Genomic DNA, 144,179 nt, shown 5'->3' with positions numbered 1-144,179 from the left:
GAATGACAGATACTACCTGGAAATTAATACCCTTATTCATTAAACATTCACACGGTTAATGAGACTCCAACATTGCTCTATGCTTCAACGGCAAGAGGAAATGTGGAAGAGAGGATTTGGATTCAGGCAACAACCTTAAGAAAGATGGAAAGAAGGCAAAACAATTACCGGCATGGTTAAAAGGGGAGGTGAAAAAAGCTATTTTAGCCAAAAGTTCTTCATTCAAAAATTGGAAGAAGGATCCAACATCCTATGGAATAAACTCCCCACAGAATCTCCCCATAGAACTAAGAACAGAACCATCTTCCCAATCGTTCAAGAAAAATCTCAAGACATGGCTATTCTGCAGAGCCTTCCCAACAACAAACACGAACGAACCCCAAACCAAGCCCAAACCCCCACAGACAAGGAAAACACCACCTACACCCAACACATCGCAATAAAATGACTATCCACGCAATAGCCTTTATGCTATATCTATCAAGTCATTAGCCACGATGTTCTCCCTAACACCTAATATTGTAACATACTAACACTGTCTCAGATTCACCATATGTGTATATATAACATGTTCCCCATGCCATTGCTACAGATACACCCTACATCAAATGTTATTTATTGTTTACTAGCTGTACCCTGCCACGCGTTGCTGTGGCTGAGCCTGGTTAAGTTGAAAAAACAGAACAGAGCCAGGGGATATCTGCAATATGTTTAATTTTGCAATGCTTGTGGGTATACGACATTTTTTATTGTTCCATCGTTAGTGCAGATATACAAATTGTCAGGTTTGCCTATTCGTGAACATGCAACATACAATTGTCCATGTGAGAAGCAATCGGTTTGTAGATGTAAACCGCAGAAGTGTAAAGATTGTCCTTGAGCTTTGTTGATGGTTATTGCAAATGCCAATCTAATTGGGAATTGCAATCTTTTAAATTGAAATGGCATATCTGTTGGAATGATAGGGATGCGAGGAATGAGTACATCTTCACCTTTGAAAGGTCCTGTCAAGATTGTAGCTTCTATGATATTGGTCCTTAAATTTTTGATAGCAACACATCCCCTTTTTTTCTCCCAGAAATTTCATAGCCTTGCATATGGACACCCGTGTGTCATAGAGCCAATGAGAACATGCCGTATGAAAGTATAATCCTGATGTGGGTTGTATCGGAAAGCAAGTAGATTATAATGTTTGGCCAGTTGATGTGGGATACATGGCTGACGTTGAGGTGCTGTCGGTGTTAGAGGGATTTCAGCCACTGTCAGTGTTTCATAGGCATGGTGTTGTGAACGAAGGAGATTGTGAGCAGCGGAACGTGCTTGCCGTGATCGCAAGCGTGCCTCTAGCAGTCTGGATGCACGTTGCTCGGCCGCTTCCTGCTGTCTTCCTACAGCTATTCTTTCCTTGTTGTGCTGTTCTTTTGCTGCCCGTTCCTTCTCCGTGCGCCTAGTTCTAAGGCGTTGTGCCACTAGCGCAGCGTGAGTACGCCGATGTAAGTTAGATTTTCTGCGAGGCATCAATTTGGTGAATTGCAAGAGATGTATGAATGGTGTGTAAAAGGATCAAGGGAAATGGGACTGTAATGTCCGAAGAGCAAGAGAAATGCACAGGGCAAAAATTAATGCCTTCTTAGGTAAGAGGATCCAGACCTTTAAAAGCAGTTATGATGCTGATAGATAAGAAATGAATTGGTGTGTATAAACCAATCTTGTCTACGCCCCCCCGGGACTCCTAGAAGCAGAGGTCTCCCCCCTCCTTGAAATCACCACCATGCTCATCAACCTGGACACTCCAGCAATCATTTTAGGAGATTTCAATCTGCACATAGACAATCCCTCACCATCTAACAGCTGCGTAACACTCATCACAGCCCTGTCTGCTATGGGATTCCAACAACTAGTCAACGAACCCACACACAAAGCGGGTCACACTCTGGACTTGATTTTCGTCAACAAGGGCATTACGACTACATCCAATTTGAAGAACAAAAAGGTTCCATGGTCAGACCACACGCTCATCTCTACCTCATTCACGCTGGAAAAATCCAACACTCCCTACTCCCCCTCTCCTTCATTCCACTACAAGAGGCGATGCTCACCAGAAGACCTTAACAACCAATTGGTCTCACAGCTACCCCTATTAGACCTCACTGACCCGAACTCTGCCATTCGCTCCTGGAACAACATAACAGAAAACATAGCCAACAAGCTCTGTCCTTCAACTACAAAAAGATCTCACACCAATGCATCCAACAGACAACCGTGGTTCACTAATGAACTCAGAAAACTAAAACAAAGTTTAAGAAAAAAAGAAGCGACCTGGCGCAAAACCCCTTGTGACATCACCATTTTTTCATACAAATCCACACTTTACCAGTATAAATCTCTCACCTCAAAATCAAAAAAAGACTATTATGCATCTAAGATTCACAACCTGGTTTTTGACGCCAAAGCCCTCTTCGCTTATGTCTCCAGCCTCACTCAAACCATTCCGCGAGAAATCCCAGGCAACATGGCACAACCCAAAGCAGAAGAACTCGCTCAGTTTTTCCAAAATAAAATCACCAATCTCTTAACACAACTGCCTTCCAATACAGCCGACCTCCAGACATATCAACAACCTGCCCTCAAAAACGTCAGCTTAAACACCTTTGAACCCGTCTCTTCCACGGAGATACAAACCATCCTGAGAAGAATGAAACCTTCGTCTCATCCTGCAGACCACATCCCCTCCAAACTTCTTCTAGCTATTCCAGACACAATAGCCACTTCATTGAAAAATATCATCAACTGCTCTCTAGCCCAAGGAACCTTCCCAGATGATCTTAAAATGGCCTCAATCTCACCGCTCCTAAAGAAACCCAACCTAGACCCAAAGGACCCTAACAACTTCCGCCCCATAGCTAACCTCCCATTCATCGCAAAGATCATGGAAAAACTAGTGAACTCTCAACTCTCAGATTTCATCGAAGACAACAATCTTCTCTTCATCCCACAACACGGCTTCCGTAAAAATCGAGGCACAGAATCCCTCCTCACTTCGTTGACAGACCATATCTTACTGGGCCTCGACAAAGGAAACTCTTTTCTATTGATCTTGTTAGACCTATCAGCAGCATTCGACACGGTCAACCACACCTTCCTCTTAAACCAGTTATCGTCCATAGGAATCTGCGGCACCGTCCTATCTTGGTTCAAAACCTTTCTCAACAACAGAGGTTACAAAGTTAAACTCCAAAACAAGGAATCCTCAAGATTTGACTCTGCCATAGGAGTCCCACAAGGTTCTTCATTATCTCCGACTCTATTCAATATTTACCTGCTTCCTCTTTGCCAACTTCTCACTGACCTCAATCTAAAGTACTTCCTATACGCAGATGATATTCAAATCATCATCCCCATCAAAGACACATACTCTAAAACTCTTGACTACTGGGAATCATGCCACCAAAAAATCAAACAACTTCTCAACAGCCTTCACCTCATCTTAAATTCCTCCAAGACAGAAATCCTACTCATCTCTCCCGAGAACAATACACCTAACATTACTCTTCCCACCAACCTACCTACTGCACAAGTCAGAGACTTAGGAGTGTTATTGGACAACCGGCTAAACTTCAAGGCACACATCAACAAAACAACCAAAGACTGCTTCTATAAACTCCAGGTCTTGAAAAGGATAAGACCTCTCTTCCATGCTCAAGACTTCAGAACGATCATCCAGGCAGTCATTTTTTCAAAATTAGACTATTGCAACTCCCTATTGCTAGGTCTGCCTTCTTCCTATTCCAAACCATTACAGATGGTGCAAAATTCAGCAGCCCGACTACTAACAGGCACAAGAAAAAGAGACCACATATCTCCCATCCTGAAAGAGCTACATTGGCTACCCGTATACTTCCGTATCATGTACAAAACCATATGTATCATTTTCAAAACTATACATCAATGCACTTCCCTCGATCTTCAATTTCCTCTCCAAGTATACAACTCGACAAGACCTACCAGAGATGTTTATAGAGGCACACTCCAAGTTCCCCCTGCAAAAACGACTAGACACATTACCCTAAGAGATCGCGCCACCTCCACAGCTGGCCCCCTTCTGTGGAATTCATTGCCCACAGATCTCAGACTGGAACCTTGCCTCCCAACTTTTAGGAAAAGACTTAAGACTTGGTTATTCAAGCAAGCTTTCCAAGACACAATTTAATGACACAATCCAAGGACACAACCCAAGGACTCCTCAAAACATTCAGCCATTAATCATGCCAATTGTACATAACTTGTAATGTGACTTGTATATCGTTTAACCATTTATTCTTTCCTTTTTCTTCCTCTTCACCAAGTTCTGCCACCCTTGTTAATTGTAACTGTACTTTCGGTCACCTGAGTTCTAGTTTGATGTATTTAATGCACTCCCGTTTCATGTAAACCAGCAAGATATGTTCTCATGATTGCCGGTATATAAAAACCTTAAATAAATAAATAAATAAATAAATAAATAAACGTGGTCAGTCAGTGGGAGGTTGTGATCCTTAGGGATAAAAATAGGGGAGTGCCTAATCCACCTAGTAATGTGTCTGTAGAGAAGTTTCTTTTGGAGGGCTAATCCGCTAGCTTTCAGAGATCAGTAAAGGTTATAGTTTGTGTGTTTTTTGTTTTTTTTCCCCGCAAATGAACAGCACCAGCAAAGAATAGTTTAAATATGCAAGCACACCTTCCTGGCACCCCCCCCCCAACCCGGCGAAATAGAGCAACCCACGCTACAGCCCCCCTCTCAGGAGATGTGGAGAATGAGTGCCCCCCCCCTGTGAAAATCGCACAGCGGAAAATAAGAACGGTCCCCCACCGTGCTCCTCCCCGGCTACCTGTGTAAACTGCCAGCCGGTGGCGAGGGTGTGAGCTAGGGTTTGTTCCGCCAGCTGCCATGTCGCAAAACTTCACCAGTGAAAGTGGTGCGTCAGGATTCCTGACCTAGTAAGGGCAAATGTCCGCTGAGGATATGGCGCCGATGGGCTCTTGCCCTTACTATGTCACATGGTGTACCGACGTCATTGTTGTCTCCGTATAGCATAGTAAGGGCAAGGTCCGCCGGCGCCATTTTAGTTGCTGGCATCCGACAGACCTACTGAATGCGATGTGTCCCGGACCTTTCCTGTGGTGCCGGCGGAGAAGCACGGACTTGTTTCAGGTGTAGTGTGTGATCAGAGTGCAGTGCATGGGTGGGTGGAAGAGGATACTTTAATTTAAAATCGGAGGGTGTGTGAAATGCGTGGCTTCCCAATGTAGCAGCCAGGAATTCGTGTTTTGGTGTGTTTTGGGAGGGTGGGTGAAGTAAGTGACATTGGCAGGCATGTGGGTGGGGGTGTGTGGTGTGATGAGTGTGGATTTCTGTGTGTTATGAGGGAGTGTGAATGAAAGACAATAGCCCTGTGTGGGGGTGGGGTGTGGTGTGTGAGTGTGTGTGAAAGGTGTAAGAGGTTGCGCTTGCGCCGACGGCCACCAGATGTCGCTGTTTTGTGTAAGCAATTTTTAAACTTGTATTACCTGTCACAGGTGTGACCTATATGTAATGTAAGTGTATAAGATCCTTCCCGTATGGGAAGTGAATGTTGTGTGCAAATTTGAACGCATTCGGTTAAGCGGTTGTCAAGATTAGCGACGACGTACAAACTATTTAACATTTTTATTTATATAGATTACGATTACAAATGCTATTTATTGTTTATTACTATTACTACCATATTGATTATTATGATCACAAATGTTATTTAATTGTTTATTACTATTATCACCATAGTTTTTAATCGTTACTGTTACTCTCTGTACCAAACAAAAGGAAATGCTTGACTTCCTGCACTTTTTAAGTTATATGTAAACCGATGTGATATGCAAATCGAACACTGGTATATACAAATAAACAAACAAATAAATAAATAAAATAAGATAGTGTATAAGCGTTGGCAAGTTAAATGTAAGACATTGATAAGACAGGCTAAGAGAGAATTTGAAAAGAAATTGGCCGTAGAGGCCAAAAGTCACAGGTCTGCGGCAGTCGGCATGCGTAACAAGAAGTGCAGAGTCAAGCATCTAGGATGTGGCAATCCAAAAGAGCTGTTTGTGATGAGGGTTGAAAGACTGATATGCATGGACAACAAAGGGATCTTGGGATAATAGTATAGTATCTGGCATTCTGAAGATGGTGAAGCAATGTGATAAGACGATAGCTAAAGCCAGATGAATGCTGGACTGCATACAGAGAGGAATAAACAGTAAGAAAAAGGTGATAAATCCCTTGTACACGTCCTTGGTGAGGCCTCACCTGGAGTATTGTGTTCATTTCTGTAGTCCGTATCTTAAAAAGATAGATGCAGCATGGAGGAAATCTAGAGAAGGGTGACCAAAATGGTGTGGGACAGTATTGGAAGAATTATGAGGAGAAGCTGAAGAATCTACATAGTACATATGTATACCCTGAAAGAGAGGAGGAGCAGGGGAGATATGATACAGACCTTCAGATACCTGAAAGATTTGAACCTTTTCCATTGGAAAGAAAACAATAGAACTAAGGGTCATGAAATGAAATTCCAGGGGGCATGACTCAGAACCACCATCAGGAAATATTTCTGCACAGAGAGGTTGGTAGATGCCTGGAATGCCCTTTTGGAGGAGATAGTGAAGAAAAAAACAGTCAAAGAATTCAAAGGGACATGGGATAAACACTGTGGATCTCTAAAGGCTAGAGGATAGAAATAAAGACAAGTGTGCATGTGATTAACTTGCTGGTGTGGCAGTTACTACCCTTAAAAAAAATTCCTCAATACTTTTGATTCAACTGCAACATTGCTCTCTGTTTCAATGGCAGGGGGAAAAGGGAATTGGATTTAGACAACAACCAAAAAGGGCCCTGACGTTTACAGTCCAGGGAATTGATAAGTATGGGGGGAACTTGCAAAGAGAAGCAGTTCCTACCCTTAACAGAAGGCTTGGGATTACCAACTTTAACCAATAACCATTCTCTGCTTTGATGGCGGAGGAAGAAGAATTGGATTCAGATGACAGGATTCAGGGTCCTGACTTTATGGTCTGGGGAAATGATATGCAAACAAAAGGGAAAAAGAATAGAACTGCGTCTAAGGCCAAGTCTATAAGCAAAGTATGTCAAGCAGCACTGACTGAATTTTCAAGAAGGCTCATCACCCAGTAAAAATGTTGCAAGCAGTAAATTTTATATGGGTTTTCATAAGGCTTGGGAATAACTGCATGGAGCAGTAGTTGCTTCCCTTAGGAGAAACATGGGGGCAACCTGCATGGTAGGGCACATACTACCATAAGAAGCTTGCTGGGCAGACTGGATGAAACATTTGATTCTTTTCTACTGTCATTACTATGTTATCTTAAAACTTGTGTTATCCTGTTAATGGTATTCTAATGTTTTCTAGTTTTTCAAAATCTTTTATTTTGGAAGGTTAACAAAATACTTTGTTTGTGCTTTAATCATTTTTTAACCATACCTTTTCTTTCTCCTTGTCCTCTGAAATAATAATAATAATATTAATAATAATTATTAATAAGCATTCCTTGTACATATGAATAGCATAGATCCATTGTATTCACTTTTCATCCTTGAGGGTTTCAAACAGGTTGAGCTTTCAGGGTATACCTAATGAAAATGCATGAGATAGAGTTGCATACAATTGAGGCAATGTACATGCAAGTCTATCTCATGCATAGTTATCAGGGATATTCTAAAAACGTTACCTTTTTGCAGCTCTCAAGGACTAGAAGTGACTACCAGTGCTTTAGATTATAGATTGCCTTGTGTTGAGCCAGATTTTTAATGTGATATTGGTGAAGCTTGCACAAGCATTACCTTTAATGCACAATAACATGGTTTTATCATGTGCTACACAATTAATTTGGTGATTAGCATGTGTTGCTGCATTATCGAGGCTTAGTAACTAGTCCCCTAAGCCTCCTGCTAAAATGGTGTTTAGTCTGTCTAATAAGCAAAAAATAGATAGTCCTTAACTCAAATATGTTATTGTGATTTAAAAATCTTTTTTCTGTTGTTAACTTGTTTTTTTTCAAATTCACTTTGATGCCTCAAACCCCAAGACAGTTTCTTTCATTTCTTTGTGAACAACTGATTCTACTAGTATTATTTCAGAAATGGCACCCGGAGGTTCTTTTTTAAAAAACGTGTGCCTTCTAACTTGAAACAGAACATCAGCTTTCGATAGCTAGCCCTTCACTCCAGACCTGTGGTAGATAGCACTGTCATTACAGGATCTGAACAAAAAAACTGTGCTATTTCTTACTATGCTGCCCTTGTAGAAAGGACCACTGGGGAAATATCTCACAGGCTGCTTTATGCACGATTGCTGTGCTGTACATTACAAAGATTATCATGCCCGGCAGACTTTCTGGAGACACAATGCTTTCCATGTACAGTAAGCACAGTTTGTCTTCTTATTTTCTCTACACAATATAGTGCCACCATTTTCTGAGAGGGAGAGGGAAGGCAGGCATTTAAAATGTAACAATGCCCCTGCTCTGGCAAGTCTCAGACATGTAACAACAACTTCCTGGTAGTCTCTGGGCCCACTTTTACACTCTATATCTGTTAGCCTTAAATTCTGTGCAACTTCTGTCACCTTAAAAGCCTTTCTTTCGGCACATTGCCCCAGCTACTGAAGCATATGTAATTACATCCAACAGAATCTGTGCAGGAGCATGATAGTTTCGTAAAATGTTTATGCTTCTGTTTGTTTGTTTTTTTTTTCATTATTCAAGCAGAGTGAAATCTTCAGGACAGTGTGATTAGACTGAAATTGGGAGTCTTCTGGGTATTGTGTCAAGGTGAAAATTCCTTCCTTCTCAATGCTGAATTCACACAATCCATTGTGAAAAGAAAGTTCAAACAACTTGGCATGTACATTAGTTACATACTCAAGATTGCTGCCATTATCATTAGTTCATTAGTATTTTTATAGGCTAGTTGTGGTTTAATTTGTTGGAAATGGTGCTGCTGATTAAACGCCTGTGAAGTAACTACCTAGAGTCTTTTCTAATTTCCTTGGCAGGATCTGGGAAATATAAATTGGAGAGGATTTAACAATTTAAGAGTAAGAAGAAAAACTTAGCTACCAAGATCTATAAAGAACATTATCAAAGTCTTAAGATCGTTGTAGAATGAAATCACTATGCAATGGATTTTTAAATTATTCTCAATCATTTCTGATCAAAGCAAATTTAAACTCCTTGTAAATGATGTAGACAGATCTGTAGCTTAGCATCTTATTTGATAGTCTTTTTGAGGGTGATTTTCAAAGGGATTATTATGGGTAAAATGCATTTTACCCGCATAAACCACCTGTGTGAAGGTTGCCCACCCTGTATGCAGGGAAATGTAACCATGTATTATACTGGAGGAGAAAATTATGTGCATAGTTTAGGATTTTCTCACATAAAATAGCACATATTGGTGTGAATAGCATGCATGCACATATAAGTTATTTTATTTTTAAATGTCAAGAATGTGCACATATTTTTGGATTTGCACGTATATTTCACCATTCTTAGGTTCAAAGTCATACCTGCGGACTTCGCACCTAGGAAGGAAGTTTGAATTACCCACTTTTTCTACAGCACAAAAGAATTTCTCCTGTTCAAGGAGCCAATTATATAATATATTTTGATCTTGGGGACTTTTATCATTGTTCACTATCTCCATCTTTTAGATCACAAAAAAATGACACAAATAATCTTGACCATTATTCTGTAAAATCTGAAGATAGGTAAAATACTAAACTAGAAGGATAACTTTCAAACAACTGTGCACAAGCACAGAAATGTGTGAATGTATGGGTTCATGCACATGTGAGCTTGTATTTTATAATCTGTGCACATATATGTACATGCATGTATGCTCATATTTTATATATTTGCAGATTATAACATATGCATATCTTTCATATTCAGTACCTGAATGTAATCCACTTAGAAGTGCCAAAAAGTGCCAAAAAGTGCCTTAGAAGTGTCAAAAAGTGTATATATATGTACACACACACACAAAATATACATGAATATGTACTTCCTACACATGTTTGCACTGTATGTTTACATACATGTTTGCGCACATGGCTACATATCCACAAACATGTCCATGCATAATGCACTTATGAGTGCACATTTTTTCATGATGCATGCAAACTTCTGGTTCCTCCAGTGCAAGATCATTTCAAGATGGCCATCCCTAACTTTACCACCAGGGAAGTGGCACAGCTGGCGTCCCTGGTAGTGAGAAATGAGGAGTTCCTCTTCCTCAACATGGGGGTCAAGAGAAACTGCCAACGAATGAGGTGGACCTGGTATGGACTCCAGGAAGAGTATAATTAAGATTCTTCCTACCCCTGTGTATTACATTGTGGGAAATACAGTAAGAAGATGGGTGGTGGTAAAGAGATGGGAATGAGGGTGGAAATGTTAAGGGTGAGCGGCATGTAGGAGGGCTTTTGGGATGGTGCAGGGTTAAGGATCAAGGGGGCACAATGAAGCTTTTTGATAGGGCAAGAGGCAAGAGGCAGATATGGAAAGTGTTACAGGTTTATGTCACTGATGTCAAAATCAATGTACATGTGTTCCTAATTTGTTATACTGAATGAGTTAAAGAATAGAATAGGATATCAAGGGACAACTTTAGCCAAAAGTCATATTTAGAGGAAAGACCCAAGTAAGAGAGAAAACACCCTCAGGAACAAGTTACAAGTTTTATGGCTGGCCTCCATGGCTGAGCACAGCAATCTTCTTCTTCTGGAAAGGAGAGAATTGAGCCAGTTGTACAGTTTATTTTACACTCCAAAGCTGTGTGCTATCTATTGTCCCAGAGGAATGCCTTTTCAATAATAATTTATCAGAGTGGGGTTTTCAGAATTTCTGGCCTGCCTGCTTGATTCCCTGGTGGGTTATGGATTGTCCTTATCCTGGTGAATGTTCTACGCAGGTGTCAGGACACTGCATCTAACTGTATGAAGGGAATGCAAAGACTGATGTTACCACTAGGCATATTTTATATAATACACGTGTGGGCAATTAAAAATTCCAGCACATGTGCACTTGCTCCCACATATGCATGTATATGGGTTCATGTGCGCTCATTTTAAAGTTACTGTCCCCTATGGGTACCTGAGGCAATGGAAGATAATGTAACTTGACCAAGGTTATATAAGGGTACCCCAAAATCTGCACATTATTAGAAGTATTTAATCCTGGTTGTAATGGCATTTGTGGCCTCAACAGGTCAGCATGCTGCGGTGGTCAAAAAAAGCAAACAGAATGTTAGGAATTATTAGGAAGAGAATAATTAATAAAACAGAGAATGTGATAATGCCTCTGTACCGTTCCATGGTGAGACTACACCTTAAGTACTGTGTGCAATTCTGGTTGCTGCATTTAAAAAATATATTATTGCACTGGAGAAAGTACAGAGAAGGGCAACCAAAATGATAAATGAGATGGAACAGTTCCCCTTTGATGAAAGGCTAATGGCCTGTTCAGCCTGGAGAAGAGACGGCTGAGGGGGGTGGGGTGGGGGGGGGGGAGATATGATAGAGGTCTATAAAATCATGAGAGGACTAGAATGGGTAGATGTTAATTGGTTATTTACTCTTTCAGATAATAGAAAGACTAGGGGGGGGGGGAGGGGATTCCATAAAGCTAGCAAGTATCACATTTAAAACTAATGGGAGAAAAATGTTTTTCACTCAATGCACAATAAAGCTCTGGAATTCATTGCTGGAAGATGTGATTAGTGCAGTTAGTGTAGCTGGGTTTAAGAAAAGGTTTGTATAAGTTCCTAGAGGGGAAGTCTATAAACTGCTATTAATCAAGTTGATTTAGGGAATAGCCACTGCTATTACTGGAATCAGTACCATGGGATCTATTTAATATTTGGGTACTTGCCAGGTACTTATGGTTTGGATTGGCCACTGTTGGAAAACAGGATGCTGGGCATGATGGACCTTTGGTCTGACCCAGTATGGCAACTTCTTACGTTCTTATGTTCAAAAGGTACTGGGAGGTCCAGGAAGGATGAGCTCACCTACTTGGAGGGTATATGTAGAGAAGATGCAGCAATGTAAGCCCAAGGAATAAAATAATAATGTTCTTTGCAAGTGTGTTGATGTATTTTCAGAAATGTTCTTTGCTGTGCCTCGCCACAACAAATGTTTTCTCAAGCCCATGTAACCCTTCAAACAGGACACAAAATTAAGAGCAAAACCTTCTCAATTAATGCAAACAATACAACACTCAAGACTATTGACAAGGTTAGTTACCTAACAAATCTATCTCCAATCAATCTGTAATGCCTGGCAAGCATGATGACTTCTGTGGCACCGAGAATGATTCTATGTTAATGGAACAAATGAGGCTTGCAGGGTTTTTTGTAGCGAGAAAATTGATATCGCCAGTCATAGATCCTTTCATAATTGCACATATACAACTTCAAATAGTTTATCAACAAACCTAGAAATAGGTCATGCATGACTTTTTATTTTATGCTGAATTAAGACACACAGGTCACTATTCCTGTAAATTAAGTGAGTTATCAGAGATTTTAATCAAATGTTTGCATTATTTGAAAATGCCTTTATCATAATAAATGTACATTGCAGTGACAAAATCCACCTAATATTGGAGAAAAGTAGAATAAAGAAGATCAAAAAAAACTTGGTGAAGGATTCAGTGGACTTGATTCTATCAAATTTGTAAGGCATGTAAGTGACTGAATATGAGGGGTTATGTGGGCTTGTTTTTCTCATGCTCCTTCAAAGATTTTTGTCAGGCTTTTTTCTCATATCTGACAGGTGCCAGAGTCCTGAGGGCTCTCAGGTTTCAAGGCCCCCAAAATTTCTAAGGTGGGTCTCCCTCAGGCTCTAAACTATGTATCACTCCTTTTTTTTATGCGGAGCAGTCCCATTCTTGGATGATATGGGTGGCCTGTTCCATCCAGTTGTCAAAAACATCTTCCCTGCCTTGCACAGTAATGTTTCCTGAAAAAAATCCTTGTAGATCTTCTGAGCCATCTCGATCACCTTCCCCATTGCTAATATAATGAAAGCAGCTTCAGAGGGAGCAGTATCAGCATGGAATAACATTGGCTATCTTTCAATATTTTTCCCTTTTCCCAAGGAACTGTAAGCTCTTCCTGTAGAGTGCTGCTACCGGATGCTGGTTCAAGGGCACCATCCTTTTTTCTCTCAGTACTACAATCTCCAAGAAGGAGCTCCAATTGAGAGTGCTATCTTTTCTGGAAGGGACAGGAGATCTCTAGCATGTCCATACACACACATGGAATAGCTCAGGCTTCCTGTGTGAAGTCACACACCCAGTCAAGTATTTTCACATTGTCCAGCTCTGTATTTTCTTTCACTCTAGACTGGATCTCCTAGGAACTGGTTTCATTTTTAGTGTAATGGCTTGTGTGAGGAAGGTTCCAGCAAGATCCATTCCCTAACCTCTGTATTTATCAATATAAAACTGTACACCAGTTTTGCAAGAAATGGGGAGGGTTTTTTTCCCTTTGAGTCACGGGAAAAATACACTCTCTAGGCCACAAGACCACCCACTATCTTCCTCTAGTGGGCTACCACTTCTGTGTAGTGCATCCCTCAGGTAATAGAGATAAAGTGTTGCCAACAGAAGAAAGAGCCTCACCTGTATCCATGTTAGGAGGGAAACAGAATCGGGGTTGCAGATTATCAAATAGCAACAGGGATAGATGAGACCTATACTCACCTGTCCCTCACCCCCACTCCACACCAAATAGAAATTTTTATCACATTTTTCTCCTTGGCAAGTGAGGTACCATAAACAATCACCACATGGAGCAAGCATTTTATGATTTCTAATATTATCAAGAAAATAAACCAGGAATTAAGTAGGAGAAAAATGGTAAGAATAAAGCATGAATTAGAAAAACACTAGAGAAAAAATACTGAAACAGAATATATAAGTTGTTTCACTGCAGATAGTTTTCTCTGACTGGTCATTAACAGTAGTCTGAGCGATTAAGATAAGAGTGCCCCAATGTGGACACTCAGATGTACCTTAACCACTAGATAACAGGGGCCCAATATTCAAAGTGCGTTTAGCATATGATAGCCGGATAAATATCACTTTATCCGGCTATCTAGCAGCTGCTGAGTATCAATTACATTCAGCAGCAACTAGATAGCTGGAAAAGTCATTTATTTGGCCATTTCTTAGCCAGAGGACATTCTGGGAGGGCAGTGGGTGGATCAGATGGCACTTCGTGTCTGGTAAACTTAACCAGATAAGTAGTGATATTTGCTCTTAGCCAGTTAAGTTAACCTTTTTACACTGCTCCTAGCTTATTTCTAGCTCCCGGCTACCTTTTTTTAAATATACAAACACTATAACTTCTGCTTATTAGCTGCCTTACTGACTGACTATTTAAAAATATAGTCTTTCCTTTTATTTGCTGCCTTACTGACTATTAAAACCACAAACACACTAAATTATATTCCCAAATAATTAACTTTGCCACAATACTTTTAAAAAAGAAAATTTCCCAAGCAAAAACTTACTGATTCCTTTCAGCAAGATGATCCTCTCCTCTCAATGCTCCCACTGGATTGTGCCTCTCCTCTCAGTGCTCCCACTGGGAGAATTAGAATGTATAGCAGTGAATGATGACATAGACTTAATTGGCATCTCAGAGACATGATGGAAGGAGGATAGCCAATGGTACAGTGCTATACAGGGGTACAAATTATATCACAGTGACAGAGAGGAGCATCTGGAAGGCAGTGTAGCGCTTTATGTCCGGGATGGCATAGATTCCAACAGGATAAACATCTTACATGAGACTAAATGCACAATCAAATCTTTAAGGGTAGAAATCCCTTATGTGTTGGGGAAGACTATAATGATAGGAGTATACAACCATCCACCTGGTCAAGATGGTGAGACAGACAAATTGGTAGAGTGGTAATAATGGGAGATTTCAATTACCCCAATATTGACTGGTTAATGTATCATCAGGAACTGCTAGCGAGATAAAGTTCCTGGATAGAATAAATGACAGTTTTATGGAGCAATTGGTTCAGGAACCGACAAAAGAGGGAGCAATTTTAGATCTAATTCTCAGTGGAGCACAGGATTTGGGAGAGAGTTAACGGTGGTAGGGCTGCTTGGCAATAGTGATCATAATATGATCAAATTTGAATTAATGACTGGAAGAGGGACAGTAATAAAATCCACGGCTCTAATGCTAAACGTTCAAAAGTAAAACTTTGATAAAATGAGAAAAATAGTTAGAAAAAAAACTGAAAGGAGCAGCTACAAAGGTAAAAAGTGTGCAAGAGGAGTGGTCATTGTTAAAAAATACATTCCTAGAAGCACAGTCCAGATGTATTTCCCACATTAAGAAAGGTGAAAGAAAGGCAAAACAATTACCAACATAGTTAAAAGGGGAGGAGAAAGAAGCTATTTTAACCATAAGATCTTCATTCAAAAATTGGAAGAAGGATCAAACAGAAGATAATAGGACAATGCATAAGCGTTGGCAAGTAAAATGTAAGAGATTGATAAGACAGGCTAAGAAATGAAGTTGAAATGAAGTTGGCCATAGAGGCAAAAACTCACAGTAAAAACCTTTTAAAATATCTCTGAAGCAGAAAGCCTGTGAGGGAGTCAGTTGGACCGTTAGATGATCGAGGGGTTAAATGGGTAGTTAGAGAAGATAAGGCCATTGTGGAGAGATTAAATGATTTCTTTGCTTCGGTGTTTACTGAAGAGGATGTTGGGGAGATGCCATACCAGAGAAGGTTTTCATGGGTAATGATTTAGATGGACTGAACCAAATCACGGTGAACCTAGAAGACGTGGTAGGCCTGATTGACAAATTGAAGAGTAGTAAATAATCTGGACCAGATGGTATACACCCCAGGGTAATGAAGGAACCTATCAGTTAAAATGTAAAAATGTGTAACCTATCAATAAAATCATCCATTGTATCTGAAGACTGGAGGGTGGCTAATGTAACCCTAATATTTAAAAAGGGCTCCAGAGGCAATCCGAGAAACTACAGACTAGTGAGCCTGACTTCAGTGCCAGGAAAAATAGTGGAAAGTGTTCTAAATATCAAAATCACAGAACATATCGAAAGACATGGTTTAATGGAACAAAGTCAGCATGGATTTTCACAAGGCAAGGCTTACTTCACAAATCTGCTTCACTTTTTTGAAGGAGTTTTAAACATGTAGATAAAGGTGAATTGGTAGATGTAGTGTATTTGGATTTTCAGAAGGTGTTTGACAAAGTTCCTCATGAGAGGCTTCTAGGAAAAGTAAAAAGTCATGGGATAGGTGGTGATGTCCTTTCGTGGATTACAAACTGGCTAAAAGACAGGAAACAGAGAGTAGGATTAAATAGACAATTTTCTCAGTGGAAGGGAGTGGGCAGTGGAGTTCTTCAGGGATCTGTATTGTGACCCGTACTTTTCAATATATTTATAAATGATCTGGGAAGAAATACGAAGAGTGAGGTAATCAAATTTGCAGATGATACAAAATTGTTCAGAGTAGTTAAATCACAAGCAGATTGTTGATAAATTACAGGAAGACCTTGTGAGACTGGAAAATGGGCATCCAAATGGCAGATGAAATTTAATGTGGAAAAGTACAAGGTAATGCATATAGGGATAAATAACCCATGCTATAGTTTCCCAATGTTAGGTTCCATATTAGGAGCTACCACCCAAGAATGAGATCTAGGCGTCATAGTGGATAACACATTTAAAATCATCAGTTCAGTGTGCTGTGGCAGTCAAAAAAGCAAACTGAATGTTGGGAATTATTAGACAGGGTATGGTGAATAAAACGGAAAATGTCATAATGCCTCTGTATCGCTCCATGGTGAGACTGCACCTTAAATACTGTGTAGAATTCTAGTCGCCACATCTCAAAAAAGATATAGTTGCGATAGAGAAGGTACAGAGAAGTCCAAAATGATAAAGGGGATGGAACAGCTCCCCTATGAGGATCCCCTATGAGGAAAGACTAAAGAGGTTAGGACTGTTCAGCGAGGAGAAGAGACAGCTGAGGGGGGGGGGATATGATAGAGGTGTTTAAAATCATGAGTGGTCTAGAATGGGTAAATGTGAATCGGTTATTTACTCTTTCAGATAATAGAAGGATTAGGGGGCATTCCATGAAGTTAGCATATGGCACATTTAAAACTAATCGGAGAACATTCTTTTTCAATTAACACACAATTAAACTCTGGAATTTGTTGCTAGAGGATGTGGTGGTTAGTGCAGTTAGTGTAGCTGGGTTTAAAAAAATTATTGTATAAGTTCTTGGAGGAGAAGTCCATTACCTGCTATTAATTAAGTTGACTTAGAAAATAGTCACTGCTATTACTAGGAACGGTAACATGGAATAGACTTAGTTTTTGGGTACTTGTCAGGTTCTTATGGCCTGGATTGATTACTGTTGGAGACAGGATTCTGGGCTTGATGGACCCTTGGTCTCACCCAGTATGGCATGTTCTTATGTTCTTAACCAGCAGATTTAAAAGAAATCACACAAAGCACTTTTTTTACTCAGTACACAATAACAACATAAGAACATAACAATTGCCATACTGGATCAGACCGAGAGTCCATAAAGTCAAGTATCCTGTTTACAATAGTGGCCAATTCAGAGTACAAGAATCTGGCAAGATCCCAAACAGTAAATCGATCCCATGCTGCTATCATGCAGTGATAACTAGTGGCTATTTCTTAAGTCTACTTGGTTAATAACAGTTTATTGACTTCTCCTCCAGGAATTTGTCCAAACCTTGTTTAAATTCAGCTATACCAACTGCCTTAACCATATCCTCTGGTAATGAATTTCAGAGCTTAATTGTGTGTTAAGTGAAAAAGACATTTCTCCAATTTGTTTTGAATGTGCTACTTACTAACTATATGGCATGCCCCCTCGTCTTTGTATTTTTGGAAGAGTAAATAACAGATTTATATTTACCTTTTGTATTCCACTCATGAATTTATAGATCTCTATCATAGCCCCTCTCAAACATCTCTTTTCCATGCTGAACAGACCCAACCTTTTTAGCCTTTCCTCGCAGGGGAACTATTACATTCTTTTCATCATTTTGGTTGCCCTTCCCTGTACCTTTCCCAATGTAACTATATCTTTTTTGAGATTTGGCAACTAGAACAATACATGGTACTCTAAGTGTAGCCTCTCCAAGGAGTGATACTCTTTTTTATCTCATTGTTAATCTCTCTTTCGCCTTCTCTACATTCCAAGTTGCATTTTATCCCTGTTTTATTGTAACTGCTACTTTATTCTTCTATCACATGTTAATGTTTTAAGTTATTAAGTATTTATCCTTTGTCATACCTTGTTATTTGTAAACCGGTATGATGCGACTCCCATCGCGAATGCCGGTATATAAGAAATTTAAATAAATAAAAAATAAATTTGCCATTTTATTCTCCATTCCTTTCATAATAATTCCTAACTTTGCTTTGTTGACAGCTGCCACACAATGAACCAAGGATTTCAAAGTATTGTTCATTATGATGCCTAGTTCCTTTTCCTGGACAGTAAGTCCTAACATTGTGTAAATACAGTTCGGATTACTTTCCCCCATGTGTATTACTTTGCATATATCCACATTTAATTTTATCTGCCATTTAAATGCCTAGTATTCCAGTCATGCAAGAGCCTCCCACAATTTTTCACAATCTGCTTGTGATTTATCAACACAGAATTATTTTGTATTGTCTGCAAATCTAATAATTTCATTCATTGTTCCCTTTTCCACATCATTTATAAATATATTAAAAAGCACCAGTTCCAGTCAGATTGTTGAGGCACTCCACTATTTACCCTTCTCCACTGAGAAAACTGACCATTTAGTCCTAATCTCTGTTTCCTGTCTTGTAACCAGGTTTGCATACCATAATAGAACATTGCCTCCTAACCCATGACTTTTTAATTTTCTCAGGAGTCTCTCAAGGGGCACTTTGTCAGACGCCTTCTGAAAATCCAAATACTGTACACAGCATCCACTGATTCACCTTTATTCACATGCTTATTAATCTTTTCAAAAAAAAGTGTAGCAGATTGATGAATCGAGATTTCCCTTATTTAAACCCATGATGGCTGTGTCCCATTAAAACATGTCTTTCTATATGTTCTGTGATATTTTTTTCTTTAAAAAAGTTTCCACAAGAAGAAGATGAATATGCATGTCTAAGATAAGTCCTCCTATTATGTAGCACGACCAGCAGCGCGACCGCCCACGTTTAAAAGCTAGGCGCGATCCGCGACAAAGGGGCAGGCCCCTTTGTTCACACCAGAAGTGCGCCCCAGAAGTGCACCCGCTTCAACAACTGACGACTCAGACGACGCCAGACTCAGACGACTCACCGGGACTTCGGCAACCACTCAAACCCAAACAACTCCAGACAGAAAATTCAGACTACTCTGACGACGCCAGACTCAGATGACTCACCGGGACTTCAGCAACCACTCAAACCCAAACAACTCCAGACTCAGACAATTCAGACTACTCAGACGACGCCAGACTCAGACGACTCACCGGGACTTCAGCAACCACTCAAACCCAAACAACTCCAGACTTAGACAATTTAGACTACTCAGACGACGCCAGACTCAGACTACTCACCGGGACTTCAGCAACCACTCAAACCCAAACAACTCCAGACTCAGACAATTCAGACTACTCAGACGACGCCAGACTCAAGACGACTCCAGCACCCGCTCTGATGACTCTAACATCTAAAATTGATCAAGCATCTAAAATGCATCCAACCTTCCCAATCCCAACTCTACATCACTGCTTATCACAAAAAAGAATTCCAACCAGACAAGCACACTATCACAACCTAAAAACACTTACACCAATCCTAGTTGCTCCGATAACCCAACTCCTAGGCCTCACCCTATTTATCCTATCTCTATTCAATGCGCAATCCCTGACCAAAAAATCCCTAATCCTCAACGACTACCTCACCGATGCCAAGCCGGATATCTGCGCAATAACTGAAACCTGGCTGAAACCCTCAGATACTGCAATAATAAACCAATTACCGACGCTAACTTATGACATCTTCTCCCTTCCTAGACTGAAAAAGAGGGGAGGAGGAATTTTCCTTGCTACTAAAAAAGACCTCAGGTTTTCACACCATCCGGTCCCCTCCGATACCAAACTCGAAATTGGCTTCTTCACATCACACCAACTTCAAATCCTACTCATCTATGCCCCCCCGGGCCTCATAGAATCTGAGGTCTCACCTATCATTGAAATAACCGCAACACTCCTCAACCTGGACACCCCAGAAATAATATTAGGAGACTTCAAGCTACACATTGACAACCCTTCTCCCTCCCCCAGCTGCCAAACACTTCTCCTAGACTTCTCAGCGATGGGCTTTACCCAAATAGTCAATAATCCTACACATAAAGCAGGTCATACGCTGGACCTGATCTTTATCAACAAAGGCATAAAATCGTCCTCCCCTCCGAAAAATATGAAGGTACCCTGGTCGGATCACTCCTTGATCTCTACCTCATTCTTGCTGGAAAAAACTAGTGCTCCTCATACACCTTCACCTTCCTTTCCCTACAGGAAATCTTGCCCCCCTGATGACCTCAACAATCATTTGGCCCAACATCTTCCCGCTATAGATCTCACCGACCCCAACACTGCCCTCCGATCCTGGAATACAATCACAGAAACCATAGCCAACAAGCTCTGTCCTCTAACAATAAAAAAATCCCACCCAAATGCCTCCAAAAGACAACCCTGGTTCACCAACAAACTCAGAAGGCTCAAACAAAATTTAAGACAAAAGGAAGCTAACTGGCGAAAAACTCCAACCGCCAGCACACCCTCTGCCTACAAACTCACGCTACACCTGTACAAGGCCGCCACCTCTAAGTCAAAAAGGGATTTTTATGCATCCAAAATACACAACGTGGTCTTCGACGCTAAAGCTCTTTTCGCCTATGTCTCCACCCTCACTCAAGTACCATCCCCAGAATGCCCCAGTAATCAAGCTCAATCTAATGCAGAAGAACTCGCTCTCTTTTTTCAAAACAAAACCATGAATCTTCTTATTCAACTACCCTCTAAGATCACCCCCCTACCATCGGCGCTACTGCCTCCCATCAAAAACATTAACCTCGAAACCTTTGAACCCACCTCCTCCTCCGAAATTCAAACCATCCTTAGAAGAATGAAACCATGTTCGCACCCGGCCGACCATATTCCCACCAAACTTCTCCTCTCAATCCCAGACACCATCTCCAAAACACTGGCGGACATCATCAACTGTTCTCTCTCCCACAGTTCCTTCCCAGAAGACCTCAAACAGGCCTCACTCAAACCACTCCTAAAAAAACCCAATTTGGAACCAAAAGACCCCAACAACTACCGCCCAATAGCCAATCTTCCCTTCATCGCTAAGATTATGGAAAGGTTTGTAAACTCTCAACTATCGGACTACATTGAAGATAACAAATGTCTATCCGCCTCGCAACATGGATTCCGCAAAAATCTAGGCACAGAATCCCTCCTTACTTCCCTTACAGACTTCCTTATCCTAGGTCTCGACAAAGGTCAATCCTTTCTATTGGTCCTTCTGGATCTTTCGGCAGCCTTTGATACCGTCAATCACTCCATCCTCATCAACCAGTTAGCTGCAATAGGAATTTCTGGATCGGCTCTCTCCTGGTTCAAATCATTTCTCACCAACAGAGGTTATAAGGTCATAATCCAGAACAAAGAATCATCACGCCACGACTCAACCATTGGAGTCCCACAAGGCTCCTCTTTACCCCCTACACTCTTTAATATTTACCTCCTACCATTGTGCCATCTCCTCACCAACCTCAACTTAAAACACTTTCTCTATGCAGACGATATCCAGATCCTGATCCCCATCAAAGATTCATACTCAAAAACCCTCGACTACTGGGAGTCCTGTCACCTAGAAATCAAACGCCTCCTCAACAGCCTAAATCTTGTACTAAACTCCTCCAAAACCGAAATATTACTCATAACCCCTGATAACAGCAATCTCCCCGCCTTTCATCCAACCAACCCACAAACCACTCAAGTGAGGGACCTAGGTGTACTAATTGACAATAAGCTGAACTTCAAAGCCTCCATCAATAGAACTACCAAAGACTGCTTCTACAAACTGCAAGTTTTAAAAAGGATAAGACCCCTCTTCCATGCCAAAGACTTCAGAACCATTCTCCAAGCTCTCATTTTCTCGAAGTTAGACTACTGCAACTCTACTTGGTCTCCCGTCTTCATACACCAAACCACTCCAAATGGTTCAAAACGCAGCAGCCCGTCTACTATCAAACACCAGGAAAAGAGACCACATCTCCCCAGTCCTAAAAGACCTCCACTGGTTACCAATCCATTTCAGAGTCATCTAGAAATCCATCACCTTGATATACAAAATTATTCACCAACATACCACAATCGACCTACAAGTTCCCCTCCACTTACACAAATCCACAAGACCGACCAGAGAAGCTTACAGAGGATGCCTCCATGTTCCACCTACCAAAACCACTAATCACAGCACCTTAAGAGACCGAGCCTTTTCCACAGCAGGCCCGCCTTTATGGAACTCCATCCCCCCAGATCTCAGAAATGAGCCATGCCTCCTAACCTTTAGGAAAAGACTCAAGACATGGCTATTCAGGCAAGCATTCCCTAACTCCAACTAATACACTTCACCAGCAAACATTCTTCACAGCAGCTGTATATATTGTACACTGTATATATTGTATACTTGTACATAATTAAATTCTTCTATCTCTCTTTATTTCCTCCACCCCAGTTCTATAGCCCTTGTTAATTGTAACTGCATCTCTTCATCACATTTATTTATGTTCATTGTTGTATTCATTGCACCCCTGTTTTTATGTAAACCGACATGATGTGAACGCTTCATGAATGCCGGTATAAAAAAACCTTAAATAAATAAAATAATAAATAAATGTACATCTCCTGAAGAAGCCTTAGGCAGGAGAAACAGGAGTCCTTGTCAGGAACTCAAGGAGGGAATTTGTTCTAAGCTATGAAATACAATTATCTTTGTGAATTTAAGTAAAGGCCTCGGGTGATGATTGGCTAAAGGACACTTTGACTTAATTCATTATGCTTTCTTTCTGCTGTAATGGCAGCATATACCTTTGAGTACACCGGTTCTTTATCTTATCATAGTGTGAGTGTCTTTTCAAAAATCTAAGAAAATAATATATACCACTTTTTATTATTATTTTGCATTTGATAGTAGGGATGTGCAGATAAATAATGTTTGTTTTCATTTTTTGATTTGTTTTCAGGTTTTTTTCTCATGAATTTTGGTTCATGGAATGTTTGATTCATTTCATTCATGTGAAAAAAATGAATCAAACATTAAGAAAAACCTATCCCAGAAATGGCCAAAAACATGAAAACAAAGCTCCTGGGGCCTCTCACCCACTTTCCCACCCACCTGTAAAAGTGCCTGGCTTCCACTTATCTGGTCCGCTGGGGATTCTCAGGTGAGGTCTCAGACTAAGCAGGACACTGGCCTGACTCCATGGTCTGACCTGGAGGTCGGGTCCTGATGTCTGGGCCTCGGCATACGCTGAAACCCGGTCCCAAGCCTAATACTGAGGCTCGGCCCAGAGGCTAGGTCTTGAAAATGGGACCTTGGCCCAGACCCATGCCTGATGCTTGGGCATCACCTGGAGGGCATCAGCCCTGACCCAAGGCCTCAGCACTGGCCCAGGCCTGATACAAGGGCCTAGCTCAAAGGCTGAGTCCCGACACCTGGGTCTTGGCCTAGGCTGGAGAATAGACCCATGTACAATGCCTGGATGCAGCTTGAAATCTGAGTCCCGATGTCTGGGCCTCAGCTTAAACTGGAACCTAGACCTAGGCCTAATTATATGGCCCGGCCCAGAGGCTGGGTCCCGATGCTGGGGCCTCAACCCAGAGTCGGGCCCAATGCTGCAACACAGACCAGAGGCTGAGTCACGTCACTGGGGCCTCGGCCTGGATCAGGCCCAATGCCGAGGCCTCATCCCAGACCCAGGTTTGGTACCTAGGCCTGGCCCAGAGGCTTTCCCGACACCTGGGCTTCAGCCTAGGCTGGAGTCCGGTCCCAGGCTCAATGTCATGGCCTGGTCCAGGGATGGGGTATTGATGCCTGGGACTCGGCTTCAGGTCAGACCCAGGCAAAGGCCCAGACCTCAATACACATCAGTCATTTTCTTCTTTCTTCTTCAACTGATACCATTTGCAGGGTCATGCCAGAGTTAATTAACTCTGGCATATTCACCCCAGCAGATGGTGCCATTTTGATGTAAGTCATTTGATGTATGGCATTGCCTCCAGACCCAGCTGCGGCATCAGACCTGGGTCCGGACTCCAGCCTAAGTTGAGGCCCAGGTATTATGTCCCAGAAGCTAGGCTGGGCCATAACATCGGGCCTGAGTACAGGGTCTGGCATCAGCCCAGGAGTCAGGACCTGGCCTCCAGGCTGGGTCAAAACATCAGGCCTGTGTCTGGGCTCCAGCATCAGTCAAAGCTCAGGCATCAGGATCTGGTCTCTGGGCTGGGCTTTGACATTGGGTTTGGATTTGGGCTGGGGCCCCAGCATCAGGACCCATCCTCCAGTCCAAGTCGCAGAGTCAGGCCTGATCCAGGCTTTGGCCCAGGCATTGGGACTCAGCCTCCAGACCAGGCCCCATAGTTGGGACTGAGTCCAGGCATAGGCCTCGTTGTTGGGACTCGGCCTCTGGGCTAGGCTGGGCTGTGGCATCTTGTCTGAGTCCAGTCTGAGACCCCAGCATTGTCATCGGGACCCAGGACCCAGCCTCCAGGCTGGGTCATGGCATTGGGCCTGTATCCAGTCTCAGGCTTAGGCCAAGGTCCAGGCATTCGGAAGAGGCCTCCTGTCTGGGCAGTGGCATTGGGACTGTGTCCTGGCTGTGGCCTAGGCAGGGGTCCAAGCATCAGGCCCCAGTTTCAGGACTGGGTCCAGGCCAAGTCCCGTGTCAGGACCCAGCCTCTGGGCCAGGTCGCACCACTGGGCCTGGGTCCAGGTTCTGGCCTTAGCTCAGGCCCATGCATCAGCACCTGACCTCTGCCTAGGCCGCGGTCTAAGCATCAGGACCCGACCTGGCTGCCTCTGCAGATACCTGACAGATCAGGTAAGTTTGTTTTACAGGGGAGTTCAGCCGAAACCATGTGTCACATTCAGACCTAGGTTACAGCTCCTGCTTTTGGGTCACGTCCTATACCCTCGGTGCGCCCCAGCCTCGGGTCTAGGTCTTGCCTCAATGCATTTATTTAAAACAACTTCAACAAATAAAGTTCTTCTTATTCAGGTGTGCCCCTGATTTGTTTTGAGGTCCCTCGAATAAGAAAGGAAATGGTCTTATTCGTTGTATTTAATCATTTGTTTTAAATGAATGCACATTGGTATTTGATAGTGGTATTTGTTCTATACCTTTTAATTGTACCTTTTGATTACATTTACCCAGTCAATATTGGGGTAATCATGATCTTTCATTATTATTATGCTATTAAATGTATTAGCTTCCCTAATTTCTTTAGCATTTCATCATTCATCTGTTCTTTTTGGCCAGATGGACAGTAAAATACCCACACTGCTACACTCTTCCTCATCACGCATGGAATTTACACCCATAAGGATACTACTGTTCATTTAGCCTCCTACAGGATATTTATCAGGTTGGACTTTATCCCATCCTTAACATAAAGTGCCACCCGCTTCGCAATCCCCCACCAGGTTGATCCATCCTTTCATTTGTACTCTTGTAAAGCAGTGTCCCATTCGTTATCCTCCTTTCACTAAGTCTCTTAGATGCCAATTATGGGATAGATTTTAAACGAAGCACGCGTAGCCTACATGTGTATGTGCTACACGGTGCGTGCACATGTACACTCGATTTGTGCACCTTGCTTGCGCCGAGCCGCGCTGCCTTCCCCCGAGCTAGATGGACCTTGGAGGAAAAGTCCATTACCTGTTATTAATAAAGCTGACTTAGAAAATAGCCACTGCTAATACTGCCAACAGTAACATGGCATAGACTTAGTTTTCGGGTACTTGCCAGGTTCTTATGGCCTGGATTGGCCACTATTGGAAACAGGAGCTGGGCTTGATGGACCCTTGGTCTGACCCAGTATGGCATGTTCTTATGTTCTTATGGAATGACCCAGTATGGCAATTCTTATGTTCTTATAGAAAGCTATGTATTTGTTTACTGCTGTCTCTTGTCAGTTTCCTTTTCCTTCTTCGTTTCCATCTCTTTGGTCTATTTAATGTTAACATAATAACATCGTAAATGATGGCAGATACATTTCAAATTGGCCCTTCCTGTTTGTTCAGTTGGAATTCATCTTCTTTTAGCAGATGTGCATATAAAATTCCCAAATGCAACCCAATACCAACTCCTCCCTTGGGTCTTCCACCAAATCTCTCAACCCTCCTTTCAAATCTCTCCCAAGCATGGCCATAGCCAATCACAGTGTTGGCCTACCCATGCTTCTTGGAACCCTGATACAGTCATATTGCTGTTATAAATGTTGTAACTGCCAGTCTGTGCAGGTTAACTCAATGACTACATTTCTATCCATTTGCCACTATGGAAGCTCTGTGCACATTCCACAATTCTTGAATTCCTTTAACATTTTTGTGTTTGGAAGAGAATTCTAGGCAACTACCACCTTTTCTGTGAAAAAAATGTTTCCTGACATTGTTCCTTCAGAGTTTTTATTTTGTATGGAAAGGTAATATTACAAATAATTGAACAACATCAGATCATGATCCTTAGTTCTATAATACCCCTTGAAAAGTTTTGCCTCTTGTGCATATTTTAATATCTTTCAGATATTTAAATATCTCTATCATATCCCTCCATCTCACCTCTCCTTAGGGCAATGTTTCTCAACCCTCTCCTCGAGGCACACCTAACCAGTTGGGTTTTCAGGATTGCCACGTTAAATATGCATGGCCCAGTGCCTCCAATTTATGCAAATCTAACTCATGCATATTCATTATAGATATCCTGAAAACCCAACTGGTTAGGTGTGCCTTTAGGTAAGGTTGGAAAACACTGCTTTGGGACATACATATTAATGTCCTCATCCCATACTGCTTTCAGTACAGTCCCCATTATATTTTGGGTACTTTTTTCTGAATAGCATCTAGCATCTCTCTATCCTTTTTTAGATATCGTCTCCAAAACTGAACACAATATTCCAGGTAAGGCCTGATTAAGAACCTGTATAGAGATATTATCACCTCCTTTTTTAAAAATTTACTGGTATTTCCTCTCCATATAGACTCAAGCATTCTCCAGCTCTGGCCACTGTCTTATCAAATTGTTTTGCTACCTTAAGATCATCAGACATTATAACCCCAAGGACTTTCTGCTGGTCAGTGCACATCAACTCTTTATCTCCCTATATATATATTGCTCTCTCTGATTTCTGTACCCCAAATGCATGACTCTGCACTTGTTCACATTTACTACCAGGCATTTGACCTTTTTCTCAAAATTTTAGATCACATTTCATTCTATTTACTACCTCAGAGGAGTCCACAGGATTTTGGATTTTAGATTTGATTACTTGCCTTTACCAAAGCTGAGTTCAAAGCAAATTAAAATACAGTTACTCTAATTGCAGGTACACTCTAATTCACATTTTTATTTCATCTAACCCCTTTGCAATTTCCCTCACAAGGGTATTAAACAGAATTAGCCACAGAGTTATACCCTAAGGCACTCCATTAATCACCTTTTTCTCTTCAGAAGCGTGAATTCCATTTTTACCATGATCCTCTGTTGTTTATCACTCAAGCAGTTTCTAATCTAGTCCACTACCCTGGGACACAACCTAAAGCTGCTTAGTTTATTTATTTATGAGACTTTTATGGGGACAGTACCAAAAGCTTTGCTGAAATCCAAGCAAACCATATCTAGTGTATACCCTTGATCAAATTTTCTGGTTATCCAATCAAAAAAAGTTAAACAGATTAATTTGTCACAATCTCTCTCTGGTAAAACAATTTTGCCTTTGAGCCTGCAAGCCATTGGTTTGTGGATATTCCAATTTCATTTATTTCAGTAAAATCTCCATTAAATTGCCCAAACCTAACACCAAGTAGCCTGTAGTTTACTACCTCTTCTCTACTATAACTTTTATGAAGAAGAACAATATCTGACCTCTTCAGTCGCATGGGACAACTTCCGTCTCCAAAAATCTATTCAACATATCCTTCAGCAGACGGTCAGTCAAACATGGCAACAAAAATATACAGGAATTACAAATACATAAAGATCAATATATAGAATTGAAAATCATGTTAACTGTTCTTATGTAGAGTAGAAAACATTTGCTGGAATAAAAGCAGAAAAATTTGCTGAAATCAAAGCAGAAAAAAAAAACATGGAGGCATCAAAATCCCCTAAGTGTACTTTGGGGCATGACAGCTAGGCAGAGGGGCTTCTGAACCCTCAAGGTGGTACTTCTAGGGCATGGCAGGTAGGCAAAGTGAAAGCAAGACTGCAAAGATGCTACATCTGTGCATGGTTGGAAAGCAGAGGGTCATCAAGACCCCCCAGTGGGGACATCTGGGGCATGGCAGCTAGGCAGAGTGTCAGCAAAACCCTCAAAGTACATCTGAGGTGTGGCAGGTAGGCAGAGTGGCTTCAAGACCCCAAAGGTAGTAAATCTGGGCATAATAGCTAAGGAGAATGTCAGCAAGATCCCCAAGGTGTTGCGCTGGAGGTGGACCCTTGGCCTGGCGCAGGATTGCTACGGCCCTCTGAGGGTTCCTAGAGGGCGCCTGCCACCAGGAGATGGAGCACACGAGGAGACAGAGGCTAGCTGGAGCTTCACCAATAACAGTCCAGGGTTTCCGCAGGTTGAGCCCTTGGGTACCCGGACCGCCTGGACTTAGGTGGTCCTCGGATGGTCTCCCTGAGAGGTAGCGGGGGGGTGTGCCCACCATGAGCTAGTGTGCGTGGCTGATGCAGAGAGGATGGACCAGGCCCAAACTGGAAGCTTCGGAGACCTCAGGGAGGTAACAATTCAGGAAGGTTCTCCGGGCGAGGCAGGCAGTGCCTGCGGGCCTAGTCGGGTGAAGGCCACGGTTGGAATCCAAGCAAGTTGGTCTGTTAATCACAGTAGGCCAGAAGAGAGTGTCCGAGTGAAGCGCAAGGGACAAAGCTGAGTATCCATCCAGAAGTGGTCAGCCAAAGCAGAGGTCAATACCTAGGTCAGTCCGAGCATAGCCAAGGCAAGCGAGGGTCAGTTCCAGGCAGCAGCGAAGAGAGTAGTCAGGCAGGCAGTAGTCAGTTCCAGGCGGCAGACGAAGAGAGTAGTCAGGCAGGCTGAGGTCAGTACCAGAGATCAGTCCGAGAAAGTAGTACCTGAGTAAGGACACAGGAAGGAACACACGGAGACGCTAGAATGATGAGATGCTGGAACAAGGAGATGCTGGAACAAGGAGACACTGGAACACAGGATTAGGCAAACTAGTACACCACGGTGTCGACCCAATTGCCAAGGCGAGGTCTTGGGGACAGGGCCTCGCCATTTAATGGGCTGCTATGTGATGTCATCATTCTGCGTCCGAATCGGTTTTCCTGTGCTTGGCCCTTTAAAGCTGAGGACGTCAGCTGCGTGTACACCTAGGGGTGGGGCCGAGGCAGCCGAAGACGCAGAGTCCCGACGGAAGCTCCACTGTGAGGCCTGTGGCATGGAGGAAGCCTGAGAGGGCCACGGTGATTGTCGGGGATGCCGAGAACTGGCAGCAGCAGCAAGACCGGAGCTAGTGGAGGGCAGCGCGAGGTGAGCAGGCCCGGTCATGGTAACCACGTGGCCGGGATGCGCTACACAAGGTGGTGCATCCAGGGCATGGCAAGGAAACAGCATGTCAGAAAGACTCCCAAAGTGGTTTATCTGGGGCATGGCAGGTAGGCAGAATAATGCAAGACCTCTAGGTTTCTTTTAGTCGTCTTGCCACTTGCATGGAAATTCTGAGAAAACCTGTAAAGATAGGTTGATTACCAAAATTACTTGCTTTTGCATCAACTTTGGCACCTGCATTGAGTGATGAGGGCTCAGAATTTCCCCTGCCATTGAGAAGACACATTCATTGGGGATGCTAGTTTGTGGGCAGAAAGATGATGCTGAGTGACCTTGGCTAGGTTTGGCCAGACCATGGACTTGGTGTCCAATATGCCAGCAAATCTGTATTCACATGCAAAATGGGCTTTATTAGAGAGTATTTCACAGAAATTTGTGCTGGGGTCTCTTTTTCTGTGGTCGGGTGAGGGTCTTTCTTGCTAGTTTCTTTAGTTATTGCCTGCATCAGGAGAGATAGTTCTGTGGACGCAATGTGGGTTTGGCATACTGAGGTGGGAGAAGAAGTGGTAGCTGACAGGGTGCTGCTTGTGCCTGCACTACTGTCAGGGATGGCCATTCTTTCCTGTACTACATCATTACTGTGCCTCTGCCTCTTGTATTCCTGTCCATGCACCCTAGCTTCCAATATTTCCTTCATTTTTGTGAGATGCCAGGACTTGAGGGTGTGACTCCCTTTCACCCATGGATTATAAGCATATAAGTATTGTTGAGGATGAGAGTCCATTTCTTCCATGTATCACACAAGCATGTAAGTATTGTTTTCTGTCAGAGGTTTCTGTCTCAGTTGCAGCAGCTGCTGCTAGGAATCCACAACCTGCAATACCTCGGCTTCCATTCCCTCATGCTCATGGAAATACTTTAACTTTTCCTCCAGAATATTTACTATGGTGATGACCCTGCCCAGGATTGTGCATCTGGAACTCAATTCCTCCATGGCATCCAGGGCTTCAGGATTTGTATCAGCTGCCTCAACACTATCCAACCCTGTTGCACCATGGGGCAATCCACACCTATCAAATTGTGAAGAGGGTCTGCTTTGCCACTATCCTTTCCAAAATCAGATAGATGGACTTCTAGCGAGTGCCAATATCTTGAACCAGATGTTTATGAGATATCCAAAATTCTTCCTGCTTCTCATGGAGAACCCTCCCACACTTCACACTTTGATGAAAAGTCCCTGTTATTTTCCTGCATATCTTTAGAGATCTTTCAGGACTGGAATCCAGTGGCCCTTGAGCTGGCATGCATCACTGCCAGGAACAGCAAATGTACAAAGGGACAGATTCCCCGAAAACCCCATCTTCCATTGACAGTCTTATTTGCACCACTGACTATATCTCAAAAAGAACCTGCCTGTAGACTCCTGCCTCTTTGGTCTAGCTTCCAACCCTGAAGCATCTTTCATATGGCTAATAGGATATTACACGAGGCACGAGGGCTATGCATCACCTGGGTGTGCAGCACAGCCTACCTGTACACTGATGCTTGGTCCCCATAGGCCTTCTGTCTGCCCCTGCTTCAGCTAGCTCCCACCAGTGTGCCATTAGCGAGAGCTCTGAAGTGCGGCCATAGCCGCACTTCAGAGCTGTTCCTTCTCTGCTACACTAACTTACCGCACTGCCTGGACACTGCAAACGGAAACACAAAAATCCAATATGCTCGCAGAGTAACCAATGATTGTAAAATTTTGGTGATGAATGTATGTATCACCTTGTTATGGCATTAAGGCTCAACAACACGAGCCCGCCATAAAATTCTATGAGGTTAACTCTGCACGAGCTAATTATAGACTACATGGGATTAGCACGTTTCAATATGTTGCAAAAGATGATGTTGTTTTGAAAACACCATAGGATTGTACATCAGATTCAGATACAGTTTGTTGAAAAGTGATTAGCGAGAGGTAAGCATGTGAAGCATTTATCCAGATATCACCAGTGAAATGTACACTACTTCCCTCTGCCATGCTTGTGCTTGCATGCGACAACAGCACTGGTTGTACAGGGTGAGGATAACCTACCCTCTAAATGTAATCCTGGATTGCACTTTGTAATTGGGAGCTAACAGGTGCAGCAAATGCTTAAAGCCCAGGTTCTGCAGGGGCAGGTCACCCAAGGCAATCATTTTCCTGCTGTAACTCATTATTACTTTTGATGTTGCCTGCTTCTTGACCCAGGACAATAATGCATATTGCATAACACCACCCCATTTCCTCTGTGATGGGTTGCTACTGAAGTCACATGACAGGGGACTCCTGGCTTACCACTTGAGTGGTAGACGTGGCTGGGGATCAGCTTGGGGAAATGTTGTTCTTGTGGTTTGGGCTTTGAGTGGCAGAGGGTTTCCCCAGGCTTGCACCTCTACCCCCCATGATGCCAGTGCTAGCGGGTGCTTCTTCTGCAGGTGATGTTGCATACTAGCATTTATCAAATGCCCCAGTACTGCTGCCTTCCTGTGCTGCCAATTCTAGTTGGTGCCTCTTCTGCAGGTGATGCTGCATATGTATACCAGCGTTTATCAGATGCCCCAGTAGTTTTCCTCTACTGATGTCTTACTTCAGTGAATACACTAAGGAAAACATGGGCCATCTTTCATTTTAAAGTGATTCCAGATCAGTGATGTCTTGCACTATGTCTGCTCTGTAACCTTGGGGCTGATGCTAGCACTGGAGTTGAGGTTGAGAGTGGACCATAAGGAAAAAGGCTAGGGTCATTGCTCATGCTATCTACACTGCCTGCTCTTCCAGGGGTTTGCTCTTAATATCATCTGCTTCATATCTTCTGCCTTGAGCTGGTTTCCATTCCTGCCTTTCTGCAGCTGATAAAGTATTTTTTTAAGTTTAGGTGAAGGACTGTCTCTCCTGTTCACTGCTACTGGTAAAATCTTGTACTTTTGACAGGCTGGGCTGGCTCTGCAGCAACTCTCAGTCATCTGCCCTTGCCATTCCCTCCTCTGCTCTTTCCTCTCAGTGGCATGATAGAATTTGAAATGCCTACTGGGGATTTTGATAACACAATAGAATGTAGGGATGTGAATCGTTTTTCAACGATTAAAATTATCGTCCGATAATGTTTATATCGTCTTAAATCGTTATAGAACACGATACAATAGAAATTCTAACGATTTATCGTTAAAAATCGTTAAATCGTGTTAGTGCGCACTAACTCGAGTTAGTGCGCACTAACTCCCCGTTAGTGCGCACTAACTCGATTTAGTGCGCACTAACTGAAAATGATACAAATAAACACTTTCCAGGTCACTGAAGGTCAGTTAGGAATGAATATGTGTTCCTATTGGCTGGCTGCCCTCTTATCTATTGATATTACCAAGGTTACCACTGAGGTGATGGTTGGGGGGATGGGAAATGGAACTGGAAACTAACGAACACCAACAGAAAATGAAACAAAGTGTTCACACTTCCCAGGTCAGTAAAGGTCACTTAGGAATGAATATGTATGTATGTATTCCTATTGGCTGGCTGTGCTCTTATCTATTGATGTTACCAATATGGTTGGGGGGATGTGAAATGGAAACAGTTGGAAGCTTGACAAAAAAAGTAATGTAATGATCAGCACTCACGTGACTAGAACTTGTTTGTTTATTATTTTTGTTAGCAGGCACCTGAAATGCTAGTGCATGTTGAATTTGCCAATCACTGTGCATTTTAGAAAGGTGGTCCTGGCTGGAACTGTACACAGTTCAAATATATGTAATTGATTGTTGGTAAGTGTATTTTTTAAGTAGCCACACTGGCACCAGTATGTTTACTTTTCCTCCTACTTAACTCACTAGCTCAGCTTTGTAAGAAGGGCTTCTCTGCTTGTGTGTTGTTTTTGTTTGGTGTGAGGAGAGCAGAAACATCAGATCTTTATTCAATCTACTACAGTCATCTCTTACAGTGCCCTATCCCTATTAATACCAGGAGTGTTGTGATCTTCCTGCACACAGTGCCCTAACCCTGATACCAGTCTGAGACAGCTCCCTCCCTGCATTACTAGTGAGAGGCTGGCTTCACAGACAGGGGGGAGCTGCCTGACCCTCACTCCTGACTTCCCCCATGTCCCAGCTAGTGAATGGTGTGTGGGTGAGGGGGGGGGAGGATGGTGAAGTCTGAGACAGCTCCCTCCCTGCATTACTAGTGAGAGGCTGGCTTCACAGACAGGGGGGAGCTGCCTGACCCTCACTCCTGACTTCCCCCATGTCCCAGCTAGTGAATGGTGTGTGGGTGAGGGGGGGGGGGGAGGATGGTGAAGTCTGAGACAGCTCCCTCCCTGCATTACTAGTGAGAGGCTGGCTTCGCAGACAGGGGGGAGCTGCCTGACCCTCACTCCTGACTTCCCCCATGTCCCAGCTAGTGAATGGTGTGTGGGTGAGGGGGGGGGGGAGGATGGTGAAGTCTGAGACAGCTCCCTCCCTGCATTACTAGTGAGAGGCTGGCTTCACAGACAGGGGGGAGCTGCCTGACCCTCACTCCTGACTTCCCCCATGTCCCAGCTAGTGAATGGTGTGTGGGTGAGGGGGGGGGGGGGAGGATGGTGAAGTCTGAGACAGCTCCCTCCCTGCATTACTAGTGAGAGGCTGGCTTCACAGACAGGGGGGAGCTGCCTGACCCTCACTCCTGACTTCCCCCATGTCCCAGCTAGTGAATGGTGTGTGGGTGAGGGGGGGGGGAGGATGGTGAAGTCTGATACAGCTCCCTCCCTGCATTACTAGTGAGAGGCTGGCTTCGCAGACAGGGGGGAGCTGCCTGACCCTCACTCCTGACTTCCCCCATGTCCCAGCTAGTGAATGGTGTGTGGGTGAGGGGGGGGAGGATGGTGAAGTCTGAGACAGCTCCCTCCCTGCATTACTAGTGAGAGGCTGGCTTCACAGACAGGGGGGAGCTGCCTGACCCTCACTCCTCCGGGGTATTGTGATCTTCCTGCACACAGTGCCCTATCCCTGATACCAGGGGTGTTGTGATCTTCCTGCATGCAGTGCCCTATCCCTATTAATACCAGGAGTGTTGTGATCTTCCTGCATGCAGTGCCCTATCCCTATTAATACCAGGAGTGTTGTGATCTTCCTGCATGCAGTGCCCTATCCCTGATATCGGGATGTGTGCAAGAAGATCACAACACCCCCGGTATCAGGAATAGGGCACTGTGTGCAGGAAGATCACAACACCCCCAGTATCAGGAATAGGGCACTGTGTGCAGGAAGATCACAACACCCCTGGTATTAGGGATAGGGCACTGTGTGCAGGAAGATCACAACACTCCTGGTATTAATAGGGATAGGGCACTGTGTGCAGGAAGATCACAATACCCCTGGTATCAGGGTTAGGGCACAAGTTCTAGTCACATTGACTGATCACATTACTTGTTTTGTCAAGCTACCAACTGTTTCCATTTCCCATCCCCCATATACTGTCAGTAGGAAACTTGGTAACATGAATAAATAAGAGGGCAGCCAATAGGAATACATATTCATTCCTAAACTGACCTTAACTGACCTGAAAAGTGTCAAATTGTATCATTTTCAGTTAGTGCGCACTAACTCCCAGTTAGTGCGCACTAACTCCCAGTTAGTGCGCACTAACTCCCGTTAGTGCGCACTAACTCGAGTTAGTGCGCACTAATCGGAAAAAAACGATTTTTTAACGATTTTTTAACTAAAAAATCGTGCCTAAGACGATTTTCTTGCCCTGCCACACGATTTCTATCGTTAAGACGATATGGAAAACGATTCACATCCCTATGTATTGATACTGTAGTAATATTCACAGTACCACTGAAAGAGTATGTCTGTTACACACACTCAATCTAGTTCACAGACTGAGCTCATGTCAGTTCTTAGCAAACACAGTCAACTTGACTAGCAGATTTAGTAGAAGCAGCTTTCTACTGGTGGCAGAAACTCAGTCACTGTCTTTCTAGGGTTATTCTTCACAGTGTGTGCTAAACCTTCTCTGTTTCTCAACACACACACAGAGACATATATACAGTGTATGTGTGTGCCCTGCTGACTGACTCCTTTTGCACACACACACACACACACAAAACTGTTAGAAAAAGTTCCAAGAAGGCTTTCAAAGTGGAGCTTCTCTTCATTTCAGTTTATCTGCAGCTAAACAAAAATCAATCTTCATTGGCACTGACACTGCTTCAAATCTCCACTACACTTCTACCCTGCCTCCATTTAACACAAAAAGCAGTGCCACAGACTGTTTCTGTCACAGTGAATGAGAAATCACTGACTGAAGCAGACAAGAGCAGAAACAGCCCATTGCCAATGCAAATGCTTTCTTTTTAAAAACTTTTCTTCCACTCTGAGCGTCTGAATGCACAACTCTTCTTTTCAAAATACAAGAGAACAAACAGAGTTTTTGCACATTCTCAGACCTTTCAGTGGGAGGATGTCAGTGTCCCTTAATATAGTTGGCAGCTATAGGCTAGTCAAAAAGATGCTTCACCATGATGTGTCTATTATTCAGTCTCTCCTTGCCACCTTGTCCTGCTCCCATGTTACACAGGCAAGAGTTGGTTGCCTTAGTTACCAGTTAGACCATGTCTGCACCTGTTGTTTGCCCAGCACAGCCATACACTTGAATGGAAAACATAAATAAATGAGATAAAACTTTTCATATAAATTCATGGGTATCCTTCATTCATTTCTGGGGTCAACAAATGACATGAAAATACATTGCTTACATTTTGCCTATTCATTTCTAAAGAATGTATATCTCTAATTTTCATTCTGTTAGTAGAATTTTCTGGAAATCTCTTAAATAGTTACATGATAACTATTGAAACTCTAAAAATGAAAGTTTTGTTAAAATAAAATATTCAAGTAAATATCAAATGTCAATGAAACCAAAAATCTCATTATATAGTACTATTGCTGACCTTCTCCTTTTCCTTTAGGGAGCAAAAATCAGACCTGTCCATATTGGTTCAAACTTCACAGGTAGTTTTACTATAGAGATTGCACCAATAATCAAAACAAAAGCTGCACAGACTTTTGCTTTGATTATTGTCCCTGGAAAAATTGCCCATTGAAATTGGACCTGTCTTCTCTGATGGCATTTTTTTTTCTGATGGATACAGCACACATAGCTTTGATTATTCAAAACTGTGCATGTTCTAATCTCTACCTCTTATCTTCTCCATAGACTGTCTCTTCACACCATGGGTAAAAGCATGCATGTTGTTGACTGATATACATACTTTTACCCAAGGATAGGTTGAGCTACAATGAAAGCTCCAATTTCTGTGGATAACATGCTATTTTACCCACAGAAAGGCCTTTCATGATTGCCCTCAGAAAACTCAATACCCTGATTCAACTACTGGCTTAGATTTATTCATTTATATATTGTAGTAAAGAGGCAATCTTCTATTTTTAGAAAGTTATGAATCATTCTTATTTCTAATAAGCTACCAGCTGTTACCTCTCTTAGGCTCCAGTTGGTTGTTGATTAGCAATAATTGAAATATTAGAATTCAATTCATGAATGTTTGGTGGTCCTAAACCATAGATTTCAAGCACCTTAGGTTTTCATACATTGTTTTCATATGACAAAAATATAAAAAGGGGGTTTGTTTTCAACATGCTACACAGAAGCAAAATAATTTTACTTTGAGCTTGAGCTTTAAATCTTGCAGCACTGAGATATTCTAAAATATTATATCAATGTTTATAAATCAATGTTTGTTTTATAGGGGACACACTGTCCGAAGTTTGGTCCACTTCATTATACAATTGTGGGCGTGGACATCTAGGCCGAGATGGAGTTGACACTACCTGCAGGTCCCCACCATTGGCTGGTGGAGCTGGTCACGGCAGAGGCCTAACTAGAGCTTTATTTATACCAGCCCTTATTCCCCTTAGGTTGAGCCCTCAGGTGCTGGGGCAGCAGGACTTAGATGTGGGCCTCTTATGGTGAGATGAAGATCAGTAGTTGAGTCACAGGCCAGGGTCTGGGTCAGACAGAATACAAGCAGAGTTGAAGTCAGACAGTAGTTAGGGCATGTGGCATTCAGGATGGTCAGAGTCAGGCAGTGGTCAGTGGCAGACAGAGTTCAAACAGTGTCTATATTGGGTAAGCCAAGGTCAGAGCCAGAGATCTGAGCAAGGGCAGGCAGGATAGAAAGGCAGGCAGAGAGGCAAAAACAGCTCAGGTGGAGGAGAGTACACTGAAGAACTGAAGACTGACCATGAAGATAAGAACTGTAGACTAACCGCGAAGGCATGATGAAGGAACTCATGACCACAGACCAGGAACTGACAAAATGAAGATCAGAAACATAGGAATGAAAACCAGGAAGGCAGGAAGGAAGACCATGAACACTCTGAGGCAACTAGTTGCTACCAAGGTAGACTATTGCTGAGGCACTGGAGAGGTGTCTCTGCAGGAGCCTTTTATAGGCCTGAAAAATTATGTCATCAGAAGGTGCCTCCTAGCTTCTCCCCCTGCTGGCCCTTTAAATTATTTGAAGGTCAGGTGCATGCATACCCTAGGAAGAGCAGGCCCCAACGGTGTTGGCAGGTCCTGCCCCACTTGACGAGAGTTGCAACCTGCCATGTCATGGCATGGCTTCCTGCCACATTTAGAGGAAGGGCAGCCTGGCAAAGTGGAGCAACAGGGGTCTGGGTAGTTAGCTAAGTGCAGTGGTTCATGAGAGGAGCCATTGACAAATATCATTCATTAACTAAGGAATCAGTTGTCAATACAGATAATCGAGGTGTTCTTTCAATAAGCAAGTCACTGAAATGATCATTGTCAATTTTACCACTAGACTCCCTAGGTGAGGAAATAGATGATGAAAACAAATCATTCTGCATTTTAGTACAGAACAAAAAATTCACTATAACGTGGTCAGACCATGAAACAGCTTCAGTGCCCTAAACTGTAATGCACCTTCTTGTCTGGCCTGAGTGGAACCAAAAAACAGATCTAAAATGTGGCCCCCTCATGTGTTGGCTCTCAGTACTAATTGTGTTAAGCCATTCATAGCTAATATAGACAAAAAATGCTGAGCAGCATAGCCACATCCACATGAAGATTAACATCACCAAGGGCAATGGAGGCTGAAGATTGCAGGGTCTGAATAAGAAAAAAGTCCTTAATCTTGTCTAATTTATCCTGGTTCAAACCCAGGAAATAAATCATTAATACAATACAATAGATAGTGGGAGATCAACCTTAACAAATAAACATTCACAATGCTAAATATTATCAATAATTGAGTTAAAGGGAATTACAGCTAATAGACCATAGCCATCCCACCTCCACACTTATCTTGCCTACCCTGACATGAAATCCAAAAGATCTTATAGATAAATTTAATTTATTCATTTAGTATTTCTTATATTCTGCAATCTTTACGATGTGTTTGGTGTGTAGACCATAACAGCTATTCATAACTAATACATTAAAAAGGAAGCAAACACTTAAAAACAGATAATCAACATAAAATATACAAGTAAATCATCATTACTTATTTAAAGCAATATTAAAATGGAATACCTTAACTTGTTTTCTAAATATTTTGATATCTGTAATAATATGCAATTCAACAGGCAATGCGTTCCAAAATGATGGAGCCACATGAGCAAATGCTCTCACTTGTGTATTCTACAATTTACAAGTTTGCACTGATGGTATACACAATAAATTGAAGTCCTGAGATCTAAATGCCCGCATGGGAGAATGCCTGCTTATATTGTGTAACAAGCCACAGGGGTTATCAGTATTCAATAAGCTAAGAAAAATCACAAGTACAGGGGACACACTGTCCAAAGTTTGGTCCACTTCATTATACAATTATGGGCGTGGACATCTAGGCCGAGATGGAGTTGACACTACCTGCAGGTCCCCACCATTGGCTGGTGGATAAATTGCAGGAAGACCTTGTGAGACTGGAAAATTGGGCATCCAAATGGCAGATGAAATTTAATGTGGATAAGTGCAAGGTGATGCATATAGGGAAAAATACCCCATGCTATAATTACACAATGTTGGGTTCTGTATTAGGTGCTACAACCCAAGAAAGAGATCTAGGTGTCATACTGGATAACACATTGAAATCGTCGGTTCAGTGTGCTGCGGCAGTCAAAAAAGCAAACAGAATGTTGGGAATTATTAGAAAGGGAATGGTGAATAAAACGGAAAATGTCATAATGCCTCTGTTTCGTTCCATGGTGAGACCGCACCTTGAATACTGTGTACAATTCTGGTCGCCGCATCTCAAAAAAGATATAATTGCAATGGAGAAGGTACAGAGAAGGGCTACCAAAATGATAAGGGGAATGGAACAGCTCCCCTATGAGGAAAGACTAAAGAGGTTAGGACTTTTCAGCTTGGAGAAGAGACGACTGAGGGGGGATATGATAGAGGTGTTTAAAATCATGAGAGGTCTAGAACGGGTAGATGTGAATCGGTTATTTACTCTTTCGGATAGTAGAAAGACTAGGGGGCACTCCATGAAGTTAGCATGGGGCACATTTAAAACTAATCGGAGAAAGTTCTTTTTTACTCAACGCACAATTAAACTCTGGAATTTGTTGCCAGAGGATGTGGTTAGTGCAGTTAGGGGTAGATTTTAAAAAAGTGCGCCTTCGCGTACTTTTGTTGGCGCACCAGGCGCAAACAAAAGTACGCTGGATTTTAGTAGATACGCGCGTAGCCGCTAAAATCCAGGATCGGCGCACGCAAGGCTGCCGATTTTGTGCAGCCGGCGTGCGCCGAGCCGCGCAGCCTGCCTCCGTTCCCTCCGAGGCCGCTCCGAAATCGGAGCGGCCTCAGAGGGAACTCGCTTTCGCTTTCGCCCTCCCCTCACCTTCCCCTCCCCTCACCTTCCCCTCCCTTCCTCTATCTAACCCACCCCCCCGGCCCTATCTAACCCCCCCTACCTTTGTCGGGGGATTTACGCCTCCCGGAGGGAGAAGTAAATCCCCGCGCGCCAGCGGGCCGCTAGCGCGCCGAGACGCGACCTGGGGGCGGTTCCGGAGGGTGCGGCCACGCCCCTGGACCTCCCCAGGCCGAAACCACGCCCCCGGGCCCACCCCCGAAACGCTGCGTCCCGCCCCCAAAACGCCACGCCGATCGGCCCCGCCCCGACACGCCCCCCGGCACGCCCCCTCGAAAAACCCCGGGACTTACGCGAGTCCCGGGGCTCTGCGCGTGCCGGCGGGCCTATGGAAAATAGGCGCGCTCGCGAGCAGGGCTTTTAAAATCCGCCCCTTAGTATAGCTGTGTTTAAAAAAGGATTGGATAAGTTCTTGGAGGAGAAGTCCATTACCTGCTATTAAGTTCACTTAAAGAATAGCCACTGCCATTAGCAATGGTAACATTGAATAGACTTAGTTTTTGGGTACTTGCCAGGTTCTTATAGCCTGGATTGGCCACTGTTGGAAACAGGATGCTGGGCTTGATGGACCCTTGGTCTGACCCAGTATGGCATTTTCTTATGTTCTTATTTTAAATTGTGATCTAAAATTAACAGGTAACCTATGTAAATCACAAAGTATTGGTAAATAAGATCAGTTAAACCAACTCCAGAAAATATTTGTGTTGCTGCATGAACAGCTGTAGAGCACATAAATGATTTCTCAGCAAGCCACAATAAAGGCTATTACAATAGTCACGATGTAAAAAAAAAGAGTGCTTGTAAAACTAAACATTGTGGGCATTAAAATATATTTCAAAGGCTTTATTATTTTTAATTTATAAAATGCTCTCCTTATTAATGCTTAATTGGGGGGAATAAAGATGAACTTAGATTCAATTATTCTACCTAAGTTCCAGGCTTCTGTAACAATCTGCAGCTGTACTCTGACAAACTTAGGATAATGAGGAATCAACATTAGGAAGAGAAGTCTTACCTATCCATAATACTGTGGTTGTTGCAATTTTCAAAGCCAAATATTTGGCAGATAGGCAACCATTAATGTCAATCATACATTGCTGAAACAATTGTGTGGGAAAAATACCAAAAGGACTGGGAACATAAAACTGTATGTCATCTGCATATAGAAAATACACAACGTTCAATTTCTTAAGAACAGAGCAAAGTGGTAAAAAATACAAATTGAACAAAACAGAGGACAAAGTTGATCCTTGCAGGACACCTGTTTCCAAGTCCCTCCAAAGAGGAACAATCCTCCTGTAACTTTACCTTTTTGATAAAAAAAAAAGATCTAAAGCATATCAAGATTTTACGTTCCATATCAATTTGGGCCAACTGGAATAGCAAATGTTTATGATTCACTATATGGCATGCTGCTGTCAGATCAAGCTGAATTAACATTCCAGATTTTTTTAAAATCTAATTCCTAATATAACCTATCCATTAAGAAAAGAACTAGAGTTTCCGTTCCATGATGTTTGCAAAATCCATATTGTTGTGCATCCAAAATATTATGCTCATCAAGATAATCCTTCAATTGAAGGCGAGCACATTTCTCTACAATTTTTTCCTAATGTTGGTATATTGGATATTGGATGAAAATTAGATATTACATTAGGTGCAGAGGTTAAACCCTTCTGCACTGGTCTTGTCATTGCCAGTTTAGGCTGCTCAAGGAAAGAGCCATCTGACAAAATGTGATTAACTATACGGTGCATGATTTTAGATGTATGCTTCTTTAGCCCTTTTATGACTGCAAATGGGCATAGATCTAACACTGGGGATATGGATTTGAGATTATTAATAATTGGCATTAATTTAGGGAGAGTTACTCAACTAAAAGAGGACCATCTTTCTCCTTCTAATGACGTCACCAATTCTATATTATTAGGTACATCTGAATTATAAAGCTGCACCTGTATATTAGAAACTTTTGTTTGAAAAAAATTTGCCAAAGCTTCACAACTAGGGAACAAATGTTCCTTAACATCTCCCTTATCAACATGCCTCTTAACAGTATTAAAAAGCTCCAGTGGTTGTTTTAAAGAACTTTTGATCTACACAAATATCATAGATTGCTTTTTTTTTTTCCTGGCAATGCTGACTATATGTTTGCAAGGCATGCATATACTGTTGTTTTAACACTTTATCCCTATTTTTTCTCATTTTATGTTACAAAGATTTTGTAATGTTTAGCTGGTCACGAGTCAGCCCTGTGACCAGCCTCACTTACCCGGGCCACTGAGAAGCTAGGCCTGTAGCAGGGATGCCACTACAGAACCTCCCCAACGCCAGCACTTCCATATGCCGCTGCGCCATAGGAAAGCAAGCATGCCACAGCGTTGATTAAGTAGGCCCTGTGGCAGGAAACAGAAGAGTGGCTGTTTGTGATGAAGGTGGTGTGGTGGGGAATTTAAACCCCCCACCCTGCTCCCAGCTGGTGCCTCGGCAACTGGACCCCTGCCATGTATGCAGTGCGTATTGCTTCTCCTGCCTATTCTGTGGTTTACCTTGTTCCAGCCTGCCCTGCCTGTCCTGTCTTTTGCCTTGTTCCAGCCTGCCCTGCCTTTGCTCCAGTCCTGATCCTGTCTCCCATTTGGATTGCTCTCATGTGCCTGACCATTGCCTGGACACCAATACTGCCTGATATCCACCTGCTCTGACCACTGTCTGGACCTCTGTTGTCTGCTGCCTCTTCTTACCTTGGCCCGGTTACTGACACTGACTACTCGCTCTTCTCTGGACTCTGCTGGCTCAACCTTCAGATGAAGAGGCTAGTACAGGTGGAAGCCTAGACCTTGTTCCGGTTAGAGCAAATCTGTCTACTGTCAGTGGGGGCCCAGCTGGGTTACCAATAGGACAGCACCAATCTCACCACACTCTGTGACAAATTATTTAGCATAACTGGAACTTGCTTCATCTATATGAATTATTAAAGTCACCAACAAGCATCACCCTATCATATTGTAGATGTAGAGTAGCTATTTTCTCAGCAAGCTGCAAAATAAAGAAATAGTGCCTCCTGGTGGACAGTATATTAAACGAATAGTATAAGCCCGTACACTTACCTCTTCAGCCTCAATAGGAGACTTAAACTCAACATTCGCTCCACCTGTAATGACATTTTAGAATGTACCAAAACTCTGCCTCCTCACTTGTATCCATGTGCCTGTTGTTGTATACAGAAAAAACCTGGAGGACACAGTTGGTTCAATAACACGTTATTATGCTTATAATGTCACAACTCAGAGATCAAGAAAAGATCTAACTTATACTGGGTAATCATATTCACTATTTCAAAGCTTTAGTTCTTATTGACAATACATTCATATAGCCTAATTGTAAATTATGATTTGAACCCTAAATATTATTATTCCATGCTACAAGCTTTATGTGGAGCAGCATCCTCTGCTCCAGCCTTACCTCCCTTTAAACTCAACCCTAAGTATCTTCCCTGCCCTACAATAACTGGAATACCACTTGACATTATTTTAGCTTTTACTGTATGAAATACTAAAAGCATATATAATAATAATGTCTCCATATTACAACCCTAAATAAATCCTTGGGTTACTCATCACCATAATAAACCATAATGCCTGGCCCACAGTCCACAGTCCACTAGTCCTTTGACAGACCCTTAGGTAATGACCCTTAGGCAGAGGTCTGCCAAAGGGCCTCCTTCTTAAGGCAACTGGATGTCGATGTACGATAACATCAAGTGACCCTCCACCCAAGCCCCCCAATACCCCAGGATCCAACAACTGATCAGGATCTTTCCCTGGTTCAATTTCTTAGGCAAAGCGCACTGTGCAAAATGCAAATTACAGTGATGTCACTTTGAAAGGGCCAAGCGAAGTTCTCTGTGGGCCTGAAGCTCTCCTCCCTAAGGCAAATTTGGGATAATGCAATAGATTGGACACAAGCCAATTAAGTTTCTGAAATGGAAACTGAATCTGAGTTTTTATATATTATTAGGTCATATATTAAACGCCATTTATTTTGAAATGATTTTGCATTAAATATAAGACGAGACTGTAAAAAATTCTGTCCCTCTCACTTGAATTCTGCTGACTTAGGGGGTCATTTTCCAAAGCTATCGCACGCGTGCGATACCTAGCTCGGGCCGGAGTCGGCCCCGGAATAGGAGGAGTCGGGGAGGCACCGGGTCTGACTCTGCGTAGATTTCCCAGACAGCGAAAGGTTCGCATGCCTTTCGCTGTCATTTTCACGCCGAATAACTACACCTTTTATGGTGTAGTTATTTGGCGCGACGCCGGCAATGATCGCACCGCTGCGGTACGATCGCTGCCAGCTAGTGCAGGACCGCCCCCCCCCCATTACTGCGGGATTCACTATGCCTTGTGGCATTAGTGAATCCAGCCCTTAGCTAAGATCAAAGTTGGTATAACTGAATTCCTACCCCACATGTATAATGGTCTAGACTCCAATTTAAATAATTAAGATCATTTGTGCTCATGATCATAATATAATTTATGACATTAACCCTCCCAACTCTAATACCTTCATCCAAAATAAATCTCTCTAAAATGTAATAATTTCCCTAAATATTACTGAAGATCTCTCAAGAAAACAACTCTCTTAGGCTTTCCTCTTTGGCTCGCTGTGGCAGTGATTTGCCTATGGCTGCTGTAGTAGCAACCTGTAGGCCCCCCCGAGATGATAATTCAGGTGGGCAGGGCTTCCATGTGTGGTTGACTCTTTGGGTAGCCACTAGATGGCCCTAGGTCCCTTACCATCAGGACTAATAACAGTTATGTGGGGTTTTCCATTTCTTTTCAGTCTCTCCAATTAGCTGACTGGGATTGGCTATCTCAAGGGCATAAGGTGAAGCTAAAGGTAGAGAGGGCTATTCATTTTGAGTTAATTGTTGAAGAGTAAGGAGCTGTTTTTCCTTTCACCCTGCTGAGTTGGGACCACTAACCTAACTTGGAATTTTTCCTGAGTTCAGATTTCTCATCAGTGCACTCCCTGTCAGAGGAGGTCTGTCTCATTTTTGGAAAAGAGAAAGATTTATGGATACTTTTAATCAGAGTTTGGATTAATTTTCTCATTCTGGGGAATACCTTGTGCTTTGAGAGAGGGACAATCCCAAAACCTGAGGGCAGGGACTAGAGACCTGCGAGTTCCTTAGAGGAAGCAAAGCAGTGACAGCACTAGGGCGTGGGATTTTTGGATTTTGAGCAATTTGGGGTTTTCCCTTTCTTGTTAGTGTGGAGGTTTTTTTTCCCACCCCCTCTTCACAGAATTGGAGTTAGGAGATGGAGAATTTTGTTGAAGACTAGAAACATCAGACTTCTCCTGAGAAGTCACAGAGTGGAAGGAGAGTATGGGATTAAACCATCAAGATCTGGAGACTCCCAACTGGATCTCCACCCCAAAGGGAACAGGACACAGGCTGTAGGGAGTGGACAAAACTTTGGACTCAGGTATGATCTTTTCATATTTTGGGGTTTCCCAATAGGATTGCCCCTACAGTTTGGGGCTTGTACACTGATGAGTAAAAAGTGGCAAGTTCCCCTCAGGACTGTGGGAAGGATACAAGCTAATTCTCAGAGAGACTATGCAAATAGTTCAATTGTACAGTTTCATTTGTAGGAAGTATATGGGACTGTGATTGATTGATATTTTGGAAATATCAGTAATTTTTATTTGAACACCCAGCCTGTGCCCAGCCTGCCTGCCCTGAGGAGAATACACTACCAGAGAAATACACATATTTAAAGAGAAACACTCCATCACCTGGGTTAAGGAGGATTTCCTTTCTCCCCACAGCAAGAACTCCTTCCCTGGGATCTGCAGAAAGAAGGGGTAGGATGGAGAAAGCAGCCCCGACTAAAAAATACTTTTATGTTCCTAGGGAAAAAAGCAACCTCCCCCCTCCAGCAAAGGTTTACACGTGACTGTCCATGGGGGCAGTGACTTGAGGCTCACCATGGGTGCAAATCCTGCAACCCAGCAAGGCAATTAATGATTAAGACAGCTTAGTCCAGCCCTCCACCTCACCTCCTCGATGGCATATGAGTTTGACCCTCAGAGATATTGATTTAATTTGGTGGGGCTTTGATGTCTGTTCAGGGGCAGGAGACTGAGTGATCTGAGGTTGCAGGTATAATCCTGCATCCCAGCTTGGCAGCAATGTTTACAAATATATTAAGCAATGATATGCGAGATATGTCTTCTCACATCAGTAGCTGAGTAACTAACATTTTGCACATATATGAAAATTAGAGATGTGAATCGTGTGATCGATCGTCTTAACGATCGATTTTGGCTGTGGGGGGGAGGGAATCTGATTGTTGCGGTTTTTTTGTTTTTTTTTTTTAATCGTTTAAATCATAAATCGGGGGAGGGTGGGAAAACCGGCACACTAAAACAACCCTAAAACCCACCCCGACCCTTTAAAATAAATCTCCCACTCTCCCGAACCCCCCCAAAATGTTTTAAATTACCTGGGGTCCAGTGGGGGGGGGGTCCCGGTGTGATCTTCCACTCTCGGGCCACGGCTGCGTTAATAGAAATGGCACTGGCGCTACCTTTGCCCTGTCATATGACAGGGCAAAGGAAGGAAGTCTAAATATCTTTGAGAGATGTGCTGCTTGCTTTGAATGATTAATATGCTTTAAAAAACAAGAGTCGGGGAAGTGCTGTTCTGTACGTCTGGGCAAGTTTTTCTGGGACGTGCAGAAAACCCTATCTGATAGATGCTGGATACATGAGCAGTGGGAGATTGTGGGGAAAACAAACTCTCCTGAAGAAGCCTGAAGGAAGGCGAAACATGTTGAGAGAATAAAAGGAGCCTAAGAGGATTGACGTTCTTGTAACGCAAGATTCAATGTGCAATATAACTCTTTCTGCTTGAAAAATGAAATGTATCTACACTTGAGGATGTGTTGATCAAAAAGTTTATATCTAATGTTTAAATTTGAATGGTTGGAATTCAAATGGTTTTTATGAGGTTGAATGTGGAATGTATGTGTGATGTATGTTGGATGGTGATGTATGAAAATTAAGTGATGTTTTATAAAATGTTAATATCTATTGTGTGGGGTATTATGGATTAATGTTGGATGTTTTATATGGAACTTACACTAATAAAGATTATTGAATTGGATTGTTGTCACAATATATGTATTAGCTGTCATATGACAGGGCAAAGGTAGTGCCGGCGCCATTTTGGTTCCTGTCCCCTGCACTCAGGCCGTATTGCCGATTTGCAAAATGGCGCCGGCCTTATGGCATTACGGCCGACGCCATTTTGCAATACGGCAATACGGCCATACAGCCGGCGCCATTTTGCAATATGGCCCGAGTGCAGGAGGTCGCTCCCGGACCCCCGCTGGACTTTTGGCAAGTCTTGTGGGGGTCAGGAGGCCCCCCCCAAGCTGGCCAAAAGTCCCTGGGGGTCCAGTGGGAGTCCGGGTGCGATCTCCTGTGCTCGTGATGTCAGGGGACAGGAACCAAAATGGCACCGGCACCATTTCTATTAACGCAGCCGTGGCCAGAGAGTGGAAGATCACACCGGGACCCCCCCCCACTGAACCCCAGGTAATTTAAAACATTTTGGGGGGGTTCGGGAGGGTGGGAGATTTATTTTAAAGGGTCGGGGTGGGTTTTAGAGTTGTTTTAGTGTGCCGGTTTTCCCACCCTCCTCCTTCCCCTCCCCCTCCCCCGATTTACGATTTTTGACGATAAATCGGGGGAATTCCTATTGTGTCTCGCCTCTAATGATTTTTGACGATTTAAAATATATCGGACGATATTTTAAATCGTCAAAAAAACGATTCACATCCCTAGAAAGCATAACTAATTCTTAACTGAACTGTGGCCCAGTGATAGGGATATAAAGCAGCTATGAAATAATAGCATTTCAATGATGAAAATATAAATAAGACCATTAAACTTTCAAAATGAAATTAAGCAAGGACAAGATAATGCATAAATTCAATTTTAAAAGCAGTACAATTCCACAATAATCAAAGCAAAACTGCATGGGTAGTTTTCCTTTGGTCATTGTCCCTAGAAACAGCATCTGCAGAGATTTTGCACCTCCTTTCTCTGCAAATACCCTTTCCATGAAAAATCAGCGTGCACAGTTTTGAAAATGCAAAATTACAGGCTTTGTTGTCTCCCCTAACCTAAGCCCATCTCTGAACCCCCTATTTTTCTTAAGGCTAAAAGAATATGAATTGTGAATTCCTGTGCATACTTCTATCCAGGGAAACAAAGGGTAGGCATTTTTCAACCTACTTACTCTAGTAAATGGCTTTTGAAAATCACTCTCTTACAGGGACCTCTGTGGATTTGGTAGTGATTTACCCTTAGAAATGGCCCTTTAGAAAGCTGTGCACACATAAAATTACTTGCATACTCACTGTGGAGATAATTTTCAAAGGCGTTAAGGTGTATAAATGTAACATATTATCGTAGAAATTTTCAAAAGCCCACTTACATGTATAAAGTAAATTTACATATATAAAACCCAACTTTAAGCATGTAAATCATTGTGAAAATTACCCCGTGTATGCACATACTTTTAGGCGTATGGGGAGAGGCGATCCAGGTGTTGGAGTCTGGGTGGGACTGGGACTTAAATGCACATAATTTATTTTACAAAGTATGCACAGAATTACTCTCAGCAAAGCTATAGGCACCAAATAGCAGGTGTAACTGTTCATTTAATTTTGGCAGGATAATTTTCAAAATTAACTACTTTCACCTTGAAAATTACTGTGAAGTTAGCTGGTAAAAAATACCCACTGACTTCACACACTAACTGAAAATTATCTCTTTAATGTCCTGTATGCAAACTCCCATAATACTTTGGAGGTAATTTTCTAACGGTCCCCAGTGGCACAAAGTCTTTGTAATATAGTAACACAGTAATGATGGCAGAAAAGGACCAGATGACCCATCCAGACTGCCCAGACATATCTCGCTTCTTAAGGTAGTAACTGCGACTCCTTGAAGTTACCCACTAACCTTATATTAAGTGTAGTAATATTTACAATCAATCAAAACCAACTGTCAAACCCATAAAATACTGCTGGGAACATTTTTACTGGGTGAGGAGCCTTCTTGATAATTCAGACAATGCTGCTTGACGTTCTTTGTGTTGGGACTTAGCCGCAGAAGCCATCCTATGCTTTTTCCCTTTTGTCCGCATGTCAGTATCCCAGACCGTAGAAATCAGGGCCCATGTTGGTCGTTGTATACATCCAGTTACCCTTTCCCTTTTCCATAAAAGATTTACTGTTGCGTGAAAACAGTAAACCTTTTTTTGGCTTATTGTTTCCCTGCAAACTGTGCCTCAGGTTTTAAAGTGGAAGTTTGCATAGAACTTTTTGCACAGTACATAGCCGCGGCTACAAATTACCTGCAGACATTTGTGCCTGCTTTTTGTGTGGGTGCGTGTGTGCCAGGCTTGATTTTCAGAGTGACTTATCGTGCATAAAACCCTGTTTTGAGTTTGGTAAGTAGCATTTTGAAAATCAATGTGGAGCCAGAGGACACAATAGGATGCATGTGATGCGGTTTTGCATTCACTGAGAAAACACATTCTAGGGGCAGAGCAGGGGTGGGGCTATGACTTACTTGCACCTTTTTTCTTTCAAAAAGTGTACGCATAATATTTACCTCCGGGCAAGTTACACCCTGCCTGGAGCAGGTGTAACTTTGTGCAAGGTAATTCGTGCCAATTATACCGGAGGATTCTGGGCCAATTAACCTGAGGTACCCTGCCAATTACCCGAGGATTTTCAAAGCCAACTTATCGCGTAAGTTCTCTGTGAAACTACTCGGCAAAGTCTGTGTGCACAAAGTACACCGCAGACTTTGCCATGATGAGGGCTGTCACAAAATTACACTCCTGGAATGGAAAATAGCGTGCATAGATTTGAGAATGCAATCTGCATGCACTTATTTCCTTTCCCCGACCAAAACACACATACCCTCCCCCAAGAGTATGTTCTATCAATGTGGCCACATCGAGGGACGTCAATTTATCAGTGGCTGATTTAGGCACATAAAATGCTTTTTGTCCATTTAAATAGCTCTGAAAATTGTCCACTTTATATTTTGGAGTGTGGTTGTCAGGGTGTCTCGTCTGTACAGAAAATACATCTTTGCGCTGGCATGATGTAATGAAGTGGACTGATTTATACTAGTGCTTCCCTTCAGAATCCTCTCAGAGATTTTATTTTTTTCTGGTAGAACTTTAGATTAAGCAGTGCAGGCCCAGGAACATTTTTGTAACCTTGGAACACTGCACCTAAACATAATAGCAATGAGATATTGAATGCCGCTGCAGTAAAGACACTAATTCTGCTTCCACCCTGAAGAAAATGACTTTGATTTGAACAGGGACCTGGGATGCTGAAGATGAGTTGGCTGCCTTTGCCCATGTAAAAGAGATCCCTTGAGTTTGCAATTTGTGTATTACTAGGCTATTTGGACCTTGACATTGTAAAGTGAAAATGTGGATCAATTGAGACACTTCATTTTTGAGTGGGGGGAGTCAGGAAGGGACAAATGGAGCTTGGATCAAATAATTCTCAGAGACATGAAAAAAAAATCAATAGCGTCAGTAGCAGTAAGGCTTGGTTTGGACAGTAAATCTTCAACATCGTGCTTATAAGTTCTTATTGCTAAAGTCAATAAGACAGACTTTGTTTCTGGAGTTATGCTCTTCTGAAAATGAGTCTAATCAGGAACGAAACAAGAATTTTTAAAGACCAGTCGAACTGAAACGACCCTAATGTGTTTTATAGATTTTCTGTCAGCATGTTATTATTGCTGATCCCTGGTTAAGGTTGTTGCACAAAAATGTCTTAAAGCACTTCCAACTGGCTCACTAAGAGTTTTATAGCAAAACTAATCCCTGGGTATGTGCTGGGCACCTCCTAAGAATACTGAGAGCTTGCTTAAGCTCCCAGAGATCAAATGCTGTAAGTAGGGTATATCTATTCACAGAAGGAACTGTGAACAAATACAATGCATTGCATACAATCAACTAATACACTGATATGAAGCAGTGATGATGTCCAATATCAAAAGAAAGCTGATACTAAATTTAAATTACAGATGAACCTTGTTGCATTTGCTCCTTCAATCATAGGACTTCACCAGAGAATTTTCCTTACCATGATTTAAAGCGGCGGTACTAGCTAGGCCCTTCAAAATATAAGGTTATCTGCTTATTGACTGTTTTATTTATTTCTGGCCCCCTTCTTATTATCCCAATGCCTTTTACTCCTTGTGTTGTTCCGCCTTCTTGGAAATAATGATAAGCCTTTTCTTTTGACTACACCATACTTTAAAGGAAATGTCTTTGCCTGCATCCACCCTTCAATAGTTCCTGCTACATTCCTGCTTTACATGTATCAGTGAGAAGCCTGTTTGAGGCACAAATATTCCCCAATGTACTTACCTTGGTAAGGGTGGGTGCATCCAAAACTCTCAGTTGTTAGTATCTCCTCATGAATGACATATGTCAGGAAAGAAAAACAGACTAATGATTCCCTTCCCTTCACCCGTCCTTTAAATTACAACTAAAACACACATTTTCATTTGAACTGCTTTAATGCTGGCTGGCTGCTTCTCAGGCTCTAAAACTGCTGCCATATATGCTGGAGGTAACGTCATGGGAATGAAAGGTCTTAGAGACTAATTCTCCAAATCTGAGGCCAGAAAAGGAAATTGAGGTACATGACTATTGAGAAGCTGGGCAAATAAAAATCACAGTTCGGGCAGAATCTGTGCAGGAGGCCGAACAGAGATGATTTGTGCAATAAGGAGCATAAAGCAAGTCCTTTGGGGCCCTCCAGGCTCTGACTCATGGAATGCATTATTAGCTTTGCTACAATTCACACGACCCTTTACTGTATCCCTTTTCCGATATGCAGAGTTGCTCAGGTAATGCCAGTTCCCTATAGCATAGTACAAATACTTGAAAGGTCCAAATTCAGAAAACCGATGAGTAGGTAAGTTTTCTGAGTAAAGTTCCTCAGATAACTTTACTCCAATATTCAGTGGAACACAGCCAGTTATACATTCCACCAAATTCATCTGTAAAAAGTTATCCTGAGGACTGCTCTTCTGAACGACCAAACTTACCCGGATAATGTGGTGTATCAGCATTATCTGGTTAATTTACCCTATCCCTGAATGCCCCCAATTTATCTGGATACGTTTTATTTGGATAGAAATGTACCCAGATAAATTGGAGACAGTTGGCCTGGCAGGAAATTCCAAACTTAACCAAGTTAGACAAGACAAGTGAATACTGACCTCTGATCTGAACAGTGAAATCAGTGTGAAAAAGTCCAAAAACATCTGCCCTCACTTCAGCCTCCACTGTGTCTCATTTGCATGCGCTCTGTAACATTTATTCATCCTATAGGAAGCAATGTGGAAAACTCAAGTTGTAGTGCTCGAGGAACTGCTGGCATGCAAGGCTTTCATGTGTCAAGATCTCAACAAATATCTGTTACGAACTTTACATTCTTGATTCTCCTTTCTTTAACCAAAGCTTCCCTGTCAATGAAGTAAAAGCATTTGTTATGTTACCTATCTCCATGTCCCAAGGAACAGGTTAATCCAGCCCTTAGTTTTGTTTTATTTCATGCATGGATTTATCCGCAACATTCAAAAGTCCCTGGTCAAGCAGAAATTTCTCATGTACACACTATGGAATTCTCAGCCTCTGCATTGCTACTCACAGACCTCTTCCACACAAACACAGGGCAGCAAGGTTAGGGGCATTGGGAAAAGGCATCTCATCTGCTATATACAAGGGCTCCATCATTGCCTTACATCCCAGCAATCATTCCATAATAGAGAAGGTTTTTCCTTTATATATTCCACTCTGGCCTATCCTCTACCACCTTGAATATCAAATCCATCATGCATACGTGAATAATGAAGTCTAAAATAGGATGCCCTACACACTTCCTGTTGCCACTGCTCTGAACCAGGATGCATGCCAGTACAGTGCTTTACTTTTCTGTCTTAACCACCTATCCTCTGTACAGCGAGCTATACAGGCAATTACTGTAAACTCTGATTCAGTCCATGTACAACACAGGCTACTTCTTAACTCTATTTATTAAAAAGTAACAGGGACATGAAACTTACTGGTAATAACTGGAGGACACTGGAACAATCTTTAACATAATCATAATGTTATAGTTGTGTTATGTTTAAAGTTCACGGAACAGGCCCATGAGCAGCTGCACTCACCCAAACGATGTCAGCCGAGCACTGCCACTCCATGGGGAAGAGAAATACCACTGCTCCTGCCATGTTTCTAGGTGTGCATGCTCACCAAGGCCAAGCTATGAAGGCCCCGCAGTGGGAATCCATGCTCTTGGCACCTCCCGATGATGTCACATGGCCAGGAATTTAAACCCCGGCAATGCAACATAGAACTGCCTCAGCAAAAAGGTCTTTTGCTTTGCCTTTGTCCAAGCCTGCCTTGCCTTCGTCTAAGCCTTCATCCAAGCCGTCATCCTAGTTTTCGTCCAAGCCTGCCTTGCTTCCGTCCAAACCTTTGTCCAAGCTCTCATCTAAGCTTGCCTTGCCTTTGTCTAAGCCTTCATCCCAGCCTGCCTTGCCTTTGTCCTAGTCTTCCTTGTCTTCAGCCACAGTCTCTAGCCTCAGCTTTGCTTTGTCTTCAGCCACAGTTTTCAGCCACAATTTTGCCTGGTCTTCCTTTCCAGTATGATCTTCAGCCTTAGCCTAGTCTTCAGATCTCATGCCATTTTTGACCTGATCCCATGTACATAGTTTGACTTTTTTGATTTTTGATTTTGTTTTTGTCTCTCCTGTTATTTATATTAATATCTCCTCCTGTTATTTATATTGATAGTTTCTGTTATTTAGCCTGTTATTTAATTACTAACTGCTGCTCTGTGTGTTCTCTTTCGGCCTCCTCTTTCTGTTGTTCCCCCCCCCCCCCCCCCCCAGCTCCCTGTTTTATGTATTTTCCACCTTTGGTTCAATTGTGAACCGGTATGATGTACCCACTAATGCCGGTATAAAAAAAGTTTTTAAATAAATAAACTAAATAAATAGTTATACACTCCTGGACTGTATCTTAACCTGGCTCATGCAAAGAATTGTTCATCTGTTGGCAGCACAAACCTTGGGGGTCTGCCCATGAAATTGAATCAATTGTGCCTCGTCAAGAGGGGCTCACGCTTACACTGTTTTTAACAAGTTGGTTTAGCCTTCTGTGAATATTACACGTAATCTGTGATTGAAAAGGTGTTGCTTTCTGTTGAATCTGAGGCAGCAGCTAGAACTTCAGGCCTAGCTGAAAGCTGCTGCATCTGTGCAAATAGCAGTGAGGTAAGAACACTCATAGTATACTGCTGCCCGCCTCAGATCCAACCAATCAAGAACTAAGATAGAAATTCTTATTTTAGATACATATCAAAAATGTTAAGTTTTTATCTGCCATCATAAGATAGCAGCATAATATACAAACACTTTGTAATAAAAAACAGCAATATTTTTTAAGAGACTCACCCAAGGTGGAGTACAGCAAGTTAAATTGACTGTAGATAATTTTAGAAGATTGAATACAAAGCACTGTGAATACAGGAGCATTCTTGTAAAACAGCAAATTTACTATAGACTTATATTTTGCTCTGCACTTATTGGACTCAGTTTACTAAGGAATATTATATTATAGTTTTCAGACCAAATATGACCCTTTTTGGACACCTCTTCTGGTAAGTGGGTCAGAATGGAACATCTTTCTTCCTATATACCAGCAGACCACAATGGGGGGATCAAGAATGTCTGATGGCTGATGAACAACCACCTATATCTGATGGAAGACATCAATGCTGCAGAAGCTGTTTAAATCAGGTAGTCACACCAAACAAATACAATTAATGGCAGAAACTACAGAAGTATGACTCTCTCAAAGCTACCTGTAAAGAACAGGTCCAAAAAGAGGGCAGGTATAAAACTATAAAACATGAATACAAAGGAATAAAAAATGAGAAATACCTGGAAGGAGAAAAGCACAAACGCTAAGGATGTGCAATGGAAAACAATTGTTTTGGATGTTCATTCATTTTGTGGGGACCTCAATTCAATTCTTTAGTTTCAACCTCCCAAAAAAGTATTTGTTTATTAATTTTATTTGTTCATTTGTTTGCCATTAAAGTGAAAGAGGGGAGCACTGCAGCCTATTTTGGGTTCTAGAATTGGGGTTTTCTCATCAATTCTTATGAAATTTCTGGAAAGACATCATCAGAAATGGGAAAGTACTTCAAGGTATGTAAACTGTAGCACCAAAAGTGGCATGAATAGCCTAAGGCACTGTAAAAGGGCAAAGAGGTACCAGCAGTGGCATGAGGTCATCAAGTACTGTCAGAGGAGCAAAGAAGCAGCAAGAGTGGCCAGATCAGCCCAAGATATCAAAAGGGGGCACCAACAACAGTGGCATGAACCCTTGAAGGCATCATGAAGCAAAGTGGCAACAAGCGTGGCATCAACATCTTAAGGAATCATGAAGGGGGAAAGAAGCAGAAAAGGTGGCAGAATAAAATTCAAGGCACCGATAATGGGACAAAGCAGCACAAAGTGTGGCATCAACACACCAAAGCAATTTGAGAAGAGCAAATCAGTTTCTCAGAGTGACAAGAACATACCAAGATATAGAGTCTGGAATATGGCAGCAAGTTTGAATGTCACAAGACTCCCAGAGAATAGTATAAAGGTTATAGCAGCAAGGCAAAGTGGCATGAGAAATGTCTATCTTCCTGTTGAAGTACTTATCACTCATCAGATTTAATACAAAAGAATAATCTGTCCTCGGTATAATTTTTTGAGGCATGAGCTTTTATTTCATTCCCTGCTTTAGCTTGATATTGCTACTGAGTGTAATTATAGGTTTCTTGTGAAATTTGCTCTCTGAATGAAACTTTAATCATTCAGAATATATCAATAGTTTCTCATCACTGTGGTTTCCCTGGTAAGTTGTGAAGTTTACTTTATTAAAAAAGGTTTTACCATATTCTGTAGCTGAACACATTTTCTTCCCTTTGTTGATTTTCAAGTGTTGCTTTAGTGCTCTCTTCTTTCTGAAACTTTTACCACACTGAGAACACATTAAAGGTCTCCTGTGTATGTATAGCGTTCTGCCTCTATTTGTTCCTTCTGAATTAGGGTTTTTGTGGACAAACAGGGTGGGAGAACCAGGCTGGGATAGTGGAGGCGTAGAAGAAAATGAAGATCCACAAAACAGTTACAGTGGGAGGAGAAACTTGTATTTTTCATCGTTTTTCATATTTTAGTTCCGGGGACAAAATATCCCAGTATAATCAATAACGAAGTAAGCTAGAGTGGGAAGAATACCCCAAAGCTTCAATAAGGGTACAAACAAGAATGGCATGAACCCTCCAAGGTTGTATGACTAGGGCAAAGTGGTACCAAGTGTGGCATGAATTGCTGAAGGCACCATGAAAGGGGAACAAAGCACCAGAAGAGGCATAAAATCCCCCATTGAAAAAAAGCAAAAGAGTGGCATGAAGACTCCCAAAGCATCATGAAAGGCACAAAGCAGTTACCCAGAATGGTAAACATACTCCAAGACTCCAAATGAGGGGCAAAAGGCACCAACCAAATTGGTAGAAAGCCCTACGTAGGGAGATGATAGAGGAAATCACTGGATAAGGTGTGATGTAATTTCCAAAAGAGCTGGCTATTTGGGCTAGGATTTCATCTTCACTGGAGGCTAAGATACTACTGAGTAAAGGCACCAAATACTCTTCAGCCACCAGCTGTTTAATGTCCTATGATTCAGAATCCAGAACATGATTCTTCTTCTGAATCAGTTTTTATAAATATAAATTGGGTATAAATAAAATAAACATTTATCTGAGATGGGCAAGCAGGGCTGTTATGGAGTGGCCTAGTGGGGTTGAGAGAGGCCTGGCTGAAAGAGAGGCTTGTGATCAGCCCATGTGAGACCTGATGCTGGTGGAGCCTGGGAAGCCAGAAAATGTCTGGCTGAGTTATGGAGTCACCATGGGGAAGTGACAGGAGACTCCCACAGTGCTCCAATAGAAGGTATCTGGTGCTGGGAGGCCAAAGGTGAAGGCAGAATGGTGTTGCTGTTGTTGGCTGAATGCCATGTCTAGAGTGTCAGAGTTTGTGTACTGCATGTGTTGGAGAGCCGCAGGAGCTGATCTGTGGATTCCCAAGGCACCGTGTGGCAGCAACAGGGGTGGTGCCAGACTGAGCAGCTGAGTTTTGTGCCGCTGCTGGCCTCACAACAAGGGGAGGGCTGCGGCAGTGATTATATTAAATTGTGCTCTGCCACAGGAGTACCTGGAGAACAAGCCAAAACATTGGGGTCCTTGGGAAAGACCCTGATGCAAAGAGCAATAGCAGGCCATGGGCCATAGGCCTTGTTCCTCGCAGGCCCTGACACAGAAATTAAACAAAAGTTAAAAACAAAGCACAAAATCAATAAAATTAAAAAAAAAAAAAAGCCCCGATTCAAGAAGAGGAGCCATAGGAGAGGCCTCCACTAAAGTTTCAGCCCCCGGGAAGCACAATGGTGATCCCGGTGCCAAAGAGTTTAAAGACAGTTAAAAAAAAAATCACATTTAAATAAAATAAATATTGGGGACATGTGAGGGTTTTTTTTCAGGTCTTTCAGCGAAAGAATAAAGTGCAGAGGTGGAATTGCAAAATTGATAGGAATAAAGGATGACATGATCCATATGTTTTATTTGTTATTTGAATTGTAGCATATGAATTCCCTATTGCTGTCCCTCTTGACGCAACCATGGGGGCAAAACATGGAGTCTGTGTTGGGGGACAATATTTAAAAGCACTATTTCGAATATTTGTTCAAACACAGGAGTTATCATTGGAATAATGAAATGAATTCACTATTAAAATTGTAAGGACTGTGATTCATTCCACACTCACTTTCCTGGATGGATGGATGGGTTAATATTCTTTAACATATATATAAATATATATATACACTCACACACACACACACACACACTTATATACATATATATATATATAATTTTTTTAATTTATACTGTGCCTTTCATGATACTTCAGAGTTGATTACAATCAGGTAGTATAGGTATTCTTCTATCCCAAAACAGTTTACAATTTAAGGGGGTCATTCACTAAGCTACTTTAGGTCAGGAGGTCAGGAGTCCCCCCCAAGACTTTCCAAAAATCCCTGGTGGTCCAGCGGGGTTCCTGGAGCGATCTCTTGCAATCGGGCCATCGGCTGCCAATATTCAAAATGGCGCCGATAGCCTTTGCCCTTACTATATCACAGGAGCTATCGGCGCCATTTTGAATACCGGTAGCTGACAGCCCGAGTGCAGGAGATCACTCCAGGACCCCCGCTGGACCACCAGGGACTTTTGGCAAGTCTTGGGGGTGTCAGGAGGGTGGGGGTTTATTTTTTAGTGATACGTATTCGTGGTGGTTCGCCATACGTTTCATGACCCCCACGAATACAACAAATATGGCATATATGTTACAGATTGCCAATACGTTGCAAACAAATGCATGCCCCTAGTACATGAGCCCTTGGCCCGAGATGCAAGTTGTCACTACCTGTGGGAAGGACCCCCACAGGTCTGCACCGTCGGGAGGTGAGGTCAGAGACAGCGGAGAGGTTTGGGTGAGGCAATAGAGAGATCCCGCGGCTCCAGGAGAGGACCCCCGTGAGGGTAGACTGGAGGCAATGCCTGGGCAGAGACCCCGAGGGAAGGGATGCCAGACAGACCGCAGAGCGGGAGGGCGTGAGGCTTGCACAATCAGGAGGTACTCCAGAGGTCAACCCCGAAGGGAAGAGCTGCACAATGTAGGATGTTAATGTAATGCCGTAGAAGCAGAAATACGCAATAAGCAGCCTAATGTCCAACAATAACAAATTTATTATGTAGAATCAGAATATGCAATAAGCCCGACTCCAGCCGAGTTTCGCCCTCTTTCAATAGGGCTGCATCAGGGGCTAAAAACATAGAATAAATGACATTAAATAATATAAAAATAAATTATTAAAAACTGATAAAAACATAAAATACATAGACATATAAAATGTAGAATGAACATATAAAATGAACATATAAAATGAACATATAAAATGGTAACATGGAGATATGTATTGTGAACATGAAAATCAATGTAAACGTAGGTGATATATCATGAACATAAAAGTGTACAGTAAAAGTGATAATAAATAGTTAAAAAATGTAGCATGAGTAGTAAAACCAGCAAAATCATTTAAAAGACGACAAGTGCCTGAAAATTGGATATTGCCTTTAAATATTTATGTGACTGATATAGATGTCCAATAAAATGTTCTCCAAGTTATTAAAAGAATTGAAAAAAAGGAAAAAAGGAAAAAAGAAAAAAGATAACAAAGCAGAAAAAATAATGACTATATGAATATGATTAGAAAATTGTAATTGCTATAACATGATTGGACAGGATCTGTTTAATAGTTACGTGGAAAAAATTCAATGCTTACAATTTGCATATGATAATCTTACATCTTCATCAGGGAGTTGTAAGTAAAACCTGTGAAAGGTACCTATGGAGTTGATATAGAAAAATCAAAATAGTAATTTTGTGTGCTTGAAACATATGGATACCCTATAAGTACAATTTAACTTAAAAATTACAAAAAATTTCAAGGGAATAATCATGCTCAGTATACAATCAGATAGTATCAAATCTATAATAGCTTACTATATAGTAAAAAATATAATCCAAACAAAAACTCTCTTAATTAGCAACCAAAACCGCAAAATTCGTGGTGTCAAACACGAGTAGGAAATACTGTGCTCAGTGCTATCGTATGAGAGGTATATAGGTACAATTCTATAGTGAAAAGATCCAGTAAATGGATTCCTTCCAATACCATTAATCCTGTTATTGACATTTACGAGAAATTAGTCATACATGATTTAGAAAAGACAGAAATTGATTGTTCATCCAAAAATCGATACAATCTGATTGTATACTGAGCATGATTATTCCCTTGAAATTTTTTGTAATTTTTAAGTTAAATTGTACTTATAGGGTATCCATATGTTTCAAGCACACAAAATTACTATTTTGATTTTTCTATATCAACTCCATAGGTACCTTTCACAGGTTTTACTTACAACTCCCTGATGAAGATGTAAGATTATCATATGCAAATTGTAAGCATTGAATTTTTTTCCACGTAACTATTAAACAGATCCTGTCCAATCATGTTATAGCAATTTCAATTTTCTAATTATATTCATATAGTCATTATTTTTTCTGCTTTGTTATCTTTTTTCTTTTTTCCTTTTTTCCTTTTTTTCAATTCTTTTAATAACTTGGAGAGCATTTTATTGGACATCTATATCAGTCACATAAATATTTAAAGGCAATATCCAATTTTCAGGCACTTGTCGTCTTTTAAATGATTTTGCTGGTTTTACTACACATGCTACATTTTTTAACTATTTATTATCACTTTTACTGTACACTTTTATGTTCATGATATATCACCTACGTTTACATTGAGTTTCATGTTCACAATACATATCTCCATGTTACCATTTTATATGTTCATTTTATATGTTCATTCTACATTTTATATGTCTATGTATTTTATGTTTTTATCATTTTTTAATAATTTATTTTTATATTATTTAATGTCATTTATTCTATGTTTTTAGCCCCTGATGCAGCCCTATTGAAAGAGGGCGAAACTCGGCTGGAGTCGGGCTTATTGCATATTCTGATTCTACATAATAAATTTGTTATTGTTGGACATTAGGCTGCTTATTGCGTATTTCTGCTTCCACGGCTTTATTAAGCAGCCTTCCTTGCTGTTTTGTTAGTCCCTCAATGTAATGCCGTAGGACAGCCCACAGGACAGGGAAGCCCGAGCTGAGCCTCTAGTGATGACGTAGCATGGCCCTGAGGAGTGGGGAACTGCAGGCAATCCCAACATCATTTGCACGTGCAACCCCAAGGAGCGGGGAAGCGCACAAGTCCCAGGGAAGCCGAAGAGCGCTGCCCCGAGGAGCAGGGAAGCTCTGGCAATCACTGAAATATGAAAGCACGATTCCAAGGAGTGGGAGGCGTGGCCAGTCCTGTTCAGGATGCTGGCGCAACCCCTAGGAGTGGGGAAGTCCCTTAGTAGAATTCACGAATAGTTGAGGTGTCTCAGAGGTAGTCCCGAGGAACGGGAGGCCTTTCAGGATAGAACCCAGGAGACGCGGTGCCAGCCCAAGGAGCGGGGTAGGCAAGGAGAGTGTGTCCCCGGTGTGTGCACTGGCCTCTGAGGAGCAGGTACCAGACAGGGTTCACTTCTAAGGCATGAAGCGTAATCTCAGGAACAGGAAGCAGTAGTCGAAGATGTACGGAACTTGTTGTCAAGTCGGCTAACTGAGGGCGAAGGTGGAGTTTAAATACACCGGTCTGATGATGTCATCAACTGTAGATGCCACCGAGGTTCCCACTGAGGAGGCTAGAAAGGAAGGCCTGGTGGCGTGCATGTCAAGGAAGATGGTGGTGGCATCCAGGCTGCCAGGAAGAGTCCCGAGGAATGCGGTGGTGAAAGCTGGCCTGAGCCGCAAGTAGCTACGGGGAGGGCAGGAGAGCATCGCAGGAAGTAAGAATGCACAGTCGCAACCATCTGCGACTGACGGTCATAATACCTTCTGTCATTAGAGAGAGAAAATAACCAATTTACATTAAATTGTTCAAGTTCTTTCATGATTTTGTAGACCCGTGCGATGGGTGAGAGTGGTCGGCCACCGTAACAGCAAGTACCCAAACATTAGGTAAATCACAAGCTACTATTTCTTATTAATTACCATAAAAGCAGTTTATGGATTTTTCCTCCAGGAACTTATCAAACCTTTTTAAAACCCAGTTATACTAAATGCTGTAACCACATCTGCTGGCAATGAATTCCAGAGCTTAACTAAGGGTTGAGTGAAAAAGATTTTTTTTCGATTTGTTTTAAATGAGCTACTTGCTAACTTCATGGAGTGCCCCCTGGTCCTTCTATTATCTGAGAGAGTAAATAACCAATTTAAATTAACTTGTTCAAGTCCTTTTATTATTTTGTAGACTTCTATCATATCCCCCCTCAGTCGTCTCTTCTCCAATCTGAACAGCCCTAACTTCGTTAGCCTTTCCTCATAGGGCCGCTGTTCCATGCCCCTTATCATTTTGGTCACCCTTCTCTGCACTTTCTCCAGTGCAGCTATATCCTTTTTGAGATGTGGTGACCAGAATTGCACACAGTATTCAAGGTGCGGTCTCACCATGGAGCGATACAGATGCTTAATGACTTCCACTGTTTTATTTACCATTCCCTTCTTAATAATTCCTAACATTCTGTTTGCTTTTTTGATCACCGCATCACACTGAGCCAATGATTTCAATGTATTATCCACTATGACGCTTAGATTTCTTTCCTGGGTGGTAACTCCTAAGATAGAACCTAATAGGGATGTGAATCGGGCTTTGGACGATTGAAAATATCGTCGATATTTTCAAAATCGTCAGAAATCAGGGGCTCCCCCGAAACGATAGGAAAACCCCACAATATTGATCGTGGGTGTTCTCTTATCGTTTTGGGGGAGGGCGGGGAAAACGGCACACAAAAATAACCCCTAAACCCACCCCGACCCTTTAAAACGAATCCCTTTGCTTCCCCCACCCTCCCAACCCCCCCAAAAACATTTTACAGGTACCTGGTGGTCCAGTGGGGGTCCCGGGAGCGATCTCCCGCTCCCGGGCCGTCGGCTGCCACTAATCATAATGGTGCCGATGGCCCTTTGCCCTTACCATGTGACAGGGTATCCGTGCCATTGGCCAGCCCCTGTCATATGGAATGAGCACTTGCTGGTCCTTTGTATCTCACATTTAAACTTTAATGTTCCCTTTCAGAAGAGCAGATCAGTGAGCAGACTCTGGTACAAAAAAAACAACAACTTGTCTACTTCAGTTGTCATTAATTCACTATGGGGCGGATTTACGCGAGCAGGGCCCTGCGCGCCGGTAAGCCTATTTTACATAGGCCTACCGGCGCGCGCAGACCCCGGGACTCGCGTACGTCCCGGGGTTTTCGGGGGGGGGGCGTGTCGGGGGGCGGGCCCGGTCGTCGTGGCGTTTCGGGGGCGTGTCGGCAGCGTTTTGGGGGCGGGTACGGGGGCGTGGCTACGGCCCGGGGCGGTCCGGGGGCGTGGCCGCGCCCTCCGTACCCGCCCCCAGGTCGCGGCCCGGCGCGCAGCAGGCCCGCTGGCGCGCGGGGATTTACGTCTCCCTCCGGGAGGCGTAAATCCCCCGACAAAGGTAAGGGGGGGGTGTAGACAGGGCCGGGTGGGTGGGTTAGGTAGGGGAAGGGAGGGTAAGGTGAGGGGAGGGCAAAGGAAAGTTCCCTCCGAGGCCGCTCCGATTTCGGAGCGGCCTTGGAGGGAACGGGGGGAGGCAGCGCGGCTCGGCGCGCGCAGGCTATACAAAATCGATAGCCTTGCGCGCGCCGATCCAGGATTTTAGTGGATACGCGCGGCTCCGCGCGTATCTACTAAAATCCAGCGTACTTTTGCTTGAGTCTGATGCGCAAGCAAAAGTAGGCTGATCGCGCTTCTTTTAAAATCTACCCCATTGGCATTAATTCATTTTTTTTTATACCAAAAAGCAGAACTTTCATGCATATACCATAGTGCTGTAAGCTGAGATTAAGAAAAATAAAGTTAGACAGGATCTGCACTTCCCTGGTGTTCTGAAGTCAGATGGAAGCACTGTATGAGTACAATCATATTACCCTGGAGGAGAGCAAGAGAAGCAAACTTAGTATAAGTCATCTCATCCTTTGCATCCACAGGGCTATGCTATAATAAAGAGTTCTCTCATGCTGTTAATTAAAAAAGGCATCATCTATTGCATTTTTTACTGGCAGCTTCTCTGCAATATGTATTTATTTTATCCCCATGGTATAGTTCAGGGAACTTAGCTATTTCTCATTCTTTCTTCTATCTCTGATATTTATATATATAAGTTAGTAAAAAGATATAAAAGGTATTATATATATATATATATATATATATATAGATAGATAGATAGATAGATAGATAGATAGATACACAGTATTTTTGCTTCTTTAAAGGAGAAGACTTTTAAGTTCATTATCAATTGGTGGGGCAAAGACTATCAAGTATTTGGGTATTGCTGACCAAATGTTATATATAATGTTTAATAAGATTGAGATAAGTGCCAAAAGATGGGCTGCAGGAACTCAGAAAGGCCATAATCAAAGACATGGCAGTGGAAGAAAATAGTAGCCTGTAAAGAAAATAAAGAGTAATGTATTGTTATTTGCCTAGAAAGCCAAAGAAAGAGTTTCTGCAATCAGATGCTAAGAACCAAGGGAATTCAGTTTATGTGAACAGAAGCCCAGAAATAGCAGCCATATGGGTCATTAAGGAGAGCCTGAGAAAGTATTTCTGGATGCTTTGAAGGACGTTTGTTTATATCCTAGAACCATAAAGAGAAAACGCTCCACTTCCAAAAATCATGGACAACTTTCATTCTTGGCATACGATGCTGCTTCTCCTCCTCAGCGAGCAGCTGGGGGAGAAGGTGAAACTCCTGGAGATGGGGAAAGGACCTCTGGGATGAGGAAAGAGGCACCGTGCCCCACACCCATCCTAAAAGGCTGAAAAAGTCAAAATGAATTTTACTTAATGGTATAATGTAAAAAATGGCAGTAAAGGTGTAAATGAAAGACAAAAGCAACCCCCACTGACCCGATTAATATTTGTATAATCACAGTGAACTGACTTTACAAAAAAAGGGAGGCAAAGAACTCAGACTGGAGTATGTTATGTATCATAAAACACTTGTTTATAATCATTGGTCAATTAACTCCCCCGCCAACATTTTTTTAATTGAAAAAAACAATTTTGTTGAATTTTTTTATTTCGTTTCATTTTAAATTTATATTAAAAAAAATCAATAATTGTGCTCCCAATAACTCTTGAAAATGGAGAACATAATGACAATGCACTCATCTTGTGAAATGCCTGGGATTTCTTTGTCTCTAAGGATCCAGCAGGCTCAAACACTGTTTCAGCATTGAGGAACTGTGAGCCACCGCTGTTCTAAAAGCTTCAGAAGATTAGTGTTGTTCACAAGACGAGTGCATTGTCATTATGTTCTCCATTATCAAGAGTTACAGGGACCACAATGAATGATTTTTAATATAAACTTAAAATGATATAAAATAAAAAAATTCAAGAAAATTGTTTTCTTTTTTCAATAAAAAGAAAGTTGGAAGGGGAGGTTTCTTGACCAATAATTATAAACACTGGTATACCCCAAGTGTTTTATGACACATGCATATGTTGTTCTGAGGTCTTTTCCTTATTTGTTTGTAAAGTCAGTTGAATACACAAGTATTAATTTTGTCAGTGGGGATTGTTTTAGTGTTTAATTCATAATTTAAAAATATACACATTTGTATCTTTGCAGTCCTGTGTCTTTTTTTTTAACCAGTATTAGTGATATGTGTTCATCTGATGTCCGAATAGAGGACAGATCTGGCGTGAGCTTGTGAAAATGAGATATAACTGAGGGAGGATCCATGTGTGCTTAGTGTGGGGAGATGCTTGTGCAGTAGCTGGGCTTTCACAAATTCACACCTAGACTGACACATATTGCTGCAATCAGCAGCTATAAACAACTCTGAAACAGAACTGTTAAAAGTCACTTTCCTGACACCTCTTTTACATTCTATTCCAGTGGAATGGAGTTTGAAATTTCCCTTTAGACTGGAATAAAATCAAGATTTAAAAGATAAGAACATAAGAACATGCCATACTGGATCAGACCAAGGGACCATCAAGCCCAGCATCCTATTTCCAACAGTGCCCAATCCAGGCTATAAGTATCTGGCAAGTACCCAAACACTAAGAAGATCCCATGCCACTGATGCCATTAATAGCAGTGGCTATTCCCTATTGCTCAAATTTTCAAATGCCGGCACATGTAAAATCCGGCAGATTTGTGCGTGGCTGGGCTTAGCACGCGTAGAACAGATTTTAAAAATGACCTGGGCACGCTGGTATGCACAAAAGTGCCGGCAGATCAAAAAGGGGTGGGCTGGGGATGGGGTCTGGGTGGAAAGGGGTGGGGCGGGACAGGGCAGGAGCCAACTGGGATATCGGCCATTAAGCCTTGTCCCGGGGAGGTGTGCGCCGGCAGCTGGCTGGCGCGTGGAAGTTATTTCTGTTCCAAAGGAGGTTAGGGGTTGGAGAGGAGAGGGAAAAAGGTAGGAAGGGTAGTTAGGGTGATAGTGAAGTTCCCTTCTGATCCGCTCTTTAATTGGAGTGGATTGGGAGGGAACTGGATTAGGCCTACTCTCATTGCTGTGAGTTGGTTTTTAAAATTCCACCCCCTGCACACGAGAGTCGCGACCTGCCTGCACATGTGCGCACAGATATTAAAATCCGGCATGCATATACATGTGGGATCTCTATTTTATAACATGCACAAGCTGACACACGCATGTTATAAAATCATCACGTCCATGTTCATGCGCCAGGAGCCGTGCGTACATGAATGCACTTGTGCAGGTTTTAAAATTGACTCCTAAGTCAACTTGATTAATAGCAGTTCATGGACTTCTCCTCCAAGAAATTATACAAACCTTTTTTAAACCCTGCTACACTAACTGCACTAACCACATCCTCTGGCAACAAATTCCAGAGCTTAATTGTGCATTGAGTGAAAAAGAATTTTCTCTGATTAGTTTTAAATGTGCTACATGTCAACTTCATGGAGTGCCACCAGTCCTTCTATTATCCGAAAGAGTAAATAACCGATTCACATTTATGCATTCTAGTCCTCTCTCATAATTTTAACAACCTCTATCATATCCCCCCTCAGCTGACTCTTCTCCAAGCTGAACAGCCCTAACCTCTTTAGCCTTTCTTCATAGGGGAGCTGTTCCATCCCCTTTATCATTTTGGTCACCCTTGTGTTGAAGTCACTAATGGTTTGAATCATTCAAAATCCATTTTGGCCTCTGGAAGGCAAATATTGGAAAAAGCATAAGGGGAAAATGTTGAAAAAACAGATATTTATTTCAAACATTTCTAACCAACTAGTCCAGAAGTACTTGCTCTTAATGGGTAACCAACTGAACAAAAATACAAAAATAAAGAGAGAAAACATAACAACAAAAAGGGTCCACAGTTTAGAAAATAATGCATTCAGGGAAGCATTCAGGAAATGAAGCATCTGTAACAACTTGAAAAAAATATATTCAGGACACAAAGAAGAAAGAATCACCACAGACCCTTGATTACTGCCCTCCCCTCTGCCCACAGATAGGAACATAAAATACCTTTTCTTGTAATTACAAGCTCATCTTTGATTTGTCTTCTGGAGCCCTCTGGCTTGAATATATTTCTCCTGCTCAAGGTTGGAGAAAGTCCAAGCAAGAAGACTGCAACCAGAGTGCTGCTTTCATTACTTCCCTTATAAGTGATTTTTGATATTTGTAAAAGTGTGTCATGCTTAGGGAAAAATAGAAAAGCTAGATACAATAAGCCCTCTTCATTTACCTAATAAAATATGGTCTAAATTGTAAAAACTTTTCATATTTTAACAAATGTGAATATTTTTATATATATTGAGAGAGATTGGAATGTATACCTGTGTCTCTGATTCTATATCTTTCTATACATATATATTACTGCTACTACTATTAAACATTTCTATAGCGTTATTATATATGGATAGCACTGAATAGGTGCACATAAGAAGGTGTGCAGAAAGAAAAAAAAATGAGTTTATAGGTTGGATTTAGCTGCACACAGGGACATTATATCCAGTTTACTAAAGCTGCATGAAATTAGGCTTCTGTTCTACTAATAATCTATGGGGTCAATTTCATAAAACTCACACAAAAATCTGAGCAAACTTTTAGTGTCAATTTTTCTTACTGCGCATGTTAAAAACATTTAGTCCACTATTGCTGCAGTAAACCATTCATATGCAAATTGGACCAGTGTTGAAAATCTGCTCTAAGTCCAAAAAGCATGCCATAACCAGAGTTAAAACCAATTACTGAAATTAAGATGCACAAAAGAGATGTGACACAATGATCCACTTTTGACAAAGTCTCATATATCGAAGTTGAATCAATGCTAAAAAATTTAAATCCTGCCCCACATAAAAACGACACCATTCCTAAAATGGAAATTTAAAAAACTAGCTGACATAGCTTCCCATATACTAGCTTCAATTATAAATCTATCCCTTAATGAAGGAACGATGCCAAATATACTTAAAGGGGCAATAATCAAACTGATATTAAAGAAAAAAAACAGCGACTCAAATATATTAAGTAATTACAGACCGGTCTCAAACATACCCCTACTTGAGAAATTAATAGAAAAAACGGTACAAAAACAACTAGCGGAACATCTAGACAACAATAACATACTTTATCTCTCACAACACGATTTCAGGAAATATTATAGTACCGAAACATTGCTAATTTCTCTATCAGATAATGTACTACGAGGATTTGATAGTGGAAAACACTACATTATGATACTATTAGATTTGTCAGCAGCTTTCGACACAGTTAATCATACCATACTAGGGATGTGAATCATTTTTGAACGATTAAAATTAAAATCGTCCAAAATCGTTAGAGTGCATGATACAATACAAATGCCCCCGATTTATCGTCAGGGGCATTTGTATTGTATCTTTAAATAGGGCATGGGAATTATTTGGGGGAGGGCAGGTAAACCGGCACACCAAAACAACCCCTAAACCCACCCCGACCCTTTAAAACCAATTCCTTACCCTCCCCCACCCTCCCGAACTCCCCCAAAACGTTAAGTTACCTGGTGGTCCCGTGGGGGGGGGGGAGTCCCGGCATGATCTCCCGCTCTCGGGCCATCGGCGCCATTTTGGCTGCCACTAATTAAAATGGCCCCGATGGCCCGATAAAAAAAACCCCACCCAACCCTTTAAATCGACCCCCCAACCTCCCGACCCAATTCACATCGCTAGGGAGGCCCTACCCTTTAAATCGACCCACCCTCCCGATCCAATTCACATCGCTAGGGAGGCCCACGCCGCTAAAAAAAACATAAAAACACCCGACCCTTTAATTCGACCCCCTCCTCCCGAACCCCCAAAACCTTTTAAAATTACCTGGTGGTCCAGGGGGGCCTCGGGGAGAGATCCAGGGGGGACCTCGGGGAGAGGAGAGATCCAGGGGGGCCTCGGGGAGAGATATCGCGGCATCAGCTGTTCTAAAAAAAAGGCGCCGGCCATCCAGTGCTCCTACCATGTGACAGGGGCCGGCCAATGGCACGGATACCCTGTCACATGGTAAGGGCAAAGGGGCATTGGCGCCTTTTTTTTTTTTTTTAGAACAGCTGATGCCGCAAAATCTCTCCCTGAGGCCCCCTGGATCTCTCCTCTCCCCAAGGCCCCCCCCTGGATCTCTCCCCGAGGCCCCCCGAGGCCCCCCTGGACCAACAGGTAATTTTAAATGGTTTTGGGGGGGGGTCAATTTAAAGGGTCGGGTGGTTTGTTTTTTTTTAGCGGCGCGGGCCTCCCTAGCGATGTGAATTGGAATTGGAAAAGATTCCAATTCACATATCTTAATGATCAGATTCCCCCCCTCTCCCAGCCGAATCTGATCGTTAAGACGATCTGGCACACAATTCACATCTCTATACCATACTACTCAAAAGACTAGAAGATATAGGACTACAAAACAAAACAATTGAATGGTTCAGGTCTTACCTAATGTCATCAGATGAAGCTCTAATCTGATCCAACAACACATTGATTGCAGCAGTGAACTCCCTCGCAGAGTTGAGTTGGAGTTACATGTCCCAGGTCACCCCTGGAGGCCTGGGCCGTGTGTGGCTGAGTAGCACGGGCTCCTTGAGCCCCAGACTGAGACGGCAGCGTAGGATTCATAGGCCCTAATGCTTTAAGATGTTGGGTTAAACTCTGCACGGAGGAAACCAGGGCGTCCAGGGTTTTCTGCTGGTCCACCAGGCACTGGGCCATTCCCGGAATGGCCTAGCAGGCAGATGCCTCTGCTGGGTCCATGGACTTGGCAATCTGTTATGCTCAGTCTTGTGAACCCTTGGCCGATGGGAGGATTGTATACCTTTCGGAAGATCTGTAGGTTCTCTCATTGGGTGGCGAGGCAGAGCAGAAGACGGGGCCAGCAGACCCTGGGTAATGGAGACTGAGGCGATTGCGGAGGCGGATGAAGAGACGAGAAGAGGAGCTGCTTCTTCACCACTGGAAGTCTGTGGAGAAGGAGCCCGTAGGGACCCAGACTGCTGGGACTTAGGCGGACCTTTGAGAGGTCAGAGTGTCGGTGCAAGGGCTGACTGGAGCTTCACCCTGGAAGCCCGTGGTCCCCCCGGGAGGAGCCCGTAGGAACCCGGGTCGCTGGGACTTAGGTGGGCCCTTGGATAAGGTAGTCTAGAAGGAGTCCTAGGTTGAGTGCCAGAGGGTCGTCGCTCACCAGTCCGAGGTCACACACCGAAGGATCACCACTTGCCAGTCCGAAGTCACACATCAGAGAATCACCGCTTGCCAATCCGAAGTCGTACACCAGAGAATCACCGTAAACCAATCTGAGGTCTTGACTCCTCTGCACAGTATCTGATCATGGCTGTTTAACATGTGACAGGGCTGATATTTCCCCAGGAAGCAAGCTCATTCTCAAAATCAGAAACCATTGAATGCAGCAGCCCCCCACACCCTACGCAAAGGGTCACAGGCAGAAGTGGGAGCCATAAACAGAGGGTATATCCACCAGGAAAATACCCACCACACTGAACCATCAATGATTTTCTGATCCTGACTCTATCTAAATCCAACCCCACGCTGGACCACTGAACACTCTTTCTGGATGCAACCTGACCACTCTCTGGATCACCGATGACTCTCTCAGTTGCCAACTAGCTGAAAAATGAGACCTCTTCTGCTGCTACATAGCTATTCATCAGGTTTCTTACAGACCCTTCTCCCCAGTGTCAGAACAGGATCCCAAATGGGGCATGCTACTCATGCTGTCGACTCTACTTTTTATGGCAGGTTCCATGGTTGCTATTGCTGCTGACTGTGGTGGTGGTGGTTCATGTCTTCTGTTTCTTCTGATGCAGATTATTGTCCTACTTGGATGCTTCATTTCTGCCATAGCTTGGCCCAGCACCAATTATAGTCTCCTCCCCTCCCTTAAGTATTTATGCACCAGTAATCCTGTGCACTATTCTTGCTGGTTCCACGGTGGGCACTAGACTGGTCAATTTCTAGGCTTCTGAAATCCATTTCTCACTTTTCTTTTTCTTGCCCCTTTTTTTGCAGGTAAACACATCATCAGTGCTTGTCACTGCAGTTTGCAGAAATGGTGGCTCTGCTCCTGTTTTTCCTTCTAATGCAGATGCTTTTCCCGCGCAGATGCCTTATTTCTGTCAGCACTCTAACCTCTCACTAACACTAATTTCCTCTTCTCCTACTGGAACCAGTCATTCCAAGGGTAGATACATTGTTGGTGCTCATCACTGATGCTTTGCTGAATTGGTGGATCATCTACAGCTTTTCCTTCCAATGGGATTGCTTCGTCTACTTTGCCAGGCTGTTGGCATGGGTCTTGAAATCTTTCTCCAGTTCATTGACTTTTTAATTGCAATTATGTATGTAGCAATTAGCTATGTAGCTATGTAGCAATTAGCTATGTAGCAAACTGTTTATGTAACCAGGCATTTTATGGATGTGGACTGGAGCATCCCTGCTGCAGAATATGTAATGAGTAGGGAGATTGCGGATGCCTTTCAAGGGGCTCTGCTTAGACAAATGGTGATGGAACCCATGAGGGAGGAGGGTTACTGGGCCTGATGCTCACAAATGGAAATAGTATCACTAATGTCCAGGCAGGTGCCCATCTAAGTGCCAGTTCTTACTTACCTTGCATCTTACATTGCACCTAGGGGGTCTTTCTGTTTCATGCCTACCTGCCATGTGCTAGATGTACCACCTTTGGATCTTGCTACTACTGCTCTGTCTCCTTGCATTGTCCCTGACATACCACCTTACGGGTCCTACTGCCTACCTGCCATGCCCCTTATATGCCATTTTAGGTGTCTTGATGCCACTGTTCTGCTTACCTGCCTTGTCCCTGATATATCACCTTGGGTGTTAAGCTGTAAATATGCCTACCTACCATGCCTGATATGTCCCAGCATGGGAGGTTTGTTGCTTCCATGCTGTTTGCTGTTTGGATCTCAGCACAGTTCTCCCTCTTTGTTTGTTTGTTGGTTATACTGGATTGTTTTGTCTTCAGAAAAAAAAAATTTGAAAAAAGAAAAAATAAATAAAAGTTTCTCTTCCCACCACACACTTTTCTGGTTCTTCATTTTTTGGCCACCTCTTACAGTCCTTTTCTTCACTCATGTTTCTTTGTTGGTTATACTGGGGTGTTTTGTCCCCAGAAAAAAAAATACATTTTTCCTCCCACCCCTTCTGTCTTTGGTTCTCTTCCTCAGAGGTTCTCAACCAGTGTGTTGCAACACACCACACACACAGGTACGTCGCCATACTTCCTGGTCCCCCGCTGACCCAGCTGCTCTCCCTAATCCAGTGAAATAGGAACTCATCCTCCGCCTGGGCTTAAAATGGTGATAGCCCGGGCAGAACATGGCAGGAGAGCTAGAACCAGTGGCACCAGCATGGTCTCTTCTTCCTGCCCACCCCCCCCCCCCCCCCCCCGCATCCTGGAAGAGGAAGTGGTATGCAGCGGCCAAGCGCGCGGGAAGAAGAGACCATGCTAGTGCGTGCCGCATTGGCCTGAAGAAGACAGGTAAGGCCTGAAATAGAGCAGCACAAGAGGAGCATTGTCAGCCCCCGTGGCCGATGGGACTCCTTTCTTGAGGCCGCAAGGGCTGGAAGTGGAGGAGGCTGCTGCTGTTGCTAGCTTGGTGGGGAGAGAGAGTGAGTGAGTGAGCAAGCATATGTGTTTGAGAACCTGTGCGTGTCTGTCTGTGTGTGTGTGTGTGTGAACAGCATGTATGTAAGTGAATGATTGCAAGCCTGTATGTGTGTGTGTGGTTGAAAACCTGTTTGTGTGACAGAGTATGTGTGTGTGATTGAAAACATGTGTGTGATTGAGATTCTTTGTATGTGAGAGAGATAGTATGAATGTAAGTGTATGACTGAGAACCTGTATGCTTAAGTGAGAGAGATCATGTATATGTATGATTAAGAGCCTGCGTGTATAAGTAAGAGAACATGTGTGTCTGTAAGTGATTGAGAGCCTGTGTCTAAGTGAGAGAAAGAGAGAGCATGTTTGTAAGTATGTGAATGAGAGTCTATGTGAGTCAGAGAAAGAGACAGCATGTATGTAACTGTGTGATTGAAAGTCTGTGTGTGCATGTGTGAAAAGACAGACAGCATGTGTGTAAATGTGTGATTAAGATCCTATATAAATGAGAGAGAAAAAGCATGTGTATTTGTGTGTGATTGAGAGCCTATGTAAGTGAGAGAGAGAGCATGTGTATATGTGTGTGACTGAGAGCTAGTGTGAGAGGGAGAGCTTGTGTGTGAAGCAAACCATCCCTCCTCCTGCGAATTCAAAACAATTTCAGGGCATCTGGATATCAAATGTTCCTAGGTATGCAGAGCAAAGCTTTTTTTATCCTTATTTTTCATTATTGGGTATTTGTGTCTGCTATATTGAAATCTTTTATTGGTATCTAGAAATTTTTTATATGAGTTTTTAATTATTGGATATTCCATTCATCAGCTATTTTGAAATCTGTTATTTTTGTTAGTATGGTTTTACTTCTATTGATTTTATATTTTTTGGTTTGTTTTGAGGACTGGTGAAGTTTCTCTTTTTCCTTAGTTACACTGCATTCAGTCTGTCTGATTTGTTTTTGTTTCCAATTCAGTTTTTGTCTGTATGGTCTCTATCTTTGTTAGTTGAGGGTTTGCACATGTGAGGTATTCTGCAGGCGTGTAGTTTCTGTGTAGGGCTGTATAGCAACCTGGCTTGGTCCGTTTTCCTAATAGGAGGTGTATTGGTGTCTTAAGGCCTGGTGTAATATTTTCTATGTTGCCTTTTCTTAGGTAAGATGGATATTGTTTGAGTGCTGAAAATTGGTGTTTTGGTATGGGATGTTTACTATTTATACAATTTCTGTTCAGACAAAGTACTTGTCTTTCCTTGTGGCATTCTTAACAATAAAAATTATATTGGACTTTATTTTTTATTTCCGCCGTGAATTGTAAAAAGCAGTGTATCACACATGTAAGCATGGTCTGTCAGGTACATCACAATGGGAAAAAGGTTGAGAACCACTGCTCTACTTTATAGTATTGTTGTACTTTTCTTTAGTCCCAATCTAGTTCACCTATCCTTGGTAGTTCTTGGTAATTCTGTGGTGTGTTGTCCCCAAAAGCCCTCAGTCAGAAGGAAGAAATTCAGGTAGAAGAGAAAATATGCACAGGGGAAACCTTTTACATCTTCTGAATTTGATAGAGTTTTCTGTAAGAAGAAAGTTTTAATGCTACACCAGAAACCAAACAAAGGGGATATACTGTGTTCAGCTACAAATATGGGAGAAGCTTTCTTAATACAGCAAATCTCAGAATTTACCAGTAACGTCAAACTGATGAGAGACCATTTACATGTTTTGATTATGACAATAGTTTCAAATGGAAAATACATTTCAACAGAAACCAAAATTCCACTCAGCAGTAAGATACATTTGAAGTAGGTAATGTAATAAAAGCTTATGTCACAAAAGTGATATTGATGACAGATCATTCTCTTGCACCAAATCTGACAAGTGACAAGCGCTTCAACATGAAGACAGTCATCTCCTATGCCACTCTGCCTTGCTGCTATAACCCTCGTGCTATACCTTGGGGGGGGGGGGGGGGGGGGGAGGTTTCTGCCACTCTACCTTGCTGCCATACCCCAGACTCTACACCTTTGGGCATTCTAGCCACTGTGAGGGCTGCTTTGCCTTGGTGCATTGATGTCACTCCTTGTGCTGCTTTGTCTCTTTATTGGTGCCTTGTGGATTTTCTGCCAGCTTTTTTGCTTTATTCCCCTTTCATGGTGCCTTAGGCTGTTGATGCCACTCGATGCTTCTTTGCCACTTGTGCTTCCTTCAAGGGTTCACAACACTGTTGTCAATGCCCTCTTTTGAAGCATGGGGTGTTCTTCCCACTTTTCCTGCTTATTTCTGCCTTGAAGAACTCCTGCTACTCCTTCTACCTCTTTTCCCATTTATGATGCCTTAGGCTATTCATGTACCTTTGGTACCACATTGACATAATTTTGATTTGTTTGCATACTTTCACTCTTCTGATGATGTCTCCCCACCAGTTATATTAGAATTAAAGAGCAAACTCAAATTTTGAGCCCAGAATAGGCTACAGTGCTTCCCTCATAGACTTCAAAGGTACAGGATTAAATAAACAAAATGAAGAATATATGTATGCATTTTTGTTTTCATTTTAAAATAATGAACCTAATGGAGTTACCCTATGAAATGAATGAATGAACTGAAAGGAGACAGGTTCCTCTACAAACCTCTAATGCCAGACATACCAATTCTGAGCTGTCTTCTTTATTTCAAAGTAAATGTATATAAATAATTAAATAGGGGGGCCTTTTAACAATGTTATTATTATTATTTTTTTATTGTTAGGCCTGGCTGTCTTCCTTACATCCCAGACAATAAAGCAGTAATACATGGGATAAGCACCCTGTCTAGCCTGTGTGATAGAATCTAGTTTATCTGCCTTGCAATTGTATTTCTTTTCCCCCTACAAGAATTCTAGAAAGTTCAGTCTAAAGGGACAGACAGGAAAGGAAATTCATTAAGGCAGGCAGCAGAGGGTCACATTCACTGCTTTTGCTGCTTATATCCATGGGTTCCATTAAGAGATAATGTACTACAAGCAATCAGAAGTCACAGTCTAGGTATGTATTTAAATGGAAAAGGAAGACCAAGGAAGCAGAAGTGATGTACAATATACATGAATCTATCAACTTCCACTGATTCATCTCCACCCCCTACTGCCTGGGGTCTCAAGAAAGACAAGTAGTTGCTGAGAAACAACAGGACTGCTTCTGCAGCAAATCACTATTCATTTAAAAACAACACACTGTAATATGCTATTATGGAATTTTGCATCAACTTTCCTTTGTTATTTTTATTAGATGGATTAACTATCATTTTTGGCTATGCATGCTCATTCTCAATGTATTTTCTGAATAATAGTTTTAGGAACCGCTGTAGTCAGTTCTTCCGAAGAAATATTGTATAGAATTTGTCTGTTTACTGTTATTATATTTGGTTTATGCTCATTATGAAACAATTTGTATGGGATTGGGAGATAGGACTGTTATACCCAGATGCCCTTTGTTGTAGTTATCAAAATAATGGTTCTGTCTTAAATTATTATAGTGTTGTCTACAAGTTTGGAAATGTAATGTGATTTCATTTTTTTTAGCATTTAAGATCCTGTATTCAAATCATATTCTGACCACTTTGGAAATGTGGAAAAAGACAAAACCTAAATAAAGAACTCAAAAGCAGTCATGCTTGTACCTAATATCTTCTAGGGGTGGGAAGGGGTAAAAATGTTTTATTTTTCATTTTGTTTTGGAGGGACGTTTTCCCCACAAATTTTGTTTCATGTAATGCTTATTTCATTTATTTATTAAAAAAACAAAACAAAATAATATTGAAAAAACCCTCAAAAACAAAAAAAGAAAAGAAACAGGGCCTCCATGCCCCACCTATCCTTCCCACCTGGAAAAATGCTGGGGCCAGAATGCTCTTTGGCCCCCACCTACCTGGTCTGGGGGGATCCGCAGATTAGACCTAATCCCTAGCCCAATCCGGGAACTTGCATGAGGCCTAGGTCAAAGTTGCAGTGACCTACCACGGCCTTTGCAAGGCCGAGACTTAAGCCTAAGCACAAGCTGAAGCCCTGGCCATGTGCAGGCCTTGGCCGTGGTAGGTCACTGTGACCTTGGCCTAGGCACTATGCAAGGCCCAGATTTGGAGGCCTGGATCTGATGCCTGGGCCTCAGCCTAGGCCAGGGCCAGGTCATGGGCCCAGGCCCAATGCTCTGGCCTGACTTCGCCTAGGCCATGGCTTGGCCACAGGCCCAATGCTTTGGCATGGCTCAGAGGCTGGGTCCTGATGCTGGTGCCTTGGCCTTTGATTCCTCTTTGGTATATTCTTTCTTTAGTTCTTTGTCAATTGATGCTGGGATGACTGCACCAGAGTTAATGAACTCCGGTGCTTCCTCTCCAGTGGAGGGGCCATTTTGATGTATGGAAGTTGAATTAGCTACAGGTCCTGGCTTAGGCTGAGGCCCAGGCATTGGTACCCAGCCTCTGGGCCAGGCTCTGAAGTTGGGACCTGGCCTCCGGGCTGGGCCATGGAATCAGGCTTGGACCCAGGCCTTGGCCTAGCCCAAGGCCTAGGCATCAGGCTTGGGTCTTGGTCAAGACTCCAGCATTACGACCTGGCCTCCAAGCCTGGGGCCTGGCTGAGGCCCCGTTGTCAGGACCAGACCAGGATGCGGTGTCAAATTTGGTAAATATGAGAGGAAGAGTCGTTAGGAAATTTCCTGGGCCTGAGTATTTGTTTGGGTCTCAGCCTAGGCCCTGGAATTGGGCCAGGGCTTAGGCCAAGACACCAGCATTGCACTCGGGCATAGGCTACTGCCCCTTCTTCAGGTCACAGCCTATGTTAAGGCGAGGCCCAGACTTTGACTTAGACCTAGACCAAGGCACCGGAATCACACTGAAGAGTAGCCAAGGACCCTGTTTTGGGTCTTGGAGTACTCCCAAGGCAAGTCCCTGACTTCAGGTCTAGGCCTAGGCCTGACAGGTGACCTTTTTTTAAAAATAGGTTTTCAAAGCGAAACAAAATTCTGATGAAATTTCATCAGAATTTAATTCATTCCATTTCAAAAACAATCCGAAATGAGATAGGAAATGTCTTCTCATTTCCCATTTCCTCTCACCTTAACAGTCCAGAGGCCGCTGACGCCATTTTCCAGTGCGGCAGGGCCGCTGCTGCCATCCTCTCTCTGTGCAGCAGGCAGGGCCGCCACCGCCGTGCTTCCTCATGGCGGGGGGTCGCTTCCGACCTGCTTTTCCTTTGTGGCGTGGAGCCGCCGATGTCAGGGCCTTGTTTTGCGGCCTGGTGCCGCCTCCAGCCTGATCTTTGTGGTGTGGCCACCGCCGCCACTGTCCCCGGTTCTGGCTTATCTCTAGGCACACATCCGCACCTCTCTGGATTATTTAAAGAGCCTGTTCCAGGAAAAGCCCCACGGCCCCACCTGATAACCTCATCTGGGCATCTCCTCTTCAGCCCTATAAAAGGGCACCTCACCAGTCCCTCGTCGACTACGCAAGGAGCCAGTCCACTCCTGGATTCCTCATTTGTTCCAGCTTGTTATTATTTGTAAGGGTTTTGGGTGGATCCCTGGACCGGTGGCAGATGACCACGCCCATGGGGGGATGTCCCGTGAGGGGCCACAGGTCAGGCTCAGCGTAGGAGACACACACACACTAGTTCTTTTATTAAACAGGTTTGGTGAACCACCAGAGGTGGCAGTAATGAGCTGGAAGTAGCCCGGTTGGGCTTGTATTCCCTCAGACTCTGGAACAGCGATCCCAATGGCTGTGCTGTAATAGAGAGAACTGAGATTGTGAGTAGTAGCAGGATATGCAGAGTTCAGGATTAGAACCTCGTTGGCAATGTACTCATGCAACAGTCTCTCAGTATGGAGCACAGGAGCTGGAGTAAAGGCAGGCCCTCAAGGAGTGAGTACCTGGTTCTAGAGAATAGCTCTGAGAGGCAGAGATGGTAACTCACAGATGTTATAGGCAGCGGTGTCTTCCTGGCAGAAGTGGAGTCCAAGTAGCGAGTCCAGGAACATAGGCCCTCGAGGAGCGAGTACCGGTTCCAGACTGCGACCTGAAAGATAAAAAAGAGAGAGAGGCCCCCAAGGAGCAGGTACCCCAAATAGAGTAGGTCCGAAGGAGGCAGAGTTGCAAGGTACGGAGAGCGAATCACATATTGGAATCCTAACCTTAACCTTTGCTATCTCGATTAGCTAGCAATTGCGTAGGCCTTTTATATCCAGGATGAATGATGTCATCACAGAGGGATGCCCCTGAGTTTCGCGCCACTGAAGGTACTTGAATCAGGAACTTGCTAAATCTTCTTTTGAACCCCACTATGTTAATTGCTTTGACCATGTACTCTGGCAACAGATTCCATATCTTGATTTAACGTTGAGTGAAAAAATACTTCCTACTATTTATTTTAATCTGTCAGTTGCTAGTTTCATGAAATGTCCCTAAGTCCTAATGTTGTTTGAAAGGATATTAACTATTCCCTATTTACTCATTTTACCATACTCATTATTTTATAAATCTCAATTATCTCAATTATTATTATTATTTTATTAAATCTCAATCCCTGTCAGTTTTCTCTTTTTCAAGCAAAAGAGTCCTAATGTGTTTAGCCTTTCTCCATAGGAAAGCATTTCCATCCCTTTCTCATTTTTATTTATTTATTTATTTATTTATGTTATATTCCACAGTTCACAATGGCTTCCATTGAAACATACATAATACATACAATTCACATAAATAATATTAAAATAATAAATACAATAAAACTCAAATAAACTATTGTTGACCTCATTTTATAAAATAGACATACAGTAAAACAAACCAATCTAAAGACCAGAACTAAAATAGAAAATTAAAATAAAAATAAAAGATAAAAATGAGAATGGAATAAAATTAATTAAAAATAAACACAAACTAAACCACAGCTGCATCATGTAGTCGCATCTTCAAATACATTCTGAAAAAGAAATGTTTTTAATGCTTTTTAAAATTGCTTTGTTTCTGCCACCAAATGCAGCTAGTCTGGAAGAGAGTTCCAAAATGTAGGTCCTGTAATAGAGAAAGTTCATTCACTGCCTCTGTAAAATGAACCAACCTAAACAAAAATACCTTGAGTAGGCATTTATTCACGGAGTGCATGATAGTACATGCGTAGACGCAAAGTAGTACACTAATTTTGGTCACTCTTCTCTGTACCTTTTCTATGTCCACTGTCTTTTTTGAGATGGGGAGACCAGAACTGTGCACACATGGTATGGTTGCACCATGGATCCTACACTAAAGTTAGTTTTGTTCTCTATTCCTTTCCAAATAATTCCTAACATGTTATGTGCCTTCTTGACCACCGCTGCACACTGCGTTGAAGTTTTCTTAGTATTGTTCACATGGACTCTGGGGTCCTTTTCCAGTTTGGTGACTCCTAACGCAGAACCCAGCATTGTGTACCTGTAGATGGGATTATTTTTCCAATATGCATTACTTTGCATTTGTTCATATTAAATTGCATCTGCTATGTTGATGCCCAGTCTTCTAGTTTCACAAGGGCCTTCTGAAGTTCTTCACAATCCGCTGCCTTTTTAGCAACTCAAAACAATTTTGTGTCATCTACAACTTTGGTCACCTCACTCATTCCTTCTCCAGATTATTTATGAATATGCTAAAGAGAACAAGACAGATTAGAGACTCCTGGGACACTATACTAATTACCTTTCTCCATTAGGAAAACTGACCATTTAGTCCTTCCCTCTGCTTCCTGTTTTTTTATCCAGTTAGTAATCCACAACAGGATGCTGCCCTTGATCCCATGACCTCCAAACTTCCTGAGGAGTCTTTCAAGAGGGGTTTCCCCAAATGCCTTCTAAAATCCAAATACACTATATCAACTGTCTCACCTTTATCCACATGTTTATTTACATCTTCAAAAAATCTAGTAAATTGGTAAGACAAGACTTTTCCTTGCAAAAATAATGTTGACTCTCCCTAATAAACAATGTCAATCTATGTATTCAGTAATTTTATTTTTACAAATAGCTTCTATCATTACACCCAGCATCCCTCGAGTCCTTTTTAAAAAATGGTTTCACATTGGCCACCCTCCAATCTTCTGGTCCCTTCATTGTTTTAAATAATATGAAAATCACCAGAAGCAGTTCTGCAATTTCATGCTGGAGTTCCTTCAGAACTCTGGGGTGAGTGAAAACCATCCAGTCCCAGTGATTTGTTATTTACTCTGCAAATCTGATTTATTACATCCTCCATTTTCATAGTGATTTTGATTACTTGCTTAGAGTTATCACCATTAAAAAAATGTTTCTGGTGTGGGTATGACCCCCAATATCTTTTTCAGTAAAGACAAAGGCAAAGAATGCATTTAGATTTTCAGCTATTTCTTTGTTCTCCCTGATCATCCCTTTTTCCCCTTGATCATCTAGCAGCCCAACTGATTCCCTCACAGACTGTTTGCTTGGAATGATTTGAAAAATGTTTTATTACATGTTTTTGCCTTTATGGCAAGCTTCTTTTAAATTGACTCTTAACCTGCTTAATAACTTTTTTACATCATATTTGCCAATGCTTCTGCTCTGCCCTATTTTCCTCATCTGGGTCTGCTTTCCAGTTTTGAATGATGCCCTTTTTAATTGTCTCTTTTTCTTCACTATTAAACAACGTCAGCAGTTGTTTGGTTTTCCTCTGACCTTTTTTAAAGCATGGATTTCATATTATCTGGGCCTTGAGGATGGTAATTTTAAATAGGGTCCATGCCTCCTGAATGTTTTTAATCATCTGTATTGCTCCTTTCAGTTTTTTTTCTAACAGATTTCCTCATTTTATCAGTCTCCATGGCACGGTAAATAAGTAGTCAAGGCTTCTTTGAGCACTTTTATTTATAGTGCACATGAAATTACAGCATATCTGCCTATCTTCAGCAGTAATCACAGTAACAATCACCATTCACATACAGGATTCACTGTAGGTCAGCAATATGTACAGAAACTGCCTTCTCCTGGAGACGTGGGCCTGGTCTGCTGATTCCAGCTCGGCTGGGCCTCTTACCCTCCCCAGCTGGGTCCTCCTGACAGGATTCTTCCTGCCCAGCAGGGTCCCGCCCATAGAGCTCTCTCTCTATGTGAGGATTTAAGGTGGACCAGGCATCTTGCCTAGTGACGCACATACATAGGCTCAGGAGGGGTTTAAGGCCACTCCTTCACAGTCTCCTTTTTTCTAGTCCAATGCTATTGAAGTAGGTTTCCTTAATATATCCCTATTACTATGCTCTTCTCTTTTACTGTTGGAATTCTTTCCATAAGGATTCAAAAGTACAGTTTGTTTCCTGATAAACCTTTATCCTGCTTTCCTCTATCCCATTCTTTTGCACCAAATAGTGCCACCATGAAAGATGGTGCAATTCGACGTGCTACTGCCGATGATAATGTTAGTAACATTATCGCTGGCAGCGAAGCCACCACAGACTCCGACCCCTCCCTGCTCTGACTCCTCCCCTCCTGACCCGACTCCTCCGCTCCCCTAATTTGCATTATATCGCATGTGAAAAGGCCCTTTTCGCATGCGATATGACCTTATCGCGTGCGTTAGGACCCTAATGCACGCGATAAAGCTTTAGAAAATAACCCCCTTAGTTTTCAGACTTCTGGCATTTACATTCAGATATTTTAAAGTAGGTTTATTTGTATATCTATTTTCATATATATCTACAACCTGCTTATTATTAGATGTTACATGCAGTTTGGAGACATTTTTAACAGTGGGCTCTGTTTTTAAATTTTTTGAGTTATTTTTAGCTGCATACACTGTATTTAATTACACCTGAGATTTTTCAGCTTTTAGAATCACCTCTCTATCAGGGCATTCTAATTTACTTGATTTCCAGCATCTTTTGAAGATACCTCCCTCAAAACTAGTCGCTGATGAGCAACTGTCAGCCTTCCCCCATATTCTAGTTTAAAAACAGTTGTATCTTCTTTTTAAAAGTTAGCACCAGGAGTCTGGTTCCACTCTAGTTAAGATGGGCTGATCCCATCACAATATGCTCCCCCTTCCCCAGAATGTTCACCAGTTCCTAAAAAATCTAAAAACCTCTTCCCTGTGCTGTTGTTTCATCCATGCTTTGAGTCTCTGGAGCTCACCTTCCCTCTGGGGTCCTGTACATACAACGGGGATGATTTCTGAGAATACAACCCTTCAGCTCTGGATTTCAAATTCCTACTTAAGAGTCTAAATTTTGCCTCCAGATCTTCCCTCCTGCCCCTTCCTATGTTACAGGTATCCACATTTACCAAGATAGTCAACTCATCCCCAGCAGTCTCTAAAAATCTTATCTAGGTGGCATGTGAGGTCCACTATCTTTGCACCAGACAGTTAAATTGCTTAGCAATCCTCATGCCCACAAGCCACCCATCTTTCTACATCCTAATTATCGAATCACCCACGAAAAAGGGCCGTTCCATCTTGGGCAAGGACCACTGGAGATGCATCCTTGGTGCAAGAGGATAAATAATTACGTGGAGGGCAGCTCCCAGCTTTAGGATCACTTCCTGCCACACCTAGATGATGGTTTCCTGCCAATTCTCCAAAGCATTACAAGAGTTGATAGACTAGAGTTGGGACTGCTTCTCTATGTCCTTGAAGGTCTCCTCTATATACACTTTCTGTCTGCCTCAGCTGTGCCCTGTCTGCCAATCTTGACTTCAGAGATCAGACTTCTTCTCTGAGAGCCAGGAGCTCTTTGCACTGGGCTTTCATCAACAGAAGATAATAATACATCAGACACTCTGTGCAAAAGATTGGAAAGCTTCTATTTTGCTGCTGGGCTTCTGTCTGCATCTTAATTTGTTGAGTGCTAAAATCTTAAAAGCTGATTAAGGAGTAAGTATGTCTCAATTTAAGGGTTATTAAATGTGATTAGGGATTTTAAATGCATTTATTAGGTATCTTTTAAATCTATGTTTTTTTAAATTTGATAACTAGGTGACAAAAATTATTTAGTGAATGACCAGCAATAGGAATAAAATTTGGCAATCATTAAAATAATGGATTAATTGAATGTTATTATAAATTACTTATTGACTTGCATTTTGAAGACTTTCCTTCTATTAGAGTAATAATCTATATTTCAAAGAATGTGACAGGTGGGAGGGGAATAGGATGGGTGGGAATCAAACCACTGACTAATGGCCTAGGAACCAGCACTCTCACTTTCTCAAATCAAGTAAGTAACCTTTGCAAAACCACAATTGTAAAATAGGTAAACAAATATTAACTTACTAGTTCACAGAATTAATAAATATCTATTTTCTCACAACATAGACAATTTTAATATTGGAAAACAAATACTAACCTTAAAACTAGCACACAGTACAAAATAGCCAGTATTAATTTAGCTTTCCAAGATCTTTTGTCTCAAGATTTAAGTGCTTTTTTTTTCCAGTAAATTCAACTTACCACTAGTAGATGAAGGTTCTACTTTCAGCACTCCCTCTGCACAGAGGTTTCAGGAGCTCCCGAAAATAAAGAATTAGAATGTGCTACCAAAAAGCTTTTTAAACCGTGGTTTGCTGTCCCTCCCAATGCAGCCTGTAGGGCCAAACATGGTGACCATGTCAGGGGACACTAAGCTATTCTATTTTTATTAAAGATTGTGGAGGGAGTCACATGATGTGGTGATCTGGGGTAGACGTGTCTAACCTGGCTCCAGATGTCTGTCCCTCTATCGGTACTTTCCACAGGCATCTGACCTTAAAAACATAAGAACATGCCATACTGGGTCAGACTAAAGGTCCATCAAGTCCAGCATCCTGTTTCCAACAGTGGCCAATCCAGGCCATAAGAACCTGACAAATACCCAAAAACTAAGTCTATTCCATGTTACTGTTGCTAGTAATAACAGTGGCTATTTTCTAAGTCAACTTAATTAATAGCAGGTAATGGACTTCTCCTCCAAGATCTTATCCAATCCTTTTTTAAAACAGCTATACTAACTGAACTAATCACGTCCTCTGGCAACAAATTCCAGAGTTTAATTGTGTGTTGAGTGAAGAAGAACTTTCTCCGATTAGTTTTAAATGTGCCATATGCTAAATTCATGGAGTGCCCCCTAGTCTTTCTATTATCTGAAAGACTAAATAACCAATTCACATCTACCCGTTCTAGACCTCTCATGATTTTAAACACATCTATCATATCCCCCTTCAGCCGTCTCTTCTCCAAGCTGAAAAGTCCTAACATCTTTAGTCTTTCCTCATAGGGGAGTTGTTCCATTCCCCTTATCATTTTGGTCGCCCTTCTCTGTACCTTCTCCATCGCAATTATATCTTTTTTGAGATGTGGCGACCAGAATTGTACACAGTATTCAAGGTGGGGCCTCACCATGCAGTGATAAGGAGGCATTATGACATTTTCCGTTTTATTCACCATGCCCTTCCTAATAATTCCCAACATTCTGTTTGCTTTTTGACAGCCGCAGCACACTGAACCGATTTCAATGTGTTATCCACTATGACGCCTAGATCTCTTTCTTGGGTGGTAGCACCTAATATGGAACCTAACATTGTGTGACTATAGAATGGTTTATTTTCCCCTATATGCATCACCTTGCATTTATCCACATTAAATTTCATCTGCCATTTCAATGCCCAATTTTCCAGTCTCACAAGGTCTTCCTGCAATTTATCACAATCTGCTTGTGATTTAACTACTCTGAACAATTTTGTATCATCTGCAAATTTGATTACCTCACTCGTCGTATTTCTTTCCAGATCATTTATAAATATATTGAAAAGTAAGGGTCCCAATACAGATCCCCGAGGCATTCCACTGCCCACTCCCTTCCACTGAGAAAATTGTCATTTAATCCTACTCTCTGTTTCCTGTCTTTTAGCCAGTTTGTAATCCACAAAAGGACATCGCCACCTATACCATGACTTTTTACTTTTCCTAGAAGCCTCTCATGAGGAACTTTGTCAAACGCCTTCTGAAAATCCAAGTACACTACATCTACCGGTTCACTTTTATCCACATGTTTATTAACTCCTTAAAAAAAGTGAAACAGATTTGTGAGGCAAGACTTGCCTTGGGTAAATCCATGCTGACTTTGTTCCATTAAACCATGTCTTTCTATATGTTCTGTGATTTTGATGCTTAGAACACTTTCCACTATTTTTCTTGGCAATGAAGTTAGGCTAACCAGTCTGTAGTTTCCCGGATCACCCCTGGAGCCCTTTTTAAATATTGGGGTTACATTAGCTATCCTCCAGTCTTCAGGAACAATGGATGATTTTAATGATAGGTTACAGATTTTTACTAATAGGTTTGAAATTTCATTTGTGAGTTCCTTTAGAACCCTGGGGTGTATACCATCCGGTCCAGGTGATTTACTACTCTTCAATCAGGCCTACCACATCTTCTAGGTTCACCGTGATTTGGTTCAGTCCATCTGAATCATTACCCATGAAAACCTTCTCTGGAATGGGTATCTCCCCAACATACTCTTTAGTAGACACCGAAGCAAATAAATCATTTAATCTTTCCACGATGGCCTTATCTTCTCTAAGTGCCTCTTTAACCCCTTGACCATCTAATGGTCCAACTGACTCCCTCACAGGCTTTCTGCTTTGGATATATTGAAAAAAGTTTTTATTGTGAGTTTTTGCCTCTACGGCCAACTTCTTTTCAAATTCTCTCTTAGCCTGTCTTATCAATGTCTTACATTTAACTTGCCAATGCTTATGCATTATCCTATTTTCTTCTGTTGGATCCTTCTTCCAATTTTTGAATGAAGATCTTTTGACTAAAATAGCTTCTTTCACCTCCCCTTTTAACCATGCCGGTAATCGTTTTGCCTTCTTTCCATCTTTTTAAATGTGTGGAATAAATCTGGACTGTGCTTCTAGCATGCTATTTTTTTAACAATGACCGTGCCTCTTGCACACTTTTTACCTTTGTAGCTGCTCCTTTCAGTTTTTTTCTTACAATTTTTCTTATTTTATCAAAGTTTCCCTTTTGAAAGTTTAGCATGAGAGCCATGGATTTGCTTACTGTCCCCCTTCCAGTCATTAATTCAAATTTTATCATATTGGGGTAGATTTTCAGACGAGCGCGAACAGCCTACTTTTGTTTGCGCTCCAGGCGCAAACAAAAGTACGCTGGATTTTAGTAGATACGCGCGGAGCCGCGCGTATCCACTAAAATCCTGGATCGGCGCGCGCAAGGCTATCGATTTTGTATAGCCTGCGCGCGCCGAGCCGCGCTGCCTCCCCCCGTTCCCTCCGAGGCCGCTCCGAAATTGGAGCGGCCTCGGAGGGAACTTTCCTTTGCCCTCCCCTCACCTTACCCTCCCTTCCCCTACCTAACCCACCCACCCGGCCCTGTCTACACCCCCCCCTTACCTTTGTCGGGGGATTTACGCCTCCCGGAGGGAGACGTAAATCCCCGCGCGCCAGCGGGCCTGCTGCGCGCCGGGCCGCGACCTGGGGGCGGGTACGGAGGGCGCGGCCACGCCCCCGGGCCGTAGCCACGCCCCCGTACCCGCCCCCAAAACGCTGCCGACACGCCCCCGGAACGCCGCGACGACCGGGCCCGCCCCCCGACACGCCCCCCTCCGAGAACCCCGGGACTTATGCGAGTCCCGGGGCTCTGCGCGCGCCGGGAGGCCTATGTAAAATAGGCTTCCCGGCGCGCAGGGCCCTGCTCGCGTAAATCCGCCCGGTTTTGGGCGGATTTACGCGAGCAGGGCTCTGAAAATCCGCCCCATTATGATCACTATTGCCAAGCGGCCCCACCAGCGTTACCTCTCTCACCAAATCCTGTCCTCCACTGAGAATTAGATCTAAAATTGCTCCCTCTCTTGTCAGTTCCTGGACCAAATGCTCCATAAAAATGTCATTTATTCCATCCAGGAACTTTATATCTCTAGCATGTACCGATGATACATTTATCCAGTCAATATTGGGGTAATTGAAGTCTAAGAAAAAACGTTGTGAACCATAATTTTGACTAAACAAGTATCAAGCATTCATAATCACGTTTGTATATTTAGGGACCTTCATAACATCCACAGCGCTGCAAGTTAATACTTGTATTCTTGGTGGATCATATTTAATCATAGGTCCATTAGTCCATTCAATGAATACAAAATTCTATGGGGTGGATTTTAAAATCCTGCTCACGTAAATCTGCCCGGATTTACGTGAGCAGGGCCTTGAGCACCGGCGCGCCTATTTTCCATAGGCCGCCGGCGCGCGCAGAACCCCGGGACGCACGTAGGTCCTGGGGTTTTTGGAAGGGGGCGTGTCGGGGGCGGGGCCAATCAATGCAGCATTTTGGGGGCGGGGCGAGGCATTCCGGGGGCGTGGCTGCGCCCTCCGGAACCGCCCCGGGTCGGGTCTCGGTGCGCCGGCGCACGTGGATTTACGTCTCCCTCTGGGAGACGTAAATCCATGGATAAAGGTAAGGGGGGGGTTTAGATAGGGCCGGGGGGGTGGGTTAGGTAGGGGAAGGGAGGGGAAGGTGAGGGGAGGGCGAAAGAAAGTTCCCTCCGAGGCCGCTCCGATTTCGGAGCGGCCTCGGAGGGAACGGAGACAGGCTGCGCGGCTCGGCGAGCGCCGGCTGCCCAAAATCGGCAGCCTTGCACGCGCTGATCCAGGATTTTAGAAGATACGCACGGCTACGCGTGTATCTTATAAAATCCAGCGTACTTTTGTTTGCGCCTGCTGCGCAAACAAAAGTACGCGATCACGCCGTTTTTAAAAATCTACCCCTATGTCTTTAAACCTTCTTAGATAATTTTTATGCGTCTGATTTAGTATATAGTATAAAACAAACGAGGTTACTTCCCTCTTTGTACTCGGCTCAGCCGGAGTCAGGGGTCCGACGCGCGCGTTTCGCGGTCCGTTGCTTCAGGGATGTTAATGGCTGACTTGCATGGCTCGGGACCTCTATGACTGATCGAAGTGGAATTCTTTCCCGCAGTAACATTGCAGCCAAAAACACCGAGCCATGCAAGTCAGCCATTAACATCCCTGAAGCAGCGGACTGCGAAACTCGCGCGTCGAACCCCTGACTCCGGATGAGCTGAGTACAAAGAGGGAAGTAACCTCATTTGTTTTATACTAAATCAAAAACACATAAAAATTATCTAAGAAGGTTTAAAGGCAATAAGACTTAGAATTTTGTATTCATTGAATGGACTAATGGACCTATGATTAAATATGATCCACCAAAGTGCAGAATACAAGTATTAACTTGCAGCGCTGTGGATGTTATGAAGGTCCCTAAATATACAAACGTGAATATGAATGCTTGATACTTGTTTAGTCAAAATTTTGGTTCACAATGTTTTTTCTTAGATTATATCACTCGTTGTTGACTCACTTTGAGAAATCTTTTTGTTTTGTTTTGGTAATTGAAGTCTCCCATTATTACCGCACTACCCTACCAATTTGGTTAGCTTCCCTAATTTCTCTTAGCATTTCACTATCAGTCTCACCATCTTGCCCAGGTGGACAGTAGTGTACTTCTATCACTATAGTCTTCCCCGACACATAAGGAATTTCTACCCATAAAGATTCAATTGTGCATTTAGTCTCTTGCAGGATGTTTATCCTGTTGGAGTCTATGCAGAAAGAGTCCAATGGAAGTTGGAAAGGCAGAGTAGCTGGGTACGGAGAGCGAATCCCTTCCGTAAGAATCCCCTTGCTAACTCAACGGCTAGCAATAAACTGTAGGCTTAAAATATCTGGGCAGCGTGACGTCATCACAGGGGGATGCCCCTGAGGAATGCACCAATGAGGAAATAAGAATGAGGGCCGCGCGGCGCACTCGCCCTAAGGGTCCTGTAGAACATGGCGGGAGGCAGCGCCCAAGCTGGTCCGGTGACGCCAGAGAGGACAGCAGGCGGATGCCGCGGCAGCCAGGCATCCATGAAGAGCAGGAGTAGTTGCAAAAAAAGGAAAGGTAGGCAGAGTGAAGCCGTCGGGAAGTGACGATCGCAACACCATGTTCCCTACAGTAGACAGGGCTGATATTATTGGGCATTTAGTGATCTCAGATCACTGTCCAGTTTTCTGTACTATTGGTTTAGTGATGCTGCTGCCTTCCTTATTCCAATGGCGATTGTATGAATGGTTGACTACTGACCCAGACTTTGGGCAGTATCTTGAACAGAGGTGGAAACAGTATGACAAATTTAATATGCAGCACGAAGACAATCCAGTCCTGTATTGGGAAGCAGCGTAAGCTGTACTAAGAAGTGATATTATTAAATATACCATACAAAAGAAAAGGCAACAGAATCATCAGATTCTGACTTTAGAGAAAAAAATGGCTTACTATAAAGCTCAATGTCTGGAAAGACAGATTTCGGTAAACCCAAGCGGTATTGAATGATCTTTTGCATCAGAAAGCTGTGGGAAATATTTTTTCCTTTAGACATAAACAACTTCTCCATGGCAACAAGACAGGGCGGCTTTTGGCTCGTCTGTCCGGGCTCAACACCCGTCTAAGTTTATTAGCCATATTAGGAGACCGGATGGTTTGTCTGCTGTTTCTACCTCTGAGATTGGACACATTTTCAATAAATTTTATGAAACCCTGCATGCTTCATAGACACCCCATGAGCTTAATCAGAAAAATTTTCTTGCTGATTTGCAGCTCCTAAAACTCACGGAATCACAGCTAGAAGGCTTAAACAATCCAATTATGCTCCAAGAAATCCTGAAGGTCAATCAGAGCTCAGGCTACATAAATCGCTGGGGCCTGACGGTATGACCTCCTTATTCTATAAAACGTTGCAGGAACTAGTGGTGCTATCTCTAACTGCCCTGTTTAATCATATGATCTCTCAGGCTCTAATCCATGAAACTATGAAAGTTGTGGCCATTACCATTTTGCCTAAGCCTGGGAAGGATCTTGCAGATCCAGGGTCTTATCGACTGATTTCACTCCTTAATCAGGATGTAAAGATATATGCTAAAATCTTGGCGAATAGGATAAACTGAGTTTGCGTATGGCAGGCGTCCAGTATCTGTTACGCTCTCCTTCTCCAAAGGGAGGAGCTAGCAATCTGTTACGCTCGCCTCCTCCAGAGGGGAGGAGTTAGCAATCTGCTGTCGCTCACTCCGCCAGGAGGGCGGAGTTGGCAAGTTGTTCTGCTGTACTCCTGAAAGGGGAAGGAGTAGTGATATGACATGACCTGCTCCTCCAGAGGGGAGGAGTTAGCTATCTATAGATCTGTTAGTGAACTACTGTTAGATACTCCTGTAAGGAAAGGAAGTAGCAAGCTGTTACCAATCTGCTAAGGAGTAGCAATCTGTTATGGATCAATTCTCCAAGGAAGAGAAGTTGGCAATAGATATATAGTACTTCGCTATTGAGATAGCAATCTATCATGCCCCCCACTATGGAGTAGCAATCTGTATATATATATATATAAGCTGCTGGCAAGTCTCAGACAAAGAGGAGTAGATGTCTATATAATACTTCCGTGAGCGGAGTCAGTGGTCTGTAGTGGTTGGCTCCCACAAGGTGACAATAGTGAAAGAATGACCACTTGGAGGAAATGGTGAATCCCTGGGCCGATGGCAGATGACAGCAGCCCCAGGAGGAGATTCTGAGAGGAACCATTGGCTAGGCTAGAATATGAGATAAAAACAATAGTTCTTTATTAGACTGGAAGCTGGACCACCTGGGGTGGCAGTAGTGAGTCGCTGTGTCCGGCAAGGCTGAAGTCCTTCTGATACTGGAATATAATCTCTGGGTCGCTGAGCTGTAGAGAGAGACTAGAAGTAGTGAGTAGACAGGGTATACTGAATACAAGATGGTACACTCACAATAGTAGATGTCTCAAATGGTCTCTATGCCACAGAGAGTCTTTAGTACATTCAGGAACAGGAGCCATGGGCGAGCACTGGTTCCCACAAACAGTCTGTAATAAGAACTCACAATTGCTGTAAATGAAATGACTTCTAGAGTAGAAGAGAGTCTGTATAAGATTCCAGGAACACGGGCCCTCGTGGAGCGAGTACCGGTTCCTATCTGTAATCTTGCCAATGTAACTCTTGATCTCTGTACCTGCGATAACATCTTGGACAGAAGTGAGTCTTCAGAGCTATAGGAATGTAGGCCCTCGTGGAGCGAGTACCAATTCCTACGTAATAGAACTCACTGTGTTCATGTCCGCGATCGCTTCTAGGTAATGAGGAGTCTCCAGGTGTTCTGGCAATCTGAAATCAAGCAGAAAGAGCGTAGTCCCCGTGGAGCGGGTACTCCTGGTAAGTTTGAAAAGTCCGAGCAGTAGGGACGGGTTCCCCGGCTGACTCGGATCGTTGTTGCAAGTATCGTGGACTGCCGAAGCAAGTCCCATTGGAGTTCCTTGCTAACTCGTTAGAGGTTAGCAAACAAAGACCTTTTAAGTGCAAATGGATGACATCACTACCGGGGGACGCCCCCGAGGTTCGCGCCCTTGCTGGTACAAAGTCTGGAGCACGGGCGCGCATGCGCCCTTACGTCATCGGGAACATGGTGGATCCGTAGCGTCAGGCCAGCCCGGGGGAACTGGGACCAAGAGGCAGAGAGAAGCCGCGGCTGCACTGTCTGTCAGAGCTGAAGGGAGTCGCATCCCAGGTAGAGAGGGTGGAGCGAGGGGCGAGAAAAGGCACGAATGCAACAGTATCTAATATTAGATGTTTCTGGTGGCACTAGAAAGCTGTAGACTTCACCACACATTGGATCCTCTGTTAATAAGCTTTGACGCCAAAAATGCCTTCGACAGGGTGGCATGGTCATACCTGTTTGAGGCTATGCACAGATTTGGTTTTACTGGTCCTTTTCTTACTGCTATTCAATTGTTATATCAAGACCCCAAAGCATTCATTTGTCTCAATGGTACAACTTCCCCGCTTTTCACCCTGGGAAGGGGCATGCAGCAGGGTTGCCCCCTGTCCTCTCCTTTACATTCTTTCTTAAAACCCTTGATTCACAAAATAAAACAAACTGCACTGATTCCGGGTATCAAGACAGGGAACACTGAACAAAAAATGATGCTTTTTGTAGATGACATGCTAATGATTATTTCCAATGCACACACATCCTTACCCATATTACTTGATCTTATAAACACTTTTGGTACCTTTTCCAGTTTGAAATTGAACGTAACTAAATCGGAGGCCATGGACGTTAATTGGCATTTACAGACTCATTGGCCAGACTTCCCATTATGGGTGGGCGATACCATTAAGTACTTAGGAATTAAGATCCACAGCAATCCATAGAACTGGTACCTTTACAATGTTACCCTGTTAATAAAAACATTTCAACTGAAGTTGAATAGCTGAATGTCCTTCCCTCTGTCCATCTCAGGGAGAATAGCATTAGTTCAAATGATGTTGATACCCACATTGCTGTATATCTTACAGATGACCCCCTTCTACTTGCTATCTAAGGATATTAGGACTATACAAAAAATGTTTGGAAAATGTTTCTGGAATTCTAAAAAGGCCAGGTTAAATTTTATTAAGTTGACAGTTCCCCGGGCAGAGGTCAGACTGGGAGTCACAAATCTTCAATACTATAACATAGCTTGTTTGTATCAACTATGCGGGAATGGCTGGGCTATGGTCGCTCTTCTTTAGTATTACATTTAGAAAAGGAACTCATGCAACCAAGAAGTCTAGCCTTTATCCCGTGACTCCCTCCCGTCTTACATTATGGGTAACCTGTTAATTACTTTACTTAGGGGCTGTTGGAGATTTTTGAGCCACCACTTGCATTTACCTTGGGAAATGACAAATTGTTTACCCTTCATAGGGAATCCCAACTTTCCAGCAGGATTGAATGGGAAAAAGTTTTCTGCCTTGGTAGCCAAGGGTTTAAGAACATAAGAACATAAGAAATTGCCATGCTGGGGTCAGACCAAGGGTCCATCAAGCCCAGCATCCTGTTTCCAACAGAGGCCAAACCAGGCCACAAGAACCTGGCAATTACCCAAACACTAAGAAGATCCCATGCTACTGATGCAATTAATAGCAGTGGCTATTCCCTAATTAAACTTGATTAATAGCCATTAATGGACTTCTCCTCCAAGAACGTATCCAAACCTTTTTTGAACCCAGCTACACTAACTGTACTAACCACATCCTCTGGCAACAAATTCCAGAGCTTTATTGTGCATTGAGTGAAAAAGAATTTTCTCCGATTAGTCTTAAACGTGCTACTTGCTAACTTCATGGAATGCCCCCTAGGATGTGCCATGTACTTCCAAGTGACCTGGACCAGCTACTTTTGGAGATAAGGTGCTGGGCTCAGTGGACCACTAGTCTAACCCAGCATGACATTTCTTATGTTCTCATGGACCTTCAACCTTCCAGGTCACTTTCAAAATTGCCCTCACAATGTAAAGAATGCTTTTGAAAATTCTGTGTACTCCCATTAAATAAACCTTTCCAGTATTGAGAAGGAATGGACTGTATGTATACTACACCATTTAATCTTTGAGCTCTCAAATCCTGTTATTTATGATGGACATTTTTGTAACATTTTATGATTATGTGAAAAAGCCTTTATGGTGCATCCTCCTGAAATAATGTGTTTATAGTTGACACTGCATATCCAGCTGTCGCATTTAATAAATATGAAGGAACAACCTTCACACCCTGACAGTATATAATTGAATATCATTTCAATGTATTACTTACCAAGAAGCAACAATATAGTGACAAATGCTGAAAAAAACAGTAGCATAACCAGCATTAAAAAAGAAATAAATTGTAGAAGGATCTGGTGTCAAACATTAAGTGTAGCTGTTTTTCCTACATTCACATCTGTTGGTATGGCAGGACACACCATTCTCCAAACCATTATCCCCAATATCATCACTCTGTCAACAAGAAGAATTTCAGTCTGGCACAATCATCCAACCTGTCATTCCTGTTAAGCCCCAAAATCCCACAAGCGAGAGCAAGAAAAGAGGTTGCGCTGATACTGGCAGCACTCCTAAAAAAAATAATAACACTGTCAATATTTACTGCCCAGCAGAACAGTGGGGATGAAAGGGAAGGAATTGTTGCTCTTTTATAGTCAAGAGATGATGTTATTTGCTTCTGAGAGCAGAGCATTTTCCTCTTCTACTATTGCCCCAGAAAATCTGGAGCTGCTTGTCCTAAATCTTAAAGTCACAGTACTGAGGGATAGCTGTTGCCAGAAGTTGATACAGCTCTGAAGAAACAAGACCTGTTTTAGATGTGACAGGAGTTTCCGCACATTTGATCGGGCATATCTCAGTATGATAAATAGTTTACTATTAAGTTTTTGGGTTTGTTTGTTTTTTTTTTTTTTAAATCGGCCCTTGCTCTTAAATTTTATGTTGATTCACCATCTGTGTCTTCAGTGAGATTAAGCCTTGTGCATATTCACAACTGCAATATTCAAAAGACATTGAAAGCTTATATCAAAGTGGATAGACCTCCTTTCCCCCTTTCCCCCTTTCCCCCTTCCCCCTTCCTTTTCCCCCTGCCCCCTCACACCCACGCTCCCCTTCCCCCTACCCTTCCTCCCTCTTCCCCCTTCCCCCCCCCATCTTCCTAAATACCTGTTTCTTTTTTCATTTTATTTTTTTTTTTAATTTTCAATATCAGGTCCACACTTTAGTATTATTTTCTTAGTTGATTATTTTAATTCACTGAGGTATATGTATGCCATGATTTATAAATGAGATTTTAATTATCCCCAATATGACCAATGTTTCTTTTAATGTCTGCTTTTAAAGGGCTATTTGCACTGTAAACACTCTGTCCATACACCTTCATAGGCAGAGCAGGAGCAATACCCCATTACAGCTGTTTTGCATATATACAGTAAGCGCCTTTTTTACAGTGTTTTATCACCTCCTTGAGTGTACAGATATGCTACACATTGACATCAACTTGTCCGGTGTTTCTCTAATCAGTATTTCGCATATCACTGCAGCACAGTAACCAAATGATCTATTAGAAGTTTGCCAATTTTGGTCACACTAAGTGTTATGCTCAGGCTTGTGAACCCTTGGCCGACGGGAGGATGGTATACCTTTCAGAAGATCCGTAGGTTCTCTTGTTGGGTGGCGAGGCAGAGCAGAAGACGGGACCAGCTGACCCTCGGCACTGGAGACTGAGGCGACTGCGGAGGCGGATGAAGAGACGAGAAGAGGAGCTGTGTCTTCACCACTGGAAGTCTGCAATCCCCCCAGGAGGAGCCCATAGGGACCCAGACCGCTGGGACTTAGGTGGACCTTTGAGAGGTCAAGGTATCGGTGCAAGGGCTGACGGGAGTTTCGCCCTGGAAGCCCGAGGTCCCCCCGGGAGGAGCCCGAAGGGACCCGGACCGCTGGGACATAGGCGGGCCCTTGGAGACGGTAGTCTAGAAGGATTCCTAGGTTGAGTGCCAGAGGGTCGTCACTCACCAGTCCGAGGTCACACACTGAGGGATCACCACTAGCCAGTCCGAAGTCACATACCAGAGAACCACTGCTTGCTAATCTGAAAGCGCACACCAGAGAATCACCATAAGCCAATCCAAAGTCAGGAACCGGGAACACCAAGACGAAACAGGAACAAGATCCAAAGCTCAAGGAACTCACCGAAGCAAACAGACTAGACAGTGCTGGAGGACGTTGCTAAGTCACTGAATGAGCAGAGGAAGCTTCCCTTTATACTTCCCCTGGTCAGGCTGATCAAGAGGTGAAGCTGGTTAAAGGGATCAGGTGCCTTTAAATCAGTAAAGGAGGCACGGCCTCACGCCTAAGGATGGCGGCGGCCATCTTTGATTTCCCCCATGGAGGAGAGACGCCACTGGATGCTGAGAGGGGGGAGCTGGACGGCTCCCCCTGAAGCGAGCAGCACCGAGGGCCGCGCTGATGCGACGGCCCGAGTCACAGCCCTCCCCCGGGGCTCCCGTGGTGGAGGAACACTGAGGGCAAGGTAGGGGGCCACGGTCGTGGTCTGCCATGGCCGCGGAACACAACAGTACCCCCCTCTTTAGGGCGACTCCCCGGAGGCCTGGGTTTAGCCGGGTGATCTGTGTGGAACTGCTCCAACAAATTCCGGTCCAGGATGTTAGCCAATGGCTCCCAGGAGTTTTCTTCAGGGCCGAAACCCTCCCACGCTATCAGGTACTCCCACTTTTTCCTGTGTTTCCTCACATCTAAGACCTCTCGGACCTGATAGGTGAGGTCATCTTCGGAGGCAAAAGGTTGAGGGGTCGGAGGCGTGCTGGAAGGCCACGAAAATACCAGAGGCTTCAGGAGGGAGACGTGGAATGTGTTGTGAATTTTGAGAGACGGGGGAAGATGAAGTTGATACAAGACAGCACCCACCTGTCGGATGATGGGGAACGGCCCAATGAATCACGGGGCCAGTCGCGATGAGGGCAGCTTCAAGCGGATGAACTGCATGCTCAACCAAACCTTCTGGCCCGGCTTGAGAGGTGGGTATGGCCTTCTGCGCTGGTCAGCATATCTTTTAGCTGCCTGGCCGGCCTTGATCAGGGTACGTTGCGTGGATATCCACAGGCGGTGCAACCCATCAGCGGAGAGTTGAGCTATCGGGGATGTAACTGTGATGGGAACAGGCAGTGGCGGACGTGGCTGTTTCCCATACACTATCTGAAACGTGGAGGATCCCATAGCTGCAGAGATATGCGAATTTAGGGCAAATTCAGCCCAGGGTAGCAGGCTAGCCCAGTCATCCTGTTTCTCATTGACAAACAGACGAAGGAATTGTTTCAAAGTCTGGTTTTGTGGTTTGTTCTCTCTGCGAGACCATTGGTCTGTGGACGGTACGCAGACGTGTAATCTAGGGTGACCTCGAACTTCTGGCAGAGAGCCCTCCAGAACTTGGCGATAAATTGCGGTCCTCGATCAGACAGGATGCCTTTCGGTAAGCTGTGAAGCCTGAAGATGTGCTGGACAAACAGCTGTGCCAGCTGTGGTGCTGACAGCAATCCTGGCAACGGCACGAAGTGCGCCATCTTGCTAAAGCGGTCGACAACCACCCATATTACTGTGCTGCCACTGGATAGTGGCAGGTCCACCACAAAGTCAGTTGCCACATGGGTCCATGGGTCAGAAGATGCAGGTAATGGCTGAAGTAAGCCTGGAGTCGAACCGGAGATCCTCTTGTGGCGAGCACAGGTCTGGCAGGACTCCACATAAGCCCGGACATCCTTATCTACCTTTGGCCACCAGTAGTACCGGCGCAGGGTTTGCAACGTGCGAGATTGCCTTGGGTGGCCAGAACAGCGGGAATCGTGAGCCCATGCCAGCACTTGTTTCCGCAAGCGTGGTGGAACTAAAGTTTACCCGGCCGGGATGGTCGTGGTAGCAGGCAGGAGAATATGGGATGGCTCAATGATGTGCTGTGGTTCCTCAGAGCCTTCTGTTGAATCAAATACCCATGATAGGGCGTCAGCCTTCACATTCTTCCCAGCCGGTCTCTAACGGAGGATAAAATTGAAACGGGTGAAGAACAGGGCCCACTGGGCTTGTCGTGGGTTGAGTCGTTGTGCTTGGTGCAGGTATTCTAAATTCTTATGGTCTGTGAAGACCGTAAACTGGTGTTGTGCCCCCTCTAGCCATGGGCACCACTCTTCTAAGGCTACCTTGATGGCCAAGAGCTCCTTGTCACCAATGGCATAGTTCCGCTTTGCAGGCAAGAACTGGCAGGAGAGGAAGGCACACAGACGTAGCTTATGGCCCTCGGAGGCTTGGCTCAGGACAGCCCCTACTCCCTCCAAGGATGTGTCCACCTCGATAAAAAATGGCCGCTGCGGATCCGGATGCCGAAGGCATGGTTGTTGCATGAATGCCTCCTTGAGACAACGAAAGGTGGCCTCTGCTCCCGGAGGCCACATTTTGGGATCCATGCCTTTCCGGGTCAGGGCTGTCATCGGGGCAACAATGGACGCATAGTGAGGGATAAAAGGCCGGTAATAGTTTGCAAAGCCCAGAAATCTTTGGAGTGCATTGAGCCCAGTCGGCTGTGGCCATTCCCGAATGATTCTTAGCTTCTGCGGATCCATACGGGAATCCCTGACTGGAGACTATATATCCCAGGAAGGGAATTCAAACAGGCACTTTTCGAGCTTCGCATTCAACTTATGTTCCCTGAGGCGTTGTAAAACTTGGACGACATGCCGGCGGTGGGCAGCCAGAGTGTCGGAGAAAATCAAGATGTCGTCTAAATATAAACCACGCACTGGTACAAGAGGTCGTGGAGGATCTCATTCATGGTATTCTGGAATACTGCGGGGGCATTACAGAGCCCAAACGGCATCTCCAAATACTCATAGTGGCCGTCTCGGGTATTGAAGGCCATCTTCCATTTATCACCCTTCTTAATTCGAATGAGACTGTAAGCCCCTCAGAGGTCTAACTTGGAAAAGATTCTCGCACCTTGTAGCCGGTCAAAGAAATCAGAGATAAGAGGCAAGGGATAACGGCCCTTGACCGTTATAGCATTCAAGCCCCGGTAGTCAATGCAGGGGCAGAGTGTCCCGTCCTTCTTCCCGACAAAGAAGAATCCAGCCCCTGCGGGGGACTTTGACTTCCGAAATAAGCCCCTCTCCAGGTTTTCTCTGATATAGTCATTCATGGCCTGCGTCTCTGCAGGGGAGAGGGCGTAGGTGCGACCTCAAGGAGGCTCGGTGCCAGGGAGGAGGTTGATGGCGCAATCGAAGGATCGATGAGGCAGAAGAATCTCGGCCTTTTGCTTCGAGAACACATCCGCGTATGAGGCATAAGAGGCTGGCAAGCCTGGAAGACTTGTAGAGGCAACAGAGCAGGAGACTGGGATTACTGATTTGAAGGCATTTACCGTGACAGCTCGGACCCCAACGGGTCAGCTGTAAAGTCTTCCAGTCAAACTGGGGCCCGTGTTCCTGGAGCCACAGAAGGCCCAAAACTACCAGGTGTATCGAATGCTCCAGGATGTGGAACGTCATCTCTTCATGATGAAGGAGCCCAACCCTTAACAGGGTGGATTCTGTGATGTGGGTCACACGACCTGGGAGGGGTCTCCCTTGAATAGAGGAGATGACCAGAGGAGCTGGGATATGGGCCAGTGGAATTTTCAGGTGCTCCACCAATTTCTGCATTATGAAGTTGCCGCCGGCGCCTGAGTCGACCAGGGCTAACGTATGAAACTCACCCACTGGTGACGTTAGCGCCACTGGTAACGTTATTGGAGGTGCTGATGAAGTTGAGCCTAGGAAGAGACCTCCCTCAGGTCCTAGGCACGGGAGTTTTCCGATCGCACAGGGCATACAGCTATGCAGTGGCCTGCTGTGCCGCAATAAAAACAGAGGTCCTTCTTTATTCGCCGATGGCGTTCGCAGGAGGACAATTTCCCACGTCCCACTTCCATGGGTTCATCAGGTAGAGATCGGGGGGTTCCCGACCTACCCTTGGGCGAGGGCGAATGCCGAGGGCATCTGGACGGAGTTGCAGCTTTAGGTGTCATCTGGGCCTCTTGGCGGCGCTCCTGATGGCGCCGGTCTATGCAGCCTGCCAAGTCGATCAAGGCATTCAAGGACCTCGGTATCTCTCGTCCCACGAGCTCGTCTTTAATTCAGGGACACAGCCCCTGATAGAAGATGGTATGGAGGCATTCGTAACCCCAGCCGAGCTCCGAAGAGAGGGCCCGAAAGTCTATGGCGTATTCCGCCAATGTCCTAGAGCCTTGACGTAACTGGAGCAGTCTTGGGCCTGCCAAGACTTCTTGAGTCGGATCCCTGAAGTTTATCCGGAACAACTCCCAAAACTCCCTGAGGTTCCTTAGAATGGGATCGTCCCGTTCCCACAGAGGGGAAGCCCCCTCTAGGGCCTTCTCTTCAAGAAGAGCCAGGATAAAGGTGGTCTTGGTGGCATCATCTGGAAAGAGGGCGGCCTGCAGGTGGAAGTGCATGTTGCACTGGTTCATGAAACCCCTGCAGGCCCGAGGTTCCCTAGAGAACCATGGCGGTGTGGGCAGGCGGATTACCAGCCGAGCCCCAGAAGCCATAGGTGGAGAGGGCAGCGTAGGATTCATGGGACCCAACACATCGAAATGCTGGTTTAAGCTCTGCACTGAGGAAACCAGGGCATCCAGGGTTTTTTGCTGGTCCACCAGGCGCTGGGCCATTCCTGGAATGGCCTGGTGGGCGGATGCCTCTGCCGGGTCCATGGACTTGGCAATCTGTTATGCTCAGGCTTGTGAACCCTTGGCTGATGGGAGGATGGTATACCTTTCGGAAGATCAGTAGGTTCTCTTGTTGGGAGGCGAGCCAGAGCAGAAGACGGGACCAGCTGACCCTCGGCACTGGAGACTGAGGTGACTGCGGAGGCGGATGAAGAGACAAGAAGAGGAGCTGTGTCTTCACCACTGGAAGTCTGCAATCCCCCCAGGAGGAGCCCGTAGAGACCCAGACCCCTGGGACTTAGGCGGACCTTTGAGAGGTCAAGGTATCAGTGCAAGGGCTGGCTGGAGTTTCACCCTAGAAGCCTGTGGTCTCCCTGGGAGGAGCCCATAGGGACCCGGACCGCTGGGATTTAGGCAGGCCCTTGGAGACGGTAGTCTAGAAGGAGTCCTAGGTCGAGTGGCAGAGGGTTGTCGCTCACCAGTCCGAGGTCACACACCGAGGGATCACCACTTGCCAGTCCGAAGTCATACACCAGAGAATCACCACTTGCCAATCCGAAGTCGCACACCAGAGAATCACCAAAAACCAATCCGAAGTCAGGAACCGGGAACACCAAGATGAAACAGGAACAAGATCCAAAGCTCAAGGAACTCACCGAAGCAAGCAGACTAGACAGTGCTGGAGGACGTTGCCAAGTCACTGAATGAGCAGAGGAAGCTTCCTTTTATACTTCCCCTGCTCAGGCTGATCAAGAACAAGTGAAGCTGGTTAAAGGGATCAGGTCCCTTTAAATCAGTAAAGGAGGCGCGGCCTCGTGCCTAAGGATGGCGGCGGCCATCTTTGATTTCCCCCGCGGAGGAGAGACGCCGCTGGATGCCGCGAGGGGGGAGCAGGACGGTTCCCCCTGCAGTGAGCAGCACCGAGGGCCGCACTGACACGACGGCCCGAGTCAGAGCCCTCCCCGGGGCTCCCGTGGCAGAGGAACACCGCGGGCAAGGTAGGGGGCCGTGGTCATGGTCTGCCACAGCCGCAGAAGACAACACTAAGATTTGTTTTATTTGACAAGTATCAAATATCACCCCACCCGTTACCATGTTACAACACCCAAACCGTATTTATTTGTGCACAATTTATTCTTGTCTCTTGCTGTTTATTCTGTTTCCATTATGATTCCCACACACATATATTTATTCTGCCATTTTTTAGTATTCACATAATAGCTTCTTTTTATCCATGTGTTGATTTATACTTTTATGTTTTTGTAATTTTTCAACATACATATATGTGTTATATTGTCTCTTATATGTGTGTTTTAATTTTGATATTTATTTTAATTTTAATAGCCCCTGAGGCAGCTCTCCAGAAAGAGCGAAACTTGGCCAGAGTCGGGCTTGCATTTTGTCAGAATAAAGGCTTTTTTACATATACCGATCCAGTTTTCCTGCTTTTTGGTCCTCACAAATCTCCTACATTTTTTTTGAAGGGGTCAATAAACATGTGGACAAAGGTGAACCAGTAGATGTGGTGAATTTGGATTTTCAGAAGATGGTCGAAAAAGTCCCGCATAAGAGGCTTCTAAGAAAACTAAAAGTCATGGGATAGGAGGTGATGTCCTTTTGTGGATTGCAAACTGGTTAAAGGATGGGAAACAGAGAACAGGATTAAATGGTCAGTTTTTACAATAGAAAAAGTAAACAGTGGAGTGCCTCAGGGATGTGTACTTAGACCAGTGGTCCACCCTGATTCTCCCAGTCCTAATTAACATTCCCTTGCATCTCCCCTCACCCTTTCAATAAAACCTCATAAGACATCTTATCTTAGTCAAATTCTTTAAATTTTTTTATTGTCATATGCTTCTTTATAGTTTAAAATATTGTATTAATATATATGATTTATTTGTATGTAGTAACATTTTTTACTTTTAATTTGGATTGTATTTTATAAGCATGATTGTTTACAATGAATAGTATTTCTATAAGATTGTTTACTAATACTCTGTTATTGCTTGTAATCCACTTAGATCCACCCTGGAAAAACAGAATATGTCTGACTATAAATAAATCAAATTACAAATATTCTACCTTGCCTGCAAAAGCATAAAACAAGTACCATAGAAACTCACAAAATGTCAAAAGAAACCCAGCAAAGTAGATGAATTGGGATGATATTTGTGCTAGTCTAACAAGTGTTTAAGATGGAAGCTGTCAGAAGTACTAAAGTTCTTTCATCCATTTCTCAGACAATAATTAATAATTAAATGGATCATTCTATTAAGAAGCAATTATACAGCTCTAACAGACCCCAGGCATGCTTTAAACACTTTCTTGTTAACGAGATTTTGAAAGCCTATTCAAAAATACTGTTTATTTCATGTGTAAAATTCAACATGACTAATTCAGCAAATGTTGAAATATCTTTGTATTGAATTTCTAATTCAGTGCACAGAAAAAATTAATACAAATCATGTTAACAAATCAAGGGCCTGATTTACTAAGGCTTTTCTTCCATTCTGTTTATGGGAAAAATGTTTAGCAAATAGACCCAAATTTATGCATAGATCTCTAGACATTAGGGATGTGTATTCATTTGAATCAAATGGGTAAAACATAACAAATGTGCTATATTCATTTCATTTATGACCTCCAAACCGAATGGATGGGTCCCACCATGAAACAAATAATCTTTATCAGATTTATTTATGTTTTCCATTCATTTCTATGATCCATTGATTACTGCTAAGAAAAAAGAACTGACAACTAAAGCAACCAACTCTTGTCTTTGTGACCTCACCGCCTTGTCAGAGCAGAGTCCATAGTGTAGTATCCTTTTAACTAGCCTATAGCAGCTATCTGAATCAGGTGATGCTGAGATTGCTGACCTATTGCCACTAAAGTCTGAGCATGTCCAAGATGCTCTGTAGTTCCTGTTTAGTTCTTGATGAAGAAGGACATGCTAATAGAAGCTCTCATAGAATTTTAAACAGGTTTGCAAACTTTAGGTTTTGGCACTGTTGAAGGGCTATTTCTTCGCTTCTCTGTGCTTCAGTGTACTCATATACTCACTGTCCCAGAAATGCGCAGTGCATTGCTGTTTATTTTGATTTTCTCTTCACTGGTGAGGGTCAGAGTAGAGACAGTGTGGAGATTGCGGATGCAGCAGTGCTAGTGATTTTTTGTCTTTGCCTCTCTGGATATCAGGGCCTTATTATTTTGGAAGGGGGTCCATGGGGAAGGGTAGGGGTATCTGAAAAGAGGAAGAGTTTGATTCTATTTTTTTTTTTCACTTTTGGGATCAGCACCATCTCTACAGTAGCAGAGGTCTACCTAAACTTCCAGGGTTTTTTTGTTACTATCATGGGGATGAGGAATAGGCTGCTTGGCCAATTACAATAATGGCAGCCCAGTGTGAACCAGGCTGCCATTGTGCGTTTTTGCAGCCTCTGCCTTGCTCTTTTTTTATTGCAGTGTTTCCATGATAAAAAAGAATGCACCAATATCACAGTGATATTTTTTTGGGGAGGGGAAAAATATCATGGGACAACCTCCCATGATATTTTTTTCCTCCTGTGATAAAATACCGTGACTTGATAAATCTCCCTTTATATTCTGTATAATTTTTCATTTTAAAGCAACACATGACCTCTCTGTCTGTGGAAGGGGAGAGCATTAAATCTATTGATAGTGATTCTGAATTTGAACAGCATTTGGAAGGAATACACCAATGTGCACAGAATTCTGCAATCTAGATGTGGCTCAATCTTACATGTTTAATGTGATAATATATCAATTATTTATCTATATATATACAGATAGAAAACAAATATTTACATTTTCCAGATTTTCTGCATTGCTCCCTATCTTCTGAAGTGGGTTTTTTTTTTTTTTTTTTTTACTTTCATTCTAACCTGCCACTTCATTACAGTGGGGCCTACCCTGAGTCCATGCTGACTTTGGAGGCTTTGCCAGGATTGCTGGGCAGGGACAGAGAAAGAGTCAATCATGCATACTATGGTCAGTTGAGAAGCTAAGGGGTAGCAAACACTGAGCTTGGCTCTGGTTGGTAATTTTTGTCCCCAACTACTGGGTTATGATTTCCTGGGCATCAGATATTTAGGTTAAATGCAGAATTGTTTAAACTGGGTTTGATTCATCACTCAATGCATGTCAGACTGCATTATTCATGTAATGTCCCCCCCCCCCTCCCCCCTGGACAACTCTGCTGGTACCAGAACCTACTGTGAAGGCTCCTCACCTCTGCTTGCAGTTGATGCTTCCTCCTCCACATCATCAAGCAGACTTGTTTTTAAAAATTGTTAATTTATGAACCTCTCCAAGTTCATCCTTGTTAGACACTGACTTTTCATTTGAAGGATTCTTCCAGTGGATCTTCCTGATTTTGATCCTTTCATCATGTGCCGACCCTGTCAGAGGGATCTCTTCTAATTCCTTCAAATACAAGGGGATGAGCAGACCTTCCTCACCACTTGCCTGTAGTTCATAAGTGAGAAGTCCTATATGGATATTTATAATCACAGAGATTGTGGTCTACTGGTGTGCAACAACATTGAGGGAAGGGCCTGAGGTGTGTTCAGATTTAGTGGCAGAATTTTTCTTTTCTGTAATCTTCCTGATTGTTACATTCGGCAGCTCAAGGGATGGCCCCACGAGTTGCCTTACCCCCAACACTGGCAGCTCAGTTTCATCATGGCAAGGACACTGCCTCAGAGAACCAATACTGCTCCATACAGCAGAGGAAACCCCCAGCTGCCACTTCCCTGGGCATCCCATATGCATGCGCACACCCAAAGTGCCCTGCCGTAAAGGACCCATGGTGGGAAACCTATTCTGGTGCCTCCTGATAACTCTCATACATAAGGCTTTTTCACAGGATCCTCAGATACCTCAGCAACAGGTCCTCCTACCTTGAGTAATGCATGTTGTCAGCATCCTTTGTTATCTTTCCAGCCTTGCCTCGTCTCTCCAGCCTGCCCTGCCTCTGCCAGCCTTGCCTCATCTCTCCAGTTTGCCCTACCTTGTCCCACCTTGCCTCATCTCTCCAAACTGCCCTGCCTCATTCAGTCTTGTCATCTCTCCAGCCTGCCCAGCCTTGTCTTATCCAGTCTTCTCAACTGCCTGCCCATCCTTCTGTGTCAGTCCTCCCTTTCTCTTCCTTGTCTTCCTTTTCGACTGACCTCTGGATCTGACACCTTGCCTAGACTCTGATTTCCGCCTGCCTCTGACCCTTGCTTTGCCCTGGACCTCTGTCTAAGTCAGCCCTCAAGTGACCATGGCCTAAGTTCTGCCAGCCTCCGGAACCCAAGAGCTCAACTTGTGGGGAAAGGAGCTGGTATAGCTGAAGCTTTAGACCAATCTCTTGCCAGCTAGCCTCTGATATCTGTCGGTGAGGGCATAAGGGGTTTGCTCTATAGACTGCACCAACCTTACCAAAGCCACAAGAGTTCACAGTGCTTACACTGATACAGCTTTGAGTGGATGATGGAGTCTCCAGATTAGTAACAGCCTTCCCTGAATCAAACACTAATGACTGTAGACTAGCTGGCCTCAACCCCTCATTAGTGGCAAGCCAAGATAGGGTGATGTTCCATATCACCGTTCTGAAACAAGAGGCAGAGAAATGATTGCTCTTGATAATCAACCACTGCCGATGATTGAGTATGGACAACTTAAGATCTGCTTCACCTATTAGCCTCCAATTACAAAGCACCATCCAGGACAACGTTTAGGATTCATATGCTCCCTACCCTGTACATTCATTACTGTGCCTGAATACAGGTATAGTTGGTCAAGGCACATGGATATGGCAACCATTTTGCCAGTGACATCTGGACCAGCCAGATGCTGATCGAGGCTTAGGCATTTGGACCTGGCCTGGGCATTGGATACGTGACGGATCAGCTAAGCAATTGCTCATGGGGTGGGGGGTGGTGCTTCAGTCTCATCTGAGGCCGCAGTGTCAGCCCAGGCCTCAGTCATGCTCAGACCTAGGCTGCGTCTCCTGCTTTGGGCCTCATCCTATGCCCTTGGCAAGGCCCTAGGGCTTAGACCAAGGTCCAATGCATTCATTTCAAATGAATGCAACAAATAAGGTTTGTTTCATTCAGGGGGGCCCCAATTTTTTGCAGGGCCCTCTGAATGAAATGATTTGCCCTTTTATTGCACATTTTTTTAATTAGTTTTAAACAAATGCACTTCCCCATTTATTTTATTTATTTATTTGCATTTGTGAGCTGCCTATACCAAGTCCCACAGTGGTTTGCAGGGAAATGTTGTGATGCTGCCCGTAGCTGGAGCTATGGGCAGCCTCTTACCTTGTCTCCATAACTTGCCTGATGCCATGATTCGGGTCTGTGGCCTGGAGGCCATCGCCAACATTTTCCCACAGCCCAGAGTCTGCCGTCGTGCCAGCCCAGCAGGAACCGCACCGGTGTTCTTCCTCACGGCAGGAGGCTGCTGCTGACATCCTCTTCACTGTGGCAGTTAGGCGCAGATTTTGGTCTGCCTTCCCGTGACATGGAGTCACTGCCCACGCCATCCTCTGGCAGGCCTGGAAGCCTACTCCTCCGCAGCAGGACACTGCCATCGCCCTGCCTCCATCACGTGGCTCAGACGCCACCTCCAATGTTGGGCCTGGTCGCGGCCTGCTCCATCTCCTCCTGCATTCAGCATCAGCGTCTTCAGCAGGGCCGCTATCCATGGACCTGCACTTCCTCTTCCTGCTTCCTCCTTAGGCATGGGGCTGTGCCTCCTTCAGTGCTTTAAAGGGCCAGCGAGGGAGTGGTCCCTCTGGCCCCACCTGATGGGTGTTTCCTGTCCAGCCCTACAAAAGTGCTCCGCCGTCATTCCAACTCCGCCTTCACAAGGAGCTGATCTTCTTTAGGACTTCTCTGCAATCTGCACTCTATGCTCCTGCTTGGCTTCTTCTTCATCTTCTTTGTGGGATCCTTCGTCGTTTTCTGTCCTGGTCTCTGCTGATGTCCATCCTGCCTGATGTCTCCATTGTCCCAGTCCTGATGTTCCTTGCTCCAGTCTTGATGCTTGATGTCTGTCCTGTCCAGATGTCCAAGGCTTCACTTGATTCATCCTAGCGTGGTCCGCGACCAGCCCAGCTGGGTTGGTAGGGTGCGCCATGGCCCAGTGGTCCATGACCACCCCCGTTGGGGTGTGTAGGTTGCTGGTGGGTCTTCTCTACCTTTGGAGCTGTGGATCTCCATGTTCCTGTCTGTCACCTCCTGGTTATGGAATCTTCTGGATGTCTGCTTTGTCCATTTCGGCTACCATTCAATGAGTGTCCGGAGAGTCCATCCCGGATGTCCTGATCCTCGACTTGGAGGCTTGTCTCAATCTCTTCCGATGTTCTGGACTCCAGCTATGCCTAGCCTCCGGCAGACAGTGCTCCAGTTGATAGCCTGAGGGCCGTTCTAGCCACTGCAGCCTCCTCCAAGGCTGTGGGTATTAGAGCCTTATCCAGAGTCTTCTCAATCTTGAATTTTATCCTGATTTTAACTTTTCTCATCCTCACTTCACATTTCAAACCCTCAACCACCTCTGCCTCATGTCCGGCCTGCTGCCTCTGCCATTACACAGCGGCAGGTCCGAAAGCACTTGGAGTGGTCGAAGGACTACTCAGAGGCCAACCTTGCATGGTTGATCTCACTGAGGTGTGCAAGTCGGCAGAGGCCTGGTCTTCGCTCCACTCCCAGACATGGACCTGTCTCACCACAAGGGGGACTTTTCGCGTGTGATAGGCTTAGAAAATGACCCCCTTAGCCGGCTAAATTCTAGTTGGTTAAATTATTAGCCAACTAACTTCAGAGTTAGCTTGCTAAATGCTTCTGAATATGGACATCATAACTTCTAAATACGTATGAGTATATTGGTAGGTAGTAGATATAGAAGAAGAAGAATCTAGTACCTTTGAAGGTTTTGTTGTGGTGATCTAGGATCAGGTCTTCAAGGTTTCCACTGTGAGCTGAAAACTGTCACAAATAGCCAAGTTTTCAGTTTCTTCCTAAAAGTGAGAAGATCTGGTACAAGCCTGATATCAAGAGATAGAGACTTCCAAAGGCTGGGAGCCATCTTAAGAAAATTCTCTTCCTGATGTTAGTGAGTTGTACCTGATTTGGGGCTGGTATCACTAACCATGTAGGTTTGAGTTAGTGAATGCAATGGGTGAAGGGATATATTGGTTAGTTGACTATTGTGGTAGAGTAGTGCCAAATCCTGAGGGCCTTGAAGGCCGGACCAGGATTTTGAAAATGGTACAGTAGGATGTTGGGAATCAGTGTAGAATTCTTGGAGTGGGGTGGTTTAATTGGAATTTACCGACATTTAGCATAGTTCGTGCTGCAGAGTTTCATATGAGCTGTAGACGATAGGGATGTGCATTCATTTCCTCTGATTCAGCAGTACACATGTACCTCGATAATTTTAAAGTACACACTGAACAACGGATAGCATGGGTGTATCTCATTATTAAAACTACACACATACTATCTGTTTTCTCGTGGGTACTATAAAGTTGGTGAGGTACACGTGTACTGCTGAATTAAAGGAAATGAATGCACATCAGTAGTGGATGATAGTTCAGGCTTTTTGGCAGTCCAATGTAGAAAGAGTTTCAGTAGTCCAGGCAGGAGATTACACAGGCTTGGACAATTGTTGCAAAGACAGAGCCATCAAAGAATGGATGGAGTTGGTGCAGTTGGCACAGTTGGAAGAAGGTTGGTTTTGTTACCGATAATATTTGGGCTTCTGTGGTGAATTGGGAGACTAGTATGAAACCCAGGCAATGGACTTGGTGACTAATGTTATTTCTTCCAGGGTCACTTTGGAGAGGATATGGTTGTAATTCTTTGTTTTCAATCTAATGTACCTCCATTTTATGGGAGTTTAGTTTTGGTTTGTTGTAGTGTAACCAGTCTGTGACCTTTTGAAGCAGTTGTTTAGGCTGTTGATTGCATGATCAGGGTCTGGGCCTAGATGTCATAGCAGCTGGTTTGCATAGGAGTGTTAAAGAATCTGGGGCTTTGTAGATGTTGAACCGAGTCAGGGATGGAATGGACCCTCGTTGCACATCACATGTAAGGAAAAACCAGCCCCAGGGAGGCAGTCTGATTGAGAAAGGCTGCTCAAGGGAGACAGTTTGGGAGAGATTGTGAAGGAAGAATTTAAACTATGTTAAAGCTGGTCCTGAGAATTGTGTGATGAGAATTTCATGATCTGTGCTATCAAATGCTGCTGAAAAGTCCAAGAGTACAAGCAGGGGAAGTTTGTCCATGATCTAAGCAGAGGCATAATTTAACTACATGGAGTCCAATATTCAATAGGCCATTCAGAGAACAAATTATCCAGATACAGTTATCCAGATAACTTGTCTAATATATTCAATGGCATAAATGTCCCACTGAAAATACTTGTTTAAAGGTGTCTGGCTACATATAGCGGGATAACCTTAATGCTAACCTGCAACTGATTGAAAAGCTCACAGTTGTCCTTACCAGGTGACTATGACTACTCCTCGATTCATTCTTCTGCCCAAGATGATATGAAAGGTGCAGCCTTTCTCTATGATTCCAGTTACTTACAGCGTAGTTGGCTATTACCTATGTAATGCTTCCAGCATTTAGTGTAATAGTATGCTTCCAGTTTTATTACCTATGTAATGCTTCCAGCAAATAGTGTAATAGAACACTTCCAGTATTATTACCTATGTAATGCTAGAAGCATTACTTAGATAATAGCCTAAAGCAGCTGGGATCCTTAAGAATAGTGATCCTTGCACAAAGAAAAGGGGCCACTTTGGAGGTAATGTGGGTGGGAGAGAGTCAGTCAGGGGTGGGGGAGTGGGCTGACTGTGGGGGGAAGTAGGAATTGTAAATTTTTTTTTAGCAGGGAAGGAGGAGGAGGTCTGGGCCGGTGGCAATGTTTTTTTTTTTAGAAACTTTGAAAGTTTTATAGATTTAAAGTCTCTCAGCAGCTTTTTTGAACCATGGAGTGGGAAGGGAGGCAAATACATAGAGTGGGCATAAGGCTGGGGGTGGGCATCAGGCCTGGAAGCCTGTGACTTGCTTTTTTTTAAAGATGAGCTACCTACTTTGAAGCAGACCTAAAGTTATCTTGCTAACCTAGTCGGATATATCATCTAAATGGTTTTAGAACATGGACCTCTAGATTTTCTAGAGCCATTTCTGTGCTGAAATGAATTATGAATCTGGAATGGAAGTCCCAGATGTTTTATGGCTTTTGGATAGTCCGTTAATTGTTGTAGAATAGCTTTTCAATGATCTTGCTGATTAAAGGAAAGTTTGAGACTAGGCCCTAATTTTTCTGGTCAGTTGGGTCCAGTGTTGGTTTCTTCAGTGTAAGTAGGCTTTATCACAACTCTTTTTAGGCACTTTGGTAGGTGGTCCTTTGCCATCTTGGCATTGATGAAGGGACAGAGACAGTTAATTAGTCCATATTTGGCTTGTTTTATAAGCCTGGAGGGCACCGATCATCTAAACATGGAGTGGTTTTGAATTCTGAGAGAAAGGAATAAATATATTTTTCATGCATGGGTGGATGAACAGCTGAGCCTTTTATATCATTTTGGGCAGAAAAATGAATTGAGGAGTAGTCATAGCCACCTGCTAAGGGCAACTGTGAGCTTTTCACAGGACTGTTTCTGTGGCATGTAGAGGATGAAAACCAGACTGGAGTGGATCAAGAATAGCTTAAGATGAAAGAAGTCAAGACAGTGGCAATGAACAGCATATTCAAGTAATTTGGAAGCAAAGGGAGGAGAGAGATGGATGATAGTTGGCAGAGCAGGTGAAATCCAGTGAGGGTTTTTTTTGAGGAGTGGTGTAATCACAGCATGTTTGAAGGCAGCAAGAATAGTAGAAGTGGAAATTGATAGATTGAGGATGTGACAGATGGAAGGGATCACTACAGTGGAAATAGAGTTGAGGAACTGAGTGGGAATGAGGTCAGAGGAGCAAGTAGTGAGTTAGAAAGAGGAGAGAAGAAGGTCAGTTTCCTCTACTGTGTCTTTGGAAAAGAAAGAGAGAGTGGCAGAGGCCAGAATCTTAGACAGTTCTGGAGATCACACCTTCAAAAGGATATACATTGGATGGAATAGGTTCAAGGGTGTCTCTAAAATGTTCATAGGTATTTTTTTGTAAAGCCTATGGGGATAGACTTAAAAATCTAAACATGTATACCCTAGAGGATATTAGGGATAGAGGACATATGATAGACATTTAAATACCTCTAAGGTATCAGTGCACAGGAGGTGGACCATTTACAATAGAAAGGAGAGTCTGGAATGAAGGATCAGTTTTATCATGATTGAGTTTTAATTTATTACAAAACAGCTAATACTCATGTTCTCAAGGGCAAGAATTTACATAAGCCAAGAATTCTATGACCCAAAGAGTAATAGATTTGTAAGTCATCTGTGTACATAACATACATATAAGAGATTCCAGGTCTCATGCAAAATAGTGAGGGAGGCCATATATATATTAAATAAAGTAGGGGAGAAAATGGTCTCCTGCAGTACTCCTGATAATTTCTATGACCGGGAAATGCTGTTGCAAGTGTTATGTCCTTGACACTGACAGTAGGCAAATGAGTTAATAATAACACAAGGTCTATGGGGGTCAAAGGCAGCAGATAGATCTAGGGAGATTAATACAGAGTCCTCACCCAGGCCCATGGTTCTACTGAGATCATTTGTTAGAATTAAAATCTGTTTAACATCAACTATCAGTAAAATTATGTTGAGAGCCACATTAATTGTCCAGCATTATAATCACTGTAAATCTTAAAGACTTTTAAACACTGGTCAAGGCCACCTCCTACCCCCTCAACAGGGAATACTGGAATAAGAGGATAGCTTATAGTTGAGAGCTTTTGTGTGAAAGCCCTCAAATATGACTTAATCCTACATGTCTTGTTGAACACAGGGCAAACCAGTCCATTGAAAGAGGGGTCTTTCTGAAATATTTGTGAAGGCATGGTGCTAAAGGCTTTGCTGCTGGATACAGGGAGCCCAGTGGAGGTTTACAGTACCCTACCAAGATGAAGAGCCAGTATACACAGGGATAAGGTAGAGATGGGTCTTGATGTAACATCAGTCACCCCTAGTACTCTAGGTAGCTCTCATTCTCAAGGTGGCTTTATATAAGTGATTCTCCATATTTCTTTCTTACACTTCACTGCTCTTTTGTAAGATAGATATGCTTGTCTAAAAGTAGCTGCAGAGTATGTAAAAAGGAAGTAGCATATCATCACATCTTTTCTCTGCAGGCATGATGGCTCCTTGTCTCTCCTTTGAGTGTTTTTACAAGTTGGGAGGCTGACAAGTTGTTTCTCTCAATAGTTTATACCAATGTTTGTGAGCTTCCCACACTCACATTTATGCCATTTAAAGGAAGTAAGACCTTATAGCTTGGATGATAGTGTCCATTCAAGTTAGAACATTCAGAGGAGATTAGTATTTTATTTATTTATTTATTTATTTATTTATTTATTTATTTAACATTTTTCTATATCAAACCATGACAAGCTTCATATCAGGCTGGTTTACATCAAACTTAGGGATTAACTGAACATAACCATATAACAGGAAGGCTGAAGCGCAGATACAAATAACAGGGAGAAAGAACATCCCAGTGGATGTGGTGGAAACAAAAACAGTATCTGAATTCAAGAAAGCATGGAATAAATACAGGGGATCTATAGGGAAGTGATGAGAATTATAATGCTAAATTGATTGGACAGATTGGCAGACTGGATGGGCCATACAATCTTTTTCTGCCGTCATATTTCTATGTTTATATGTCTGTTTGGCCCTTATGCATATTTTACAATCTGTGCAGGTGAATCCATGCAGATTATATTATACTATAGTAAATCTGCGCAGACCCATATAAACATGTGTATAGGGCTGCGGGGAGTTGTTTAAAAATTATCCTCCTAGAGAGGATTTGCATGTTAGAAAAGACATGTTCAATCAACTGCCAATCCTAAATCAATTCACTCTTTTCCATTTCCAGAAAGGGTGGCATTGCAGTTATAAATAGATGAAATGCTTTCTTGCATATATAAATCCATGAAACAGAGATTCCCAAGAAAGACAAACATAACTTCAGGCACAAAATAAGAACCTCGCTTTATCACAAGTCATAATGAAAACCAATGAAAGGCATATAGACAGAAACAAAGTTACATTTAAAAGACAATTTTATTAAGGATTGAAATATTGTATTCTGTACTTGAATTCAGTCTTTTTTGATATGTAAGTCCCTCTGTGCAGAGGATATATGCTGGAACAAGGTTTGATAAGACCCCCAAGGGTTTTACATGAATCTTTGAATACAGAAATACATACATTTAGAATAACATCATAATTATTCATGATTTATTTTGGGATCAGTCAGATTTATGAATGTAATATGCAGCTTCTAGAAGCATCTCTTTCATATATGGGGCAATTTTGAATAGCCTCTGTTGTTTGCAATGCATGTGCCCACTTTCCCCCCTTGTATATATTCAAAAAGAAACCACCCATGTTGCTTCTCTTTGAAACTTAACAGCCACAGAAAACATGCACTAAAAATGCCCTCATACTTTGTATTTGCTATATGTAAGGGTGATGGAGGGTGGGAGAATAGTATACAATAGCATGCACACCTTTGGAAATCCCAAATGCACTTGCTGTTTTTCTCACCATGTAAATGAATGAAAATTGGGCTTAGAGAGGGCAATTGCTGGGACAGCAGCAGCTTGCAGGCCTATAAGTACTTTATACCCACAGGCCTGCAATCCAATTTTCCAAGGGAAATTCCCCATTGATTTTCCCTTTGATAATTTACCAGTGGCTCGTGCCATGATGAGTATTTAATTAGGGGTGTGCAGTTAAAAGTTTCTTTCTTTTTTTTTGGGTTATGTTGTTTCATGTCAGGTTTTTGTTTGCACTAAATTTTTTAATGTGCATAAAAACCCAGTTTGTGGACACTAAATGGATTTTTGCATGCACATTCAATTGTCTACATGCATAATCGATTGCATATGGAAATATTTCATTTGGAGAACACCAACAAAATGTCTATGCACAAAATGAAACAAATAGCACAATTCTATATTTCATCTACATAAATGGAAGGTACAAAGTATGTTGGTAAAATCAGGCATAGGTGTTTTAAAATAACATTTCCTTTGGGTTTTTGTTTTCCTCCATCGCCTCCTCTGTTCCCTGCAAGGAAGAGTTTGTGCTTTGTTGGTAGTTTGCATAATTTTTCCCTCTGAAACCCCAGGAAATTTGAAAGGATTTTTGTTTCATAGACAAGGACTCATTTACCTGCAGAAATCCCTTTGAAAACTGCCCCTGCTGGAACCAATTTACTCAAGTGCATTAAAATGGAATATTATTCTCCAATTCTAATGCAGGCATTATTTCCAGGTTTAATGCCGGATTTATGAAATAGCAGACCTAACCCAAGCAAGAGTGCTCTTTTATAAATATTTTCAAATGATTGATCAATTTTCAAACCTAATGAAACCAGTGGAGCCGAAGTTCCTTTGTCTTATTTTCTTCTATCTTTTTGGCAGCCTGTCTCTTATGGTCACGGGTGATATCATCCTTGCCACTCATATTGCCTGTTCTCTGGACAGACTTACTGGGCCTTTCTACTTAGAATTTGTTGTGGCTTCATAGGCAAACAAGTCCCTTGTTAATTTGGTAAAGCAGGAGATGAACAGGAAAGTGGCCTTGCAATGTCTACATGCACACAGAGCTATAATCAATCAGTTCTCAGCAGTTTTAGCAAATATGCTGATTGTTTTATTATTTCACTAGCATCAACATTTTGTAATATTCCAGCTCGCTTCACGGAAGTTAGCATGAGTTCTGTATTTGCCTATGAAATTGTATCTGAAACCTTGTCCCGTGTAACATATAATATAGCAGAACCCAAACTGACTGCCACAACAACCTCCATATATTAATAGAGAGAACAATCGGTTTAATAGACCCCAGATGAAGAGCAATAGAGACATCTCAGCAAACTAACTCACATATTTCCTTTGATACTAACTTCAAGGAAAGACAATACACAATCCTCAAGAGTACATACCTAACCCTGGTTAAGATATACTGTCTCCATGGATAGAAATCCGCCCCACCATCAGTGCTGGAGAGAATGTAGACTGAAAGGAGATGTATTCTGCGTGTGATGGGAATGCCCCATAAGCCAAGCTTAATGGCAAAAAATAGTCTTCTGAGTAATCAAAATCATAGACTAGAACTGGACATGATCCATAAGTTTTATAACATGCAGCCACGCGCATGTTATAAAATCCGGGGTTGGCGCACGCAAGGGGATGCACACTTGTGCACCTTGCGTGTGCTGAGCCCTAGGGGAGCCCCGATGGCTTTCCCTATTCCCTCCCGCCCCCCCCCCACCTTCCCCTCCCTAACCCGCCCCCCCCCCCTGACCTTTGTGGAATAAGTTGTGCCTGCTTTTGGAGGCCTCGGTTCCACCCCTGCCCCGCCCCAGACCACCCCACCCACTCCCCGCCCCTTTTTTCAAGCCCCGGGACATACGCACGTCCCGGGGCTTGTGTGCGTCGCCGGGCCTATGCAAATTAGGCTCAGCACACGCAGGAGCGAGTTTTCGGGGTTACATGCGTAATATACGCACGTAACCCTTTGAAAATCCGCCCCATAATGTACACAGATCTGGACAACCAATTCCAGCGCCTGTTCCTCCCACCACAAATCCTAACACCGCCACAGTGGGAAACTGTATATACCCAGAACAATAATACAGCGAAAATGAGATGGAATGGAAGTCAGAAAGACTTTGGGTATAGCTCCCCACATCCCTTCACTTTTTCCCCCTTACCTCCTCCTCCCTCTCCTAACCTCTAAAAGCACATAATAACTACACCATCGAAACAATACCAGTGCAGGAGCACTAGAAATATAGGCAGGGTCAAGAAAATAAACATATCACATTGGGATTGTCTTGATGCTTGAGTAAATATCATGAGATATACCTGACTGTTGTAATCCCTACTGTGATGGGGAGTTAGTTATACATCTAATAAAGAGAATTATTGAGTTCAGTAAATCCAGCACTAAAACTGGAAATAATGTGGAAATAGTAGAGCTACCATCAGCATTACTAGCCTCAGTCTTGGACCTCATCCCCCCCAACAACAGCAAAACTTCCCTTCCCAGTGGCTCAGTGCCTCCCCACTGCCCCCTACATCTCTGATCAAGGGGCACTGGGGACTGTCCAGCTCCTGAGCCATCGTCCCTCTACCCAGCACTTACCCTGTTGGAGGTCTTTCATTTAAAGCTGGGGGCAGGAGGGGGCTCTTGTCCCTCCACACCCACTGATGCTGCCTTTAAAAATGGTACCCAGTGATCTCAAGCATACTGGGGCCTGGCAGTCTATTAACATATTTTCTCCTTTTTTTTTGTTTTTGCTTTAATGATAACACCAATGCATGAATTACCATTAACATATATTAATACATGTTTAACATACATAAGAAGCCAAATTAGGTGTTCAATGCATATACAATCATATTGAAACAGTATAGGAAAACAGGCCCCATAGAGACCAAGCTTGATTAGGTTCTGTAGACAGTATTATTTTATGTTTCCATAGTTTGTACTTTTTTCTTTTTTTTTGTAGTGTGAGGAGATTTTGTAAAAGAATTGCTTTTCTTTGAGCCTTGCCTCACTCTCAGCCTGCTCGCTTCCTGACAAAATTTCACTTTCCAAATGCAGTTTAAGTGCACTGGTATATGAAAACCTAGGAATGCTAAAACAGATCTGATTTTGTAGCCTCGTAAAGAGTGTTTCTAGGCACTAACAGCAGCATGAAGTTAAACTCCAGTCCTTTGTAACTAGGCCATTATCTTCCTTGTAGCATCATAAGACTGCAGCCTTTGGTTTGATCTGTCTAACCTTTCCATGTACCAGTTGTAGTCAAGCGCACACCAAGGCTTTTTGATATGCATGTTCCAGTTTCTTCAAGGTACTTCCTTGTGTATGGTTGTTAGCATATATATAAATCCTTCTTATCTCTGAATTTCACAGCTAGGACTGCTTGTGCTTGGGGCCAGTGCTATCATTTTGCCTGTTTTTCAAAAAAAAATAAAAATCTCCTGTCTATCATTCTGTTCTTTCAAATAGTCCCATATGGGAAAGAATTCAGGCAGTCTAGGGCTTTGAACATTATTGGGCCATACATGTTCATGCACAAGTGACACTAGATCTGGTGGCTACTGCAGAGAGTAGAGCAGTTTATTTATGGTGAGTCTGACTTTATACATTTGAAATTAAGGAAAAATGTAAAAGTATTAGCAGTTTGATTTCCCAAAGATGAAGAAGGAAACTGGTGAGTGAGGCAGTCAAATCCTGAAGTATGCAAAGCACAGGGATTTGTCTGACTAATACTATGCTTATGAAAAATTCTTTTACCTGGGTTAAAAAGAGTGATGTCCTAGAATCTCTGCCTTGGGTGTAGTGAATATAGAACCCTTATTAACTAAGGTTTTGCCTTTCAAAGCCATTTATTGCATAAAACACATTTTTCTGCATGTAAACAGGTGTTATAAAATAGCCGAGGGCTCTGTGCATGTAAAGGTACATGCATAACCCAGTTATATGCATACTTTTATGCAAAATGGGGAGATTGAAGTGCAATCTGTGCAGAATCCATTTGGTCTGACTTTATATTCTCACAACTGGCTTAAATAAATAGAGTTCCTAACTGGTCTCATCAGGGCTACCGTTGGTACTCTCTCTGTAACCAGTCAGAAAAACCAGGGGTTTTTTACCCTTTCCTTTCTGTTCCAATGTGGGCACAGGTTCACCTCATCATATTTTAAATAAAGTAAAGTATCTGTTTATATGTGTACTTTTGTCTACAATTATTTATCAAAGAACCCTATTGAAAACTTTCAGGCAATCTTTTTATCAAAGCAACTACACACAGAAGGGGGACGCCCTCCTAAGATTAAGGAAAAATAGATTTTACCCCCAAAAAAGGAAATAATATTTTACTTATAGTGATAAAATTAAGAAACGTTTTGTAAGCATAAGTAATGGCTACAACACTAAACATATTCAAAATAATTTGAACATATTTTAGAAGAAACAAAACTGGTGCTTGTATGCTAATATAGCTGCATGATAGGAAAAAGTGCTAAGCCAGAAATTCTGATTTTCACCATTCCTGGGGTCTGAAGGAATTGTTTCATTGCTGAAGATGTGGCTTCAGATGTTTTGCATGTTGTTTTACCTTCCCCTGGATTTCCACGTAGAGAGAGAGAGAGAGAGAGAGAGAGAGAGAGAGAGAGCTGTTAGGCAATCAGAATTTTGTGGACCTTTAGTATTGTTTCAATCCAACTATGTAAAAATATGTAACCACTACATAAAATGATGAACTTAAACTTCCCCATAGTGTAAATGTATTTGTGGGTTAGGTCATACATGTCGTGAAGTGGACCTTGATGGTGACAGTATGATTAAAAGCAGTACTCCTTTTCCTTTTGACAATCAGGAATGGAGAATCTCTCATCACTCCTCTCCATGGACTCTGACACCATCCACTCATATTGGCTGGCCAAATAATTGGAGCAGACAACTTGTCTCAATATTCCAAAAGCAGTGAACTTTATTATCTGGAACCAGCCAGCAAAACTATTTACCTGGATGACAATGGTTTATAAAGTTGTTACTGAACAATGTCTGAGATTCATGGTCTTCCAAACAGTACACATACCTAATTAGCAGTTAGGGACATAGGTGATACATCTATAATTAGTACAGGTACTGACCATTACAGTCAGCATGAGATCTCACATTCCACAGGCATAAATTTTACTCCCAGACCTGTTGAAGGCTAGAGTTTCTTGATAGCATTCCCATAACAAAATTCTCATTCCCATAACAAAATTCTCATCCAGATCCAGAAATACATTCATTTTAACCTGATTTATTTACTCATGCTCCAGTCATGGATCTTCCAAAAGATTCCACCTCTATCCTCTCAGTGCGGGATTCCAAGAACTCTACACTTCAAGGACATCCTGGATCACTCCCATCTGAGAACTCATCCCAATCCTGAACTTCTCCTTGTACCCACATGGTTAGTTCCCTGGTGGGAAAAGAAACCCACTAATTGCCACTCCACAGCCACCCACCTATGTGCTTCTCCACTCATGTCCAGCTCCTGAGGAGAAGGAGGAAACTTCTCTGTCTTCCTGGCCTTGGGCTTCTTTCCTTGAGGAGAAGAAGATGCTCTACATGATCCTATATCCCTTGGAAGGTCACTGAACCTCCCAGCCTACAGACCAGCTACAGATCACATAGCTAGAGGTTCCTAAATCCTACCCTATTATGGAAAGGGCAGCAAGGAAAGGGCAACATTTCTCCAAAAGTTCCCACTTTTAGAGCTTCCACTACAAACTTGGCCACTCAATCAGAAAAGCTTAACTCTTAAGGGAGCATACAACTCATTTCCCCACAATTACCTTACCCGTGAAATATATTGCTCACTCATGTCAAAAACCATCCAATGTTTTTTTTATTGGAGGTACTTCATGCATAAATATTTTAACATGTGTTCAAACAAGGCAATCATGAAATTCCCCAAGTTTCCTCCACCCAGATTTTCTTGCGCAACTACTCATCTTTAAAAGAATGCATCATATTTTGTGGGTCCTCCTGCATTCTCTCCCACTCAGCATTGGTTTGGTCCCAGATCATCAAGTCAAGGTCAGATGATAGACATCCAGATGAACTTCTCTTGTTGTCTCACATTCTTTAGTTCCAGGAACTGAAGACTTGGAAACACAAAGAAATACTTTCTCTCTTTAGGTTATCCCCATATAACTGCATCATCCACAGTTCAAATAATTACTCTTCCACATTAGAAAGGGCAAGCAATATTTAAATTCTATCATACTCTATGTCTTTGAATATTGCAGAGACAATATAGGGTCAGGCAGGTCCTATACCTTCCTGGCCGCTGTAATATGGTGCCAGGCACGCCTGGCAAGCCATCAGGACAAGTTGGCTGGGGCAGGGGAGCCAGTGCTGCCATAATACATTGGCCTCGTGCAGCGAGTAGATCAGGGGGAAGGGGGGGAGTCTGAGGTTTGATTCAAACCTCCTGCTTCTGGGGAACCCATTGGTTCCTAGCCTCCAGGGGTAGATGGGAGTGGGAGGAGTTGAGGGGGGTCATTCTGTGCAATCAGCAGACAAGCTTCACTTGCCTGCTGCTGCGCTTGAAGCATCAACCCACTCACCTGCCCCTATTTTGGTTGACATTAATGTTTGAGGGTGTTTTGTCATTGTTGCAGCTTCAAAGGGGGGGGGGGGGGTAGCCCGAGCCGATTGGGGGATTATGCGTTGGTTAAAATTGTCTGATTTGACAGGGGTCAGGTCAGGGATTCTTAACAGAACAACTGGGTGCAGTTGTTGCTGGTACAACTCCTTGCTGGGGCGGTGGCGGGGGTCGACGTAGTCGGCTTCTTGCTGGGCAGTGGTGGGGGTCGTGGGGGGCATTCCAATGATGTGACTACATACAGGCTGCTATAGCCTGGTGAGTGCCCATCTTGCTGGTTGGTGGTGGATGGGCGGGGGAGGGGGAATCTTTTGTTATGATGAACTAGCTCGGGCTCCAGGATGTTGTTAATAAAAGTTGTGGCCTGTTTGATCCCCAACCTGGTTTTATTTGTTTTTATTTGCTGTAAAGGGTCTGGCGTGGGCAGAAGCATCAGTCGTGGCTACCCATATTAAACTGTCCTGAATTTGGCTGTGGCTTAAACCAATTTACATGCAGCAAGTCAGTCCTGATGTTATAGCTACAAAAATACCTTGAGAGAGATGGAAACCTGAAAAAGAAAAAGAAGCCATATGTTCTAAGGGCATTAACCCAACTGGGAGGGCTGGCATCACTCAGAATTTTATTTCCATCAGGTCCCACAAAGCATGCAGTCCTTGGGGTCTCCAGATCGAGCAAATATTAGGCCCACAGGACCTGAATCCAAAGGTAGACAAAGTGGAAGTCAATTCTGTTCATTTCACAAGGCCAACTTTGTCATAGTGTCCTGGATCTGTTATTTTAATCAGGTCCTCAGAAGCAGGGTGCCTACATGTTATGGAATATACCTTCCTATCCCAGATGGGATGACTGTACTCCATACAATGAATCCTAATATTCCTCACATATATCTGCTTGTTCACTATATTCCATGTTTCTGAACACTTAACAGGAACCTCAGGGTCCAAACCTTTAAACTGGGGACCCTTTTGTAGCTTGGCTAAGGCTCCCTCTAGGACCCTCTCAACAATCTCTATTAGCCAGGTAGGTACATATGGGTATTGTTCCTTCCAGATCTTTTGCACCCACTGCTCTGCAATCTATTCTACTTTACTTATTTTAGTTAGGAACTTCTTCCTGTCCCATTGACTGGGCAATATCTAGGAGGTCTCATTCCAATTGTCTGAAAAACATCTTATGGCAAAATGCCTCATCAATGCCTCATCAATGTCTTGATCTTTCCCATGATTGCTGTACTCATCATCACGGATTAGTTTTTGGATGGTTTTTCCTTGGATTTCATATCGCTGGCCTTGCTGAAACATGGAAACTTCTGCAAGGCTCCCAAATTTTCTAGTTTGAACACAACCTGCACCACTCTGGGTGGCATTTCCGGTGAACCCCATTGCATCATTTTAGAGGAAAGTTCCAACATATACAACGCTGGTTGACTGGAACCTTAGTAAAACCAATTCAGTGCCATGTCCATTAATATAATAATAAACTTGTACTCACTCATCACCCTGAGTAGTGGCTCTCATACAGAGGTTCACTGCTCGGTATAGGCCCTGCATAATTCCATTTATTGTGGTGCACTACTTACCAGGACAGAATATACCCCTGACTCCGCCAGTTCTCCTGGAACTGTCAACTATTATGACAATTCTGAATCCTTGTGATCCTCATGCTGCTGATTCAATTGGATTGGTGCCATACTGTAATGACATTCTTGGCCACGCCACTCAGAAGCTTCTCATTTACTTCCTCCCGGTGAGTCTCTGAACTACGCATCCTCAGAAGGGTTTCAAATCCTCTTCCAGTGTGAAAATCTTTAATACCTCCCATCTTTAATCTGCCATTTTGTCTCCATTCTATTCTTAGGGCCTCTGCTTCCATGGTGCAAACAAGTAACACACACTGAAACCACTAGATTTCTCCAAATTTCTTCCACTGTCCTACTCTTCTGTCTCACAGTGCATGACAGAGCAAACTAAGGTAACTGAATTGCAGATGCCTAAACTGCTACTCTCAGATGTGTGAGAGATGGAAAGGCAGGAGAAAGTATTGGTAATGGTCACTTAACTACCTGGCCCAGACCCCAGGGTGATGGGGTCCCTTTTCAGTAAAGGGAAAGGAGAAGGCCATCTACGGGTAAAATCTGAGGCTCTTCAGGTTAGTGGAAACCCTTCTCTGAAATCAAGCAACAACAACAGAACTTACAAGTGTTTCTGGACATCATAGAATGTGATGTGTTTACTCCTTTGACTGGGGCTAGTTTGATAATATATGAATTAGAGGGGTGATTTAAGAAACATCAACCAGTGGAGATACACATTGCATGTGGAGAACATAGAGAGGATATAAAAGGGGTTACAAATCTAAATATGTGTGACAGACCCTCCTGTCTGGCCAGAAGATACCACTATCCCTGTCTTAGAATACACTTTGAAAATAGCCATCCACATACTCCTCAGTCCCTCCAACCCGGAGAGTCTGGATTGGATGCCTGAAGATTATTTAGCCCAGCCAAGTTAATACACCATGGAGTTCAGTTTGAGAAAGCAGTCGAGGAGTAAGGATGTATTTTTTTCCACATTTTGGTGGGGCCTCCGAACTTCACCCAAAGGAATTTATTTTAGAAGTAGAAACTCCCAGTGCACTCCCTGCCTGAGGGTCCTTCTTATAATTTACAGAGAAATAGACTTTTAAGAGTGTTACCCTTTAGGGGCAAAAGGGCTCTCACCAGGGGACCAAAGACCTGTGAGCCTACTCTAAACCCTAGGTGGGCAAGCACCAGTGATGGTTCCCCCTGTGAGAGACAGCAAAGGTAGAAGAGAAGATATCCAGTTAAGCTTTAAGGTTTTTTGGGGTTTAAGAAGGGTGTGGAGGTTTGGGATCCCCTTCCCCACTGGGATTTCAGAATGGACCGCTTGCTTGATCCCACTAACTTTTCCCAAGAGACGTTCCCCAGAAAGATTAGAGAATAAGGATGAAAGAATCTTTAAAGAAGGAGGAATAAGAGCAGGAGACCCCATCTGGATCTCTCCATCAAAGGACCTGGACGGGCTGGATTTCTGAGAAGAAGATGTCTAAAGGTAGGATATTTGCAGTAAAGTTGGGGACACTTCTACTAGAATTCCCACACAGCTGTCGGCTGCTGGGAAGTTTAGTGGATTTAAGATACCATGGGCTCTACCCAGCGACCTGGTAAAAGGACATCTACTTACCCAGAATTATATCTGTACCATATCAGTCAGGTGTAAATTCACACTTCTGGATAATGGACTTTATGAGTATTAATCAATACACTTTTATTTAACATCCAGACCTGATCCTGTCTGAGTTATTACAGCCTCTCACCTCATGGGAAGCACCAAATGACTTCACATACACTGGTGACCTTTTCTCATCATCTGGGCCATAAGTGAGAGCTTTGCCCCATAAAAAGAGTCTCCCTCAGGGATTAAAGATAGCATGGGATGTAATATGCTAGCCAGAGCAGCTCCTGAAGAAATAAATTAGTTGTGTTCCCTTAGGAGGAAAAATCCTGCAAAAAAGGGGTTACATATGTAATCATTTAATCAATCAACAGAAATCAAGGTTAAACAAAAATGATTTTAAACTATTAGTAGGTGGGGTGAATTATGAACACCTTGACAGAACTTGAGAAGAATAAATTCTAAAGTAGATAAAATTTAAAAATCCTAAACCTTGTAAAAAAAATAATACTGTGTCACAAATAAGAATCAATTTATTCTATCAGTTTGTCATTAGTTAGGAATTGTTGTAAAGAGCTGAAGTTTTTCCTTTTGATGTGCCATGCAGATCACTTCCATCTGACTACAGCAGCTATTGGAGCCTGACTGACTTATTTCTGTTTGTGCACCTGCATATTAGTTAGAAAACGCAAGGCTTCTGAGGCTACGTGGAAAAACATGACCGTATCGGAAAGTAATGCATAAGAATGACAGCTTGTGAAATTATTTCCTCCTGTAAATATGTTTTCAAGCACCAAGAGATTCTGAAAGGATTACTACTGCCATGATGTAAATATGGCCAGTATGGCCAATATGCTGGAGGTCAATGCCATACCAAGGACCAGATTTAAGATTATGGTTACCATAGGCTGAGGATGGGGGGGAGCCCCTAGTAATCAGAAAGCAGCAATATGAATCCCAGTATTAGGCCATCCTCAAAATTGGCTTTATCATGTGCCTAGGTTGCCTTTGCCCAAATCCAGCCCTGGCCATACCCAAAACAACATGGAGATAATATTGACCTTGCAATTCAGATTTAGGCATAAGGCATCAAAAGGGTTAAACTTAAGAGTAACAGCAGGAGAAAGACACAGCATCAAAAGAAAGGCAATGATAGTAATCCTTAGTCTTTCTGTATTTCCCTGCAGGGGCTCCCCCCAGTCCTGCAAGGAACTGCCACTCCATACATGATGGTTCAACCCTTTATAATGAGACATTCCCACTTCAAACAGACTGCATCTCAGACTACCCTGGAACCTATCCTTAAAATGAAACTTGCATTTTTCTCTGTGAATTGCCCCTTCAATGACACTTTCAAAATCTGCACAGTGCAGCCAGCATTCCTTGTGACTTTCCCACACGAGAAGGTTTCTTTGGATTATCAGGTTGGGGTTTCTGTTTTTTAGTCACTCTGGTGTGAATAGTGTGTGGAATTTCCATTCTTATGATACTGAGTTCTATCTCATTGCTTGTTTTGTAACGTAATTCCTTTTTATGTTCATTACTTGCAGCTGTCTGCTCTGGATAATAGCAGTGCTCAGAATGTATTTGGATATCATGCTATAATATTTATACATTTACTCCATTTATATGCCACATTAATCTGTAACATCATAATAAAAATATATTGATGAGAAAAACATTGCCTGTTAGTATAAATCTGTAAAGTGACATTTAGACCATGAGTGGAAAGCTCAAATCAGCATTTATCAATGGAAGAAATTCAAATTTGCATTCATAATGGAATTCATGCAAAATAAAATAAAGTAGTTTCAAAATTTAAAGGGGTCAATTTTCAAAGAGTTATGGGGGGGGTGGGGGTTGTGTATTTAAAGTGAGCGTGTACACATGCAAGTAACCAGTACATTGGCAAAGCTAATTTTAAGAAAGACAGGACTGGAGCAGGCCTGTATTAATACTGCTATGCAGAAAAATACACATGTACAGAAAGGGCGTGTGAGGGTGCTGTGGGATGTGATTTGGAATATGTGCACAGTTCAATATTTTGTAAATAGAATACACATCTACTGTACATCATCAAATAAGCAAGAATGCTTTAACACCTGCTTTTTAAGGTGCCCTATTCAATCCTCACTTGTCTTTTGGGACTCTATTAATGGAATGGTGCTCAGTCAGCACTGTACACTGGAGATAGGTGGGAGCTCTAGAAGATTGTTAGGAATGCTTGCGTGAGGAACAATTATTTTTTCCACCTGTTGTTTCTGTGATGTGCCTATCATATTTTTTTTGGCTTTGTCAGTAGGTTTGTCTTTTCTGTTTGTCACTCAGTGTGTCTCAAGCTGTGGGATTTTTTTTTTTTTTTCTGTGTTTGTGTGCCTTAGAGCATGCGTGTGGATATATCTGGAAAGTGTGTGTGGCTGTGTATACAAGTTGTATGTGTGGGTGTTACTGGTGATGGATCTGGTTGTTGTTACTGGTGGCGATGGGAAGTGTAGGAATGAGTGCTATAATGTGAGCCATATGGAATCTGTTCCTGTGGATGAGGTGACAACAAAGGAAAAGAAGATATCCCCATGGAGAGGATATATATAGGCCCAGAACATATTTTTGAATCTAAGAAGCAAGTCATGTACAGATTCAGATTTAATAAGGAAACAATTGTATACTTCTGCTAGCAGCTGGAGGGGGAATCTGTGCCTTTCCGTGTAGAGAGGTTATGCCTTTCCAGTCCACCTCAAAGTAGACTCAGCCCTGGCCCTTTTTACCACTTGCAGCTTCCAGATCTCTCTCAGGTCACAGTGGGAATAAGTCAGCCACTTTGTTGTGTGATGAACTGTTTTTGAGTGCTTTCCTCAGAAGAAAAAAAAAATCAGAATATTTTTTTTCCCGAAGAAAGATAACACCAACACTTAACCATGGCAGTTTTATGACACTGCTCATATCTCTTCAGTTTTGGGGGGTAATAGATTGGACACACATAGCAATCAGGCCATCTGCTCAGAGTGAGGTCAGCTTTTGCAACTGTAAGGGCTTCCAAACCCTCGCAAGCAAATGATATGCAATTCCAGAGGCCTCATATAAGACATTGTACACAGTTCCGAGGCTCCGGCCACAATGCCTACATTATGTCACAGTCAGATTTTCATGACCATAGCCACATTACTGGGGAATGACTTCTAGGTATGTATACAGCTCAAACAACCTCTAGAAATATTCAATCTACAATCTCCCCATCCATCTAACGTGCTTACACATCAATCGTATATGACTAAAATAATACAGAGTGCCTATCCTCCATATGCTTAAATGATGATAAAAGAAATACCTCCCTCTAGTTTTTCTTTACCTGATTTATTTGTTTTATCAGCTTTTCTTTATTAACCATATCTATCTAATAAATCCTTCACCCCCTGTTTTGCTCTCCTACTAATTTACACCCTGTTGCATTGTAACCTTTTTCAACTTGTTCTATGTAAACCGATGTGATAACATACGTTGAATATCGGTATATAAAAACAAATAAATAAATAAATAAATAGTCTACAACTAACCATTGCTATCTTTTTTCATTCAGTTTTGAACAGGTCTTGCCACTCTTCACAAGAAGGCACACTCAAGCTTCACCAATGCCCAGCAACTGTGCACTCCACCTTTGCCTATGAAATACTCTATTTTTCTGCCTTCTTGCCCACAGGAGATAAAGGCTACCCCCTCAAACCATGGCTCATGATGCCCATTACATACCCCTAAGATTGCTACAGAAGAACACTTTAACCAGGCTGATAGGTAGACCAGGGCTGTCATAGTGATAGACATGAGTCAATTCTTCTTCATCACTTTACAATAGAGAGGACTTTTAGCCTACTAAAAAGCAGCTTTAGATGCCATGACAAATCTGGAGGATGTCCCTTATGCATTTTTCTAGCCTGCTACATTGTCCATATTTATTTATTTATCACATTTATATACTGCATAATCAGTATAAGAACAATAAAAGCAGTTTACAAATATATACTCATAAACATAAAAATAAGCATAAGTAAACAAAAATGTAAAAACAGAACTAAAATAAACTCATCATATAAAAATATTAAAAGCTACAAAGTAAGTATCCATCCAGATGCTTCCACATCCTTGCTTATGCCATCCTAGGGGAAAAAAAGTGTCTTCATCTTCTTGTGGAATTTCAGGTAATTTAACCTTCCTTAGCTGAAACTGGTAAATGACATCATATCTTCAGGGCCATGATCCAAAAAGCTTAATTCGCATAAAATTTCAATGAGTGCTAAAAAAAAAAAAAGATCTTTGTACCCCACTGGTCTTTTTCACTATTGTCCAATGTTGTTATCTTTTTGGTTAAGCTGATTGAAAAATTATTTTTGTAACAACTTCAGGCTATTTTGTATACTCACCATACTCTGGACCACTTTCATTTTGGTTTCATCCTTTCCACAGTACCAAAACTTTGTTGCTGTCAAGCTTTGATGTTTTCCATTATGTTGTCACTGGCATCTCATATCTCCTGTTTTTTCTAGACATTGCTTCAGTGTTCCATACCATCAATCACAACATTTTGCTATCTCACTTAGACAGGTTTGGTATTATTTCTGCTGTTTAAGTTTGGTTCTCTTCATATTTGATAAACTGTACACAATGTTTGTTGCTGGGGCTTCATCCTCCTCATTTATTCCATTAAAAAACAGAGTGACACAGAGCTCAGCTTTTTCAGTTGTACTCTTCAATATTTAGTTTTCCCCTGTCTGTCAAATTTTGGTGAACCTCGAGATAGGGTATTTTCTCTGTGCCAATGGTAATCAATTTTTCATTCCTTATGTAATTTTTCTGATGCTTTTGAGAACGTATTTGATTGCCTTTCCTTCATCAATCATTGGTTATCTGACAATAAGTTGGTCTTGGAGGCCAGCAAAATGGATGATTTTGAGTATATTTATCCAAGTTTGAGACCTATCTACTTTTTGTTTAAATGGTCATCAAATTCCCAACAGTTGTGTAACTTAGGCGTTATATTTAACACTTCCCTTTCGTTATATCCTCAAGTCAATAAAGTTGTAAGAAACACTTTTTTCAAATTATTCCTTCTTCACCGAGTAAGGCTGTTATACGGCTGATAGTTTTTACTTTGTATTACAAGCCTTGGTTCTCACTCTATTAGATTATTCTAACTCAGTTTATCTTGGTCTGTCTCGTATGGCCATATGGACTTTACAAACCATTCAGTATACAGACACATGGTGCAAAATTGTGTGACCATATGACACTGATTTTAGCTTCATTTAATTTGTTGCCTAATGTCATGTATGTAAAATTAGGGATGGTAACTTTAAAACAAGCATATGGGCGACTATGCACACACAAATGGGCATGTGAGCAGACATATGGTGGAATTTTAAATCATGCGCACAGTTGTGCATGTATAATTTAAAATATGCTTACCCCACATATGTATGCTCCTAATTTTAAGCTGTTTCTCAAGCAAACATATTTCACATATCTTCCTTAAGGCTTTGTTGACTTTAATTAATTAATTAATTAATTTATTTATTTATTTATAGATTTTTCTATACCGGGGTACGTAAATAACATCACCTCGGTTTACATACAAACAGTAATTCAGCATTGCGCTTTACAATATAACATGGTAACTTGAGTACAATACAGTATATAACTTTGTATAAATAGCATATAAACAATATATGATAGATTGTGGATGTTAGGAAGAGTAGATGAGGATTCAGATCATTGATAGTAGGCTTTTTTAAATAGCCAGGTTTTAAGGTTTTGTTTAAATTTTTTGTGACAGAGTTCCTGGCGTAATTCAGAGGGCATGGTGTTCCATATTGTTGATCCAGCAATGATGAAAGATCGTTCTTTTGTACTAGAAAGTTTAGTCAGATTGGGTGCAGGAATGTTTAATTTGGCTAAATTCTGGAATCTCGTTGGGCGGGAGGAAGTTTTGAATTGTAGTTGATCTGTGAACCAAAGCATTTCTCTGTTTTGAATGGCTTTGTGTATCAGAGACATAGATTTATAAATTATCCTGTAAGCCACGGGTAGCCAGTGCAAAGACTGAAGAGCTGGAGTGATGTGATCATGGCGGCTTGTGTCGGTGATAATACGGGCAGCTGCATTTTGCAGCATTTGTAAAGGTTGAATGGTGGTTTTAGGTAGACCCAGTAACAGAGCATTGCAGTAGTCAATCCTTGATAAAATAGTAGCTTGTAATACTGTGCGGAAATCATATTGGTGTAATAGAGATTTTATACGTTTAAGCGTGAGTAGCTTAAAGAAATCGCTTTTTACCGTATCCGCGATGAATTTTTTAAACGTGAGATTGCTGTCAATGATGATACCAAGGCTGCGTACTTGTTGTGAAATAGGATAGTTGTTTTGAGAAATCTCAGAGTTGATCAGTATTGTGTTTTTTGGAGGTGAAATTATGATAAGTTCAGTTTTGTTGGTATTTATAGCCAATTGATTGTCTGTGAGGATAGTTTTAATTTCTAATAAGGCTATCTTCCAGGTACTCAGTGCATTTGTGATTGTGCTGGTTATGGGTATGAGTATTTGAACATCATCTGTGTAGATGAAGTGTTGAAGACCCAATTTAGAGAGAAATCGGCATAGCGGTGTAAGGTAAACATTGAACAATGTGGAGGAGAGAGAAGATCCTTGGGGGACTCCTTGAGAGAGATTTCTTGGTTTGGATTCACTTCGTCCACATCTAACGCTGTATGTTCTATTGCTCAGGAATGACTGAAACCATTGTAAAGCCGATCCCGATATACCTATTTCAGAAAGACGGGTAATAAGGGTGTTGTGGTTTACCGTGTCGAAAGCAGCTGATATATCAAGAAGGGCGATGAGGTATGATTTGCCAGTATCTAAAGCTTTTAGCAGCACCTCAGATAGTGATATCAAAAGTGTTTCCGTACTGTGGTACTTTCTGAACCCATATTGGGATGGGAAGAGTATTTGATGATCATCTAAGTAATCAGTTAGTTGTTTGTTGATGACTCTTTCCATGATCTTTGAAAGGAAGGGTAGGTTCGATACTGGTCGAAAGTTTGCTGGATCAGATGAATCTAGGTTAGATTTTTTTATCATTGGAGTAATGATAGCATGTTTAAGTATAGAAGGAACTATGCCTGTGGTGATGGATTTGTTAAGAATCTTAGCAATAGGTTTTGCTATTGTAGAACGTATTGAAAGAAGAATTTTAGTAGGTAAGATGTCTGTGGGGTGGAAAGCTGGTTTCATTTTCTTTAGAATTGACTCAATTTCAATACCAGTAGTAATCTCAAGATTAGATAGCTTTATTTCAAATTTATCTTGAGTAGCTGATGTAGCTTGGTTGGAGTGTAAAGGAGCAGGAAGAGACATAAATCGCGTTAAAATAGAATGTATTTTGTTATAAAAGAACGTAGCTAGTTCCCCACATTTTGAATCATCATTGTTGTTTGGATTGTTATGAGCTGGAGCAGTAACAAGGCTTTTGACATATTGGAAAAGTGCTTGAGGGTTGAATTGATATTGGTGAATTCTGGAAGCATAGAAATCTTTTTTTGTTTTATCGGTGGCTTGGCGATATTTGTGTAGTAATGATTTGAATTTTAATAAAGTCATAGAATTTTGGTTTCTGCGCCATTCTTTTTCTGTCTTACTTAGCTCCATTTTCATAGCTTTAAGCTCAGGAGTATACCAAGGTTTTTTCCTTATTATTTTTTCAGAATTGATTTCCTTGGATTGAATAGGACAGAGTTTCTCTGTGATGTTACTAGTAATTTTAAACCAAGACGAAGTAGCTGATTCAGTGTCTGTGAGATCTAAATTTTTGAGATCTTCTGATATCACATTATTAATTTCATCTGTTTGACCTTGTTTTCGGAAGTAGATGGTTTTTTTGCTTTGAACATTAGATGGTAATTGTTTTATTGTACAGCAGGTGTCAATCCAAAAGTGGTCTGACCAAGGAATAGGAGTGCAGAGGGGAGGTTTTGTATGTATATGGGAGTTAGTAAAAATGACATCAAGGGTATGACCAGCTTTATGAGTCGGGTTAGTCACAGCTTGTTGAAAGCCTAGAGCATTAAGAGAGGTCAGTAAAGATTCACAGGCTGGGGTTAGAGGGATGCGATCAAAGTGTAGGTTCAGATCCCCCAAAATAATTGTTGGGAGGTGAATATCAAGGTTTTTGATGATAAATTATGTTAGAAGAGAAGGGTTGTTCTCAAGTATGCTGGGGGGGGGAGTAGATCAGGCAAATTTGAAGATCCTTAGATTTGAACAGGCCAGTCTCCATTTTGGAGGAAGAGGAAGTAGTTTGAACTTTAAGGTTAAATTTCTTTTTGGCAGCCAGGAGAATACCTCCACCTTTCTTTTTGATCCTTGGAATGGAGAAAACATTGTAAGTGTCAGTGGGAAGTTGATTTATAATGGCTGTGTCAGTGTCTTTTAGCCATGATTCGGTGATCGCACATATGTCTGGCATTTCATCTGTGAGGATATCATTTAGTAGGGTGATCTTTTTTAGAAGAGATTGTGTATTTAATAGAAGGATGGAGAAAGTTACTAGACCTAACATTTGAGTGATAGGTGTTACCAAAATAGGTGTTAAAGTTCTGGTTAATGAAGAGTGATGGAGAAATCTAGCCAGTTTATAATTCACGTTGAAGTGTTTGATAGTGGGAATGTGGCGAGAGAACATTTCTAATTGGTGTATTATTTAATGGTACTTAGAGAATGGGCAAAAAGCAGGTGTAAGTTCTTTTATTGCTGTATGGCCCAGAAATTGAGATACTTTGGACGAGCAGGAAGTCTTTGATCACAGCGTGGTCAGATATGGAAAGCCACTGAATAAAGGAGGAGAAGAAGAAATAGTAGTTCTGAAATTAGTCAGTAGGAGAGGGATTTGGGTCAAAGTGAAGTTTGCTGGAATATATCTGTGGTTATTGGAAGTCCGAATGAAGCTTGCTAGAGTGTGTCTGTGGTTGAGAGAGGTCCAATAGGAGCTTGCTGGAGTGAGTCTGTGGTTGAGAGAGTTCCAATAGGAGCTTGCTGGAGTGAGTCTGTGGTTGAGAGTGGTCCGAGATAAGCTTGCTGGAGTGTGACTTATAATTTTAATTATAAGGTGTGAAAAGGTTCAGGAGCCATTGGAGTTATAAGTGGAAGTTGTTTAAGATATGTCCTGCACACGAAGGTCGAACGAAGGGGCGAACAAAGGGGCAGGCCCCTTTGTCGCGCTCCTTTGGCGCGCGACGCTGGCGCGCCGCGCCGGAGGGGAAAGAAATTTAAAAGTCCCTCTGCGATCCCCTATAGGCTGCTGCAGTTGAGGGGCGTGTTTTTCGGCCGTGCGAATGAGGCTGGTAAGTGTCGCTGTCTGGGTGATCGCGCTCAGGCTCGCCGGGGGGAAGGGAATAAAAAGGCCTTACCCCGACGGGTCTGGGCGCCGATCGCGCAGGCCTCCTTCCTGTGAGTGGCAGCAGATGTAGTAGCAGCGACGGTGGTGGCTCGAGGATCACAGGCGCGGCGCCGGAGGGGAAAGAAATTTAAAAGTCCCTCTGCGATCCCCTATAGGCTGCTGCAGTTGAGGGGCGTGTTTTTCGGCCGTGCGAATGAGGCTGGTAAGTGTCGCTGTCTGGGTGATCGCGCTCAGGCTCGCCTAATGCATGTAGGTAATGTATGTAATGCATGTAGGTAATGCATGTAGATAATGCGCTCAGGCTACCTAATGCATGTAGGTAATCGGATTTTAAAAAATGCTCATGTGAAGGATGTTCCCAGTTTTACCAAGTAGTCCCCCAGTTTGCCCAGTTTATTTTGAGGTCATCCAGTTACATCTCATCAGGAGCAGCAGTAAATATATGCAGCTAACAAGTAGGCATGTGTTGTGGTCGGGGGGCTTTAAAATTTGGATTTATGCACATAACTGTTAGCCTTGCCCCAGAACAACCATACCTTGCCTCTTTTCCGCTCCATTTTTTTTTTTTGCTTGGACACACATATACATGTGCATAATTAGTGGCTTTTTAAATACGTGTCACTTATGGGCCTTTTAGCGCAAGTAAAACTTTAAAAATGTGCCTCTTAATTCACAAGACTATGAGCTCTGAAGCACATGAAAGCTTCAGCTCCTTGCTGAATTCTTATAGACCTCCTGTTTTCGTGCTCTTCAGATAAAAATATTACCCAAAAAAGGGAAGGGTAATGACTAGTCTGTAACTGGTCAGTTGAGAAGTGTATGCATTTGGATTTTTTTTTTTTTTGTTTGTTTGTTTCTTAGCAAAGGTCTGATAAAGATGGTCTTTAATCTATCTGGAAACTGACCATCTCTGAAAGAAGCATTAATCATTAAATTTAATGGCAGAGTTAATAACTCTTTGCCTTCCCAAATAACTCAGGCAGGACAAGGATTAAAAAATTTTCTGGATGGTTTAGATTGACCCAAAATATTTTCATTCTCATCTCCTTCCTGGACTCTCAGTTGACTGCCCTGGCCTGGCCACATGATTTACCACAACAGCATGGTTTTTTTTGTCACTCTTTCTGCAAGTAGGCTAAGAATTTGGAGAGGTGGCTCGTGTTTTAGGATTGCTGATAATTATGGGGTTCGTGATAGCATGTCCCATGCATACGTATTTATATCCCTAGGATAGGCCCACCTAGTAACTCGAGGTGGGGATTAGATAAGGGTGTAGGGGGTTAGGGGCCACTGTCACATTCTACATGAGATGTAGGAACAGAACAGTGGTCTCTTGTGAAGATTTGATGGCCTTCGGAGTGAGGAAACTCCCTCCAAGATGGGATTTGGGCAAGGGTCTCTCAACCTACCTTGATGGACTCTCTACCTGGGTAACATCAAGCTAGGCTGAGAGACCCTTGGCCAAATCTCATCTTGGAGGGAGTTTCCTCACTCCGAAGGCCAGCTAATTGTCACAAGAGACCACTGTTCTGTTCGTACGTCTCATGTAGAATGTGACAGTGGCCCCTAACCCCCTACACCTTTATCTAATCCCCACCTCGAGTTACTAGGTGGGTCTATCCTAGGGATATAAATACGTATGCATGGGACATGCTATCATGGCTAGTCTCTCTCTCTCTCTCTCTCTCTCTCTCTCTCTCTCTCTCTCTCTCTCTCTCTCTCTCTCTCTCTCTCTCTCTCTCTCTCTCTCTCTCTCTCTCTCTCTCTCTCTCTCCAAGATATGTGTGTTTCACTCAGACCTCTAGCAACTATATGCTTAAGGCATTGTAATTTGCCTGCCATTACACCCTGAAAACAAAGGATTGGGTAAATGTCACATCAGGACATGTGAGAAGCTGATCATGTATCCAATGAGAGGGGGAACTATTTTAGATCTGGAATGCAGGACCTGGTATATGAGATAAAGGTGGTGCATCCACTTGGGGAAAAATGATCATAATGTAATATAATTTGACATAAAATCACTGGAGAGCGAATACTAAAGAAAATTACTGCAGAAGATTTAGCTGTAAAAAGGGAGACTATGATAAAACGAGGAGATTTGTTAGAAAAAAACCAAAAGGAACAATCCACAAAATTAAAAACTTGCAGGAGACATGGATACTATTTAAAACTTTATTCTCTGCATTAGAAAAGATCAAAGGACTGCTAGCATGGTTAAATAGTGAGGTGAAAGAGGCAAATAAAGCCCAAACTGCATCATTCAAAAAATGGAAAGCAGACCAAATGAGGATAATAGGGAAGAAATAAGCACAGCAAGTGAAATATAAAAAAGTAATTAAACAGGCTAAGAAAGAATTTGAAAAGAAGGTTACCACAGAGGTAAAAGCAAGTAATAAAACCTTTCTCAAGTGCAATCAAAGCAAAATAAACTGTGAGGGAATAAATTGGGCTGCTAGATGACCGAGGGGTAAAAGAGATGATCAGGAAGAACATGGAAATAGCAGGTAAACTACATGAATTATTTGCCTCTTTCTATATTGAGGAGGAACTTGGTCATATCTAAACCAGAAAAATATATCTCCTGCGAACTTTACTGTATCGGCCTGTAAGTGAGAGGCCTCAAGAGAAGAGGTGAACAGCTTCTGCAACAGCCAAGGTTCTGCAACAGTCAAGCTCCCTGTTCAGACAGTGGCAAGATTTGGGATTTTCTCCTAGCTCATATTCGGGCCGATACAGTAAAAATCGTGGGAGAGCGGGCGAGCACCCGCTCTCCTGCGCGTGCGATACAGTAAATTAATTTATTTAAATTAGGGTCCGTGGCAAAAAGAGGCACTAGGGACACTAGCGCGTCCCTAGCGCCTCTTTTTGGACAGGAGCGGTGGCTGTCAGCAGGCTTGAAAGCCGACGCTCAATCTTACCGGCGTTGGTTCTAAAGCCCACTGACAGCCACGGGTTCGGAAACTGGACGCCGGCAAAATTGAGTATCCAGTTTTCAACCCGCGAGCCGCGGGCCCATTTAAATTTTTAATTTTTTTTTAACTTTTTTTTAACTGCTTTTCTGTGCACTTCCCCGGCGCCAGCAGAAATTAGCGCCTACCTTTGGGCAGGCACTAATTTCTTAAACTAAAATGTGCGGCTTGGCTGCACATTTTACTTACTGTATCGCGTGGGAATACCTAATAGGGCCATCAACATGCATTTGCATGTTGCGGGCGCTATTAGGTTCGTCAAAAACACACGTCCAATCGGATACACGTCCAATCGGATACAGTACAGTGCACTCCACTGGAGCGCACTGTACTGTATCGGCTAGTCAGGTAGGTGTTTAGCTACATTTAAATGCAAGTTCAGGCTAATGTGATATATTATTTTCTTGCTAATTTTCTAATATCTGCTAAGTTCTTAAACATCAGGTATATTATTTTTGCAATATTTTCTAGCACCAAATCCTTTCTCTGACAATTGCCAAGTTGTTATGGTAACTCCTGGTAATAAACCTGAAAACTTCTATAATGAAATTTCTTATCTGAGACAAATGACATTGTGTAAATCCCTGCACTACTTGGATCGTTTACAAAGGTAAATTAAGTGAATAAGTATCTCAACATTCTCTATCTAGGGCAGAGGGAGAGGGTGTCATTTCATATAGAAAGCTTACGCTTAGTACCTACACTATTTAGCATATTTATAAATGTTCTGGAGAAAGGAATGACAAATAAAGTGACTACTAAGAACATAAGAATTGCCATACTGGGTTAGACCAAGAGTCCATCAAGCCCAGCATCCTCTTTCCAACAGTGGCCAATCCAAGTAACAAGTACCTGTCAAGTATCCAAACATTAAATAAATCTCAAGCTACTATTGCTTATTAATTAATAGCAGTTTATTGATTTTTTTCCTCTAGGAACTTAACCAAACCTTTTTTAAACCCAGCTTCACTAATAGTCATAACCACATCCTCTGGCAATGAATTCCAGAGCTTAACTATGCAATGAGTGAAAAAGAATTTCCTTCAATTTGTTTTAAATGAGCTAGCTCCTAACTTTGTGGCATGCCCCCCTAGTCCTTCTATTATCTGAGAGAGTAAGTAACCGATTTACATTAACATGTTCAAGTCCTTTCGCGATTTTGTGGACCTCTATCACTGAACAACTCTACCTCATAGGGCAGCCATTCCATGCCACTTATCATTTTGGTTGCCTTCTCTGAACTTTCTCCAGTGCAACTATATCTTTTTTGAGATGCAGAGACCAGAATTGCACACAGTATTCAAGGTGCGGTCTCACCATGGAGCGATACAGAGGCATTATGACATCCATCGATTTATTTGACACTCCCTTCTTAATAATTCCTAACATTCTGTTTGCTATTTTGATTGCCACAGCGCACTGAGCTCAGCAGGAAATCTCCCCCTTAGGTTCCTTAGGTCCTTTATTTTTGGTAAATACTTTTGTCCCTAGGCTTGCCTTTCCACCCCAGCATATATAACGTTTTTAAACCCATTCTGTTAAACGTTTTACATTTTTAAAAAAAAAAAGCTCTATATGTTTTAAATTGTTTGAATGTTGATTTGGTTGCATGTTAGGTAAAGTCACCTCTTACTCTACCCCCTTTCAGGGCCCCCCCCCCCCCCCCCCCCACATACACACACACAAAGGAGCTTTAGTGGGAAGACAGGGGCCAAGCAAAAACCAGAAGGTAAGCCTTAGATGGATTCTCCTTCAGTTCCCTTAATCCATAACAGTTAAAGCAGGAAACATGCATGGAATGTTAAGCTGCATAGCTATTGATAGCTCATGTGCCATGCCTCAAAATGTTTTCCAAAACTCATAGCTACAAACAAGAAAATGGAATTGACTGAACCTAGTTGGGGTGCCTCATTGAATCCCCCTCTTACCAAGCCATTAGGAAGGGTATCTATTACCAACTTTATTATGCACAAACAGATGCAACACAGTGCTCCTCAATTATATGCAGCAACTACAGAATAATTGTTTTTCCACTCAACTTTCTCCTTCTTACCTCTAGATCCATTTGCACCCTTACTTCAGCATAGTAAATGAGCACTTACATGAGCAGCACACTGAAAGGATGTGGAATAAAAGCCAAGCAATCATGACTTTGCTTTCTCTTCTTCCCATATTCTTCCTAGACAAATTATACTCATCCTTGGTCTTTGCTCCTTCAAATTCAAGGATGACTGTCATTATGAAAAGGCTAAATGCACTGAGGCTTGCATATTGGTTAAAGGTTGTAACAAAAAAAAGTGGAATCACCACACATTAACATCAAAAGTTATTGAAAAAAGATGAGTGAACTACATCAAATTCAAAACATTTCGAAAAAGGAGGTGTCAAGCACTGGTATGCACTATGAGGTAGGGATGTGAATCGTTTTTTGACGATTTAAAATATCGTCCGATATATTTTAAATCGTCAAAAATTGTTAGGGCCACAATACAATACCAATTCCCCCGATTTATCGTCAAAAAATCGTAAATCGGGGGAAGGGGGAGGGCAGGAAAACCGGCACACTAAAACCCCCTAAAACCCACCCCCGACCCTTTAAATTAAATCCCCCACCCTCCCGACCCCCCCCCCCCAAATGCTTTAAATTACCTGGGGATCCAGCGGCGGTCCGGAACGGCAGCGGTCCAAAACGGCCTCCTGCAATTGAATCATGTTGTCTTCAGCCGGCGCCATTTTCCAAAATGGCGGCACAAAATGGCGGCGGCCATAGACGAACACGATTCGACTGCAGGAGGTCGTTCCCGACCCCCGCTGGACTTTTGGCAAGTCTTGTGGGGGTCAGGAGGCCCCCCCAAGCTGGCCAAAAGTTCCTGGGGGTCCAGCGGGGGTCCGGGAGCGATTTCCTGCCGCAAATCGTTTTCCGTACGGAAAATGGCGCCGGCAGGAGATCGACTGCAGGAGGTCATTCAGCGGGGGTTGCGGACCGCCGCTGAACGACCTCCTGCAGTCGAATCGTGTTCGTCTATGGCCGCCGCCATTTTGCGCCGCCATTTTGGAAAATGGCGCCGGCTGAAGACAACATGATTCAATTGCAGGAGGCCATTTCGGACCACCGCCGTTCCGGACCGCCGCTGGATCCCCAGGTAATTTAAAGCATTTGGGGGGGGGTTCGGGAGGGTGGGGGATTTAATTTAAAGGGTCGGGGGTGGGTTTTAGGGGGTTTTAGTGTGCCGGCTCACGATTTTCATGATTTTCACGATACTTTACACACCCAAACGGCAACAATACGATTCCCTCCCCCTCCCAGCCGAAATCGATCATTAAGACGATCGAGGACACGATTCACATCTCTACTATGAGGTAGATTTTCGAACGTGCGCATGCACATATGTGCGGATTTTATAATCCGTACATATAAATGTGGGCAGCGCATGCAAGGGGGGGGGCTTTTGCAATTTCCATGTGGTGACGCATTTGGCCCTTCCCCAGTTCCCTCCCAGTCTCTCCCTACCCCTCCCCTACCCCCCCCCCCCACGCGGTGACGCATTCGGCCCTTCCCCAGTTCCCTCCCAGTCTCTCCCTACCCCCTCCCCTACCCCCTACCAAAATTCCTTCCTTCCCTACTCCCTCCCTACCCCCTACCAAAATTCCTACCCTCCCTACCCCTCCCTATCCCCTCCCTACCCCCTCCCCTACCCCCTACCAAAATTCCTTCCCTCTTCCCCTCTCCTCCCCACCCCCTAAACCCTACCTTTTGGGTTTTCTTTCCTTTGTTTCATAACTAACTCCAGCTCCTGAGCTGAAGTAAGTGCGCACGCCGGTGATCAATGGCGCTGTCCTAGCCCACCCCCGCCCCACCCCTCCCTGGCCAGAACATGGCCATCAGCCTTCCCCTTCAAAGAAGACAGGCACTTATGCGCATACCGGGGTTTACGCCTGTGGCTGGGCCTTGCACACGCCGAGAGAATTTTCAAAGCGGCCGTAAACCCCACAATTTAGGAATGTGGGCCTTTGAATATCTATCTGTATGTTTTTCAAAAGTACTATTGCATATGTTATAATCATATACGCCTAATTCCAAAATGCAGGTGCAATACTAATAGAGATTATTTAATTTCCATAATAGTAAGCATAGTAAATGATGGCACATAAAGACCAAAAACAATCTTCTAGTCTGCCCAGGAGTAATTAATGCACAATTATCCAAAGTTAGGAGTCACCACCCAGGAAAAAGATCTAGGCATCACAGGTGTCCGCAGGTCCAAGAGAAAAAGGAGAGTTGACTCTATGGGGGGCGGGGGGGGGGGGGGGGGCGCAACTAAAAGAGAGTAGAAAAGCTACACCTGCTGGTACATCCCCAGGTGAGGATGGGCCATGGCCCAAGAGGCATTGGTTGAGTTTCTGGGGATAATGACAAAGGTCCATCAGCTGATGGTAGTGGTGTTGCTGGTGTTGCCTCAGGTACAGCAGCTACTGCTGCAGCAGGAAGGGCCTGTATCTACTCCATCTCTTAGGAGCTGCTAGTATATGTGAAAAGAAAAAAGTTGTGTGCGTTAAGTGAGCAGATGGTGTGAAAGTTCATGAGAGCTGAAGATGGGTAAAGGAAGTAAGTGTGGATTAAATTTAGGGACGTGCTTGCAGAAATGAGGATGTGAAGGAAGCAGTGGGGTACCCTTCAGTGATGATGGGTTGAAGGTTACATTTAAGTAGTACCTGAAAATGAGACTTGCATGTGGCAAGCAAGAACAGCATGGACACAGCATAATAGCAGATCCAAGTTGTATTGCCCTGTGGAGGGCCAATTTTTGGAAATCTGGCTCTGATTCCTTTATGTCTGTGGTGGTGATTAGGGCACTTGGATGTTGTATGCTTCTCCCCTGCTTTTTAGAACTGAGTTTGCATTTTTTAAATTTTATTTTTATCATACTTAAACAAAAAATGACAAGAAAATACTTTCTTGTTAAGAAAAGTATACAATAATGAGAAAAAAAACCCCCAGGCAATTATTACATTATAGGGATGTGCAGCAGGGACGGATTCGTCCCATTCGGGATTCAAATTCGTAGTGGCCCAAATCCGTTGCATCCGTTCTCGGGGGCCCCCAATTCATTCATATGTCAAAAATACATTTGTTCCCCCCCCAAAAAACCCATCCCAACCATTTAAAGTTATTTATCTACAACCCTCCTGACCACCCCAAAAACGTGCCAAAAGTCCCTGGTGGTCCAGTGGGGGTCCTGGAGCGATCTCCTGCACGTGGGTCATCGGCTGCTAGTATTCAAAATGACGCCGATAGCCTTTGCCCTTACTATGTCACAGGGGCTATCGGCGCCATTTTGAATACCGGCAGCTGACAGCCCGAGTGTAGGAGATCGCTCCAGGAACCCTGCTGGACCACCAGGTACTTTTGGCAAGTCTTGGGGGGGTCAGGAGGGTGGGGGGCCTATTCGTTGCTGATCCGTTGTATTCGTGGGGGTTCCCCATATGTTTCGGCACTCCCACGAATACAACAAATATGGCATATACATTGCGGATTCACAATACATCGAAAACGAATGCACACCCCTATTACATTATATAAATATAAGAACATATAGAAAAGTCCACATATTGAGAGGGGGAGGGCCACAATTCAAAGAAATAGTAAGAAAAAGCAAGAATAAAATGGCATAGCTCACTGAATTACCAGTCCATAATTATTTAAAGGTTAATACCCTAACTTTAGCCCAAGAACAAAACAAAGAAAACAAAAAGCAAAATTCACACAGTTTTGGAATGAGTCTTATCAGAACGAAAAGCAGTCAGTTGAGCAGGTTCAAAAAAGACATACTTAACATTACGATATTTGACTAGGGATTTAGCAGGATATTTTAAATAAAACATTGCACCTATAAGTAATACTTGAGATTTCAAAAAAAAAAATTGCCTAGATCTCAATCAAGTGGCATGAACCACATCTGGAAAAATACAAATTTTAGTTATAAAAGAACTCATCTCTATGTGGGTCATTTATCAAAGTGCTATATGGCATTTTCGCATGCGAAAAGCACCTTTAACGAATGTGAAAAAA

This window comes from Rhinatrema bivittatum, chromosome 2 (genome assembly GCF_901001135.1).
Source record: "Rhinatrema bivittatum chromosome 2, aRhiBiv1.1, whole genome shotgun sequence".
NCBI lineage: Eukaryota > Metazoa > Chordata > Amphibia > Gymnophiona > Rhinatrematidae > Rhinatrema > Rhinatrema bivittatum.
The sequence above is the reverse complement of the archived record's forward strand: the minus strand, read 5'-3'. Positions refer to the sequence as shown.